At 36.7% G+C, this 144,179-nt stretch overlaps 9 protein-coding genes and 1 long non-coding RNA gene across 19 annotated transcripts in view; 6 read left to right on the top strand and 4 right to left on the bottom strand.

Moving 5' to 3' along the window:
* The window catches only part of LOC122403253 (microsomal triglyceride transfer protein), a 16,385-nt gene extending 10,038 nt beyond the window's left edge, over positions 1–6,347 (top strand). For all 4 annotated transcript variants that reach the window (XM_043406659.1, XM_043406658.1, XM_043406661.1 and 1 more), the window contains 3 exons: positions 659–852; positions 1,603–2,256; positions 4,058–6,347. In XM_043406659.1, the coding sequence (XP_043262594.1) occupies positions 659–852; positions 1,603–2,256; positions 4,058–5,806 (2,597 nt within the window). In that variant the 3' untranslated portion in view covers positions 5,807–6,347. The remainder of the gene's footprint in view (positions 1–658; positions 853–1,602; positions 2,257–4,057) is intronic.
* Positions 6,348–7,349: 1,002 nt separating this feature from the next.
* On the bottom strand, positions 7,350–8,468 carry LOC122403236 (protein dbl-1-like). Its single transcript, XM_043406623.1, has one exon. It carries the CDS (start codon positions 8,466–8,468, stop codon positions 7,452–7,454), a length of 1,017 nt encoding a protein of 338 aa, XP_043262558.1. The 3' UTR covers positions 7,350–7,451.
* A 264-nt stretch (positions 8,469–8,732) lies between these two features.
* On the top strand, positions 8,733–31,951 carry LOC122403208 (long-chain-fatty-acid--CoA ligase 1). Of its 3 annotated transcripts, none has more exons than XM_043406571.1 (9): positions 8,733–9,011; positions 12,163–12,311; positions 15,758–15,881; positions 20,236–20,572; positions 23,827–24,295; positions 26,509–26,799; positions 29,994–30,215; positions 30,461–30,778; positions 31,046–31,951. In XM_043406571.1, coding segments are annotated over exons 1-9 (2,049 nt in total). In that variant the 5' UTR covers positions 8,733–9,010; the 3' UTR covers positions 31,184–31,951. The 3 variants fall into 3 exon arrangements, with proteins under 3 accessions (XP_043262506.1, XP_043262508.1, XP_043262507.1); XM_043406573.1 differs by lacking the exons at positions 8,733–9,011; positions 12,163–12,311 and adding exons at positions 14,941–15,259; positions 15,333–15,623; XM_043406572.1 differs by lacking the exons at positions 8,733–9,011; positions 12,163–12,311 and adding an exon at positions 14,941–15,259.
* On the bottom strand, positions 11,346–14,847 carry LOC122403211. The gene is made up of 3 exons (XR_006259594.1): positions 14,727–14,847; positions 12,193–12,360; positions 11,346–11,838 (listed from the first exon to the last, which is right to left on the bottom strand). It is a non-coding gene; the product is annotated as an uncharacterized LOC122403211 (long non-coding RNA).
* Positions 31,495–33,595, bottom strand: LOC122403210 (vesicle transport through interaction with t-SNAREs homolog 1A). 2 transcript variants are annotated; one of them, XR_006259593.1, is made up of 5 exons: positions 33,224–33,595; positions 33,035–33,093; positions 32,440–32,787; positions 32,096–32,314; positions 31,495–31,532 (listed from the first exon to the last, which is right to left on the bottom strand). XR_006259593.1 is itself a non-coding variant. In XM_043406576.1 (4 exons), the coding sequence occupies exons 1-4, from the start codon at positions 33,315–33,317 to the stop codon at positions 32,156–32,158; spliced, it is 660 nt and encodes a 219-aa protein (XP_043262511.1). In that variant the 5' UTR covers positions 33,318–33,595; the 3' UTR covers positions 32,038–32,155. The 2 variants fall into 2 exon arrangements, 1 of the variants encoding a protein (XP_043262511.1); XM_043406576.1 differs by lacking the exon at positions 31,495–31,532 and having other exon boundaries at positions 32,038–32,314.
* LOC122403209 (protein ERGIC-53) lies at positions 33,304–38,460 on the top strand. Its single transcript, XM_043406574.1, is given in 11 exon segments — positions 33,304–33,427; positions 34,057–34,272; positions 34,727–34,783; positions 35,008–35,278; positions 35,360–35,459; positions 35,810–35,921; positions 35,985–36,156; positions 36,423–36,619; positions 36,870–37,063; positions 37,132–37,337; positions 37,434–38,460. Coding segments are annotated over 11 exon segments (1,686 nt in total). The 3' UTR covers positions 37,471–38,460.
* A 1,099-nt stretch (positions 38,461–39,559) lies between these two features.
* LOC122403216 (ATP-dependent zinc metalloprotease YME1L) lies at positions 39,560–44,181 on the top strand. Its single transcript, XM_043406583.1, has 12 exons — positions 39,560–39,736; positions 40,072–40,200; positions 40,274–40,696; positions 40,829–41,045; positions 41,212–41,306; positions 41,399–41,642; positions 41,858–41,990; positions 42,498–42,735; positions 43,001–43,243; positions 43,404–43,550; positions 43,699–43,863; positions 43,939–44,181. Exons 1-12 carry the CDS (start codon positions 39,710–39,712, stop codon positions 44,128–44,130), a joined length of 2,253 nt encoding a protein of 750 aa, XP_043262518.1. The 5' UTR covers positions 39,560–39,709; the 3' UTR covers positions 44,131–44,181.
* Positions 44,182–46,768: 2,587 nt separating this feature from the next.
* On the bottom strand, positions 46,769–49,472 carry LOC122403217 (coiled-coil domain-containing protein 28A). Of its 4 annotated transcripts, none has more exons than XM_043406584.1 (6): positions 49,240–49,472; positions 48,974–49,148; positions 48,526–48,682; positions 48,145–48,355; positions 47,587–47,703; positions 46,769–47,524 (listed from the first exon to the last, which is right to left on the bottom strand). In XM_043406584.1, exons 2-6 carry the CDS (start codon positions 48,976–48,978, stop codon positions 47,325–47,327), a joined length of 690 nt encoding a protein of 229 aa, XP_043262519.1. In that variant the 5' UTR covers positions 48,979–49,148; positions 49,240–49,472; the 3' UTR covers positions 46,769–47,324. The 4 variants fall into 4 exon arrangements, with proteins under 4 accessions (XP_043262519.1, XP_043262520.1, XP_043262522.1 ...); XM_043406585.1 differs by having other exon boundaries at positions 49,422–49,440; XM_043406587.1 differs by having other exon boundaries at positions 48,526–48,724; positions 48,974–49,472.
* Positions 49,473–49,643: 171 nt separating this feature from the next.
* LOC122403221 (ubiquitin-associated domain-containing protein 1) lies at positions 49,644–52,654 on the top strand. Its single transcript, XM_043406593.1, has 10 exons — positions 49,644–50,088; positions 50,262–50,401; positions 50,470–50,663; positions 50,961–51,121; positions 51,185–51,396; positions 51,664–51,854; positions 52,007–52,042; positions 52,130–52,197; positions 52,273–52,411; positions 52,512–52,654. Exons 2-10 carry the CDS (start codon positions 50,349–50,351, stop codon positions 52,652–52,654), a joined length of 1,197 nt encoding a protein of 398 aa, XP_043262528.1. The 5' UTR covers positions 49,644–50,088; positions 50,262–50,348.
* A 4,829-nt stretch (positions 52,655–57,483) lies between these two features.
* LOC122403201 (diacylglycerol kinase 1) lies at positions 57,484–143,382 on the top strand. Its single transcript, XM_043406564.1, has 18 exons — positions 57,484–57,722; positions 90,720–90,848; positions 94,051–94,139; positions 123,989–124,123; positions 126,198–126,414; positions 128,019–128,180; positions 135,582–135,704; positions 136,107–136,156; positions 136,451–136,525; positions 136,959–137,196; positions 137,606–137,811; positions 138,486–138,659; positions 138,979–139,270; positions 139,436–139,560; positions 139,902–140,189; positions 140,365–140,566; positions 142,705–142,886; positions 143,285–143,382. The coding sequence occupies exons 2-18, from the start codon at positions 90,785–90,787 to the stop codon at positions 143,372–143,374; spliced, it is 2,712 nt and encodes a 903-aa protein (XP_043262499.1). The 5' UTR covers positions 57,484–57,722; positions 90,720–90,784; the 3' UTR covers positions 143,375–143,382.
* The last annotated feature ends 797 nt before the right edge of the window (positions 143,383–144,179 follow it).

The raw sequence follows: 144,179 nt of genomic DNA, 5'->3' as shown, positions 1-144,179 counted from the left end.
ACTTACACATCAACCAAATAGTTCGTTCGAGATTACTGCGTGAGAGTAAGAAAGGATACTTGGCGCTTGTTTACAATTGTCCACTCATTTTTGACCCTCGACAATCAATCAATGTTTTCGTTATGTATACATTAATTCAACACAAATGTAAATATCAATTTCAATTACTCGCTAAATAATCTATCTACCATAAAGATATATAACATATAAAACTTAAGTGCATAATACTGCTTTGATTAAATTTAATTTATACTTATTTCCTTTACCTGTCCAGTTAATTTTGTCCGCAACCGTATGTATCAGATCGCCAAGGGAAAGAGCAATGTTTCATGACTCAATCACTGCGCGATCGAGCATTCTATGTTACACTCACACTCACTTAACATACGTATCGACAAACGGCGCGTTCGCGTCAACCCGCATGCGACGCACGCACACATTCGACCGGTATCCTGTGTGTCTCATCGGTTTAGACGAGCGGTTCCGGAGTAACAATGTTTGTCAGTCGACGCGTGACTCTCGCCGGGTCACATTCCAAAATACTTTTCGGCCGGTCGTCGGAGCGTTTCGTCGAACGAGACAACGCCGAGACAATTCTACCCAATTTCCGACGCCACGATAACCATGTATTGGAGGCTGTGCATGATTATTCTTGCAGTGGTGGCAAGGCCAACCAAAGGCTGGGATAAAGTGAGCGGCCTCAAGTACAAGATGACGACGACCTTGCTCTTCAGCGAGGCTGCTCCGACGAAATCCAGCGGGGACGTTGGCTTTCGATTGACTGGCGACCTGGACGTGACAGCCGTTTGGCAAGATCCCATCGACCAGGAAACCTTTCTGCTGAAGATCGAGGTACGAGAACGCTTTCTATCGAAAAAGAAATTACTTTTCTATCGCCGGATACCTTTGACACCGTGGAAAGATTATAGTTGATTAGCGTCGATTGAAAGGAAGTTCTCGAAAGGGACTTCTATGAATAGAATCGCTTCGGCTGGATCCGTTACTCGAGAACGATAAAGCTTTAATGCGCTGTCTTTCGGTTAAAGCAAATAACACTGAACAATCGCAAATATGCATTCTTCGTCCAAGCAATCGATTCTAGTCCCTGTTATTGAAACAGAAGCTAAAAGTGGAAATTTTGTAATTTACACAATTTGATCGCGTAAAATTGCCTTGCGTAAAATAAGATTAAAAACGTTTCTTTTACGAGTTACCTTAAAAATGAATATATATACTTTTCTCTTTATAAATGGTACATTTATCAAAAAACAGCGATAAGTATTGAGAGTGTCTGCGTTCCCAGCGTGGAACCGATAACCTTTCCCTCGAAAAAAGAGTAAACTGAAACGTATTCACAGATAGTAAATTCGTTTCGCATTAAATGTCTTAAGTTTGAAAATTCACTTTCTGAATGTTAGAAGAAATTCAACGATTTAACGTTATATAAAACAGATCAAAATACGAATCAATTATTACAATGTCTAATGAAACGAAAGATATAAGTCAATAGAAAGAGAATATTACTAGTAAGCACGTCGTAGAAGAACCTATATGATATGACATTATAAAATGTCGATCGTTAAAACGGATCATTTTTCGCAGCTCCTGTCGCCTCAGCTATGGATCAAGTCCCGAAGAACTCCAGAACCAGAGGGTTTCGTCGAGCATTCGTCCAAGGTGGACGAGATCGTAAAGAAACCTCTGTTCGTACTATGGAAAAACGGCGACATAAAGTCAGTGTACATGGACCCATCGGAGAGCATCTCCTCGGCGAATCTGAAACGCGGTCTGGCTAGTCTCTTCCAATACAAGGTGCTTGACGATGACGTTCAAGAACTGGACGCCTCTGGGCTCTGCAACGTGACTTACCACTCCCTGGGTCCTAACACCGTAGGAAAACGAAAGACGTTTTGCAAGCATGGCAGTTTGCCGCCAAGGAAACGTCATCCGAATCCGTTGTTCGCCGTAAAGCTCGCGAGCACTCGAAATTCCACTTACGAGCTCACGGAGTACTTTTTACCGAAAATAATTCACGACGAGGAAACGCATAAAACGACATTGACCGCGAGATCTGGAGTCGGTACCATCGTTACATCCAAAAGAACGCTCGAAAGAATACCGGACGTTTTGCCGACAAACATCGCGAAGGTGGATACTTTGGAACAAGCAATCGCGATGTTGCTACCCGGATGTCACGAGACGAATATCGAGCTTCAATTGGAACGGTCCACTTGTCCGAACGACGTCTGTCAAACGGTTAGTATAAAATTAGCGTCGAGTAGTTTTTTGAAACAATTTTAATTAGCTCTGTAAATCACTTCGAATACGAATTCTATTCTGACGCTGTATCGTTGTTTGAAAGATAAGGCGTGTATTTGCAGAGAAGGCACAGAAGATAAAGCAGTGGGATAAGCTAAACGATATGTCAACGACGACCATCGATTATCAATAATCCTCGGTAGTCTGTTAGAGTTAGCTTTCAAGATTAGCTTTCGAGAAAAGGAGCTTTAAATATCTTCCAGGCATGCATATACTCGACCATAGTTGAATTAAAATTAACTGGCCGCTCAGGGCCACTGCCCCGACTGTGAATCATGTCAGATATGACTTATGCTTTTATGGCATGCTTGTTTGCATCTCTCTTTATTGAGGAAAAATGAAGGAATGGTTAATCAAAGAAACATGTTTACTGATTACATTACTTGAGTGTAATATTTTGAGAATCAACAATAATTATCACCCTTTAATTAAATTTTCTATTTATGAAATTATCCAGAGGAAACGAATTTTGTTTACGTTCTTAGTGGCTTTATCGTATTAATCTGAACTAATCTGATGATAGGTTGGTGACCTTCCTCAATATTCCGTAAATATTTCATGTTAATATAGAGATCGTTTCCTAGCCAAAACCAATAACACTTGAAGTCTAGAGAGGCTGGGATGTCTAAAATTATCTATGTTGACATTAGTAAGTTTGTATCTTAAACGCTTTCCGTCTTCTATTTGTGCGTATCTAGAAAATGACTAATGAACAATATAAAGACAACGTATCGTGTACAGTAGAAGCTTCTTTATCCTTTCTGTTATCATACTCTGCCATCGGAACACTCTAATATTCGAAGGTTCTATTATTATTAGAGATGGTTTTGTTCTATAGAACATAATACGCCCTTGTAGAATATTCCCCACCTATTCAAACATTCTTCTCTAACCATTAAAACTAATTCTGATAGTCACAATTTAGTATGAGACTGGCAATGTACGCGTATGCATCTAATAATAGCATCAAAGCGAACCGTGTGAGGCAACAACAGAACAAGAAGCGAAATAATTCATAAATTGGAAAAAAATCATCAAAACTACTGTTACTTGGCATTAAAAACATTTTCATAAAGAATATTTAAATGCCATTGAAATCATTTATACATATAAATGTATAAAGAAACTCGAATAAGTAAAGGAACATTCGCCAAGTGTCACCTCACAAATTTTAATAAAACTCTGAATTGGTTTACTTTTCCCTTCTTTTTTTACCGATGTCTGCAAATTATTTTCTATTAAAATAAAAAGAATGTGTATGCATAATTTTCAAAATAACATTAAAAGGTGACGCTTTGGAAAATAGTTAAATCATTACAACTAAAAAATATATGTATCCTTTATTTTTGGCCGCTTCACAAAACCAAAGCTTTGTTAAAATCGAAGAGGGAGCAGTACTTGACGGATACTCTTTGTAATAAGAGGTAACAAATCATACGCTTTCATTAATTTTGTATTTCTATTATCGATACTCTACCCAGTAAGTAAGGAACGATCTAAAGAAAGTATTTTATTATCCCAAAATTCCCCGCACTCTGACTGTCTTGTTCCTCTATTGGTTCTGTACGTCGCGAGAAAATTATAAGACACTCAATACATGCTATTAGGAAGCAACCATCAGGATTCCACGTGTCGACTTTTTACAAAAAGCTTAACCTGACTCGTAGTTTTGTCACGAAAAATGTAGAACTTGTTTAATATCGATTAATAATTATTCGTCACGCTAATTTATTTTTAGATCGAGCAAACGATCGAAGAATACCGCAGCGCTCTCGAAAGTAGCGCGCTAGGTACGGGAAAATCCGCATCTGCATTTCTGAAGCTAGTACCGTTAGTCAAATCCACCTCGCCCGAAGAACTTCAAAGAATACTGAAAAGCCCGAGATATCGTCAACTGAAAACACAACTCATGGATGTTATTGGTTCAGCGTCGACGTTAGCGGGTCATCAGGCAGTGATGAAGGTCCTCAGGCAAGATGTGGTAGGTGACGACACCGAAAGATACCTGTGGGCTTTGTCTCTATCGCCGACTCCGAACGCGGATGTCGCGAAAGACGTGCTAAAGCGGTCCGAGGAAACGATTCAGAACGACAAAGTTTCCGAAACGTTGGCTCTGACCGCAGCAGCGATGTCTCGCCACCTAGAATCACAAGTTGCTGTTGAGAAAGCCAGAATCAGCTTGGAGATCGGTTTGGACAGTTGCACGGGAGAGGAGTGCAAGCTCAAGTTCCTCAGAGCTCTCAGAAACCTGAGAAGCGAAGCTGCGATCCTGACTCTATTGAAATTTGCAATCAGCGAGAACAAGGCGATCAGCGTGGCGGCTTGGCGAGCACTTTCCGCCCTCTCCAGGGACTCGATAACCCCCGAAGTGAAAATCGTCGCCAAGCGAGTCTTTTACCAAATCGGTGGCCCGAAGAGAGACAGCAGCGCCCGGACTCTAGCGTTAGATATCATTCTCGAGTCGAAACCGTCCAAAGAGGATATCAAGGGCCTGGTGGAATATTTGACCAGCGCAGATCCTGCGTACGAAGTTCGAAAATACTTGAGCCAGCGTTTGGAGCAACTCTCTGAGAAGAACTCCGAGTTGGCAGCGTACCTGGACGAGATTCTGAGGAACGGTGGAACGAACGTGGTCAATTATAACGTATTCTCGCAGCGTGGTCTGAGTACTGCTTTCACGAGGAGGTTTCTGAGATCAGCCGACAGCAACGGGTCCCTGGTGACCGTCCAAGAGATCAAGTCCGGATTGCTAAAACGCGGAGTGGTGAACGTGGTCCTAGAGGTGGACAACCACGAGGAGGCATTGTTCTCTCTCGGGCTGTTCGCCGGTGGTCTGAGCAGCTTCGTCTCGACTTCGAACCAGGAAGAGGACTCTCAAGACGGTGAACAGGCTACCGCGGGAATGGAAATCGACTTTCTGGGCGTCGGTATCAGGCCGTTTGTCTTCTTCTCCGGCCAGGGGGAACTTATGAGCCACGTATGGTCCGGCACTGCGTCCGACCGGACTCCAGCGTTTCAAGCTTTGGCCTCCATTCACAATTACAACGAATACATTCCTTTGGCCTCGGGTTTCGTGGCAGACACCGACGTTCAAGGCGCGGTGAGCTTCGATTTAGCGGGGCAAATACAGTTGAGCCTCTGGTCTAGGAACGCTCAGTCGTCGGTGGACCTGAAAGCCGGGGTCGTGATTCAAGGCGGCACCAAAGTCCGCTCTAATTTCGTGCAGAGCATCGCCGAGTTCTCGATGACGTTGGAGCCAAAACTGGAGTTAGCCACCGACGTGGACTTCTCCGGGCCAGTTTCTTCGTTGTGCATGAGGCTCAGCCAACCAGAGGACGATGTGAGATACCAAGTTTATAAGATCGAGAGAATAGCTGGTAGCAGGCACAGACTGCGAAAGACTAGAAGAACGAGGATGCACAATCCAGGCAGGTCCTATTTTCTAAACCGGAAGAACAACGAGATGTGTTCGAAAATATTCAGTTAACTTTTGAAGACTAAACGGTTGTTGCCGGATGTAATAAAGTTTATAAAGAAACAGTTTTATGGAAAATATTGTTATCCTCCAGTCGTGCATTTTACGCGGCGTGAGAAACTGGCATCGCGTGCGTCCTACCTTGCGTGTGTGTTTATACATAGGTGTAATGTATTTTTGTACTGTAAATCTTGTGCGTGCGCGTTCCTGTGTGCTGCGGTCCGTGGATAGGAAGCAGTGTTTCATTAATAAAAGTCAGTCAAAGTCATTCCGATTATCAATAGACTTATTAGTTTTTAAACTGATTTAATTCGTTTTATTTCTCCGTGTACATGCTTCTGTATAATGACTATCTCTACTCGATTCTTCCGTTGCTTTAAAAAACAATGAAACGTAATATTGAATTTGTAAAACGATTAATGGAAGAAAAGTAGAAATTCCAATACAAAGAGCAATTTTCATGATAATTTTCGTACAATTAGAATTTTACATGCATTTGAGAAATATAAGTGAATATTAATATACATAGATATTAAAATTAATGAAATTTAAAATAACCCAATTTTATATCATGAAATATTTTTACTCAAATATTGGTAATGCAGAGACACTCGATATTAAAGAAGAATTTTTATTTATTCTTGTAAAATATAAAATTTGTAACATTAATGTTTTCGTTTTCGTTTATTTCCACGTGAATTTCTTGGTCCCCAAGACAACGCCATTCCAATTAATAAATAACAGTCAACGTTTGAGACAAGGAAGGCCCTAAATTCATGAAACTTTATAAATTTCTAATTGGCAATTTACAATTTACACCATTTATCAGGAACTTATCAAAATGTCTTTCCAGCAATGACTCACTACTACTATTAATATGAAAATTGTACCTCTAAATAAATAGACACAGTCGAATTTGGTTACAAGGAACACAGTTGCTCCCTTTTATAATCAGAGAAGCATATTAGTTTGCTAAACAGTCGTCTTACCAACTATAATACGTTATACTCTTACTTGCAAACTGTGTGTGTACGGCCAGCTACAATTTAACATTAAATGTCTCGTAAACTATTAACCGTATACAGTCGTACCCTGTATGTACTTATGTATGTACCAATTGGTTCCAGAATAACTGGCATAAGTCACGATAACTATAATGCACATAATTATGATTGTATTAAATTAGGAATACGTTTACTGTCCTTTAACCCTTAAATGGATTCTCAATCTAAGTTTAGTTGTTGGGCCCATGTGAATTCATAAAGTCATCTTTCTCTTCCACCGTACCATGTAACAAATTCTTTAAAATGCCAATTGTTTTATAGTGTAATAAGTTTAGAAATACATAAAGATGGAAATCAACTTTTCTTTAAAGCATTTAGAAAATAACTAATGGCGGATCACATAAATTTGCAAATAATTACATTTACATACATTAAACAATTATTAGTTTAAACTTGCGGAGATCCCAATAATACACTTAAGGGTTAAGATTTTATTAAATTAGACAAAAGTTTACTGTCCATTAAAACGTAAGTCAGGGTATGACTATCCAACTAAAAGCACAATCACTGACTTCAGAATTTCCAGTTCTTTCATCGTGCAAAGCTTCATTAACAAACCACGCACCTAAAGACCTTTCGTCAGTATTCAACTCTCAACGACAACCACACTCTGTAACAACCATGTCCTCGTATCCGTATTGATAAGTCAGAGTTCCACTGGAATCCAGATACAACAAACTCGTAGGCGCGAGCATGGTTGGAACGCAACACGCCCTTCCGACGGGTTTATTGGCGCTCTCGGAGCCCTGGAGGGCCCCGTGTATCAGGGTCTGGACGATCGCGTGCTTCGTGGGACTCAAATGGTCCCCGAACGGATAGAAACACTTTCCAGCGCACTGATACGCTTCGTAACCTGGCGGTGCAACGATCCACTCGTCGTACGCGATCAGCGAGAAGTCCACATACAGAGAACGACGCCTGCAGGAGTTTCTGCGTCTTCTGCGCGAACCGTCGCTCTCCTCTTGTTCCTCTTCCGGAGCGGAACGCCGAAGACGGTTCTTCTTCGTCTTGCTGTAATTCAGCAATAATATCGGACTTTCGCCGCATGGACGATACCCGACTCTTCCGTACACTCGAAATCTAACGATATTCCCGTCTCTTGCAGCCACGCTGAAGGTGACGTTGAAGGCCCTCCAGCTGTCATCGCGCCTCGACTTGCAGCTCACCGACTTGTTCGTCTGGTCCAAACGCACCCTGAGGATGGCTCCCGCGACACCGAGGAGCTCCGCGACTTCCAGAGTCTCGTCAGGCTCGGTTGGGGGCACCGAGAACGCCAGGATCCTGGCTCCGTCGCTGGTCGGGACGGATGCGCGAATCGGTCGAAGAGCTCGAACTATGTCCACGTCCGATTTTCGATGGTACAGCTCCAGCATGTACCTCGACACCGCGCCACGGTGCTTTCCGTCGATCGTGTCGCCAGTTCTCCTGCTCGTTCCGTTGGACAGTCGACGAAGAACGGACGGAGACGACGCTGGAATAGAAAGGTCGAACCGTATCGAGGCTTTCGCGTGCACGGCGGACGTATGCCAGGAGAACGTTCCCGTTCTCCACAGTCCGCACACGCACATGGTACCGACGACCAGCAGCAAGATATACCGAAACGAATCCATAACGCCGTAGCGAGATTTTATTGTGTAGTGGCGACGAAAAATCGCATGATTTCGACCCGATGTCGATCGGATTTCGCATCTGACTGCAAACGAATCCTTGGGTCGGTCGGTCGCCGCTGAAGGACCGCTTTTAAATAGCTCGCCAATGGCGAGCGGCGATTCGAAATTGCCGCTGGAATGCTCTTATCACCAGCAGACCGCCACTCGACACCGGGGCGACCCGACAGGTCACGATGCTCGTAAAGCGCGATCGCGCGTGCGCCTGTTTTACCAAGGGGAGACGCGTCGGGGTAGCTTCTAAGGGTCGTTGCAGTAGCCAGCATCGATTCAACGGCTGACGTCATAACGCCGCAGACGCGCCAGCGAATAACTGCAACGCGTGTCGTTCGGCAAGATTAGTGTCATGCCGTGGCTCTGACCTGAGTTTTCCGCTGGCACCGGCCAGCCACGGTTTTTTTTCTCCGTCTCGAGTTCCCTCCTGGCGAATCCTATCAGTCAGTCTGCCACGAAGATCGCGCGACAGCCCGACAAATTAGTTTAACAGTAAGTACAATGCACCGCGTAAACGGGTTCCGGTTTTGTACAGTCTCCCACGGTGAGGAGGATCGTCCACCCCTCGATTACGCATTGGCGAATATGAAACACCTGCATAAATTAAATACCGTTTTAGCAAAAATTCTGTTATTATGGGGCACCGTAGGAAACAGATTGTATAAATGTTTCGAACGTTGCTATAAAGAATTTAGTAAAAATCTAGAAAAACCTCTTCGTTGATTTTTAAACGAAGAATGTTATTTTGAACATATTCAAAATCCCTTGGAGAAATTAAGATAATCGATTTTAGTTTCTGAGATATAAGCAAAGTTCCTTTTCTACTGTTACATTGATTTGTGGCTATACATATTGATGATCTTTAATAAGCCCATTCAATATTTTAACGCACTCGACCCTTCTTGTTGGATGGTCGTCTCTTTAGTCTTTAAATAACAGATTTTTCTACTTCTTAATTATTTAAAATACTTTGGACTTGGACGTGGTCGACTGAAATACACACTTTTTGTATAATACATATCGTACATATCAAGAATATATCTATTGTATACTTATATACTATATATGTACTTTTTGTTTAATATTGTTCATGCCCCGTTTCTATTTGTACAACTCTTGACGATAAAAATAACCGAAGATAATTAAACTATGTATTTTTACAACCGCGCGCATAATTTTACAAATATAACATTCGCGCCATTTTGTGTACACATGTTCTATGTAGTTGGTCTGATCAGCATGTTTTGTTATTAATAGTGTGCATGGTATGCATACACATGTATTTTTATGGTACACGTGGCATGTGTCAAATTTTTGTAGTGCACTGTTGTACGCAAAACGTATACAGTGGGTCAAACAGTCTTCGTCCACGTATTTCATTCTACGTATGCTCTATAAAATTCGTGTACGATGACTTTCTGACTGTGTGGAGTTGTTTGAACACATTATGCAACACCCAGGCTTTCGCTTGCCTTGCTGCGTGCTTTTGGAATCATTATTTTGTTGAATAATGAATGACTCTCCAAGATTCTATTCCTGTACACTGCAGTACTCGTCAACTATCACCATCGTGTCTCACAATTGGGTACAAATTCTTACACTACATCTATCGATTGGACTTTAAATAATGATACCGTGTTCCAGAAATTTTAACGCTCATCCACGTGTGGTTTTGCACAATCCATACATTTTTGCTTATTGATTTTACCGATAGAATACTACTTTTCTTTAATTATTATTATCGTCAAGACCGTAAACATAATTAACTGTTAAAAATAGCACACTTGCTACTTGGCTCCAATTTTTGTAAACGCGTAGTACACTTTCAATTTTTAAGAGAGTCTCTCTATATCATAGAAAAATAAATATGTATTTGGAAACATTTCATCGTTCAGTAGCATCTTATTGTAACGCGAGTAGGAAATGCTTGACCATCTGTATCATATCGAATGATATAACGCTACGGTTTAACATATGTATTTCATTGGTTGATATTTTATAAATGTAAGCATACGAATACTCTTGTGTATGAGTGGGTGGAATAGCAAAGGTGGTGGACGATTTTCAGTGTGAGCCACGGTAGCTGCGCACAAGGGTTTCGTGTACCCTTCAATTCAGTGAAACGGAGCATGAACGCAGTTGCAAGCAACCCAGCATATGAATCGCGCCGACGCTTCTTTACGCGTGTTTCGAGCACGCATTCTTCGCGGTGCTGTGAAAATTTGTTTTTATCATTTCTTTGTTGATATTTATCGTGTTTGTTCGTTTGTGCCGCGTCACGTTTGGTTGACGTAACAAAATCGTTGCCTGGAAACTGAGACAGTTCAACGACAGTTTAAATCGGTTACTCAAACAATTCACAAGAATATTCCAGTAACAATAAAATAGACAAATGCATTTCAGAATACAGTTTAAAAAATGTCTTACTTTCTAAATCAGAGAAAAAATTCAAGAAAATGTCAGGAAATTCGTAACAATTCCTTATTTGATATGCGTACATTTTGTTTTTATTAATACACTTTTTACATAACTTAAATGTGCATATGTACATAACCTATGAAGGTGAAACAAATTACTTAAATTTTTGTACAATAATTTAACGGATAACAGCATTCTTTTGTTAACATTAAACAAATTTCTTTGAAATATTTAAACATTACCAAAGTTATACGAGTCCAGTAAAAGTTGTTCAGAAGCTTTATTGAAACTAAATATTTGAAATAATTAAATGATACTCGCCAAGATATCTAGAATTTAAACATAATTTTTCTTGCGTAATATTCTATATACATACAAATAGAAATAATACATCTCGCATGGCTGGATAATTAGAGTGAAAACAGTTAAAAATCAATCAAATAATCGGAGAAAAAATATTTAAGTTTTGAAATACAACCTAATCTCGGACAAAGATGTTGAAAGGTAATACAGAATTAATATATTTGAAAATTAATTTGTACGTAATTAAACAAACGTTAATAGCCTTCTCTATTACTGAAAATAACAAGAATTATTTTAACGTATTTCTATCCGAAACTTTTAATTTACATGCATACGCAATCGAATGGAATGCTGAATTGAAATTTTGTGTTTCGCTTTTATACATTTCGCGTATCATCTGTCGAAACCACAGAGATCGAATTCTACGCTTACCTCTTCTATTTCGCAAAACAATATCTTCTTTAGCCCGATCAGTTGTTTTTACTGTAGACGAAATTTTTTGAAGGAAACTTGAAAGATGTAGAGCATAACTGTCTTTCATAACATTACCGATCTGTCCGCTTTACAGCCTGGTTGAAGAATAAACGCGCGAAAAAGTCTAAAATATGGAGAACATAAGTTATTTTAAGGTTCAGAGTAGAGGAAGCGATGAAAGAGAATATTACGATTTTCAATCTTATTTATCTTAATGTTTATTCAGTTTGTTTCCGATGTATAGTACCTTCTATTCTTATTATCCTATTGTCAAACAAAATATGTTTTTAAAACGACCTCAAGAAGATTATCGTAAAACTTCTTTTCGCAAAGTTAAAATAAAAAAAAAGTGTCCTAATACTTATGACCGGTAGTGAACATGTATTTTATTAGCAGATTATAACATGTTTCAATATTTCTAGAGTGATTTAAATGGTTCTAAACAAAGTGTTACAGTACCAGTTTGAAGACTACCTACCTTATTTAGGCGGTGCAGCTGGAGTCCTCGTAGTCACCGGCATTGCGGCCTACCGTGCATCCAGACCAAAACCGGAAAAACCGCTATGGCCGCTTGATGCTCAGTCCGTATTACTTCCGGTGAGTAGACACCCCTCGTGGCGTTAATTACGGCTTACCGCTTGAAGTGCTTGAACAGAAAATCGGCTGATGAATATGTTTTCGAGAAATTACAAATTCGCGAATTTCACGTCGTGGATACTTGTTGCAGGAGAACGACGCGGACATTCAAACATTTTTCTTGCAACTTTATTTGTAACGCTTTGTACTCGCACGCTTCTGCAACCGATCTTTTGAACAACATATGGCACTTGGTTCACTTGAACGGTATGAATTCGCGGCAAGTCTTGTCGGAACGTCGATTACGATAGCATCGACAGGGTGTCCCACGTAACCGAAAAAAGCTGTATCTCTAAAACGGGTAGAGATACGAAAAAAAAATGTCGTAAGGCAAAATTACACGACATCAATGGTACGAAAATTATAATTTGATTCGTTTTGTATCCTTCTTTTAAATGGAACTCTATAATTTTGATTAGACTACTCGACGCGGATCTCTACGTTCTCACTTGCTTTCTCGCGCAAAACGATACTCGAGGAGATTCAACTTACAATTAGGGGGTGTGAAAATAGAGGAATGAACCTTTTAAACGACTCACAGTATTCGAAAACGACGATTTAGACGCGAAAAAATATATTTCGCCTTAAAAGTGCCATAAATCCTTAAAAACAAGTTTACGAACGATTATTAACACTGTTAACATTAATTTTACTTAATAATTTTTATATTATTTTATGTTAAACGAAAATTAAATTATTCAATTAAAGAAAATAACGAAATGTATTTATTATGAAAGTTTCACTGCTACATAACATTTTGAAAGAAAATAATTGAAAATAGGAGTAATAAGAATAAGATTCGCTAACTTTAAAGTTGTATTATTGGAAAAGATGATTTTCAGAGAAACCAAAGAAATGAACATAAACTACAAGCCTGTGGTGGAATTTTGACCAATACGTACCAATCTAATAACTTCTATTCCAAAAACTTACGATAGCTGCATACTAAAATTGGTTCTTTTCAATTACCTGTATTTAAAATTGTAATAAATTTTGATGAATTGTTTTTATTCTAAAATAAAGCGTGTACCTTTCTGTGTAAGATTCATACAGCACAAAATGAAATTATTGTAATACACTGTAATTTTATATTGTAATTTTCAATTTTTATAAGTTGCTGTTAAAATAATGAAAAGCAAAGTGTATATGTATAGTGTGCATATTTGAAATTGTGTTAAGAAACGACATTCTGTCAAAGAAGGATAAATTGTATCCACTAGATAAAGGAGAAATTACAGAAAGTCTAGCTTCTTTATGCCAACTTAATAGTCGTGGAGCTTTAATAAAATTGTGTCTTCTTATGAACGAGGCACATTTAATTCAAGTTCCGACTTAATTTCAGTAAGTATTTTACTGAAATTGATCAGTGTGTTAGAAATTAAAAGTTGAGAACTGAGAGAAAGGTACTTCTTTAGTCCCCCTTTTTTATTTTGTCCATATTGATCGAGATCTTTTTAAAAATTCATCACAACATTGAAAGGGCGATTAAATCTATGTGCAATATCACGTATTTTCACATTACTTTCGTGAAAATTATAATTTCGCCTTTTTCTTGCTCACTTAAATAACTTCCACGTGACATTATTAACCAAATTAATTTTATCACACTTTCAACACACTAGACAAAACAAAACTGACGAAATATCGACAGAAAACAACATTTGAATGCTTGGTTCTACATATAGTTATGAAACAGTAATGAATCAATTTTCTGTAGTTCATTTTTTTAGAATAAATATAATTCAACTTAAAATTCTAAGGAAACATAGATTGTTAACGTGAATGTATATATAATAAAATTGAAAATTTAAGGGTAGTTTTATAATTATGACACGCAGTGTATCATTATTTCCTAGAAGGAGAAATACGAATTGCAAAAACAGATTTCTAAAAGGAATAGAAACGTCGAGTTTCTTAGTCAAAATTAATCTATTTAAACAATTTCTAGGGATAAATAATGTTTCAAACGAAGATCCTCAAGGATATACAAACTTAATGGCACCTAAAGTAAAATGATTGGAGATGGTAAAAAATTGGACATTTTCTTGTCTAAATCGCCGTTTTCGAACACTGTGCGACCCCAGAAAGAATAATCCAAATATTAACAACGTTTTGGCCAAGCGTCCCAATACCTATGACCCGTATAAACGGATCTTTAGTCAAAAGCTAAAACAAGTATTGACACGATCAGAAAATCGATCTCAAAAGCGCCTGAATCCCAGTAAATCTGCAAATATTTGTCAAACAATCGAGTAATCTCGACAAATCGATTCTCGTAACGTCCGTCACGATAACATCGGTAGGAAGCAGTAGGCGCGTATCGTCGATAAGTAACAGGATTATCTTCCCGTCCGCTTGTAAAACGACTGTCGTTACCCGAGAAACAGGCTTAACGAATGCTTTCCCGTAGATCCCTCCCCGTCAAAGCCCCTATGTTGATCGATTTTTTTCGCGGCTGGCGATCATCCAACAAGTTTGGTGTCCGTCGAGGACGACGCTCGTTCCACCAGCTCGGACCACTATATTTAAATATAGTCGAAGATCGTCGTAGAGGATGGACGACGGGCTAGTCTTATGTGCGAGCTACTGATAGCAGCCGCTCCTCTCGGTGGAGCAGCAGCAGCAACGGCATCAGTACTACTTCTGACAAGCAAGCTGTTCCAAAGGCGAAGTCTCGCGACGAAGTGAAGCTAATTCTTGCGGCCGCGCGGGCCCCTCTCTCGTTCGAAGTAGTAGTGCATCGCGGAACAAAATCCTCTGGTGAAGAGATCAATCAGGCCCGTAGACGCTCGTACGGGGCTTCCTCTGTGCAGCGTTCGCGGACAATCCAAGATATGTCGTGGAGTTGTTTCGCCCCCGAGCCCATTCGACCACCGATCGATCTCACCGATCAATCCGACACAGTCAAGGTGGAGTGTTTCAGGTTCTCCGTTAACGCGTTATCACTCGAAACACTACTAACGATCGTTCCCTCGATGCTAGGTGTTCTTCGTCGATCGTGCCACTCGATGACCCTCTCCGTCGCGGAACAGTTTCCCGTGATTTTCTCTATTACGCGTTAACACAGTCGAGCTGCATTCGAACCGGGCAAAACATTCTGATGAAATTTTCGGGTCGTACGCTCGGTTCGTTCGAAGGTGTGTGGGTGGCCAGACTTGTTGCACAAGCGACTTGGCATCGCTAGGAGATCGAAACGTCGGCTCGATGGGTGTACAGGGAAACCAGGAAGCGTTTCGTCCCGACATGCTTTCTCCTCCGGAGACGGTCACCCCGGTGGGACAAATAGTTCCGCTTTCTCCTATGCACCAATCCCGCTCCATGCACTGGCTAAACTTAGATTTGCACTTGGCATTCCGTTACGTAAGCCGAGAATACACCGGATTTTCACGTGTGCAAACGTTTTGCAGGGTACCGACCTAATCAGAGTGTCGAGGTTTTATAAGGACAGCAAGGAGGGAAAGTTCGTAAGCTACATACACGAGGACACGAGAACCCTGTATGACGGTTTCCGCAAAGGCGCCAAAGAGTCCAGTAAGTCCCGTACATAATCCCACACGCTAACGCTACAGAGAAACCCGTGTGTGTCGCATTCGCGTTTTAAATAAACGAGCAAAGATGGGCTGCACGCGGTCGCGTAATGGACCGTTTGGCAAGTGGCTGGCTGGTCACGTTCACATGACAAACACGCTTCGCGAACGCAGCCGACTAATAAGCTCGTCGATCGTTCGTTCCGCCACCCCCGATGGATTCTACGCGATTCTTGTCGATCCTGAGATCCGACAAACTTGTTATTTAATTCGACGCGGTTTTTATTTTTAACTCGCGAGGAACCCACGCCTCGCACGCTGTGACACGGGACACCTGTCGTTCTCAGGGACGCTCAGTTTACCGTTGGGCTCTACGAATCTTAGCTTTTAAATCTTCGAACCCTAGAGAACTCTTTAAAGTCTCGAAAGTCTCGATAGAATCGACTGCGTCGAAAGTTTTGATAGTAGTTGTTCAATAGAATCGGTTTAAGGGGGCAGTCTCATGTATGCGTTGCAAAATTTAACCATATTTATTAATTTTTTTTTCACTAAATGTTACATCTAACGTTATAATTTATTTTCGCAATTTACTTAACTATCCTTTGGGAAAACAAAATAAATTTTTCAATAATTCTCATTGACTTTTCATGGTTTTATTACGCCCACAGTAAACATGTATTTAAACACTGATATAAGTGATTGCAGCTCTCAAGGTTGACTAAATCAAAAAAATCGAAAAGATTTTTATTCGGTACGTTTCCTGTTATCGCCCGAACCAAAATAATTAATTTAAACATTGGCGAAATGACGAAAGTTTAAATTAAAGATTGCAAAATTTTGTCATTTTTCCCCAAAATTTTTAATAAAAGAATATGATAAAGTCATTGTAAAAATATAATTTTAGTTCAGACGAGAGCTGCTAGTATGTGAAACAACGTGTAAAAATTTCAGAGCAATCGAACTTATTAGTTTTTGAGATTTTATCTACGCCGATTGAGAAAATTACATTTCGAGAGAAACGAAATTTAAACTCTGCAAGATCATATTAATCAATCTCAGCTCCATATAGAGTTACTTCCAGAGTGTTGGCATCCAGATAGCACAAAATTTAGAATTTTGATTTTTAAAAACAGCAGATGTCTCTTGACCGAGGGCTATGCAAAAAATGTTCTGGAATCCATAATACTTGACATTTATCTCTCAAAATTTAACAGTACATTTTTAAAAATATACACTTTCAAAAAATGAAATAAAGGAAAATTGATTTTTTTGAGGTCTCACATGACACTGCCCCCTTAAACATAGGAAAGGGTAGCGAGCGAAAGAGAAAGAGATTCGAATGTTAAAGCAATCACGTTACAATATTATCTCATTTCGACGTCGAACTTGACCCTGCACCGAAGCCAATAATACGTAGTAGACTGAAGAAAACCGAAAATAAATAAAGTAGAAACGAAGTGTGTGAGAAAATAATATAACGTTGAAACTTTCAAAACTTATCAAGACTTTTAAGAGTTCTAAATTTCGAATGTAAATTCGAACCCATTCGAAGTGCTTCAGATTCCATCGCTGCGCGTAGTGTAAGTTCGAAGCGTTGCGAATGATGTTGCATCGATCTTATGAAAAATCTCGTTTTCCCTTTGTCGGATAATAACAATGAAACATTAACTAAAGAACGATGGAAAGCGATACTAGACCGTTACAATCTGTTTCCTTGGAAACTATGGTGTTATGACAACAATGAAATCGCTCTTCGATGCTTGGCCACTACATTTCTTTACGCAATAAATAGTGAAGAGGGAAATTGATCCAATAAAAGTGTTTTCTTAGAAAATGATTGTTAATAAATTGTCGGAATAATTTATTCAAGAATATTGACATCAAGAAAGTTTTAATTAAGAGAAAATTATAAATCAATTTCGACGATATTCATAGATCTCTGTAAGGCGATCGATGATACTGACAAGAAGTCAAAACAAAAACGGCAACAATGGCAACAATATTACCAGAAAACTATGTAGTTGTACGTTGGAGTAAATGTACAGTACAAACAGCTCTTAAAAAAATTAATTTTAAATCGATTGGAAAGAAGAAAAATCCAATATCATCGAAACAAAACATTAAATTGGCTTTTACAAAATAATATAGAAATTGACCAGTCGATAATTAGAAACGTGTTATATGGAACAAATGAAAATGAATAGAATTTTATCCGAAGGTTTTTAAATAGGAAAGGGAACACTTAATAGTATAGAAGAAAATTTGTAAACAATATTTTCTAATGAAAACAGCTTGTGGCACAACACGTACATATTTATTTCTTACGTGAATCTTTAACATCTTACGAATCGATATATTTAAATAGTTCGTTTCGCATCGAAGATTTATGTCCCGTTGAAAACAAGTGTTTCGTAATGATTTCGTGTTTCTTGGTTAACTGCATTATATTTCTATACCTAGATCTAAAAAAAGCGAACGAAGCAAAATAAGATGTCGGCCTTAACATACGCTTTAAATTAAAACGAACATTACAAAATAAGTATCTTATTTATTAAATCCTTAATATGATCTGCAAAACGGTTAACTCGGAGTGCAAAGACTGTAAACGGAGACACGTAAACTTAATAACAAAGAATACAGATTGCTGTTTAAAATTTAGCGACCACTGTAATCAGTCGAAAGCGGCATGAAATTTCACCTTTAATTGATAACCACGTACACACCAACCGAATGTAGTGTAAGATTCGATCTGCACCTGTTTCGAATGAAGCGGTGAGCTTCGCTACGCGTGCCCGGAAAAGCATAAATTACCGTTCCAAACGAGTAATCGTGTCGTGCTCCTCGTTCGAAAGGCAATTAATCATAGTTCCGGAAGAAGATGTTATTCTCTACTACACTCTAAATCCGAATCGTTTAATCAGTACACCCGTCGCGATCGTAAATATCATCCGACTAACTTATCAAGCCACGTTGCACAGTGTTTTAAAACGCGTGTCTGACCGCGATAAAGTCATCATTCTGATTATATTCTATTACATAACTTACGATGTTTTGATATCTCTAAATCTTCAAGGATTAGTAATTTTCACTATTGTTTACTTATTGAGTACAATAATACATACATCGAAGACTCTCTTCTATTGTAATAGGTGACGTTGACAATGAAATATCGTAACTTTCAGAGATTTTGTAGAGGAAGGAGCATGCAGATCGACGTACGAAAAAACAAACTAAAAGATAATATCTTTAAACTCAAGTATTAAAAACAGAAATAGAAGCTCTGTGATAGAATAACTTATAAATAAATTAGAAGAACGAACCACAACGTTCGTTGCAGATCGATAAGTTGTAGATTGTACGATAAAGAAATGATTGAAAAAGTAAAAAAAAATTTGTTTTAACAGGATTCGAACCTGCGGCAAAAGAAGATTGCACTTGCAGGCACACGCCTTATCAACCTTTTTTTTTTAAACAATTATAAATATAATAAACCTAAACGTACAAACGGCTATCATATAACTAGAAGTACAATTTAGACTAATGGTTCAACATAGAGCTCGCATAATCTTGACATTAAATAATGTCCATCGCACTTGATGCTACTTACAAGATAGTTTTAAGAATAGTTACTTATACTAGAGGCAAAATTTAATATTTTGTATAGAAAAATGGCACCGCAAAAGCTATACAAAGCATAATTAAATCGAGTTACATACAGAGAGGGAAGTTGTTTAGGATTAATTAAAAAAAGATGAGATACTTAAGATACTGAGATCATTTAAATTCGCTGCAACCATCAGTACTTGTTAGTGTTGAGTCGGTGTTTATCTTTTTCGTAAATACTTAAAAGTCTGTACGCCTTATCAACCACGCTACGCTGGCTACTGATGAATGTACGTAGTTCTATTTCTGTACATAAGTACCTACTAATAACTTTAATGTTAAATATCTAAAAAATTATAAGTCGTCTACGCCCAAAACTAGGTATACCATTTGATTCAATAGCGTCAGGCCTCGGAACCTCTCCTTGTTAGTTTACCTGCGTTTCGAGAAAAAGACGCGTTCAATGTTTTATTAAAAAAATAGTATTGCAACGTTTGTAGGTTGATTTATAATTCTTTTTGAAACACTGTGCGTCGTTCTCCCTGGATGTCTCCACGCTCGAGTATCCTCCTGCGTAAAAATTGCCGTGGTCACGCGTCTCGGCCGTTATCCCGTGACACCCGCTAGCGAATGTTGGCAGATCGCGCATACGCCGACAATTAACATTCCTTGACTCTCGCGAAACCTGGCCTTCGTCCGCTCGCTTCCTCCTTCGGATCGTCCCGAAATCATTGGCTCCTCTTCTTGACGCGCAGACAATGGCCCTTGTCTCGGCTGGCGAGATGGGCCCAACAAACCGTACCAGTGGATTCACTACAACGAGACTCTGCTCAGGGCGAAAAATTTCGGATCCGGCCTGGTGTCGTTGGGGCTGCAACCGGGCTCTCACACCCTCATAGGCCTCTACAGCCAAAATTGTCCCGAATGGATCCTCACCGAACAGGCATGCTACACGTATTCCCTCGTCGTCGTGCCCCTCTACGACACGCTGGGCCCAGATGCTTGTGCTTTCATCATCAACCAGGCCGATATCAGCCTAGTGGTCTGCGAAAACGATAAAAAATGCAATTTACTGCTTGACAAGGCACCAAGGTACGTAACACCGTTTGATTTGTGGTATTTTATTGGGTCTGAGTGTCCAGATTTCCACGATTTCCGTACGCAGTGTTGTGTAAACTCGAAGCTCTCGAAGCTTTGAAGCTTGAACGTTAAATGCTGAGTTTTTTTTTAAACTATCGTCGTACGAAGCTCGTGCTATCGAGGCTTGTAGGTTGAAGCTTTAACGCTTAGCTCTCAATGCCCTTTCTCTTACGATATTATTAACGATTTTAATGATATGAAGTCAACATGTCTTTGATAAGCTTCTTTTTGTTATCAAATAACCAGCCCTCGAGAAAGATTTAACTACTTGTAGCAGTAAAACATAATTATGTGACGCGGTTACTTTACAGATCGTAAATTGTATGTAACGGCGAAGTAAATAAGTTCGATGAAAAGAATCTTAAACTGAAAGTAATACGTTGCATCGGATATTAAGTGTGGACAAAAATCATAAATTTTTCGTCGCGATAAAACGAAAACGTAAAGAAAAATTTGATATTTTATCACATTTTCGAACGGACGATATCATAAATTACCTATTACACGCTATGTATAGTGGCAGCATGCCATGGACGAGGATATGTATACATTTCTACATATCTTCGTCTGTACAATGTACGAACCTCACGTGGTATACGAGTCAAATTTAAATTTCCCGTGCAATGTCCTGAAACATTTGGCAGTTTAAAATAGCTCGACTTTTCATTACAGTTGCAACTTAAACGATAGAAAACCTGTATATGTATATGCTGGCCACGCCATTTTCAATCCATCGTATCCAAACATTTATCTTTGTTTGCAAATACAATATTATTGTACTACATTTTTTTCTTTAGTAATAAAGTATTTGACAATCATTATCTTCTTACTTTTACGTTTATACATAGAATATAGCTCTTCACAAACCGATCTATTGTTTTAAATACTTTCTTTCAACACTGAACGTAGCTTCTTTTCAGTTTTCTTAAATAATTCGGTACTCCATTTTGAAGCGCTCGACACATTCGCAGCCGTTGATGTAATTTACGTAATTTTTAAATCTATAACTGTTCGCCACTGACGTAATTCTACGTCATTTTGTATTTATAGGGAGGCAGATTACTTTATGATTCATATTTGTGATTACAGCTGCTATCTAACGATGAATCGATTGAAATATTTGAAATAGATTCACGTATATCATATTTATATACGTATAACAAGATACACTCATGCACGAAATTATTCATTACATAATGAAATGTGTACGTTAAACAGAAACGTATATCTATTCACCAAAAATGATTGTAAGTGACCCTCGCAACCGAAAATAATATTTCCAGAATGATTCGAAACATTTCAATTTCGCCGAAAAATCTGTCCACCTACACGAATTTTTTCCTCGACAGTGGGTAGGATTTTGGGGGTAGGTCTATTCGCCAAAAATGATTGTGATTGATCACCGCAACTGAAACTAATTTTTTCAGAATGATTTGAAATTTTTCAATTTTACCGACTTTAGCTACCTCTTGTCGATTTCTCTTAAACATTCGTTTTCGATTTTTAATAAATTTGTTTAATGCTGTCCGGAAATGTTTAGTACTTTTTTGTAAATATCCATGAGCTCTACTTCACCACTAAATTTTAATTAAATCCATTGACTACTGTAGGAGTTATGGTCGTTTTAAAATTGGACCACTTTTATGGGGGTTTTCTAACTTTACGGTGTTAAGGAACAACTTTTCGAATATTCTTTGAATTTCTACATATTCTTAACTAAAATACGCGTTGTTTGCATTTCGAGACATTAAAATCCTCTAATCCGTTCAAGAGTTATGATATTTTAAACATTTTCGGGGAAACATTTCTGGTCGGACATTAGATTTTCGGTAAGGAATTTTTTTCTTGAAAGTGCGTAGGAATTCAAGGGTTTATGTAATGACCGAAAATGATTGTAATTAACCCCCGCAACTGAAAATAATTTTTTCAGAATGATTTGAAATTTTTTAATTTCTCTACAAAATTTCTGCCGCTTTGTCGATTTTTCTTAAAAATTCGTTCTTGATTTTTAATAAATTTGTTTGACGCTCTACGGATATGTTGTTCAATAATTTTTGGTAGATATTCATCAGCTCTGGTTCGTAAACAAATTTCAATGAAATACATTCACCATTGTAGGAGTTATGGTCGTTTGAAAATGGTGGTCTACTCGTATATCTCGTCTGTGGTAGAATACCATTCCCGTTGGCAGAAGTTCTGTTGATTAATTATAGAAGGGGCAACAAATTTATAAATGCAATTCTTTTAATATATAATTTTACTGAAGGTTGGAAACACACCTGGAACTTGAACAGTTCTTTGGAGGAAAAATCTCAACAAACTGTGACAAAGTCAATACTTCTTTTAACACCACGTCGAAACTAATTATTCGATTGAAAATTCCATACGTGCAACGGGAGAGAATAGTATTAGAAACCACCACACAAAATTTTAAGTAAATCGGATGAAAATTGACTGAGTTATTGCACCGCCCAGTTTGAAAAATTTAGTTTTGAGAAAAATACGTTTCAAGTTGTGCACCAAATTATCTATGAAATAATGTTAGAGTTTTTAAAGTTTCTAAGGGCATCCACTTCAAGACTCTAAAACGTATTTTCTGTAGAAAGATCATCGTCATCTCCTTCATTTATATCTCCTTTTTCTTTCAATCGAACGTCATGCGTCGCTGTTTTGTGTTTTCGCTGAACAGCGGAAAGGCGAAGCGTGTCCTGTTTGCGTCAATATGCGTTTACCTGTGGTCCAATTTTAATATCAAGGATCTTTATTATTTGTAATAATCCTGAGTAACCATCGTTAAATTGGATTACAGCTATATAAGTTGCCAGTTGGATCACTTTAGTCGTGTATCGGTAGATTTCATTCACACCACTTATCACTTTAGACTAAATACTCTTGATTCACATAGTTATTTCGACCAAAACACTTCCCATTCATATGAAACCTTTACCACAGCAGAAATAATAAGAGTTTCAAATGAATGTCCCGAAGTAAAGAACAGTTAGTTCTAAATCTTCTGTAACTTTGTCATTTTTGGGAATTTTACTTTAATATTTTAAGAGGTCATTCTTAAACCGTCATGCATTGAAAAGAGATAAAAAAAATTTCGATTTTTTCAATCAGTCAGTGATTTCCCCCCTTAACGAGACGTTACTGTACGAAATGCGTTGTTCCAATGTGGATAACTGACCTACCACGTTTCTCCCCAGATGCCTGAGGAAACTGGTAGTGGTGAAGGAAACGCGACAAGCGACGAATCAGAGGGCAAAGAACCGTGGCGTCGAAGTGTTGAGGTTCGATGACGTCGAGCGTCTCGGCGCACAAAAGAACCATCCGGAAGTGCCACCGAAGGTGACCGACCTGTGCACGATATGCTACACATCCGGAACTACTGGCAACCCGAAGGGCGTGATGCTGACGCATCAGAACGTGATGGCAGGTGTCTGCGCGGTTCTGTTGCAGCTGGGCGAGCACAAGCCCTCGTACAAGGACACGATGATCAGCTTCTTGCCTCTGGCACATATGTTGGAACGCTGTTGCGAGAACGGCATGTACATGGTGGGCGGGTCCGTGGGCTTTTACAGCGGTGACATCAAAACTTTGCCCGAGGATATGAAAGCCTTGAGGCCTACCGTCATGCCAGCGGTACCGCGACTCTTGAATCGAATGTACGACAAGGTGAGTGCAGCTTACGAAATCCGACAGTTTCCCAATCGCCCTCTGCCACCCGAGCAGATTCCAAAGTTTGCGACCACCTGGTGTGCAACTACTATTCACTGTTTACAGCTCAAGATCGATCGCTCCGATCGCGTTTAAACCTGATTGATTATCGTTCGTTGAGTATTTCTGAACAGAGACAAATAACGTGAAATATATTTTGTTTCGTTCCTGTATTCACGGACCGCGAATTTGGGAATTATTTCGTTAGTTGAAAATGAAACGTAAATAGCGTAGAAATATCACGAATGATGTAAAGACTCGTTGAGCATTGAAACGGAAATGTCAGTAGTTTGAAATAAGTAATTATCCGTGAATTTATAATATTTTTTATATTTATTATACATAATTATACTTAAAAAATGATTTTATTCTTAGTCTTCGAATATTTTCGTTCGTTCGGAGTGAGAACATTTCGGAATAAATTTCCCGGATATGTTTCGAAAATATTCTATTTACCATTTCGAATACAGTGGCCCGCGCTCAAGTGATATTCTTAGCAATCGAAGTTACAGGAGATTCTGAAGGCGTGGAAGATATTTTCGAATGCTCATCAATGTGCAAGGCCGTCCCTACCGAATGATCTATAGAAAATTAAGATTCCACGGCGGTCTTGGAATTCGGACGTGTATCGTAATTTCGCGTCGAAGGAATCGACGGTGTAGGCAGATATTTTTACGCCCAGACTATGCATCAAAGTGCAAGGACGCGTACACTCGTTTGTGCAAGGCAATTTATTGAGAACCGAAATTGCTCGAACGTCGTGCAACGCCTAACAAATTTCGCATCTGCCGTTTGTCAAAGCTAATTTGACGAGCTTTCGACCGTGTCGGACAGTTGAACTTGATGGACAGTTGCATTAGCGAAATTATCTAAACGTGTAAACACAGAGCTCGCTAGTCGAAACTTCCGCGACCTCACGAGACTGTTTTATAGTTTGAGATTACGTTACACCTGCAATCGCAATAATAACCGTCCTTGTAACGTCTGTTTCGAAATTCGACAAAGTCAATTAAAGAGACGCAAATTGTCTATGGCAAAAAAATGCTAAAAGTGAGTTAAAAGATAAGTCCGAAAAAAATGACTCTTCGAAACTTAACGAAGCTAACACAATTTTATTGGTAATGTTTTCTGAAAAATAAAATTTCGAGAATATTTAATCGAAGTCTCCAGTATTAAATTCATTGCACTATACAGGAAACACACTCGCAAATAGAAGTAGAGAATGCAACATGACGAAACAGGTGGAGGCGAAACCGTGTCTACCGTAACCGTGAAACCACGAATGAATGGAATTTATATACTATGTGTGTGTGTGTATACAGTAATTTTACGCGTCAAATTTATCGCATGACACGCATTAGCATGTTTCCGTTGATTTTCTCTGTCTTCGCTCATCCCTTGATTTAAGATCTAACGATCAGTGTCCAATGTGAAGAACAAATTGGCTGATATTTAACAATAAGAGATAAAAACCATTAAACTATATTCTCACGAAGTATACATAAAACTTATTCGATAAAAGCACATAAAAGGAAAATGTATAAATCCGAAGAAATATAATTAAAAAATAATTTTCAAGAATTCATGTATTTTACTGAAACATCGATTAAAAGATTTGACCGTCTAGAGTCGATCGAACTTTCTTACGCTAAATCCCACGGTATATAAAATAATTGGGCATTCCGTTTAACTGCGCGCGACGCGCATAATTCTCAACTCGCTGAAATTAGATAATAAATATTCCGCGGGAACATTCGTTTCGCGAGATGCGAGGCTTCGAACGGCGCGTAAATACATCGAATAGAAATAGATTTCAAACAAACTGCGAGAGATCGTGCGGAATCGAGATCTTCTCGTGACTAACGAGCGCGCCAGAAGGTATAGGCTCCAAAGCCTAAAGGGAATTTCTCAAATTTCAAAACTGTCGGTGCTGACATGGATCACTGAAAATTATTTTGGCGACCATCAGCTCCAGATGTGCTCGCGATCGGAGTGCTCTTATCTCGAGGCTGCAAATCGCTCAACCGATGAATCGATCGTTCAAACGGACCGACAGTTAGCCACCGGTTGCCAACGTTCTCTGCGAAAACGCAGCTTTTAAGCAGGGTCGGCTCGATTAGCCGCGTTAAATATAGAATCCATAGTGAACGTTACCAATCGGCGTTTCGCAGGTCCAATCCGAACTTCAGAGCTCGTGCCTGAAGAAGCTGGTGTTCAGCATGGGAATGCGGGCGAAGGAAGCGGAAATCAAGAAAGGTATTATCAGGAACAACAGCGTATGGGACAAGTTAGCCTTTGGAAAGATCAAGGAATCGACCGGTGGAAGATTGAGACTGATGGTGGTAGGCTCTGCTCCGCTTGCTGGAAACGTGCTTACATTTGCCAGATGTGCTCTTGGATGTCTGATCGTCGAAGGCTACGGTCAAACAGAATGTTGCGCGCCAGTTACTCTTACGATTCAGGTTCGTATTTAGCGAAACAACAAGGAGTATAACCGAACCGATAATCACGAGTTTAGGTCGTTATTTATTGTTAAAAATACGAAAGAATACAACAGAAATATACAGGGTGTTCGGCTACCTCAGGGAAAAATTTTAGTAGAAGATTCTAGAGGCAAAAATAAGACGAAAGTTAAGAATACCAATTTATTGATTGAGACTTCGTTAAAGAGTTATTAACGTTTAAAGTTCCTTCTGTAGAACGGCAAACTGCGAACAGCTGCTAGTGGTTCTCACTCAGGAAACTGTAAGGCTGTCGATACGTTAACAAGTAGAGTTTCTCATGCTGAGTGACAACCATTACTACAAGCGAAACTTTAAACATTAATAACTTTTTAACGAAGCCTCGACCGACTAATTGGTATTCTTGATTTCGTCTTTATTTTGGCCCCTAATATCTCCCATTAATATTTTATATGCCAGATAATTGGACTATATTTACATATGAAGTGATAAAAACGAGGAATACAATCACAGATCTCTAGCCATACATTATATTTGCGGTAAAGAATTTGTTTCTCAAAACTACGTAGGAATTCAGGGGTATGTGTATTCACTAAAAATGATTATAATTGTCCTCTACAACCAAAAATAATTTTTTCAGAACGATTTGAAACTTTTTTTTTCGTCGAAAAATTTAAGCACCACCTGTCGATTTTTCTTAAAAATTAGTTTTTCATTTTCAGTAATTTTGTTTGACGCCCTATAGAAAAGTTGTCTAATACTGTTTTGTAAGTATCTATGAGCTCTACTTTCCCCCCAAAATTTCATTGAAATATATTCATTATTGTGGGAGTTATGGCCGTTTGAAAATTTGACCATTTTTATGGGGTTTTTCTAACTTTCCGGCGTCAAGAAATAACTTTTTCAATATTGTTAGAATTTTTATATATTCTTGACCAAAATACGCCTTACTTGCCTATTGAAACATTAAAATCCTTCAATCCGTTCAAAAGTTATGACGTTTTAAAGATACGCACGAAATTTTGGAGTGACATTTCTGGCCTGATATTATATTTTCAGAAAGGAATTTTTTCTCGAAACTAAGTAGGATTTCGGGGGTACGTCTATTCACCAAAAATGATTGTAATTGACCCCGCAACCGAGAATAATTTTTCCAAAATGATTCGAAATATTTTATTTTAGCCGAAAAATTTGTTCACCTATTGGAATTTTTTTTTCGAAAGTGTGTAGGATTTCAATGGTATATCTATTCACCAAAAATGATTGTAATTGGCCGCTGCAACTAAAAATAATTTTTCTATAATGATTTGAAATTTTTTAATTTCGCCGAAAATTTTGTTCACCTTCTATTATGTAATAGTTTTTCGTATAACCGGTACTAGTTTTCTTGAATCCCCAATAAACCATTCCTTGGGTGTAAGGCAATACAGGGGTCGACATTCTTACGTTTTGTATTTTTGGGCACGGGGTATCTAAAAATATGGAGCAATACAAAACACTGGAGGGATAGAGACAAATTTGCATTGGAGAGACTACGTGCGCATGATTGTGGATCTCACTCAGCATGAGAAACTCTACTTGCTAACATATCGACAGCCTTACAGTTTTCTGAGTGAGAACTACTAGCAGCTGTTCGCAGATTGACGTTCTACAGGCGGAATTTTAAACGTTAATAACTTTTTAAGGAAGCCCCGATCAACAAGTTAATGTTCTTGATTTTCGTCTTATTTTGACCTCTAGAATCTCCCATTAAAATTTTTCAAAGAAGTGACCAAGCACTCTGTACAGGATTTTCCAATAAGAGCGATAGAATATTGAATCGATACATTTGGGTTCTCAGCGACAGTATTTTTCCTTATAATAGCAATATTCTCTTCACTTCTTACGTTACATTGATGCTTCCAAGTTTAATCAACAATCGAATCGACGAATTGTGAGCTCCGCAGGTCGACTCTATTGACTACAAATCGAACGATGCATTTTGTTTGATAATAAATTTTAATCTGTACCTCTCTATGACTCGAATAAGCGAATAACAAATGTGACAGCTATGACAATTGAAAGTTGCACATCTTCTATATGAAGGAGATTAGGAATCTATGTTTACATAAGTTTTTCTCCTTGTTTTGGGTTCCTCTCCTAGCTTCCAATATCTCTACATTAATACCGGAAACAACCGGTAGTACATCTATTGTTTAACTCCGTGTTCTGTGCGAGCAATGTTACATTGAACGGAATGCAAACACAGGAATACGCGCAACGTATGTTAACAGGCATTTCAGCTTGAGGCAAATAGATACATATACATATCTTACGTCTCGACGAAGCAGGCGGTCAATAAACGCTCCGCAAATAAATCGCTCGTGCACCCACTGAGCCGAAGTTACGAGATATATGTAGTCTTTGATGAGTTAGAAAAACAGTCAGGCAAAATTGAAAAATAAATCACTTCAAGGCATCAACAAGTTTAAGTAACTGTCTGTTCCTACAAGTATTCTTCCGGTTCTAGTAATCGTAAGCTATGCAAACAAACATTAACGACGATCGAAGAAAGCTTGCACAAAATGATATCTTACAATTTTCAACGTTGGAAAATTTATAACGCTGCAAATTTAAATTTGAAATTAAGATTCTTTTACTGATAGTAACACATACTTTCCTTTTGTTGTATTTAACAATCGGGAAACGAAATAATACACGATCGCAAATTTTTTCGATAAGAACATCCGATGTGATTTCAATAGAAGATTGGACACTCGTATTTTAATTGCATTTAAAGGCATCGATGTACCTAAACGACACAAGGTGATTATTTATAGGCAAGCGTAGATATTTATGCCGGCTAATCAAATAAAAGAATTTTGCAACCACGCGCCAAAGCATGTGGCGAGTCACGTCAATTGTACAATCAGATGTACAAATATATGCGAGCACGTATGCAACTAGTGTAAAATATTGCATCGCTCAAGTATAATTGCCAATTGTTAAATTTATTTATTTAACTTTAACATTGTAGATCTGGTATTTTTAGAAACAAGATATATATTATAGTTGGGTTAATTTTCGATTAGGAAATACGAAATATTGAAGTTAAGAAACACAGGAAACCATTAAATTTTGTTTCTTTACATTTTCGTATATCGAAGTTGAATGATCGAAATATTAAATGATCTACTTTTCCGATATTATTACAGGGTGATCATGTACCAGAACACGTGGGACCACCGGTGGCTTGTTGCTGCATTAAATTAGTAGACGTCCCGGAAATGGAATACTACGCCAAGAAGAGCAAAGGTGAAGTGTGCGTAAAGGGTACTAACGTGTTCGTTGGATATTTTAAGGATCCCGAAAAAACTGCTGAAGTTATTGATGAATTTGGGTGGCATCATACAGGGGACATCGGCATGTGGTTGCCTGTAAGACAAGAAATATTATTAAACAAAATTCCATGACGAATTTATCATTTTTAGTACAACCGGTTTTTAGGGCGTCATACTATTTTAATTTTAATTTTCTATTCCCTTTTTTCTAGATATCTTTATAATAAAAAAATGATTTACCTTTCTCCATATACTTTCTACTAGATTCAAATATTTAACTTGAAACAATTTTAAAAAGGTTACAGAAATATTAATCACTTACAGTAATTTACTTTTTGCAGAATGGAACACTCAAAATAATTGATCGAAAGAAACACATCTTCAAATTGTCACAAGGAGAATACATAGTTCCAGAGAAGATCGAAAATATATATTTACGTAGTCAATATGTACATCAAGTATTCGTTCATGGGGAGTCTCTAAAGTCTTGCATTGTAGGAATAGTAATACCAGATGTAGATGTTGTAAAATGTTGGGCAGTAGAGAATGGTATACCTGGTACATTAAGCGTGTTATGCAACAATCCACAAGTCAAACAGTTGATTCTGGATGATATGCTTGCATGGGGAAAAGAAGCTGGCCTCAAATCCTTTGAACAGGTAAACAAAACAAAATTATACTTGAAAAGTTCAATAATTAGCGAGTCTTTGATAACTCTATTTAGATAGTAAATGTTCCTTCGTAAATATAAAATGATTATTTTCTAATTAAACTTAATTATAGCACTTTTAGATTCTATTGAGTAAAATAACTATTCAAAAATAAATGTAGAAAATAGAAATTTGATAAAAAGTGTCAAAATTAATTGTCTTTATTGTAACTTAAAAAAAAATTACATACAATGATTTTATTTCTGTTAATATTAGGTAAAAGATATTTATTTACACCCGGATCCATTCTCTGTGCAAAATGGCCTTCTCACACCAACATTGAAAACAAAACGGCCTCAATTGAAAGAATACTTCAAACCACAAATTGAAGATCTTTACCGACATTTGGACTGACCAGACTGAACATTCACTATGAGTTGTTTTCATTAGCATTGGGAGCAGCAAAGACAGGAAGGATCGAAATGCCTTTGTGTCGCATTCACAGAAATCACTTCCGTCATCGAATATATTCGTTATTCCGCGATACTTTATTATATCATTTTCACAATTACATAGCGACGCAAAAAAGAAAAGCACCGTTTAGGCTACTAAGGTAATTGACAATATTATAAGTAATAAAATGAGTTATTATTAGGCGCGTCTGATTTTCTCTTAAGTATAATCATCCTTTGATACTTTTCACATGTAGTTACAGTTTTCTTTGTCCCCCAATCCTTGTATTTTGATACAGATTATTACCTAACTATAAATGTATATTTTTATTAATAACGATAAATAATTAAATTCTGAATTTAGTACGCAGTAGTATATTGGAACGTATACATTATCCATTTTTATGAAAGGCAATCGAACACGTACGCGATACGTAAAACAAACTCGATATTTGTTGATTTGCAAAAGTTTACATCATATATAAATCGCGACATGGACAACTCGATGGTAGTGAAGATGATTTTGTATGTATACTGTCAGATGTTCTAACATATGCTGCTTAGAAGCATATGACATAATAGGCAAGTTATATTTTTTATATTACTAATAATACATTGTAACTACTTTTTTCCTATTTTAACGACGATATTTCAAATTTAAACTTTTCTTGATACGTATACGAGATCAACATCAACTCAATACCAAAATTAATATGAAAAATTTAGGAACACAAACTGTTTAAATTATAATAATATAAAAATAATTCAAATAAATGAAAAGATCAGTAAAAAGATATGCTACGACGTCCTTTCAATTTATAATTTAATAATCACCTAACAGACACTTAATAAATTGATAACATCTGAAACTCACTGATAATAAATATGGCTTTCAAGCTGTATCCCAACCCAAAAAATCATTCTAGTAGCTTCTTTAGCTTTTAGATTTAAAGCTATAGTACACAACCACACAAGCAACAATTATAAGCGTTAATGCTACTCCTGCTAAAATAAATCTTTGCTGAAGGTTTCTTAATATCATTCCTGACAGCAACCGAGAACCAAGTCCCAGCTCTGCATCTGTCTCTCGTAACTAAAACAGTAAAGTATGTTTATTACTATATAAAAAAATAAAGAATAAATTTATATTCTTCTTTAAAAAGAAATATGTGATTTATTAAAATTAAACATGTCACTACGTTAAAAGTAATAGCTTACCCTTCCTCTTCCTCTTTGTATTGTCTCTCTTTGCTCGTGCAATTCTTTTAATACCTGAGAACCAATTTCTTCTGTTTCCAATACCATTCGATATCCGTTTTGTAAGGTTCTACCAGTATGATCTATTCGGTCAGAAGTATCCAATAATCTTTTCTTTTGATCCTCTGTGATGTTGCTTTCCCAAGAATCTTCTCTGCTTATTTCAATGCTCTCATCTTTTGGCTTCTTAGCTAACTGGAATTCTTGTGTTAATCGTTTCAGTTCTGCTCTGTGACTTTCTACACGACCACGTAATCGATCGCGGGCTGTGCCGGTCAACCCACGAACCTCCAGTTCCATTTGTTCAAGCTACAGATTCGATATATAAAATTAAATACCAAACAATACCATAAATATTATGTGTTATTAACCAAACTCAATGTAAAACAGCGCAAATGATTCTTGATTCTTATATTCATGGTTTCAAATAATTTCGAAAGTTCGCGAGGGATCATTTCTAACCCCAATACGAACTCCTCGCAGTTTCCATCAATTCGGAAGATGTATTTATAAAAATTGCATTCAACTAAAAGAGAAAACTAATATTTTATTTTACCAGTTCCTGAGCCTCTTCAATTTGCCTGTCCACATCTTGAACGAACGCTCTTTTCTCATCTGTAAATTACGTCATGTGTATTGATTATTGTTGTTTAATAATGCCAAAAGACAGAGAATCGACATTAAAAGTAACAATCAGTGTCTTGCGACAAAACCGTTTCTACAATTCCGTTTTTGTTGTACTTACTGCCACTTTGTGTTCTTATTCTACCGATTTTTGCAGTAACGTCAGCTGTCAAAACGGCATATTGTTGCTCATAGTTGTCAATGAGCGACGCCATCTTGAATGTATTTCCATTAACGACAAGCAAATGGAGAGTAAACTAACATTTGCATTGGATCCGTATAGTGATTTATAATAGCTGTGTTCTAAAATCAACTGAGAAAAATGGTTACCGACTTGCATCCTCCAACCACATGATTATATATAGTCACTATATATTCTTTCTATATATTCTATATATTCTTTCGCTGGAGAATTGTAAATATTAGACAGTAACAGTATCTCGTATAATATATCTATCGAATCTGTATAATCAGAGCATAGCTTTCCGTTATCTCAACCCTATCACCAGTCATAAGATTTTGGACAAAATAGATAGAAAAATGACATACTCTGAAGTGTTATCGTCAAAAGCGACATTTAATGATAATCAATAATACTAAACGTGTTATTTACATCCATAATATTCTATGACAGTTGTTATCTGATACTTTGTTCATACTAACGCCATGTTCTCATATGACACGTTTGCAAAAATGAATTAAATACATACTTATTTAAGGTACGAGGTTTGTTGATAAAAAATTAGAAAATTCTCATTGAATATTTCACGTTAAATTAAGTACTGTACATTAATAAAAACTTCTGTTACAAAACAATAAAAAAAGTTCGCGGTAGAAAGCAAAATCTTTGAAATGTGGCCACAAAATGACACGTCATTGATAATACACCAATCATAAGAGGAATTAAAAGGGCCCCACCAATCGTTTCAACCGGTAACAGGCCCTGTTAAACAGGGTCGACCGTCGACCATGCTCAATCTACTTTCAACTCGACAGTCGAAATGAAAATGGCCGCTGAGGTGAGGTGGCTTTTGATTTTTCATATATTTTCGATAATTAATGCAGTTCTCAGTGAAACACCTCATCGAAAATTTGAGTATAAATATTCCTTTAAACCACCGTATCTCGCACAAATAGATGGAAGCGTGCCTTTCTGGGAGTACGGAGGAAGTAAGTAAAAGTAAAACCTAACCAAATACACTCAATCGTAAAACACTTCCGTATGTTATTTTCTTGTATTCGGCTTTTTGATTATTTAAATGAAATACATCGTTATTTCATTTCCAAACATAGATCTCGTTTAGATCTTTTCCCTGCGAATATTTTAACGTATAGATGTGAAGATATTTTCATGACAGAACTCAAATAAACTGCCACGGCAAATGTACATGTTTTTATTTACATCGGAAACGGCTTTAATTAGTCTTGAAAATTAAAAGAAGGAATCATCAAATTCGATTATTTGTATAAGTAAATTAAATTACTTTTTTAAAAATTTAATATTATGGTACATGTAAAAATATTTTAAATTATTGTTTCTGTTATTAGTTTTCGTACTTATGTGTACATTATAATCAATTGATTGTATTCGAGTCATTAAAAAAAATATATTTGTTTATTACAGATGCGATTGCTAGTGCAGAGAATGTTAGAGTAGCCCCATCATTGAAAAGTCAAAAAGGTATATGAAAAGTTGATTTCTTTAATTTACCTTAATTTATACATTAATTATTTAATTTAATAGTAACAAAATTATAGAATATAAAAATATTATTTCTTGCTCTATTATATAAATGTATTATTTTAAGATACAGATATAAGATCTATATTATAGTTTTTATGGTATAATATAAGATAATATGTATTTTTACTAAGTATTATATGAAAGTGTAAAATTACATTTAGGTGCAATATGGGTAAAACAGCCAATTACCTTTGATTGGTGGGCTGTAGAGTTGATATTTAGAGTAACAGGAAGGGCAAGAATTGGAGCAGATGGTTTAGCATTTTGGTACACCAGTTCAAAGGGTGCCTATAATGGTACTGTTTTTGGTAGTTCTGATCAGTGGAATGGACTCGGAATATTCTTTGATTCCTTTGACAATGACAATAACCACAACAACCCCTATATTATGGCTGTTCTCAACGATGGCACAAAAACTTTTGATCATACTAAGTGAATTATATCTTTTATTATTCTTTTTTAGCATGTAATAAAAATTCCAATAAATGATCCTGTATTTTAACTTTGATACAGTGATGGTACAACACAATTATCTGCTGGTTGCTTGCGAGATTTTCGTAATAAACCATTTGCTACAAGAGCAAAAATTGAGTATTATCGAAATGTTTTAACAGTAAGCATATTCATATATGTTTTGTTTTCAAACATTAATATATACAGTAGTGCTCACATAAGTGACCGCGGTTATCCCCACTAATTCTTAGAAGCCAAGCGGCTTCGAACTTCGAACTTCGAGCGTGTCGATTGTAATTTGACGCCGGTCGTTATCGATACATTGTATATATGATTTCGGGTGTCAGCTATTGTATCTCACTCGCACTTATCCTCTTTCCTTATCTCCGTTGAAGTCTGAGAAGTAACCATGCCCACATAATTGACCACGGCCGGTCCCGAGTTTGGTCATTTATGTGGGCACTACTGTATTATGCATCTTAATCTCTTTCTTTCAATATTTAATTGCAGGTATTATTCCATAATGGGATGACAAACAATGAACAAGATTATGGGATTTGTTTCCAAGTTGAAAGTGTATATTTACCAAAGGGTGGATATTTTGGTGTTTCGGCTGCTACTGGTAACTATCTTTAAGAAAGAAATAAACTATTGAAATTAATTGATTTGTAACACTTTCTTCTAGGTGGTTTGGCTGATGATCATGATGTTTCTCATTTCTTAACACATTCTCTATATCCTCCTGGTCAGTTGAGACCTGACGAACAGAAAATTTCATTAGAAGAACAACAAAAACTTAGTCAAGAATTCTTAGATTATCAAAAAAAATTAGAACAACAAAAAGAGGAATACCGTAGGTAAGAAAGATTATTACAAAATTATCTTTTTTGAAGAAGGGCACCAAATAGTGACACCGGTCGAAAAAAACTGTTTTAAACGATAAGATTTTTAAATATTTCCAATGGATTTTTCTTTTCTTCAAAATTTCTAATTTTAATTAAATATCTGGATATGTTTCATATAAGTGTATTTTTAAATGTAACGACCGTGTCTCTTAATTTCAAAAAATTACAAATTTCATTTTAAACAGGAAATTTAATTCTAATATAATAAAATCTTTTAGAGATCATCCAGACGAACATCTTGAAAAAGAAGAATTTGATGAATATTTTGAAAATGAAAATCAGAGAGAATTAAGACAAATCTTTGCTGGCCAAAGCGAAATGTTTGTTATATTGCGTGAACTTAATAAAAGATTAGATGAGGTAGTTGGAAAACAGGAAAGATCTTTACATTTAATATCTCAACTTCAAGTAGGAGGTAGCCTTTTATATATGACACATTAACAGAGTTGGACATTATTTATATAACTTCTAATAAATCTTTATCTAGATAAATTTCTATTTGTGTCATATGAATAAAAGTTTCATTCAATATAAAAACATTCTGAAACGGATAAAATTTGGTAAAAAACGGATGTAATTTGTTATCTAGAGAAAAGTATGCCAACTCTGCATACCAGTATTAGAAACGAAAAATTGTTATATAAACATAAACAATGTTTCTATAGGTATGCAGGTAGGAGGTCAACCAGGGCAGCAAATTCAACTGACTGACACAATACGTCGACAAGAAGTCGACACCCTATTGGGCAACCAGAATGTTATATTAAATATAGCCAAAGAAATTAAATCCTTTGTGAACGAAGTTTATTCTAAGACTGACACTATTCTTAATAATCAGGCTCGTGCTCCAACAGCTCAGGTATTTATTTATATTTAATTTTTTATCGATCATTATGTGATATATTTGAATAAAACACTATTTTATAGGTACAACAAATGGGATACGATTATCACTCTGTTATTTCGGAAATGCAAGATGGAATTAATACTTTAAAAAGAGAGATCGGACAAGTAAATACTAAATTAAATAGTGGAAATACAGATTGTCCTACAACAAATTGTTTAACAACGACAATGTTCTTACTTTTCGTGGCAGTTCAAATGATCATCTTGTTCGCATACAGCATGTACCGGTAAATTTTTACTTTGTCAAATTTATATAAACAAACATGTTCAAAGTAGATTTATGTATGATCTTGTATTTTGTTTTTCTTTTTTTTTGTTTACAGAGACAATAAGGAAGCACAGGCGAAGAAGTTATATTAATGTTTATTTTTAATCCTACAGTACAGAAGTAAAGATACAGAATTAAATTTGTACCTTTATGCACTGATTCAATATTTGTATCCATGGAGTATGCATTTTGTTGAACATTTGTATAATAAATGCATTCTTCATCCGAATTAGATTTAACAAAGTGGCACGGCAATCTGTGGCCCTGGAACATGGTAAAAAGGTAATCATTGATCGTGCTCAGTTTTGTATAATTCAATCATTTCAAATATTTTTTTCTACTCGTCATTACAAATTATAGACATAGCCATAAAAATACTACAAAATATGCGACATTAATCTGAAAATGAGATTATGAGTTAAATAATAGGACTCTTGGAATGTGAGACAGTTTATCGTGATTTACTTAAAGGATTATGTGTAATATATATTTTTTTATCGTCATTCGTTAAGAACGTTTTGCGCTACGCGCGCACCATCTTTTTGCTAGTTTTGTTTTACAGATTCCTTTCCTTTTTTTACATAAAAATTTTTTAGTAGTGTTACATGAAATATACTGTATAAATATTTATACGATTTTTGTATGGGAATTGGCATATCAGCAAATGAAGGCTGAAACATTTCTCTAAAATATCACTTTTGTAAGATGGTATTTATCGATCTGGTACTACATTCCCTTAGACGAACAAATGTATAGGTAAGCTCAACGTCTTTAACGTGACAAATACTACAAATTAAAAGTATGAAATCATAAATATACATAAATATAGAGTATATATTTATACTCTACCGTACTCTTGCACTATTGGTGAAAGTGATGTCGAATAATCATAACATTCTTGATACTGTAAAAAAACATTTTGTTAAACAAACATGTATTTAGTATGGTGTATCGAGTAGATAATATAGAAAGGAGGAACTCGAATTATTCGCAAGCTCGGTATTCCTATTAACATTATTGCATTTGGAAAAGTTTATCGAAGATTGTAAATGTATAATGAAATATATCTGATAATAAAAATAATAATAAAAACAAAATCTCCAAATATTATTCGAATCCTCGGGTCAATGGCATACAATTTCGAATCTCGACTACCCAGGCATCATCTTTACGTTCCGACTGCGGGGCCCTCAAAACCTCGTAGTCTGTACCGACTTGTTCGGTACAATCATGGCTATATTTTATAACATCAAATTATTTGATTACATTATACATATCCTACTCATCGGGAGTAGTAAACTTGCAAAAGAAGCTATCCATACATTGTTTTGTTAGAATTTAATGTTGAATACTTGCCGACTGACTTTTGTTTATACTAATTTGTTTATTAAATTCAACTACTGTGTTTAGGCTATATATATAAAAACTAATTTTTGTTTAATATGATTTTACTAAATATTACGTAGTTGTATACATATCAATATACTATGTATAATATACAGGGTGTTCCGCCACTCCTGGGAAAAATTTTAATGGATGATTCTAGGAGCCAAAATAAGACGAAAATCAAGAATATCAATTTGTTGGTTGAGGCTTTGTTAAAAAGTTATTAACGTTTACAGTTTCGCCTGTAGACCGGCAATCTGTGAACAGCTGCGTACGCATGATAATGGTTCTCATTCAGCATGAGAAACTCTACTTACTGACGTATCGACAGTGTTACAGTTTTGTTAATGAAAACCACTATCACGCATACGCAGTTGTTCGCAGATTGCCGTTCTACAGGCGGAACTTTAAACGTTAATAACTTTTTAACAAAGCATCAATCAACAAATTGGTATTCTTGATTTCCGTCTTATTTTGGCCCCAAGAATCTCCCATAACAATTTTTCCCAGGGGTAGCTGAATACCCTGTATAATATATTATTCTAAAATAAATGACGTACGCATTGAAATTACGAACAAAGTTGTTTTGAAATATGGTTATCATCCTTTACATTCAACTATAAAGTAAAATCTGTTTTTATACGTATAATAAAATCTCGAGTTTAAAAGAAGAATGTATTTTACGAAGAAATCTGAAAATAATATCGTACCCAATTTTCGGTCTTGCCTCAACTGATTTTAAATATTCGGAAGTTTACTCTCAGAGCACTCATTTCCGTTGCCTTACAGCATCGAAACTATGTTTCTTGCCAGAGATATTTATGTCATGTAATCTAATCAATTTTGATACATCATAAGAAATTTATAAGAAATTGAATTTATTGTTGTTTAAAAAGTGATAATTTTATTTAATTTGTTACATCTGTTATAAAGGATTGGTTTTCAATGTTCTCTTTCCAATCTCATAATCAGGTTCGTATGTCAGTATACAGATATATTTATGACTGTATAAGAGTTTTATCTAAGTTTAGCAGGCAATTTATCATATAATATTTTGCTTTCTATTGAGAAAGTATACATTGAATGCCTTTTATTTCAATTTGATTAGAATTTTCTGTTTCATAACCTTATTTCGTTGTATTCACAGAAATTTGTCAAATTTATATCATAGTTTTGTATTTAATTATGACAATATGGTGGAGATTAATTTTTAAGAATACAATATATGTGTTTTTAATTTACTTTTAAGAAGGGTATAGAAAAAATAAGTTTTATAAAAGTCAACTGTAATCATTTCATATTTTTAGGTGCTTTATCATCTGACGCAATTAACTTCAGCAGTTAATCCTAAATCTACACCGTTTCCAGTCAAAGTTAAAAGACAAAATGAGTTTAAAAGAAATACAGATGATATTTCCCACAATAATTTGGCAGAAGTATGATATATTAAATTTATATATTTTATTTTAAAATATAATAGTAATTTAATAAGTCTATACTTTGTTTTAGACAACAAAATGTTATATGGAAATGCAGATAAGCAAATTAAATACGTACAATGTAATTACAACACTCAATGTAAAAAAGAATAATGTTTGGGTCCTATTGAACCAATTTTCTACAAAAATTTTTAAGAAAAATATAGAAGAAAGAGATAAGTGGAAAGTATCATATGTATCAGGATCAACTTTTATAGAAAACAAACAAAGATTTCCTTGTGCACAACTTACAGAACCAATTATTTTGCCTGTTATATATTTGTCATCCCAACAACATTATAGAACGTTATGTACTCTTTGTACTAAAAACCCATTTAATTATCATGTACAAATCCGTAGTTTTAAAACAAAACATAATATAGCTGTGGATATGAACAAACGACCATCGCTTCTAAAGAAAGTTATAAACAGGCTTTCTCAGATTTTAGAAATGGTAAGACAATATATTATATAACATATATTAATTGGTGGCATTGTACATGCCTGCAACAGTTGGTTTTAGGATAATTTATGGTTTAATTACAAATTAAATTGTATAAATACAAATAAATTTTTTATTTTACAGAATTCATATAATTCGAAAATATTACAGCTAGAAACATTTAAAAGATTGTGTAATAATAATTTATCACCAGAGGACTATAAAAAAATTTCGATGGCTTTTATAGAAGGATTTAAAGCAGGACTTGAACGCCAAGTACCTCCTGCACGTCCTATATGGTATAAAATGTTAAGTATTTTATTACTTATGTTTTTGATCACGTCACTACTCAGATATGGAGGTATGTAAATTTAATGCTGTAGAAAGACTTTTGTAGAAAAAAAATATCTTATTGCTACTATATATAATTCTATGTAATAATATCATAGTATTAAAACAATATTTAAAAAGTATTGATGAGCTTCAGATTATTCGCGCTAATAACGCATACATTTTTTATGCCACAGCTTTGAATCCAGGAAGTATATTTCGGTTTTCAATGGGTCCAAGACCTGAGATTAATCCAGAAACAATTCATGTAACTTTTAACGATGTTAAAGGAGTAAGTAATGTTATCATAAATAAACGCAAAATACTAATATTGGTTTACCTTTCAAAGAATAATTTATATTTTTCCTTTTAACATATGTTTAGGTTGAAGAAGCCAAGCAAGAGTTAAGGGATGTAGTTGAATTTTTGAAAAGCCCCGAAAAGTTTTCTGCACTTGGTGGAAAATTACCAAAAGGTGTATTGTTAGTAGGACCACCAGGTACAGGAAAAACATTATTAGCACGTGCAGTAGCTGGTGAAGCTGGTGTACCATTTTTTCATGCAGCTGGACCAGAATTTGATGAAGTTCTAGTAGGGCAGGGTGCACGCAGAGTGAGAGATTTATTTAGTAAGTTACGCTTTCGTTTAAGATTACATTTTTCCTTTATGTTTATGTATGCCTGTGCATTTATGTTTTTAGTGATTTTTAAATTAATAAATGTTTTATAATTTTAAATACTTCTCTAAATACTAAATTAGAATGCATATGTTTATATTATGTTGGTAGTAAAACTATACAAAAAAGGATTTCATCAGTTTATTCCTAGATGAATAATTTTTCAGGAGTAGCAAAAGAGAGAGCTCCTGCCGTAATATTTATAGATGAAATTGATTCTGTTGGTGCGAAACGAACAAATTCGGTTCTTCATCCATATGCAAATCAAACTATAAATCAATTGCTTGCAGAAATGGATGGGTAAAGTAAACATTTTATTTTTGTTTTACAATGTACAGAACAATTTTAGAAAGTTGATTCTATCTATGAGCAAAGATAGAGAAAATAAATAGAAAGAGTAATAATTTGAAAGAACAATCATATTGAAGTGAAATAACCATCGTTGAATCATTTTATTTTTTCTCTACCTATATTCTTTATTTGTGCTTAGAAAATGTGTCTCATCCAAATAAGATATTTGAGGCTTTCGCGGTCAGATTTTGACAGTTGATACTGGTTGGGAAAAGTATAGCAAATAGATTTAAACTATACGACACATGTGTATTGTTTGACTCCTAAAGAAGTTAGCTGTAATGCTGACGAAAGAACGGAACACTTTTGCCAAAGAATACACCCGGAAACCTCAACCAGAATCAACTATCATGTCCCATCCAAGATTATAGCTTTCGGCTAAGTATAATTATTATATGTTATAACTTTGTGCATTAAATATCTATTGAATATTTAATTTCTTTCTACCAATTATAGATTTCTTCAAAATGAAGGTGTTATAGTATTAGGTGCAACAAATAGACGCGATGACTTGGATAAGGCATTACTGCGACCTGGTCGGTTTGATGTTGAAATTTATGTGAATGTACCTGATTATGCTGGTCGGAAAGAAATTTTAGATTTGTACTTATCAAGAGTATTAACGCAAGATGTTGATGTAGATTATTTAGCTCGATGCACCGTTGGTTTCACTGGCGCTGATTTGGAGAATATGGTACGCCCTTTATACATATATATATACGCTTTTATATTATTTTGTATACATATGCCTGTTTTAAATGGAAAAATGAAATTATTTTGTAAACAGTTGAAGATACACAAAACTTGTTTAGTGGGAGTCTTTTTTTCTACTGCTGATTCACAGTCTACAAACAAATAATTAAATATCATGTGCAAGGTTTTTGTTCTTTAACTGTCTGCAATTGCGAAAGGGTTTATGAATGGATCACTCTTATTTTCTATTTATTCAATTTTCAAAGATAAATCAAGCAGCTTTACGTGCAGCTTTAAATGGTGCACCATATGTAACCATGAAACATTTGGAATATGCTAGAGATAAAGTAGTACTGGGTCCAGAGGGAAAATTAAAAACGGTTGACGATGAAGTCAATCGTATTACAGCGTTTCATGAAGCAGGACATGCGTTAGTTGCTTATTATACTAAAGATGCTGTGCCAATACATAAAGTTACTATTATGCCTCGTGGAGCTTCTTTAGGACATGTAAGTATTAGAAGTCGGCAATATATTTGATCAGTTATTGTTAAAAAAACCATAATAAGAAACAAATTAATTCTATATTTACAATAATATTTTAAAACAAGTTATTTCTTCGTACATTTAATGCGATTTCTATTTTAAGAATAATTTATATACATTTTAGACATCATTTTTGGGAGACAAAGATGAATTTCATGTAACAAAGGCAAAGTTATTAGCTAGTATGGATTCGATGATGGGTGGTCGTGCTGCAGAAGAATTGATTTTTGGACCTGATAAAGTAACAACGGGTGCATCAAATGATTTCAAGGTGTTTTATATATTTAATCTATATTAACAATTTCTTATTGTAATTGATTAATGTGAAAATATCTATAATGTATTTTATAGTTACCATTTTTTAAGTAAAACATAAATGTAAATGTAGATCAATTGTATTAATAATCATATATTTTCAGCAAGCAACATATATTGCCGAACACATGGTAAAAAGTTATGGCATGTCAGAAAAAGTTGGGTTCAGAGCATATACTGATAGTAAAGGACAAGAATACAATTTTGGTAGCGAATATGGACCTGGTACAAATGAACTTATTGATAATGAAGTGAAACGACTTCTACAAGTAAATTTTTTCATTATATAATGCTAATTTTACGTACCATTTCAAAATATTCGGTATTAAAGATATTTTTTTCAGGAATCATACGAACGTGCAAAAACAATATTAAAAATACATGCAAAAGAACATAAACAATTAGCAGATGCGTTACTTAAATATGAAACATTAGATGCTGAAGATATAAAAAATATAGTAAATGGGAAAAAAACTCGAATTGAAACATTAAATAATCAACCACCAATTGTAGATCCATCTCAGCATGTATTGTAAATAGCATACTGAAATTAAATTTAAAATAGGAATTAAAATAAATCATTTGGAACATTATCACATTTTACAATGATACTTTATATATTATCTAATTATATTTGACAATTTTACATATATGTAAAATTATTAAATTTTATTAAAATATATTGGAACATTTAAATTTTAGTCTTCAACATGTTGAACTTTTAATCAAGTACTTATTTCATTATAATATCGTGCTCTCTGTAATTATTAGTGTAAATTTTCTTAAACACAAATCAGTTTCTCTGTTACTGGTTGAGATTAAATAAAAACAGAACAGGATACAGAAGAAAAAGTATGAATGTGGAGTATTTTTAAGAATCAGATTTAAATCTTTTTACATTAAAAATAATTATACGGTAATTGTTATTTAATACTAGAATCCAAAATATTTTCATTGCTTTCGACACAAGTATAAAACGCAACGCAGTGATCATTTTTTTGACAAGTTTCTTAATCCAAGTCAAAAAAAGAACAATAAAACGAGAACAACTGTACTATATAATATGTGATTTCATTACAAAGTTTACAAATAGAATATATCTTAGCGGGTAGATGAGGTAGAGAGGCTGACCGCAAACTTGGGGAAAGCCGACATATACTATCTATCGCACGAGCAGCATTACGTGAGCTCGGCACTGCGCTCAACTTCGGGAAATCGAGAAAAAAGGCGAATATGAGCCTTTCTTTCTTGTTGAACAACTGAAATCCGTCCTCGCGTTAATGGCATACAATTTCGAATCTCAACTGCCCAGGCATTTTTATTATTCCTATGAATGAGCATTAATTCCTCATGTGCATCTCAGGGTCGTTGGTAATGGGTTGCAAATATTTGTTACGTTGGTGAAAATTTTGGTGGATTATTTCTTGAAAACTCCAAGGATGACAAGATTCTTGGAAGGGACAACTTGTCGTCAATAACGTGTGAGTGTACTTCGTCAAGGCTTCGAAAAATACCACCAGCACGCTAAGGAGCATCTATTCTCTTACTCGCCAGGATTTTGTCTCACAGGTACGATAATCGTTGCGGAGCTCAATTACAATTATTTTTTATGAATACACATACCCCCGAGATCCTACGCATTTTCGAGAAAAAAATTCTTTACGAAATCGATAGGTGCCTAAATCTTTCCGGTGTAATTGAAAAATTTTAAATCGTTTTAAAAAAATTATTTTTAGGTGCAGGGGTCAATTACAATCATTTTTTGTGAATAGACATACCCCCGAAATCGAATTAAAAAATTTCAAATCGTTCTAAAAAAATTATTTTCTTTGAAGTATGTAGGTACTTACTTTGACCGTAGACACATAATGATAAACAATAAAACAATAAAACTAATGTAATGAATTTTTGTTTGTAAAATATCTGTTAATTACATTTTTAATGATGTTTATATTCGATCTTTTAGACTAGTAGTAGTAGTAGTAGTAGTAGTAGTAGTAGTAGTAGTAGTAGTAGTAGTAGTAGTAGTAGTAGTAGTAGTAGTATAACTTTATTGCCTTCCCCTTAGGGTTACAAGCACTCCTCCTTACCTTACAACCTTCCTTACAACCTTCCTCAACCTAACTTATCTCTTACTCTTATTCTACCGCTCCGCACGCTTTTCTCCCCTTTCTCTCATTCCGCTCGCTCGCCTCCGCCAGTCTCCCTCTCTCTTAACCTACTCTTAAGCTAATCTTAACCTACACGCTCTCTCTCCTTAATTCTCCCCTACGCCTCTACTTCCTCTCGCCCCCTCCGCCTTCGACTTCCATTTCCACTCTTTCGCTCCATTCCTTCTTTCGCTCCTTCCTTCCTTTTTACCTCCCTCCTTCACGCCCCCTTTCCTCCTCTCTCTCTCTCTCTCCTCCTTCCCTCCAGCCTCTTCATCCAATCCTCCCCTCCCCCTCCTTCGTCCAAAATTTCCCTTATCTTTTCCCCGATCCCCTTCCCCTGTACATCGCTTCAAGACGTGCTCCCACGTCTCTTCCTCCCCTCCACATACCCTACATCTCCTCTCTTCCTCCTCCTCCCAATATCTCCCCCCCCCCCTCATTTCGTTCCCCATCCTATACCTTGCTAGTCTCCCATACCTCACTTCTCCCCACCCTGTCTTCAGGTACCTCGGTATCTCCCCTACCACCATCTCTCTATACCATTGATTGTACCTTGACTGCGCAATGTTTCCCCTTCTCTCCTCTTCCTGCCTCCTCCCATCCGTCCCAGCCCTCTCGACCCCTTGCCCCTTCCCCTCCTTCCCTCAACCCTCTACACCCCATCCTGTCTCTCTCCCATGCCGACAATTCCTCTCCCCTTTCCCTTATCTCTTCCAGGCACCACCTAGCCAACTCCCCTCCCTCTCCTCTACCCAGTTTCTCCTCGTATCTCCCTGCCCTTCCTCCCGCCCACGTCCTCAACTTTTTCCTCTTCGTCTCCTCCCTTCCATATACCCTGGCGTCCTCCAGTCCACCCCCTCTTTTAGACTAGTATAAAAAGTACATATTTCGAGAAACATACTATTTTATTTCACATTTATATTACATTGCAACCAGTTATATCTCTATAAACGAATTCAATACATGATTATAAAAGATTATAAAAGTATTTGAATAAGACATTAAATAAAGTGTACATGTATGTAAATATCTTTATTGAAATACAAAAATACGTGTGTAATATTTTTAAACCCAATAATAACAAAAATTAATTTATTACTATCTATTTTTCTTACAAGAAGGAAATTGCAGGAGTCCTACCAATTTTTTGATGAGATTTGTTTGAAATATTCATGAGGTGATTTTTAATAAAGATATAAAGCAGTTTGATGCACCCTGTGCCTATTTTTATTAAAACATTTTTTTACTTAAAAACTGTGATAATCAGTGCTGCTTTGTATCTTTATTAAAGATCACTTTACGAACCTGCGACTTTCTCTTCGTTAACGTACATAAAACTATATTCACAAAGCAGTTAAAAGAATAGATTATACAAACATGTAAATAAAAATTGAATGAAAGTATTGTTATAATTCCACTATTTGGAAAGTGACCGAATCTAAATGTTGAATCGTATAAAAACAGTTTAAAATCAACATTATTATAATATAAAATCGCCTTATAAAATACTTACATTTTCATACAAATTTGTTTTTTATATTAATTAGTACCCATTTTCCTAGTTAAATAATTTGTAATCATTTACTATGTAATTTTTCAATACAAACACTGAGCTGTTGAAGGCGCTGCAATAAGTGGCGCATATTAGCGCTCGAATGTCGAAGACCAGATTGCTCTCCACCTATTTCTTGTTTTTGTCCTAATTCAAAATGAAGTCGAGCTAGTCGTTCCTGCTGTTCTCGTATTTCTGTCATTTGTTCCATACTACAGTCTTTTCCTGAATTGAAATCATACTATTTAATTAAATGTTTCAATGGTATAAATCTACATTTGACATACCAAATGCTCGTAAATTGCCGCTGTGAAAATCTTCCAAAAGCTGTAACAAAGCTTGCTCCATACGCCGAACATCGGGAACCTCTGATAAAAAGCAATGATGTTTGCATGGCGCCATACCTTTATTTTATAATACCAAAATACAACCAAAAATCGGATGTAATGAGACTATATACGAACTTAAAATGGAAGTGTGCACAAAAAATTATAAATTTAATGCTAAAATAGTCTAACAAAAATAATAAGAACATATGCATGAAACCAGAAACGTAATTTGTGCAATACAAATTAAAATAAAATTAATATAAATGTATTTACCTTTATATATGAGGTGTAATTAAAATTAGCAATATATCTTTAAGCATGTATTCTACATATCTTAAGGATAAAAAAATGTCATGTATAAATAAGTTTCTAATATTTGGCCACTTATTTCAGTTACACTATGTATGATAATGTGTATAAACATTATGTAAATTTATTTAGGAAAATTAGTTTATAGCTTCATAGTAATAGTTTTAAATTTATTTTTGAAAGTATTTTTGTAACTCATAAACTTACCTTTATGTTGACGATTAATTCTTGATGGTTCTGGCCGATTTGGTTTCTGTTTTTCCTTTTCATTCATATAGCTTAGACGTGACTGGTTACCATAATTTGAAAGATTCACAGCTCTACCAGAAACCATAGATCCCTGACTTGTTGCCTGGCCAGAACTTCCTTTACTAACAATTGGTGATATTTGTGTACTACTTTCCCATAATATTTGTTGCTGAAACAAGGAGCTTTGTAGTTGTTTTATCATTTTATTTAAGAATTACCTTTTTATATATGGGCAATTAGTAAAAATAAAAATTTGATTTAATCTGTATAGCACTAAATAAAAATACAAATTAGTTATATTTTGGTAAAAAATTGATAAAATAAATATTAACTTCATACCGATACATGAGAACTATGTGTATCATTTTTACTTGGATGCTTAGACCTTGCTGGTGTCGAAGGTGGAGTAGCTTCTCCACCGTGACTTAATGGTTCTTCGCATTCTTCTTCTTGAACTAACTGTTGCAGTTCACAGCATCCAGATTCTTCAGCCATTCTGATAATTTATAATTTTAACAAAATATTGAACTTCCCACTGCTGTCAAAGATGAATAACTTATTATATAATCTTTTATTTTTGAAAAGTATTTTATAAAAAACAAAAAAACATTTAAAAACTCTTTTTAATACTTTTAAGCATTTATATACGTAACATATATACATTTGACACTTGGAAAAAACTCTTGAGATAATGGGTTAATCTTAATAAGGTTGGCTACACATCTTAATAACTGCCACAGTTTCATGTAATACACACTACATATTCGCCTATCTTTTTTAAACTTACAGCATTTGAAGATGATGTTGGAAAATTAACTTCTGCCAAGTATTAGTCTTATAGTTGAAATAGTTTTAAAGGCATTAAGTGTTAAACTGGGAAATCATTTTGTCCGATTTCTCGAAACCTTAATATGTAATATTTTGACAATATCGAGACTAGAGATTGAAATTACCTCTGGATGCTGTGAAATTAAAAAAAAATATAGATATGATTCAAACTAGCAAACATGTAAAACACTATCGTCATAAAGAGTGTATTCCATAAAAACCAACAAAGATGTTTGATCAGGTTCTCAATGTAAGCGTTCGAATACTTTCGTGTATGAGTGTATATGCAAACGAATTATCTGATTACTGTGTCAGAACTAGGATGGGAATAAAGAAAGAACATATGTAAATTAATAGTGCGAAAGGAAATTTTGTCTTTTATTGCACACGAGCTCCGTCACACATACAGTCGTCCGCTGACAGCTGACATGAAGTCTTGCGGGACGGCACAGGGGCAAAGAGAGTCGGACCACCCATTTATCTATCTCGCTTCCTTGCTCTCAGCCAGTGCACATGTCTCTGTAACTGTCGCGACGAATAGCGAGCTAGAGATCAATGTGTGCGTGGAAATACGTGCATCCCTTCTGCTTCTCCCGCATTCATTCCGCGAGACTTCAAGTCAGCGGAGGATTGTACAAATAATGTGGCCGCCATAGGGGGTTCTCCGTTAACCGCACTCTATGCATGTCGATAAAGAGGAGCAAAGAATTCTTTAGTCAAAAACATTACAATCTATAATTTATATTATGTGATATTTGTTTATTATACGTATCATATAACGTTGGTGACGGATGTAAATTGATCGTGTGTTTCTGAGGAAAAATTGACAAATATATTGTAATGGTCATTTTTATATACAATATAATTCTAAATAATAGCTGTTTCGTATATTACATTTGGGACTTGTTGGGCAAAATGTAATTTTATTTACATTGACCCAATACTGTATTTGTTTCAACGGCCGGTTTAAAAATGCTCCCGTAATTCGTATCCAACATTTATTTTAACATGCATATAGAATTCAGACTGCATTAAGAGTAATATAATCTCTCAACAAGTTTAACATACTCAAAAGTAAATATATATCACTTATATTATAAAATTAAATATATCGATTTAAGGTTTAGAAAAATCTGAATTTTGGTTACTTCAAATATTTTAGTTAACAGTCATTTGAATTATTAATATTTGAAATAGAAATCCTTTTCTTTTATATTATAAATATATTTGATGTGATCTATGGATAGGTACATGGCAAAATCCTGGTATAATAGAAAAAAATTAACAAGGATACTTTTTTCCATTCAAACAGGCCACTCTAAAACTAATACATAATGTTTAAGTCAACTACTATATTATCAGAAAATTTTCCAATTAATGTTATAAGGTATAACATGTTCCGTAATTCTAAATTTTGATTAAAACCTGTTAGTGAATAATTTTTATATTATTTAGCCTTGAAGGTAATATTACAGATGTTTTCGTAAAACCAAGCTTTACAATAGGGGAAATCAAAACAATTGCAATTAATCATTTTTATGGTCATGATACAGCAAAAATGCTATTGCAATTTCGTTTAATTCATTCATCTAAGTTCACGCAGCTTGTAGATGACCATAACATAAATGATGAAAAAATTAATAAATATGGTAAACTATCAATACAATGATGTTTTACATTTAATTTATATATATGCTAAATAAGGTACTTAAAGTTATTACCCTAATTTATATTAATATTGTTACTTCTACAAAAAAGTGACTTCTAATTTTTTAAACAGAAACTTTAATTACTATAGGTTTTTGAGATCAAACATTTATATTTGTTTACATAAAGAAGTAGAAAGAATGAATTAGTCTCACATATAATGATATTGGTATAAACCAAAGTGGTAATTTCGAGTACCTTATTCTATATAAAAATAAAAGAATGATTTAATTTTTTAGACACGTTAATATTAGTAGAAATTCGTACAATACCTGTAAAAGAAAACTTGTTTGAAGATGCTTTAAAAGGTCCAAATGAAGAAGCGATATTGCAAGTAACCAATAATTTACCAGTACGTAATCCACCTCGACCTATTTCATCCATTGAATGTCCTGCAGATGTAAGTATATATGATGATATTTTCATCCAGTGGAAATTAAATATTTTATGTTTCGCATTATAGTTTCAGAATGAAGTACAGAAAATCTTAATAACGCTTGTGAAAGCATCAGCAAAGATTCTAATGCATAGCTCGGAAACACAAAAGTTTTATAATATTTTAAAAGAGAAACTGAAAGCAAGATGTAAACCAACTATTGATCCAAATGCTGTAGACACTCTTATGAAAATGGGTTATTCGCATACAAAAATTCTGAAAGCTCTTCGTTTACGAAAGTATAAATATTTTATTGGATTAATGCATAAGCTTTTTTGTTGTCTGAATAATTACACTATGAATTACACTGCATACATGTAAATAAAATTAGGAATTATACGTCATTGTTGTATATACGTATTATACGTAATTATATTATTATAAAATCGCTTTAGCAGATAAAAAGATAGAAAACTAATGCATTTACCTAGTACCATTTAACTCTGTGTTTATAAGTGGTAATAAGTCAAAAGTAATGTTATACAGAAAGTTTCAATTTATTATAGATCAAATTTAATAGAAGCATTGGGGTGGTTAATGGAACATCAAAATGATCCAGATGATGATGATTATGATGATGATTTAGACCTGGTAAGTAATGAAAAAGATAATTATAAGTATGTTGCAGATCCCAGTTCACCTACTAGTGCAAAAAAGAAATCTTTTAAAGATGCGTGTATTGAATTATTTAAAGGAGGTAATTACCCCAAAACTTTATACTGCATTTTATTTTATGTAAACCTTTTAGTAACATAAATAACGAAATTAATGAACATTTATGCTAAAAATTAGAAGTGAGTGCTCAACTTTGTTTTGTACTTGTATCTAAGTAAAATGGCAATTATATAGAAAGTCAAAATTTGAAGAATGATGGGAACTTAATCGGTATAGTAGACCTCATACTTGAAAGTTTTCATCGCTATAAGAAAATGGACTTCAAACCTAATTCTAGTGCAGTAAAATCGCTTCTAGAAATGGGATTCGAAGAAAATAGTATTATTGATGCGCTAAAAATTACTGGAAACAATCAAACTAATGCAGTGAGTAATACAACATTAACTTAATCGAATTTGTATTATTTATAAATTTTATTTTAATGTTTTCACTTCTTTCAGTGTGAATGGTTGCTTGGAGAACGAAGACGTAGTTTACAGGATTTAGGTGAAGGGCTTGATCTTCAAGGTCCAATTTATAAAGCAATCATTAATAATCCGCATATTCAGCTTAGTCTTACAAATCCTAAAATGTTACTAGGTAAAATTCATTATTTTTATTGATACATATCATTTTACATAATTTAATGTAATTAAATATTACAATATTTAATTATTAAATAGAACATCATTTTTTTTAGTGTATTTATCTATATTGGAGACACCAACATCTATGAATGTCTGGATTAATGATCCTGAAGTATCACTAATCATTAATCGAATACATAGAATATACCATGCTGAAAAATATGCCATTCAAATGAATCGATATGCAGCTAATTAATATTATTTCAAGCATCATGAACTATTAAATAAATATTTCGTTACAAATTTACAGTGAAAATTTGTATAAATTATTATAATAATAATAATAAGTACAATCTGTGGACTAGACTATTTGTTCCATATAAGTAGTAAATGTTATTAATATTTTAAAAGCAGAATTTACTTTAATGATACATTTATTGAATATTCATTTAAAATATTATAAATTAGTATTTTTAAAAGTTGATCATTGTGATCCCACCTTTTATCCAGTGAGTGCAGCTTTCATTCCGTTAAAAAACAAAAGAATTTCTGTAATTCCATTTCCTAATTCCTATCGTAGTAAACGCTATAATCTTTTTCTATAACCTTTTCTTGTGACGAACCACAGATACGGATTGTGTACGACCGAAAAATATTTCCAATCATTAATATTACTATAAAAATATATTACTCATGAATTTAATTTATTTATAAAAGCTTTGTCTGCAACAGAAAAATTCTCAATTTGTCAAGAAATAAGTCCTACTTTGTGCACGAAGATAATTTCACATCGGAACTTGAGATTATATATATAAAAAGATAGATAGGTTTATTTAATAAATTTATTCTAAAGCTTATTTGTAAAATAAAAGAAACTGCACTGCTATTCGAAAGATTGCACCGCCATTTACGTCAGAAGACAACGAACTATTTCTCGACAAATTTGGACATTTTGCTGTAGATGGTGCTTCAAGTAATATTCCGTAATGCAATGAATTCTATTTTACTATAAAAAAAATATCGCCGCAGGGGAATAATTTAAGGAAGATATAATCACAGACAAGGTATACGAGTAGACCTTTCACCCAATGTATTTTTTCGGCCCGTTTCTCCGGGGTCCCGGGACCCCATTACCATTTTCGTGTCACTCGCAACGTTATCAACAGATTTAGAAATTAACACAAGAGGAAGTGAGATAGAAAATGAAATTATAGAAATTTTATTATTTTTTAACGGAATGAAAGCTGTACGGTCCAGAATTGGGCATCAATCGATTAATTTCATTGGAGTAACCAAACGATTAAGATTATTTAAAGATTTCAAGATTATTAAAATACGTAAGGATGTACCTCATTGACAACTAAATCCTTATTTATTTAAAAAATAATTCGGTATAGCAGTCAGATTGGGTCATCAAAGTCCATAAGGTGAAAGGTCTATTCGTATACCTCGTGTGTGTTTCGCATAGCATCAAAAGAAAAACGGTAGCTTGGAATGTTTATTGTATTTCTTTTACAATCACGATTACTACCTAGGGTAACCTCGACGAGAATTTTTTTCTCGAAAATGCGTAGGATTTCAAGGATATGTCTATTACCAAAAATGATTCTAATTGACCCCCGCAACCGAAAATAATTTTTCCAGAATGATTTGAAATTTTTTAATATAATATTTATAATCGTTTTAATATTTTTAAAAGTTTCCAATTGGCCGACACGAGAATTGTTCTCGCATGTTTCGATATTAAACCCCTCGATGCTTGAATATTTTCCAAATTTACGATCCAAAATACACAACTTCTCTTCGTATGCATTAATACGTGTTTTGTTGGGTGTTGCAATATATTGTTTTGCGATTTTAGTGACGCAGTTTACGTATCTTTGTTAGAATCCTGTATAATTTACTGATAAGAAAAGAAAGGTGAAAACTTATAGAAAAGAAAGTATCGTATAAAGGACAGAAAATCGAAGAAATGAATACGTGATGTATAACCTTGGTTCTCGACAGAAATTCAAAGAAATTTTCAGTCTCTTCGAATTTGTCCATATTGTCATACCTATTGTTTGCAATAATTATTAATTAATATCAAGCAATAGTTAAAATAATGCTTGATAGAATGGGTTGTACAAATAATTGTTTTTGATACCCTTTCGCGTGGAATATTCATTTTTTGGTCGAAGAAACGAATATGTGATTTACATGTCTGACCTTGGTTCTCGTTAGAAATTCAAAGAATCCTTCAGTCTCCTGAAATTTAACCATATTTTCATTCCTATTGTTTCCAACAATTATTAATTAACATCAGGCAATAGTTAAAATAATGCTCGATAGCTTGGGTTGTATAAATAATTGTTTTTAGTACCATTTTGCGTAGAATATTCAATTTTCGGTCAGAGACACGGTTAACTGTTATTGGATTGGTGAACTCGTCAAGGACGGTCTTCCCCACCCCTATAACTCTGCTGCCTGAGGCTGAGTTACACTACCGGTGACGAGCTCACTCTTTCTCCTCTGGGCTGGCGGACATAGCGGAACGTCACGTCGTGGGACTGTTTACATATTTCACTTCTGGTTCCTTGCTTGTAAATGTGTTTGTTCCTATATTTTATTCTTGTCTTTGTTACGAGCGGGAGCGCGAGATCCTGGATTCGGTCGAGGGGCAGTACTCGACCGGTGGTTTTGGGTATGGTTAGGAAAAGAAAGGAGGTCCGGACGAACCAGGGGCTCTATACCCTGGGAGCCGTAGGTGGAGGTTACGTGGACGAACCAGGGGCTCTATACCCTGGGAGTCACGGGGTTAGATTTATAGGGAAAATGAATGGTTTCACGGACGAACCAGGGGCTCTATACCCTGGGAGCCGCTAGTAGGAGTGGACGAACCAGGGGCTTTATACCCTGGGAGCCACGTAGGGTTTTAGGATGTTTTAGGATCTTGCTCTCTGTCGTGATGGTACACCTCGAGCGGTAAAGGTGTACCGGGTTCGTGAGATACCCCTAGCCTTACGGTTAATATGGTTCAGGGTTGCCTTGAGTGAATAACACACGTAAGGAACAATAACTTGAATATATATTTTTGACGATGCTCAAGTACAGCTATGGGTTTACAAGAAGTTGTACAATTGCTAAATTGCCTCGAAGGCGAAAGATTCGTTATCGGCTTTTAACGCGGCGCGTTCGCGGGAGCTCTACTCGATTAATGGACACTCACTGATAAACCGCTAAGGTAGATAGTCGTAGATAGTTGCTTGAAGGGGATTATAGCCCGATCTTGCCCTGAGTGTCACAGTAACGTCGTGCCAAGAGTTTAGGTAAAACTGAGCTCCCCGAGTAAGAAACCGCGGCCCTTATATAGTTGAAAATGCCCAGTACTAAGGCGGGGCATTACCATAAAAGGCAATGAAAATTGGGCCGGGTGTGCGCATACGGCATGAGTCAACCCCGTTCAAAGGGTTGCTCGCTAGATGCTCGAGCCAACGCCCAAGTCACCAAACGTTTCAGCCCCATGCATGAATGATATGTAACATCTTAAATGTTGCTTACTGTATATGTTGTGCTCTTGTCTATGTCTATTTTACATCATTGGTTTCTCTGGGTCCATTTATTTTATTTCACAGCTTCGTGTTTCCCAATTTATTATATTTAACTCTTTAACTAATCGCAAATGTAGCCTCTTTTAGTTTGTTTCAGATTACTTATAGGCCTCTATTATCGTGGGACATCGTTGGACATCGCGGGACATTGTGGGACGACAACGCAAGGACATCGAGGGACTTTTATTTCCAGGTTAAATTTATTTTTAAGGCCGCGACACAGATCTTTATTAATGGAGGGTGGTTGGGAATCGGTTAAGGCGGGTCTCCACTCGCAGCAACCTCCACGTGGACCTGGGTAATATTATTTAGCGTTTAATTAATAATCGTATCACTCTTAGCTGGGTAATGCAATTATTCATTAAAAACTAAACAATATTAGCAAATTGGCTGCGATCCGCCTTGCATAGGTCATCATAAATATAGAGCTTCTTCACTAGGTTAGTTTTGATTCTCATTGATTTATCAAAGATTCAAGAGTATTGTCACAGACGAGGTGTGCGAGTAGATCTTTCACCCAATGTACTTTTTTGGCTCATTTTTTATGGGGTCTCGAAACCCCATCACCATTTTCGTGTCATTCGCAACAGTACCAACAGATCTAGAAATGAATTTTAATCTCTTCCATAGTGAACTCACATGTATTTACGCAACACTACAGCTGCTTGCCTATCAATACTAATTCAGTGAATAGTTTCTCAACTGACCGCCATCCATGTGAAGAGGACGCTAAAATCAGCTCCGAATTTTCAGGTCGGTATGGCAGTCAGATTTGGCCTCGAAAGTCCATAAGGTGAAAACACAGACGAGGTCTATACCTCGTCTGCGGTGCAAGGTCTACTCGTATACCTCGTCTGTGGTTATGTGTTCACAATAATTGGCGATTGTTAAATTAAATTGTAATTCCTGCCGTTCCGTTAGCGCTGTCGTCTTATTCTTTTCAGAATTCGGTAATGTCGCACGTGACACGAAAATGTATCGGATAATAAGTGTTTTCTGTACTTGCAAGGAGAGGGCAAGTCCTTCGGTTCACCGATTTTATCGAAACCTGGCACATTTGTTGATCTTGTTATTCTTTTCACGAATGGGGGCAGATAGTCAATGGTTGTCGAGATATTTGCGATTGAAGCTTTATTGTTTGTTGAAATATAATTGTAACTTCACTATTTAGGAAGTATGTCTCGTTGGTGACAACGCACTGTAATGTATACACTATATTATTCATCGACAGTGTCTCTATACGTCCGATTTGCTTCGTCGTTTGGGCGTTTGCGTACATATTCTGTCAACGATAGAAATATTTTTTTCATAGATTTCATAACTTTTGGAGGGATGGAATCGTCTTCATATTTTGGGAATCTCCCCTTGAAGTGCGCACGCACTTGAGTGATTAAAGTATACATGTACTATCGGTGGGACGGCCGCGTAGAACAGGTGGCGCTAGTGAAGGAACCACGGCCGAAATCGCGAGAATCAGTCAGTCGGTCTCGCGCCTTACGCGTGTGCGTGTCTGATTGTATGGGTTGTTCGCAGTACCGGGAAATCGTGTTTGGCGCTCGCGTATCGTTTTCCAAGTTGTTCGACAACGACGACAGTGACGACAGATTTCCTTAGGCTCTATCGCGCGAACATCCATCGGCGATTTGCATTTTGAACGGAACCAGGCTGGTCTAGGACAATGTCGGAAACGTGAAGGACGCCTCAAAGCGTCTGCGACAGGACGATGCAGAAATGGTAATTCAGAACGACATCACTACCAATTTTTTCCTTATTCCGATAACCGTTTCTTTGACAATCGTATAAAGCAGTGGTTCTTAATCGTTTTCTTTTCCACCCTGGACCTCTTATGGCAGTCTAATCTGAGCTTAGGACCTTTTCTATGCAATGTTCCTCAGAATAACGTTCTTAAATATTAGTTAAATCAATGTTTGAAAATTTGTACAGATCGCTTTACGAGATGAGCATGAGCTTAGGAGCAATGGTAGGAAAGATTCCGAAAATAACTGTTTCAAACTTGCTTACAAACAACATTAGAATCGTTCGGTTTTAATTGCAGCAACTTTTTGACTTTAAAATAAGCGAGTTTATCTTTAAGTGTGTATCTTTGATAGAATTTGTATTAGATGAGAGAGGGTCGTGGATCCGCGTTCAATTTTAATGCCGTCGAGACCAAATAATTGGTAAAAGAGTTCTGTAGTGTTTTCAAGTGTTTGAAAAATCCCTTTTTTTAAAAAAAAAAGGATTGTTAGGGAAGTTTCGATTTCAGCATTCAAAAGTTTCCAAAGACGTCGACCTCCACGCTTTTCTCCTATATCTAGCAGCTTGGATAAGAAAGCTTGTAATTTCTTTGTGCAAGATGTAATTTTAAGTTCAGGACATTGTCTCGAAAGATTTAATTTGGTCTAATAGTTACCGTTATGTTCGTTAGTATCGCGAAGATGAAGTTGATATTTTTAGGAATAATGCGTGCAACGATATGTAAAATTAAGAACCACTGGTATAAAGTGTCGCGTCGTTCAGCGAATCGTTTCATTTTCTGTGCGTTCTTTATGCTCTGTCGTTTGGAGGGAGGCTGTGAAGTTTCTTTTTGACGTACAGTGATCCCTTGCTAATGTTCGCGACGCGAATGTTATAGAGGGAGGTAGGGTTAATTACTTTAATTATTGACACCAAATTAAGAAAGTTTAAAAATGTAGGAGCATGTTTCAAATATGAAGCTGGAACAACCAATTTTAATGAAAATTATTCACGAATAGTAATATTTTTATATTAATTTTGTCAAAAGTTGCTTGTATTAAAGATTTTATTCTTATTAGGGAAAATTAGGGAAATCAATGTGAATGGGCAATTAATATTAAAATCAATTAATTTGAAATTTTTAAATATATTTTTATCATTAATAAATTTCAGAGTTTTACTAGATGGTATGATAATGTAAAATAAAAGAAATCGAAACTTCGATTCTGATTACTTTTTTAATGCGATTTTTATTTACGATTTTTAAAGTGTCAATAATTGGGTAATTCCTCCTATTATTTCAGGAATTGCTGACTGCGAGGAATTAGAATAATTAGAAATTATTTAAAAAGTGATTTAAGTGAAAAGGGCATAGAGCGAAAAAAAAATTATTTCACTTCAAATGTGTCTGACTTTAAATGAAACACACGAAATGGAAAAGTTCAACGTTATTTCATAGATGAAATTTGATTTTTATATTGCAGACAGAAAAACTGGTGTAAACGTTATTTAATATTATAGTTATGAGACAAGTACATACATAACATAGTAAATGATTTATTCGAAGTATTAAGAATTACTTTGGTACACATACATAATATTACTATTTTAAAAAACAAAGCACAGAATATAATAATTATTGATTGCTTCTAATATATTAAATTTTTTCTTATATGCAAGTTATTGTGAACATACTTTTTATCAATATTAACTAACATTTTTAATCTAAAATATAAAAAAATGACTTTCCTGCGTAAAATTTTGTTAAATTTTCAGTTTTAATTCAAAGTCAGGAACAATTGAAGTAAACAATTCCCCACTTTTTACTCTATGCACTTTCTCCGGTTCAATCACATTTTTAATAACTTTCCCATCAGGTTTGCGGTATACTATACAGGGTGTTCCACGCAACTGGAATAGGCTATACCTCCTAAACGGTTGGGAATAGAAAAATATGTTATAAGTCAAAGTTAAATGGTATCAGACGATGCGTAATATGCAACTAATTTTATGCACTTTTGTGCATTGATGCATCAGAAAAATGCAACTGCACCTTCTTTCTAAACGGAAACCTACATTTTTCACTACACCAGTCGATGTAGTTTCTTATGCTCTACATAAAAGTACTAACATAGTTATGCCCTAAACTTATTCGTTAGGATGTTATCGAAGATAAAAGTTCTCTGAATTATTTCGGTCTCTCAGCAAGCGTTCCGGTGTACTTAGGTTACAACAAGTGTTCGAACGGTCCTCCAATGCAGTCCAAGCATCTTTCCAACCGTTTCTTCATGTTGCGTAATGCGTTCCTGATGTTTCTTTCCGTAATTTTGGATATTACTTGTTGAAAGTACCTCATATTTTGCCGTACACTTAGAGGAATCCCTGTATCGTGGACGAGAACTGGTAGGTCGGATTCCAGAAAGTTTAGGTACCTTTGACCAGTCAATGTTCCGTTAAATAAATGTGGACCGATAATCCATTTGTCAGAAATTCCACACCAAACATTTACACTGTAGCGTATTTGATTTTTAGTGTTCCTTTTGAGGCGTGAATTTGCAACGGACCATGTATGTTCATTATGTCGATTGAACATCCCATTGTTTGTAAATGTCGCCTCGTCTGTCCACAGAATTTGAAATATAAAATGTTCATTTTCCTGAATACGCCGTAAGAAATATCGACAACAGGTCATTCTTCGGATTTCGTCACCAGGCCGCAATGTTTGCCCAACGGAAAACCGATAGGGATAAAAGTTCTGTGTTCTTAGAATGCGTTGAATCAAGAATTTTGAAATTCTACATTCTCTAGCCAGATCTTTCACAAATGCATGTGGTTTTAATTCGACGTTCGCCAGCACTACTGTCACACTACCTTCATTTTTAACAGCTGGTTTGGGCACGTCGCGTTTTGGTTTATGGAAAGACCCGTATTGACGTAAAGACTCCAGTTTGTAAAAATATGAACGCGAGGGCTGTTGCCTATTGGGTTACGTTTCTCGATACAGCCTTGCTGCCTCGGTACCATTTTGAGTGTATTTGCTAAACAAAATGATCATATCAACTGCTTCACTATTCGTAAATGCCATAATTTAAAAACACTGGAACAGCAAACGATCGCACACGAGTAGTAAATAGTTACCGAAGGAAATCTTAAGCTTACAGTGACATTATAAAGCAGCACAAACATTGTAAAGCAATACAAACATTGTAATGGATTCGGAGAACTTTTATCTTCGATAACTTCTTAACGAATAAGTTTAGGGCATATTCCGTGGGACCCTGGGGTTCCATGAAATAATTTTGGGGTTCCGCGAGACAAGATGTGATATAACATTAAAATAAGATTAGCTGCAATATTTTCATAGAAACGCATTCAAATATTAACAAACTATTAAATTAAACTATTAAACAAATTCAGTCAAATTTTGTTGCCAAAGGCATTATTGTTTATCTGTTGTTTCAAAGTCGTTTATTCTAAGATCAGCTCACTAGATCCGAACTGTTCTAAGAAAGTGACAGGCTGCCAGAAATGCATAGGTGCCTGAACGGTTTTTAAGGGTTCTACAAGAAAAAAAGTTTGGGAAACCCTGATGTAGAGCATGAGAAACTACATCGACTGGTGCAGTGAAAAATGTAGGTTTCCGTTTAAAAAAAAGTTGCATTTTTCTGATGCATCAATGCACAAAAGTGCATAAAATTAGTTGCATATTACGCATCGTCTGATACCATTTAACTTTGACTTATAACATATTTTTCTATTCCTAACCGTTTAGGAGGTATAGCCCGTTCCAATTGCGTGTGACACTCTGTTTAATGTGATATTTGGTCTTTTTTTACCAGCTTCTTTTTATTGTACATTTTTAATTGCTTTTGCCACGAGCAGTTCCATAGGTGGCCGTAGATGTTGTACGTAACATAAGACTCTGTATATATAATATAAAAAGAAATAATATATTTGGATTTGAAAATTATAATAGGATATAATTTTTGTCTAAATACAGAAGTGGAAAAAATTGGATTTTGGCCACGAAATGCCGGTTTCCAGAGCTCTGTGCCGGCGCCACGACGCTCTTGGCCGCGCTCTTTCAGATTTCGCGTATCGTTGCCAAGAGTTTCGTAACAGTGGCTGCCATGCATAGTCGACGGGAGTGCCATTGACATCGAGAATGCCAACCGACCACCTGTGGAAACGAACGTTCTAGCCAACCGACTGTCAACGCCGGTTGTCATTCTAACGTTGGAATTGTTTCCTGCACGCGAAGCATCAATGAGCGACCTTTCTCCACAGCCTAACCTTTTGTCAATCTTTTTACGCTCAGCAGTCGATACATACCTTACGTAATTTTTATTTTCCAACAATCTAAATCGTACCGAATCGATCTTTTGACTGAAAATTTTCTACATTCATCGTTTCTTCGTATCCCGGAGTTTATCCATTCGCCCAAAGCGTGCCATTATCAAATGGTGTGCAAGAACGTTCGAACCTCCGATTATTCTGGGGGCAAATTGTATAGAACACGTGTTACACGGAGCACGTGTTTCGCACGAGATCGTTCGGTTGCCAAAAATTTCGACCGTGTATGTGATCTCTCCCAGTAGCCAAGTAAAATCGAATCTTCCTTAAGGGGGGACACCACTGTGACTGATTGAAAAAATTGAAATTTTTTTATCTCCTTTCAATGGTGGTTTAAGAATGGCCCCCTAAAATATTAAAGTAAAATTCAAAAAAATGACAAAGTTACAGAAGATTTAGTAGATGTAGAACATGTAATACGCGTTACGTTTGAAACTAACTGCTCTTTACTTCGGGACATTCATTTGAAACTCTTATTATTTCTGCTGTGGTAAAGGTTTCATATGAATGGGAAGTGTTTTGGTCGAAATAACTATGTGAATCAAGAGTATTTAGTCTAAAGTGATAAGTGGTGTGAATGAAATCTACTAATACACGACTAACGCGATCCAACTGACAACTTATTTAGCTGTAATCCAATTTAACGATGGCTATTCAGGATTATTACAAATAATTAAGGTCCTCGATATTAAAATTGGACCACAGGCAGACGCATATCGACGCAAATAGGACACGTTTCGTTTTTCCGCTGCTCAGCGAAAACACAAAACAGCGACGCGTGACGTTCGGTTGAAGGAGGAATGAGATATAAATGAAGGAGACGACGATGATCTTTCTACAGAAGATACGTTTTAGGGTCTTGAAGTGGATGCCCTTTAGAAACTTTAAAAACTCTAACGTTATTTCATAGATAATTTGGTGCAAAACTTTAAACGTATTTTTCTCAAAATTACATTTTTCAAACTGGACGGCTCAATAATTCAGTCAATTTTCATTCGATTTACTTAAAATTTTGTGTGGTGGTTTCTAATACTACTCTCTTCACTTGTACTTACGAAATTTTCGATCGAATAATTAGTTTCGACGTGGTGTTAAAAGAAATATTGATTTTGTTACAGTGTTCAGAGATTCTGCCTTCAAATTTCCACCATTTTATGATAAATAATTATTTTAAAAAATCCGGTACATGCAATCGAAGCTACTGTCTTATAGTTAAAAAAAATTCTATGATTTCTTGTTTCACAACGTGCAGTGAAAATTGACACGTCCGCCCGTTTCTAACAAGTTTTCGGAGGCCTCTCACCCTGGTTCCTATTATAGCTATAATAATTAATATTTTTATACGAAATTTTTACAAGAAGCAATTCAAGAAATGTGCTTTCGAAAACATTAAACATTTACCAGAAAAAGTTTCATAGTTACGGCCAAAAAATTCTTGAAAATTGTCTTTCACAGTGATTTTCTTCCTTAATTTCGTCAAATAAATTTAACAAAACTTCACAAAATTTTCTTTCGTTTCGACGACCATCGCATCTGGGAACAACGAAAGTTAAATTTGTTTCTCTCAAGATGCTTTCGAACAATTTTCATATTAATTTTTGGTACACCGAGTGTATCGGATCAAAGGCGTTTCTCGGTTTTTAATATTCTCGATTATTACGGAAACTCGCGACGCTCGATAATAGTTGGATAACTTTGAACATGATTCATCCGATTTATTGACGTTTTCAAACTTGTTGGAAAATGTTATCGCAACTGGCTACCGCGGAATGGTTTCGCGACTTGGAAGCTGCTAGCACTCGTGCCAAAATCGCTTCCGTTAGACGAATATTGCGGAAGCTTATCTCGTAACATCTTTAAAGCGGTCGCTGTTCGATTCCACTCGCGACTATCGCGCAGATTTCTTGGTTCTAGTAACCAGAATTACCCTAGACACAGAATGATAATGACAGAATAGAGATATCGTGTCGAAAAATCAATTCAGTTATATTTTTATTCAAATACAATCCATGTGTCTATCCAAATTTAAGGTAGTAGAGGAATTTTAATAAAAAAAAAAAAATACCTAAATACTTGCGAATGTAATTAGTATCTGAAATATACTCCGGTGTGAACATTCGTTAAACTTTATTTATCAAATGTTTCGACCCCACATTAAAATCCTCTTTCTCTCAGAAATAATCATTTTTCCCTTGTTGGTTTCTTGATCTTAATTTTAAAAATTTTGTTGTAAATTGGGCTGCTTCTTGTTGTATAAAAAATTCCAGCCCCCAATGAAAATTTCGACAAGGAACATCGAAAGCAATCGTCCACGATGGTTTGATTACAGTACACCCGCTTAGAAACTTTATTAATTTGGAACAAAAAAACGTTGGAACAGCTGTGCTATGTTTTTGCGTAGGCTCTCGAGGATCGTTCCAATAATAAAAACTTGGTTCGAATTAACGGGGGGAGTTACGATAAACGAACTTGTACCGAATCAACACGCCGCGATACACAGTGTTTATCAAAGGGAGACGTTCCTTTGATCCGGTTCGTCTCTTGACCGAGATTTTTTTCCGCGTTTATAACGGTTACGACGGGTAATAAAATTCCGAACGGAACAGCCACCGAAACCGGAAGTTACGCTCGTTCCGTAGTACGTACCCGAAGGCGAGGAGCCTCGCAATCGACGTTGAAACGTCGCCGACGCAAAGCGAAGGTCTGAGTGGCCACTTAAAATCTTACGGTGACGGAATCTCTGCGCCTCCGTAGATCGAATAAAATTATCTCTTCGAGTGCTCGCGGCTGCGAAAATTTTTACGGAGGGGAAACGCCATCGTCGACGTTTTAACTCGTTAGAAAAAACGATCGCCCATCGCGTCACGTTTTCGTTCACTGAAGGCGAATTGTCAAGTCTACAAATTAATTTCGGTCCCTGTTTCGTGTTTAAATTTTGTTATACTCTGTATAAAACAGTAAATTATACATAAAGGGCGTTTAGAAAAAAACTATTATCTCTGAAATGATCGGAAATACTACAAAAATGTTGTAAGGAAAAATTAAAGGGCATCGAGAACCTGCATCCTGGAGGCGAATTGTGAAATCTACGAATTAATTTCAGTGCCTCTTTCGTCCTTAAATTTTCCTATTCTCTGTATAACAGTAAATTGTAAATTGGGGGCGTTTAGAAAACACCATTATCTCTGAAATGATTACTGAAATGAATATTACAAAAATGTTATAAATTTAAAGGGCATCAAAAAACTGCATTATTTTAAACGATGTATAATTATTACTGCATTGTTTTAATTTTGAAATTTCCGTTACCAAGTCTTCCAATCTTACGATCAGAAATTTTGTCTAATAAGGGTCGAAGAAGATGTATATTTTAGTAAATCAGTTATGCTCTATGTAAAATGATAAACTATAAAATTTTAATGGGAGATTCTAAAGGCCAAAATAAGACGAAAATCAAGAATATAAAAAAAGTTATTAAAAAAATAAATTAAAAAATTTCAAATCACCCTGAAAAAATTATTTTCTGTTGCGGGGGTCAATTATAATCATTTTTGGTCAATAGACATACTCCCGAAATCCTACGCACTTTCTAGAAAAAAATTCAGTACAGGCAGAGCTTTAAACGTTAATAACTTTTTAACGAAGCCTTCATCAACAAATTGGTATTCTTGATTTTCGTCTTATTTTGGCCTCTAGTATCTCTCATTAATTATCGATCGCATGATAATATTGCTTATTTTGAATATTAGAGCATATTATGAGTATTGGACGTGGTGCATAACCGAGTATTCTTTTTTTCATTGCCAAACGAGAAGACATTAACCACTAAAAAAATGTCTTATATTACTTCTAACTGTGATACAAATAACTATGATTAAAAATAATGTTTATTATTTAATATTCTCTTACATTCTTGGCAATAAATAATGATTTATAGAAAATTTGTGGTTATTTGTTCAGTTATGCTCCTTACTGTATGTTAGAAAAATAATAGCAGCGTTAAAAATACGCGGTATAAATTTGAAAATATTCAAAAGTAATGTTTCATCGTGCGATGATTTAGTGCCACAAAGTCTAATTTTGTGGAGTCTGTTTCATTTAAATTTGAATTTTGTTTTACTTTGATTTCAACCTCGTTAAATCGTTGAATTGCGCTGCTCTGTCTCGCGCTGTATTGTTTTGTAGTCCGTGAAAATGTCGCGTTTTATATTCAAATTTGTGGGATCAAAGTTCGAGCGACTCGAGGAATTTTCCGGAAAAGTCTAGGGAAAGTAGGTAACGGAAAGTTAAGGTCAACGATGTTACGGAGTTAATAGTTATCGTAAACTCGAATGACCTTACGTAATATTGTCGATGGCTGCGCTAATCGTAAACTGTTTAAGTGCACCCCTGGAAAATGTTAATCCCCGTGCACGATCCGCATCGGTTATGCTAATCACGTAATAGCAGAACGCGTCTGCAGGACTATCTCATCTCCGTAGCTTTTTAACTCCCGCCATTCGATTAAGTTATAAGTTCAGTTTAACACGAATACGTTTAACGTGGAACGGTGCACCCTTATAAATAGTATCGTAACGTCTTATTTACGGTTGCAACCATAAGTTTCGAACTAGAATTCATATCTAAAATCGTCTGACAAATCATGCAAAGACTAAGGAGGTGATAATTCTGTGAAAATTAGTCCAGAAATTAGACCATCTTCTTATTTTTTCAGTGCTTTTCGTATCATAAATTACTCTCAAAATTACTTCAGTAGTTCACTGATAGATAAACCACCATTCATAGTAGTAATTTCTATTTCGAACCAGCCTTATCATATCAGTTTACGATAGACACACAGCGTATCCGTGCCACTATCGAAAGCAACGCTGAACAAAGCGTAAGGTAAGCTAAGAAAGCTTTGGATATATGATACAGGATTTCAGTGGACGAGATAATTCTCGAACGCTGCTAAAAATAATTGGTGGATTACTCTTGTGAACAGTCTTAATCCAGCAGATTAAACTCCTTTCAACAAACGCGAACACTAAGAGCGGAATGCTTAGAGATGTTTACAAAAGTTAAGACGACAAACTGTTGAATATAGATCCTCGGATAGCTGTTTCGGTCAATAATTCGTTAAACGTAAAATAAAAATCTCGTTCCCCCCGTCGTAAAAAAAAATTATACGATGCGATTGAAAGGTAAATCTCGGGAAACTGAAAATTTCAACTGTACCCATTCTGGCGCGAGACATTGCAAAATAATTCCATTCTGATAGTTTGTAGTCCTGTTGCTTTAAAACCGCGGTTGATCTATATTGAGAATAGGACTTTAAATCAAACTACAAAAATGTAAATAATGGGTGTATAATTTATATTATTTATACTATTGTAGATTATATGAACCCTTTCGAATGTTTTTAGGAATAACGTTTTCAAATATTAGTTACAAATGTTGGAAACCCTGACTTGCTCAGATATGACACTCCAAACTAGTTCAAACGGAATGAAAATCTGTAAAAGACCTAGATAAACACACGAGTAACCCTAGAATCATCCGAGACTTTTCCAAGATCGATGAATTTACCCTTAGATTTCCATCTTCGACAAAATTTGTTCAGTTGATTGTTGCTTTCGAGAAACAAATTTCGCTTTATTCGAAAATTGTCTTAAATTTTGCCGTAAGCAGACGCTTATAGTTTTCGAACGGATCGTTCCAATTATACCCGGAGTTTCTAATTACTCGGTCCGCGAAATTGTTCGCAATATCAACTGCGAACGTTCCTGGGATTAAACCGATATCAGCCCGAACTTCTCGGTCAGAATCCTGGATTTTCCAGCGACGCGACACTAAACGACCGGATACGATTATGTTGCCTGTAATTAATTGTCGCGTTACGTCGTTTTCCGTCCAAGCTTATCGATAACTGCCCCCCCCCCCTGCCCCGTTTGCAATAAAGATAACTCTGGCAGTTTTAGCGACGTTTATGGAAAACTTCCGACGCCCAACGGACTTGTGGCGTGTCGAACTTCCGGGTAAAGTTTAATGAAATCTACAAGGGAGAATTTATCGCAGTATCGGGACACCGACATCTCGAGATTTTCATTACCGAGCCTTCCAAGATTACGGTCGGAGGACAAAATTATAGGACATCTCATGATTCGAAATTTTGTCTAATAAGAGTCGAGGAAAATGTACATTTTAATAAATCAGCATTGTATAAAATGATAAACAGTAAATACAGGATGTTTAAACGTTAAATACTTACAGAGATGCAAAAATGGACGTTTGTTCTATATCCATTACATTTAAATGCACTATAATTTCAAAAAATAGAAACTATATAGAATCGAACACACGATGATATTGCTTATTTTGAATGTTGTAGCATTCATGTAATTTTGCATCGCAATAAATATGAATGCTATAGAAAAGCTATTATCTCCGAAACGATTAAAGATATCAAAAAGCATCGCAAGGAGAAACTAAAGGGCATCGAAAGCCTGCATCCTGGAGGCGAATTGTGAAGTCTACGAATTAACTTCACAACATCAGAAGAAGACAGCACGAAACCAGTCAAATTAAGCGATTTAAATATCAAGACTTCAGATTTAAAACCAACGAAATAACTCCTTAAACTCTCTGAACAAACCATCAAGAAATCAAAACGGCCCCCATCCAGGCTTTCCCCTTAACCCTGCACCCTTAACAAAATCGATGATATGCTCGAACCAGCCAAAAAGTATACAGGGTGTTTAGCCACCCCTGGTAAAAATTTTAATGAGAGATTCTAGAGGCCAAAATAAGACGAAAATCAAGAATATCAATTTCTTGACTGAGGCTTCGTTAAAAAGTTATTAAAAAATTAAATTAAAAAGTTTTAAATCATTCTGAAAAAAGTATTTTCGGTTGCAGGGATCAATTACAATTATTTTTGGTGAATACACGTACCCCTGAAATCCTGCGCTGTTTCGAGAAAAAAATTCTTTACAAAAAATACAATGTCTGACTCCGACATTCCGATTCCCCTGAAATTTTAAAATGTTTCAAATTATTCTGGAAAAATTATTTTCGGTTGTGGGGGTCAATTATAATCATTATTTATGAATACACATACCCCCGAAATCCTACGCATTTTGGAGAGAAAAAATTCCTTACCGAAAATCTAATGTGAGAGCAGAAATGCTTTCCCGAAATTTCGTCCGCATCTTTAAAATGTCATAACTTCTGAACGAATTAGACAATTTTAATGTTTAAATATGCAAACAACGGGTATTTTGGTGAAGAATATGTGGAAATTCCACAAATATCCGAAAACTTATTCTTTAACCCCGTAAAGTGAGAAAACCTACATAAAACTGGTCCAATTTTTAAAACAGCCATAAATCCTAGATTAGTGAACGTATCTCATTGAAATTTAATAGGCAAGTAGAGCTCATGGATACCTACAAAAAGTATTAAACAATTTTTCTGTACAGCGCCAACTAAATTTATCAAAAATGATAACCTAATATTTAAGAAAAATCGACAGAGGGTAGGTGCCTAAATTTTTCGACGAAAATGAAAAGTTTCAAGTCGTTCTGAAAAAATTATTTTCGGTTGCAGGGGTCTATTACAATCATTCTTGGTGTATAGACATATCCCCGAAATCCTGTGTATTTTCCAGAAAAAGAATTCAATACGGGCGGAACTTTATATGTTAATAACCTTTTAACGAAGCCTCCATCAACAAATTGGTATTCTTGATTTTCGTCCTATTTTGTCCTCTAGAGTCTCTCATTATAATTTTTCCTAGGGGTGGCCGAACACCCTGTATAAAATCAAAAATAAATACAACCATACATATATTAAACTACCTCCAAATTAAAAGTTTTCTAGAGAATGCAATCGGAGCACTAAACCCAATAGAGATATCAAAAGAATATACGACCAATACTCTAGCCTTGGCATAAATGCTGCAAAAAATTCGCCCTCTACTCAAAGAGCGAAGCGTAAAAAACAGGATAAGCCGACTGCAAAATAAGTAAACTCATACCCACAAAGAAAACAAAACACAAACTGGTCATCGGAAATAGAAAATGACTCCTCTTAAATATAAATGAAACATGCCTAATGGAAAAAACCGAACCACCAACCTGTAACCGATGCAACAAAATTATAACGAACAACCATCTACTACATATACGAATGTAGAAGATACTTCGTCCAAAGACAAAAATACAAGATACCATCACCTATAGCCTCAATGTCACAGAAACATATAGAGAATACCCTGAAATATCTAAAAGAAACCAACGCCTACCATAAAATATGTATAACCACACCAAAGAAAGAGAACCCAGCACCAAGTCATCGCTAATGACTCAAAGGTTGATGTAAAACATGAATTAAAAAAAAGATAACTGTTTTTCATGGATAAAAGAGAGGATTCACCACTCTTTCAATAACATTTACAAATTTTTACATCGAGAAACAGTAAAAATCAGTAGTAGTATAGAATCGAAAAAGTGTTATGGCTTCTACGATTCCAGCCGTTCTGTTCATTTAAAACAAAAACAAAAAGATTCTTAATCAGGGTACGCTGTTCTGCAGCAGGTAGCAGGACAGAAAAAAATTGATAATTAAAAAGAAGTCAACATCTTGGAGTTGAAATATCGATTTATTTTCTTGTTTTTAATTTTAGTGTTAAACGTTGCGAAGAGACGATCGCCAATGGGGGAGATTGGACCCATTGTTAAACGAAAGCTAGACTTTATTAGATTTTTAAATACACTTTGGATTTGTACACAATGATTTTCTGATTTATCGCGTTCGCGGTGTTAAGAAACGGACTGTAACGGGTCCAGGATCGACAACAAGTCCCAAAGCGATCGAAGTCGGTGTCAAACGACACCAAACGTGACACCGAGGCCGCGTTATTAGCAGGAGGATGGCCCAGGTTACATCCTCAACCTAAATCCCCATGGAAGTTTCGTTACTGAACGCCGGTAGCTCGTTAGAGCGACAGGATCTATCGGCGTACGAGACTGCGCAGCGATTGCATTAGTCGGTCTCTGTACGCCAGACAACGCCTCCTCGACGTTCTCGCCCGATCGAATTATATCGTTACACACCGATTGGCCCGAATCTCTGATGCGAAATAATGCGGCCCGCAGATTATGCTCGAGTTCGCGAACCTTCGTCGTCGCTCGACAAAGTCCTTACCCGTTACTTCCGCTCTCCGGGCGATATTTTCACCGATTGTTCCGAATGCTCGGTCGGGCTTATCCGACAGACACGCGTCGCTGAAAATTTTCAAACTAATGGGCGGAGGAACGAGAAACCGGCGCCCGATGTAGCTGCAAACATTGCAAGATAGTTTTAACCCTCGAGCACACGCGCTCAAATATTGGGTTGCTCGGAAAGTAGTTTCGTTTTCTTACCAACAGAGACGTTAATTGTATTTTTAACCAGCCAACTTTATTCTAAACCGTATTTTCATTAAGCAGGGTGTTCGGCCATCCCTGGAAAAAATTTTAATGGGAGATTCTAGAGGCCAAAATAAGACAAAAATCAAGAATATCAATTTCTTGACTGAGGTCTCGTTAAAAAGTTCTTAAAAAATTAAATTAAAAAATTTCAAATCATTCATGGAAAAATTATTTTTGGGTGCGAGGGTCAATTACATTCATTTTTGGTGAATAGACATACTGTCGAAATCCTATCCATTTTCTAGAAAAAAATTCGAGAAGGAGTGAAATTTTTCGACAAAATTAAAAAATATCAAATCGTTCTAAAAAAATAATTTTTGGTAGCAAGGGTCAATTACAATCATTTTTGGTGAATAGACATACTCCCGGAGTCCTACACACTTTCAAGAAAAAAATTCAGTATGGGCGGGACTTTAAACGTTAATAACATTTTAATGAGGTCTCCATCAATAAATTGGTATTCTTGATTTTCGTCCTATTTTGGGCTCTAGAATCTCCCATTATAATTTTTCCTAGGGCTGACCGAACACCCTGTATTACCAAATTATGTCCCATTACTTTGTATCTTCCATTTATTTTTCAATACCGCGAAAGAAAAAAGCAAGCTCTACTTGCAAGCACAGCTTTAACTGTTGAGGGGTTGAGGAAATAAATTAAATTTGTTGAAAGAAATTAACATTTAAAGTTCCACCAGTACTGAATTTTTTTCTTGAAAATGCGTAGGATTTCGGGGATACGTGTAATGGTCAAAAATGATTGTAATCGAGCCCTGCAACTGAAAATAATTTCTTTAGAATGGTTTGAAAAATTTTTTTTTCGCCAAAAAATTTCAGCACCTGTATTTTTTCCTTGAAAGTGGGTAGGATTTCGGAGTATGTGTATTCACCAAAAATGATTGTAATTGACCCCCGCAACCGAAAATAATTTTTTCAGAATGATTTGAAATTTTTTAATTTTATTTTTTAATAACTTTTTAATGAAGCCTAAGTCAAGAAATTGATATTCTTGATTTTCGTGTTATTTTGGTCTCCAGAATCTCTTATTACAATTTTTCCCAAGGATGGCCGAACACCCTGTATTTAGATGCCATTGGGAGGAAAAAGAATCGAACGATGGGAACGTAGAATCTTTCGCTTGACAGTCGACTGATTCTCTACCCAATTGAGTTATCTGTGCCGTCGACGAACGTTTTTTTTTCTCCTCGTGTCCCGTATATATTGTTTTCTTGCTCATTGTTTTTATCGTTAGACAAAGCTGTTTCGTCGTAATGATTGATCAAATGTTATTGTATATATCCGGTACGTGCTAGTTCGCTTACAATTAATGGATATTCTTGTCCGGGTAATGGGCAAGACTTAGAGCTCGTTAATAAGTTCTTGCTATCATATTTGAGATTGCCTTACGTAGAGTTTGATTGCTTCGAGGAAGTTCTTGTCGGTTCTCGGGCTATACATATAATTTGTATGCGTGCGCGCGCGCGCGCGTGTGTGTGTGTGTGTCGCGAAGATCGAACGTGGACGGATAATGAAAGATGTCGAAAATCGATGTTTCTAATGATTAGCTAGAGTGTTCCTTTTAAGGGGGGAGACTCATGTAAAATGGTAAAACGAGAAGTGATTTGACAATTTTTTTACAGCATAAGCGTTCGATGAAACTTTTCGCCACTTTCCACATATATTCTTTAATATTTCAAGATACAAATATTTTTTTTTCGTTACGTTTTATCGACTTTGGATGAAATAATAAATGTTATTCCTTATGTTGACGGCGTTGATCGGCGTGGAGTCTAGCATTTTTTTTCTTTGATCTAGAATAAAAAAATCGAACGACATTTTGTTCGTTATAGTACCATGCGTTTAATTGTATATTGCCACGAAAAAATTTGAGGATTGGTTTTTTTTTTATAATTTTGGATAATTTTTGGATAATTAATTTTTTTTTCGACGTATTATGCTGTTATATTTTGGAAAAGGTACTATACTTTATGTAAAATGTACGAAGAGAGTGTCACCAAGAAACAAATCAAAAGTAGTTTCCTAAACATTTTTATTTCATTTAAAATACGCTCTCTATAAAATTTTTTCAATGGACAAAACTTTGATTCCTAAGAAATCATTAAATAGCAATTGTTTAGTTTTTTTATGAGAATTATGAAGATATCTGAAAGATGGGAACAGGTTATAAGTTAGAACATAAAATTTATTATCGAATGAAGATATTTCCAACCATAAAAGAATCGCCTATTTGCTAGTTTAGAACCGTACGAACTTTTTGGCCATCCTAATATTTATATCAGACAAAAAGCCGTACTGTATTATTTTAAATTAAATTCATAAATCGGACCGTGTAAATTCTCGTTAGACATAGTATATCAACGAACCCAAACAAATATTAAGCAGCACAGTAATTTGGTTGGCTAGTAGAGCCAGATTTATGTTTGTCGTGATCTACGAGGACAAGCCATCAAGATTGGATATTATTTTCTGTTTCGAGCATAATAAACCTCTCGTCTCTTCTATTTCTTTGTTACATTTTTAGTTGCAGTTGCTTGTGTGCTTGCAACAAGATATACTATATAGTTACGCGAGTGTCGAGAACACGAGTACCGACGAAGATTCTGTGTTTGCATGCGAAACAACGCGTTCCAAGTTTTCTAGAAAGACACGGTTTTTCGAAAATCCCGACTTCCGGCTTTTGGCGGAGCCTCTCGAGTCTAATTGGATGCGTCTTAAGCAAATCCTCGCTTCGGTGTAACGAGTTTTTCATTGGAGTTGTTGTGAAACTGGCACGGCAGCAACGAGTATGTCTTAGACTTGTTCCCACTCCCCGCATCAGTTTTCGAGGACTCACGATTACGTTTCTAAACTGTGCGTTGCGATAACGTTTTAATAATATGAAATGTCCGTATGAAATTGTGTTCGGAAATCGAGAAAATCGACGATGTTTTCACGCTCTAATCTGTAAAGAAAATGTTGTGGAAATTTTTAGAAAAAAATATGTTTCATGGTCAAAACACGTTCCAGACCTTCAAATATTAATCCTTTATAATCCAGCGCGACTCTAAACTCGCATTAGCTTTATTTTTTAAACTAATGCATTTAAAAGTTTCCTTTTTTATATTTTTCGTAAAGAGTTACAAAAGTTCTATTGTACTAGGCTGCTAGGGATATGAAGGAGGACCTTAAAACTGCACGAAAATGTTTTTTTACTCCATTTTTTATTATATTTTTATAAGTCTTTTAATCCTATACGACGATGTTAATCATAGTTGGTGTAGAGCATAGCATCCATCACAGATATCAGAATGCAATGAACGAAAAATTTTCTTAAAGCTGAATGATTTCCACTGGTACTGTAACAATGTCAAACAAGAAATATGGAAAATTACAAAAACTATAGCATATTGAAGAAAATCTTTTTCTTAAAATAGAAATTCTTTCTTCAAAGTGCTATAGTTCTTTAAATTTTCTACATTTTTTGTTTAAAATAGGTTCACTATCAGTGGAGACCATCCAGCTTTAAGAAAATTTTGCGTTCGTTGCGTTCTGATCTCTATGATAGATGCTACGACTATAGTTACATCGTCGGATAGGATTAATTACTATTTAGTAAAAGGTGATAAAAAATGGACTAAACAAATATTTTCGTGCAGTTTAAGGATCTCCTTTCATGCCCCTAAAGGGCTAACATTTTTTTAGCTTCTTAAAAAAAAAAATAAAAAAGGAAACTCTAAATTTTAAAGCTGTTTATTATTTTATTTTACCAATTGAAAATTTGCGTATGTTTTCAGAAGCCAAATATAATATACATGTGTATGTGGGCTACAGAGGGTTAACAAAATTTTTGTTCTACATCTTGGACTCGAGTTATGATTTCGACGTCGATTTCTACCGTTCTTGATGGAGAACAAAATATTCGTCGCGAAAGGTGTCGTTCGATTCTGGATTTTTTGGCCTGTCGCGAACCGAGAAACGTTTCTCGTTTATTTCTTGCCCGAGTACTTTTCCTTCGCGCTCACTTTTCTCGGGTTATTTGTCACGTAGACCGTCGGGGCGCTTTATTTTCATTGGCCCCGTGCCTCAAGTTCGTATCGCGAAGAATTGTTGGCTGGAACCTATTGAGAATCGAAAGGCGTTCGAATTTCCTGAAGCGCGAACTATGTTGCGCATTTAGGATTCCGCAGGCGCTTATTAAACCTATTACACTTCCTAATTTATCGCCTGAAAATGTTCTGATGCGCCTCTCGGTGCCCAAAACATTTTTCAACCCTCTAAGGGGACGTTCTACTTAAAAGAAATCGAATTTTCTTTTACCTTTTCTTAAGATATTTCTCACCCAGACCTCCAGTTTACGTTTTCACATTACACATTCTTTATTTACTATTAATATATTTTTTCTTTTTTACTGTATTGTGGACTGTAATTGCACATATTTCTCTCAGCACAATAATCAAACTAATGAAAGACAAACGTAAACGAAACAATAACGAAAATTCAAAAAGTAACAATAAATTTTTCCCTCCAGAATAATTTTCTATATAAAATACTTCGTGAAGTATTGGCGTTGCTTCGATGTAGATTATTAAACAAAAGACTCCTCAAATAAATGGGAAAATTTCCAGAACAATATTCCACGCGAAATATTTCGTAAAATAATTGCGTTATAACGACTTCAAAGATAAATTAAAAAATTTCTTAAAACACCCAGAACTTACGCATTGTTATTTTTAACGCACAAGGTGCATTGTTCCCCAGAAATTCGTGCGTCTTAAATTTTTGCAGCGCAAGTTTTTTTTTTTAAGTTTGACTTTTGTCCGCGATTTCGAGGCAGACGCGACACAGCGCGCGGAAATTAATTAAAAAGGTCACAGAGAGATTGCAGGGAAAAGGTATAATTAGTAAGAAAGACGAAGGAGGGAGGAGAGAATCCGGTGCTTCTTTCAGTAGAACGTTTTCGAGTCGTATGAGACAATTTCGCTAATCTCAAAGACGTTTCTGCTCGACTTTTCCAGGGAGCGGTTTTCTTCCCTTCGGTCTCGTTTCATTTCACGGGGCTTTTGTCGCGCGAAAACAATGAACCGTTCACAATGCCGCGGACCGAAATGGGACGGTAACTTTGATGAAACAATAATATATTCCGCCTGCGACTAGGACTTGCTATCAATTCGAACGTGTCGCGAAAGTTGACGCCCGAAGAGATAGTCGACGAGCCTGTTCGTCCCTTTGCAGAAATATCGATGCCCAGGAGTTTCTGCAACAATGGACGCTCGAATTCTCGCGAATTCCGTAACTCTCCAACGAGTATTAAAATTGTTTCGAAAGCATGTCCGCCGTTAACACTTCGATGGCCAAGACTCCCGTGTATCGCCATCGATTTTCGCGAAAGTTTCCACTTCAAAACGGCCCTTTACGAATCCTCGAATATTACATAATTTTGAAACAAGCAAATATCAATTTTATTAATTCGTAAATGTTGAATTCAATTGAATATCAATTTTATTATAATATTTCGTGAATTCATGTTATTAACTTGCGTGAATTTATACGATTGGTTTGATCAAAGTAGCGCTACGAATATTGTTACAAGGAATTGTAAGTGTAAAGTCACGTACACGTGACAGCAGCCGTAGAAGTTACATCCGTTATGGGTCCTTTTTTCTCGGAAACGTATTCGATCAATGTTTTTCGAGCTTTCGGTGGCTCGAATTGCACGAATCTTCGAACCAACCCATAAAGTATTGCATCGGATTCGGCTGGAAGTTACTAAAAATACCTCCCACGGTGCTGTATATTGTTACGCGACTGTAGTTGATGTGAATTCATACTGGACGTTGGCCAAACACTAAACAACCGAGCGTTCGACTTGGACGTTTGCGTTCTCGCGGGACCAGCCCGATACTTTCTTCGAATCGCAGAAACGTTTTTTTATCGTCGTTCGTAAAAAGATCTGTTTCGAGCAACGGTGAACAACAAGTGACGCAGAAGTCGTCCACCGGCAAGTTGCAGCCGCAATTGTTTTGTGTAACGATCCTTAAAGCATTGAAATTATTATCAAACCGTATTAAACCGATTCGATTATTTGTCGTTCAAATTTCCCTACAAGGTACGACTAGCCAGTATTTTTTTTCGTGAACTATAATTATATTGAAAAAATAGTTTCCTTTAAATATTAAAAGTAAGTTACTTGCAATATTTCATTTGATTATTAACACGTTGACTGCCACTCTAAAATCCGAAAATTGTTTACGAGACCAAAACTTCGATTTTAGACAATTGTAAACTGTGTAACCTAAAACTTGTCGTAGTACTTACTTTCGTAACTAAAATTTACGGAGCCCATTCAAATTTATTTTCTTTAACATTTCAATTTGAGAATTAATTGTTTTAGTTCCGCGGTAAAAAGTTCTGTCAATCAAATATATAGTAGTCAGTAGTAGCAGTCAAAGTGTTAAAAGAGCAACAATCGTTGAAGCAATGAAATTATTATCAAACTGTATCAAATCGATTCGATTCTTTGTGGTCGTTTAAATTTCTCTATAAGGTGTGATTAGCCAGTATTTTTTTTTGTAAACTATAATTATATTAAAAAATAGTTTTCTTTCAAAATTAAAAGCAAGTTGCTTTTAATATTTTATTTGTTCATTAAAAGAGCAACGATTTCTAACGTTTACGTTACTCGTTACTCTTTGGTTATAATCGAACAGAAATTAAGTTCGAAAGTATCATCGAGAATCGATACCTATGCGAATAAAATTTAAACAGAATCTACTCGATGCAAGCAACACGCGTCTAATCCCGTGGATTTTCTTTCGCGTCCTTCCCGCGTATTTTCGCCACGTGAAAATAGCTCGACTTTCCGTATGATGGCCTTTACCGAGCTCAACTTCTGGGATACTATTTTAGATGCGTAACCCGTACGCTTTTATTTGTTTCGTGACGTGGCAAATAAATCATTCGATTGGTAAATACATTAATACATTTTCCATATTTTCATATACTTTAAATAACGGTGTTATTTCAAAATGGATCAATTTCGAATAATTAATTATAAAATAATGTATTTAAAAAATCTGTCAAAATCTCCTTGGCTTTATAATAATAATAATTCTTTATTTTTAATCGTAACCCTTTGTATACATTTAAAAAGAAAACTTCGAAGACGGTTTAATACAGAGTTAATTTGTTCTAAAATTCCATTGTTCATACTTTGCGAAATACAATAATAATTTTCGCAGATTGGATCGAGTCTTGTTAGGCAATATCGTATATCGAGTAGCTAATGTTCGATCGGAATACAATAACGATTCGCCATATCACGCACGTGCACGGAACAATGGCGTCTAAACAACGGCAATATTCACGCAAGACTATGCGCCGATTGCACACGTAAGTGACTTCTCAGTTTACTTACACATGCTAGCAACGATCGACCCAAAACAGTAAATTTTGGGTAAATAGACTGGCGAAATATTTTCGGATCCATCGGAACCGGAAAATTCCGATCGCCTACGATGACGCAAAACTGCTTTGAAAGATTTCCTTCTCGCGAAATTGCAACGCACCTTCTGGAAAGTTCATTTCTAAAATTCATTTAAAAACTTACCCATTTGTTTTTGCCGTTCACGTTCTCGCTCGAATTTTCTTCGAACTTTTGATCGATGGAAATTCAACTTGAAACACAAAATCCTGGAATTAACAGGTCTTCCGTGACCGAAGATAAACTGAGATAAAATAAGATGGAGCGCTACGAAGCGAAATAAAAATGGCGCGCAGTGGGAAAATAGAGCAAATTGATACGAGGAAAAATTGAAATCGATACGTTTATTAGTTTCTGAGGGGAAAAGACTGTTTATTTAACTATATAAGACATAATTATTAAGTTTAGGTATTTTCCATTTCAAGTGTTCTTTTCTTTTTCGTGTTTATGGTTTCTAACGTAGTCTGCGTAAAAATTTTAACAGTCGTTTCTCGTTCCTCCTCCATTTCAACGAAACGGTGGTTTGTTTTACTGTTTTGACGGCGTTTTGCAATGTTTTGCTCTTCGGGAATACGCATATAATCGCAGATGGCCCTAAGCGCGTTAAACAGTCTGTATTTCGTGCGCTTGTGTGCGTCGCGTAGAAACGCGCGGAGGAAAATGGATGGAACGCGAAATGAATGGCACAAAGGCGGAAAAAATGGCATAATCGGGATACGAATATGAACGCGACGGCGATAGAACTGTAATTGAAGGCGAGAATTCGGTCCATGCATTTTTTTATTAAACTAGAAAATTTCTTCCATTCTTCGTACGTCCCTTTTGGGACATTACGACGGAGGGAAATTTATTTCGAAACGTTCGATTACGATAAAATGGTCTCCGTATCGTTTGTTTTCGCGTATACTATCGACCTTCCGTGTTTCATGTGGATCGAAATGTTTTCGTGGTCGGGCGAAGCTGAACAAACAGGCGGTATTGAAAACGCAAGAAATCTGTTTTTCGGGATTCGAACGTTTTAAATTACGAATCGAGTGTGAAAAGTCGGTTCTAACTTTGACAATTTCTTCCTGTATTTTAATTTTCACCTTGCAATTTGTTTATCAATCGCGTTTCGAGTCTATTTGATAAATTAGATTTCTCTGCGCATCGATAGTCGTTTCGAAAAATGTAAAATTCAATTTAACGAGCTTCTCTGGAATCTGTTTTGTTTTTAGTTGCGAGAAATTACATTAGAAAGATCAGAATGCAACAGATGAAAAATTTTTTTAAAGTTGGATGGTTTCCATTGGTACCGAACCTATGTTAAACAAAAAATATGGAAAATTTAAGAAACCTTTTGGAGAAACATTTTGGAGAAAATTTTTTTTAGAATAGAAATTCTTTCTTCAAAATGCTGTACTTCTGTTTTACGGGATTCGAACGTTTTGAAACTACAAATCGAGTGTGAGTAGTCGGTTTAAACTTTGACAATTTTTTTCAGTATCTTAATTTTCACCTTGCAATTTGTTTATCAATCGCGTTTCGAGTCTATTTGATAAATTATATTTCTCTGTGCATCGATAGTCGTTTCGAAAAGTGTAAGATACAGTTTAACGAGCCTTTCTGAAATCTGTTTTGCTTTGATACGTAAGAAATTGCTTCGATCATTGTTTTCGGGATAAAATCGGAGTTTGAAGCATCGTTGGTTGCACGGATACGTAATTTGGGGGTTAATTACACCCGCAGAAGTTATCCAGTGATGTTGTGGAAGCGGCAAAGGGAATGTTCGTATGTAAAACCGAGTCCTTGATTCCGTCGTGCCGCGATGCCAGTCGAAATGCGTTCCAGACGGTTAGTACGTATTGATTCCTTCCTGACATCCTTACCCTCCCACTGGGGAAAAGCATCCTTTGCCCCGCACAGATCTTCCTTAAACGTCCTTACCTTTAAGGTGGAGTTCCCTTTGATCGTATCGTCTAGATACATAACGAGTCTTCCGGCAGCTGTCGTCGCGCTAAAAAAGATTTTACAGTCCACAGGCAGTGTGAGATATCGCGACAAGGTTTTCTTGTTTCCTGCAACGGAACCAGTGTCTCGAGATAACGAGGAAACGTTATGTAAGAAATGTTTTTCCGACAACAATTCATAAAAAATAAATCTTGAAATAATGTAAAATTACAATATTTGCGTTACAAAGACGAGAACGTTTCTCTCGAAAGATCATTCGAACAATAACCGACCCTATACGAGGTTTGTAACTGATCCCTTACAGCTTGCCGCGTGCGTCATAGAAAGTAGAAATAATAAAGAAGTTAAGAGAGTGCAAACGAGAAGAGAATTCTGGTCCATTATGATGCAACTTGTTATTGCCGTGCTGTAACGATATTAGGCGAAGGAAACGGCATTCAGTAGTTCTGAAAGAAGTGCAGGTAAAAGTTCTGAAAGAAGTACAGTAATTAAGGCAGCGGGAGCAATTAAGGCCCTGGATACGCGTTCCCGCGTTGAAAACTAAATTTCTCGTAGCGTGAAAGTTGGTCGCCGTGGTAATGATTTTGTATACGTACAATTATCGCGTGTGTGTCTCGCCTTAAAGCCACGGTACAACGATAATCGTTGCTTTCCAAGAAACTGATCTCTGTGGAATTGCTCGACGATCTCGAAATTGGCATTCGAAGATAGCGACGTTGACGCGCCAAAAGATCGTGCTACGGTCCATTGCTTTTCGCTAGTACATATATACGAAATTAATTTTTATTTCAATATTCACGAAAGTGGTATCTCGACGATTTTTTGGCCAAACGTCGTTATAAATTCTTCGATTCGAGCCACCAGATGGAAACGCGGTGAAAATAATAATACGATGACGAGGCGGAAGGGGAAGAAAGAAGGACTTAATAAATTATGAATATGAAACGCGTCCGCTGCATGACAGTCGTATATTTGTACGTCGAGGACGGAAATCAAGGGAGATGATAAAGTACGAACCTCGGGATAAACAAAGAAGTTGCAGAGTAACATAACGCGAGGAGTAACAAACGGCGAAGGACACGGAACGGGGGTAAAAAAACATGGATAGTATTAACGAAAGGGAAACAGCGGCAGTCGGATGGACAGAAGGAATAAATGAGAGTGAAAAAAGGAGGGAGAATAGGGAAAGAACCGACCAGTGACGGGGGAGGGGGCTAGGAAGCATTTAATTAAAAACGAAAAGCGTGTGTGTCTCTCGCGGACTTTGCCGACCGGCGGAATTTATTTGTCACCGCAAGAGCTCTGATGGACGTTCTCGATGGTAGGACAAATTTCACTGGAACGGAAGGGCTTATTCTTGAAACATGCAACGAGAGGCCGACTATTACGCCACGGAACGAAAAAAAGTACACCGATTAGGATGAAAGAGGATTTAATAGAAGTTATTGGATCGTATCACAAGTCCACAGACGCTTGTTTCTTGAACTAAATTGTCAAATTGGTTCATCGTACGTACGTTAAAAAATAACTAAAGATTATCTAACCTCGAAATTTTTATTTATATTCGGTAACCTGAGCATTCTTAACCTAAAGCAAGAATTTTGATAATAAGTTTAAATAATTTCAATGCCTCGAACAATCGTGTATCTCTTCGCTACCGAGTAGAAACATGACTCCAATATGGCGCTCATGAGACTAACCAATATGGCAGCTTAAAGGTTCCATTGGTTTTTTTTTTGGAAATAATAAATGAAAAAATGCTTCCAACGAATGGGGAGAAGATTTATTCATTTTTCGTGTCTCAATGCCTCGAGGAATCGTGTATCTCTTTACTACTGAGTACAAACGTGTCTCCAATATGACAGCTATGAGAATTAAAAGTTCCATTGGTCTCATTGGAAAATAATGCATAGAAACGATAAATGAAAAAATATGTTCCCACGGACACGAACGGGAAGAAGTTTTGATCATTTTCGTGGAAACGATGCTTTTGTCACGGCAAAGGAAGCTGCACTGCCTTGAACAGAATCGTCACGTCGCGGCGACGAGAGGTATTTAGACGAATTTAGTATTCCCAGGTCAGTGTCGGGAACAAAACGCACGCGGTTATCAGTTGTACGCTTTCCCCTTGTTCCGTTTTCGAAGGATGCGGAGAACCCTTGCTCGCGTTTAACCGCGAGGACCCCGCCAGCTCGACGAAATTTCCCGCCAATTTACGACGTCGTTCTTCTTCAGCAATTTCAGCCGCAATTCGACTGATTAATCGAACTCGATTGTTCGTTCGGGCTCGTGACACGGCGAAATATTGACGTTGAAAATCGAGGCGACGATTTTGCAATCGCTCGACCGTTTGACGCTGCATTGTTGCAGTAATGCGCTTGTCACCGATTCGTCGACGATTTCATTTAAAAGGGAAATTGAACAACCTTCGCTAGAATCACGGTTGTCGGAGCCTACGGGCGGTTTTAAACCCTTCAGGGATTAATTATTTTCCTCGAACCGGACAAATATTCAAATTGACATCGATCCACGCCGTATTGACATTCTTGCAGCCGCGTCACGTATATCGTTCGACAAATTCTTTATATATTTGAATACGACTGCTTCCAGTGTTTATATCCCGATATACGAACGACAGGAAATTTACAATCTTCTTCTCCAAGAAGATTACAAAAATCTTGAAAAATTCAATGGAATTAGAAATTTATTTAGAGACGTACATATATTGGCAATATGGGTTGGATAATGTATTACATATTCGCAGACTCATCCCTTCATCGATTATTTAGCATACGCGAAACTAGTTTCCAGGATAATCTGTATTAATACCCGTAAATATTTTAACCCTGTTTAATTTGCAGATGGAATTTTGAAAATGATGTTCATCGTTCGATCGTCTAAAACTTACAGAAATCCGGGGCCAACGAATGTTTTGAAAAATTCCGCACGGTTACGACGAGTAAACGATCCAACAATGGCCATTCAATTTTTTCTGTGTAGCAGCTTCGACTAGCTAACTGGAAAATCTCGCAAAACCGAACGGAAAATTTTTTAATCGATATATCGACAGACAGCGTGATATTGCTTCCCCTTCGTTCGCCGCGTGGAAACTTTGAACTTTTTAATTTTGCTTCCTGGGAATTGAACTAATTTCAGAAAGTTTTTTTCACACCGAACTGTAATGCTGACTGACACCATTTTCCACGAACACCTCGAACTTCGAGCTACTACCATATTATCGTATGATAATTTAGTCTTTCCGTCGCGAAGGGATATACTTTATTCGACAGTGATATCGTTTGATGTAATTAAACCTAGAACTTACTGTCCCGTGCATAATGTAACCGTAATAGAGGTAATAATTAGTTGCAATTATGTTCGTGTCCTGTAAATTAAAGCGTGGATTCCTGTTGCATAATTCATGACGCAGTTTCGTAATTTATATTAATTTCGCGGGCTGATGTTTTCCATTTAACGGTAAAAATCGGTGTAAAACTAACCCTCATGACCCCTTAGAAAATCATTTGCGACCCGATGGTCCAACGTATATACATATAACTTTTCATTTCGCGGAATTTCGATTAATTGGTAAATTAAATGGACCCAAAACGGAAAGATAAATGACCGACTCCTGGAAACAATTACTTTTCGTAAATAAACGCACCGCGGGGAGCTCAATTTAATTAGTGTTTCTTTTAATGGAACTCCATTCTTCCGCGGATAGTGTACTAATTATTCGGGGCTGCTACGTATACCGCCATTGCCTCAATTACTTAAATTAGAAGAGGCGAGTGCTGAATGAACGCCCATTATGTCGTTCTGTCTATTATTATACGTTCACGCAACGAAACACTATCAAACATTGCATATAAAAGGATATTTTATACTAACGATAGACCATATCGAACCGTTGATCGTAGATTTCGATGAAGACACAATATTTTGCTTTTATTTGTCCACGTTGAACAAGGAACTGGGTCATGTAAACAATGCATATAAAAACAATTTTTTACGTATTTCTTTAAATATTCACGACGTTCATAACCAAACACAGAATTTAGATTTTTTCAGTGACACACAAGTATATTTGAAATTTGTTTGTATTTTGAATAGAACGAAATATTAGAATAAAAAATTGTATTTCCATGAGAGTTTAGAGAAATTATCTTGCAATCGGAGAATTTAGAATTCTTTGATATTCGATTGGGTATCGCAATTAATCCATAATTATTGATCCATAGTGTGACAAAAACCACCGAGTTCACTCTTGGAAAACCACAGCGATTTTGTGGCTGATTTACAGGGGCAAGAGCTAAAATAGCGCAGCTTTTCCGGTAACTTCGGAGCTTGTTCCGTGGTACATTGCAAGCTCCTCGATCTCCGCTGGCTCGCAAACTGGAACTAATTATATGTCACGCCGGAAATTACGGACGAGGCTTGACGCGTCCCATTAAAAACAAATGCTCCTTTCCGAACACACCTCCGCAGTATCGTCGATCTTCGTCGTTTGGCTGAAAAGCCCGCGCTACGTGCGGTTGGTAATGGCCGTTAATAAATTGCTATTAGTTAAATTAACGAAGATACGATGGCACATAACGTGCTCCCTGCTCGATAACAATGATGTATTATCTATGGCCTGTTATGCAGTCAGAGCAACCGATTTCCGTGCACGATTCTGGGGATTTGGGATACACAGCTTAACACATCACTTTAAAACAAGTACAATTTTAACGGGATCGAAAAAATAAAAAGAATTGCATTCTTAAAATCTATAACCATATTCTCGATGTAAATAAGGTTTATTTCATTTTCATTTATCGTTGTTTTTGCGTCTTTTCTATACTGTTATTATTTTATTCCGTAAGTATAGAGGTAATAGAATTTTTTCAAGAGTCAGTTTGTTAAACATATTTAATTGCAATAATATAAACGTATTCTCCAGGCAATAACTGATAGTAAAATGCGAAAAGGGACAGAAATCGAAATTTTTTAAAGCTTCCATGGCAAGAACGGTCCTTCGAATTAGCGAGTAATTCGAGTAGCCTAAGAGCAATCCGAGGAACCGAAAACGCGAGTTAACGACAAGACGGTGCTTACCGCGATTCAGGGAAATAATAAAATGTTTCCTTCGACCAGCCAACGACGTGAAGCGTCCTCGTTAAATCATGATTGGTCTGGAAATTGCACGGGACCAAAGTGTGCCTCTGTTCGAACAGGAATAGGGTCGAACGGAGACCGAAACGAGGGCTCATTGTGGATTTTTGATTATCGGGGCAATTATCGACGCCGTCCACGCAGTACTCGCTAAAAATGCACGTCTCTCTTTGTTTGCTTTTAATCCAGTCTCTTTGTTTCCCTTTTTTTTTCACCCGAGGCTGGTCGCGTTAAATAACGGCGACATCAATCGCCAGGGAATAATCGAGGGGCCCCATTTCTCTTTTCTTCGTCGAAGATGGGAAGTTGTTTACACGGCGGGAAATAAATTAGGTTCAATCAGGGTCGATGGCTTTCGCGCGAACGGGAAGAAATAAATAAACAGAATTCTAATCCGGGGTGGTTGATCGGCGATGGAAATCGGAAGGGAGCATTTCAAGCCCAGAAAAAAATTTGTTTCCTATAGAATTTACCAATTTCAAAATTTTATTATAAAATCTTGCGAACGTGTAATCTTTCTGTAAACTTTTTTCCAATATCTCTAGCCGTTCTCGAGTTATTTAAAGGGTCGATTCCACCCACTAAAATTAAATTTAACCACGTTTACGAAGTTTCATAATTTTTTGAAGAAGAGCACAATTTAAAAAAAAATTCTTTTCTTTTTGTTTACGTACAGAAAATAGTTGCGTTAAGTAATCCGAAGATTTTGATTCGTTATCGGAGAATAAAATTTGCCCGCCGCGCACGAGCTTGCAACGAGAAAGGTGAGATTACGAATTGGATCAAAAATTGAGGATTTTTCCGTTCGTTCGTGTTTGTTCGAATCGATGGAATTCCTGATCGCGCATTCGAGTTTCTTTTCCGTTTCGCGATTTGTAACTCCTGCGTCCCGTTTCCTACCCCGTGCCCTGATCGTTTCGACGAAATTGCTATCCGTTCGCTGTCCGTTGTATTTTATTTAACGTCGTATTATTCGACCGGTCGACGAGAAGTTTGTGCTAAGAATAACGAACGCCCGTCCCTTCGAGTTCCCTGCATCGGTGTTCTTCAAATTCGCCGATATACTTGCCCGTTTCCGGCGAAAAGAGGGGAAACTTTTGGTTTCCGGAACGGTGGTCGGAACAGACGAATTTTCTTCCGGAGTTCGAGGCAGTTCCCTTCACCGTTAAAAATTAAACGACGTATTGGCGAAAAACTTGTTCCTTTCCCAGATATTCAACTAGTTTCTACGAAATTTCTATATACGGCGCTTCTGAAACGAAGCATGTATTGTACTTTATTTAAATTCAATGTTAAGCTGACGATAAATCCATAGAAAAACGAGCGTATTATTCGTAAGATAAACATATAAATAAATAAATCTCTATTGTAGTCAGTTGCAATTGAAACAGCTGTATAATTGAATTACATTAGGAGATAAATCATAGAGTTCTTTATTTAAATTCAATGTTAAACTGACGATAAATCCATATAAAAACGAGCGTACTATTTGTAAGATAAACATATAAATAAATCAATCTTTAACGTAGTCGGTTGCAATTGAAACAGCTGTATAATTGAATTAAATTAGAAGATAAATCATAGAGTTTGATTGACAAAATCGAACAAACCACAAAGAAAGAAACACTATTATTACTTTTGTGGTGTTTGCACTATTGTGCAAAGGAATTTAGGAAATTGAATTGCACATTTGGCAAGGCCATTAACCACAAGTGTTGCTCTGTAGGCCCATAGTTTATCAATAATTATTGAAAACGAGGCTCATGGTCGACAGAAACGCAGAAATTTCGTGACAATAAAGCAATTTCTAGGCCTTCAATCCGTAGCGCAATTAAGCGACTGGAACGTCAATATTTCCTACTCGACGACAGTATCGTAAATCCGGGTTTAAAAAGTTTTAACGCGTTACTGTCTAGTATCGCAGTCGTCTGACACACTCGTTTCCGACGTTTCAAAGGGGAGAAACTCGTCGAATTCGTGGCCAAAGCCTCAAACTATATTTTTTATCGTAATATTCGGCATTTACGTTCTGGGTATTTCGTTCGTTCGCCTTGAAGAATGCAAATTAAGGTACAGATACAATTTTCTGAAACGATCTTATCGAAAATATACAGCGAAATTGTTATCATATTCCAAGAATTTGATTTTTAATATTATATACACATGTCATCGTGTAAGATACACTCCCAGCCATAAAGATAGCACATGTATGCTATCTTTAATTTCTCACTGACACACGTACAATTTTGGGTTTGTAACGTATAATATAGCAAGCTTACGAGCTCAGAACATGCGGATCGTTGTAAAGAGGTCGCGGCATCACGGCGTTTTGTTTACAAAACAGAAACAATGTTGTATTTTAGGAACGAAATGATAGCACACTCCGTCTACATGTTTATAAACTGCTTAGTATTTCGCGATCTCTTAGGTATTCAAGACGCGAAAGTATTGCCTAGTAATTTACAAGAATGGGACGGGGGAAAAAATTAACGACATCAGAAATAAAGCATATTCTTGAATTGAAAAGGCAAAATTTATCAGTATCTAAAATTTCGAAAATAACTAGCAGAAGTCGAAAGGTAATTTATAATTTACTTAAAAGCGTGGAAAATTATGGTAAAAAGAAGAGTAGTGGAAGACCATCATCGTTGTCACAACGGGATAAACGAACTGTTTTGCGTATAGCTTCTAATACCCAGTGTACAACAAAACAAATCATGCAAAAGGCTGGCATCAATGCAAGTGTTTCAAGTGTTCGTCGTGTATTACAATCATGCAAGCACATTAGAAGACTAAAAATAAAAAAGAAACCTGCATTAACTCCACGGCACAAACAAGAACGTTTACAATTTGCCAAAGATCGAATACACTGGAAGAAGAAGTGGCGAAAAGTGATATTATCCGACGAAAAAAAATTTAATTTAAATGAACCTGATGGTTTAAACTATTATTTCCACGATCTAAGAAAAGAAAAATTGTCAAAAATTCGGCAAGCAATGGGCGGTGGTGGAGTAATGGTGTGGGCGGCCATCGGTTACTTCGGTAAGACGGAAATAAAATTTATTCATGGAAAAATGAACAGTAAATATTATTTGGATTTGATAAAGCAACAAATAACAAAGCATGCCCTACGTATATCTGGGTCTGGATTCATATATCAGTAGGATAATGCAGCGGTACATACTGCAAAACTTGTAAAAACATATTTTGAAAAAGAAAAGATACGTGTTTTATCATGGCCTGCGCGCTCACCGGATATTAATATTATCGAAAATTATTGGAGTCAACTCAGTCAAGCAGTTTACAAACATGGGAAACAATACGAGAATGTCCACGAACTAAAAGAAGCTATTGTCGCGGAATGGAGCAATTTAAATCAAGAAAATATTCAAAAATTATATAAGTCGTTACCAAATAGAATGATTGAAATCATAGAAAATAAAGGAGGATGTACTCATTATTAAACAATTAATGAATAATTATATAGATTGATAGTAAATTAAATAAATGTTTATTGCTTTATAAGTGTGCTATCATTTCGTCCTTCGTATACAACACTGTTTCTGTTTTGTAAACAAAACGCCGTGATGCCGCGACATCTTTGCAGCGATCCGCATGTTCTGAGCTCGTAAGCTTACTATATTGTGTGTTACAAACCCAAAATTGTACGTGTGTCAGTGAGAAATTAAAGATAGCACGCATGTGCTATCTTTTTGGCTGAGAGTGTATGTCGAGCATGTCTGACCATGATTCGATATTTCTACTTAACATCGATTGCTGTTCTCAAATATTGATTATTTTTTATTGATTTTATCGTTTTCTAGTTGGAATAAATTATATCGTGGCAACGTTGATGCTTGAAAATACCAAAACAATAATAAACAAGCGAGTAGATTAATAAAACCTCCGAACGCAAGTAGAAATAACAAATATTGGCCCGACTCGATGAATTTTCAACGTCAATTATCTAGATAACAAACACTTGCGTGAAAATATTTTACTCTATATTTTCGATTCAATTTTCATTTAGAATGATCACGTTTTATATTTATAAAAAAATTTGCAAAAATTTATTGAACATTGAATTTTAAGTAATTCTGAGAAAATCTAATTTCCCATGAGGTAATATATCCACTTAATATTCTTTTATTCTATATCGTCATGTTAATCGTCATGTTAATAACAATGTTTAATCACCGGGACAAGACGTTTCAATTAATGGAACAGGTTTAAAATTCTTTTTAAGCAGTCGATCATAATGGACTTAATTTCCCATTAATTTAATTTTTATTTCCTCGTAATCTCCATAAAAATCTCCTCGTAATAAACAAATAATCAGTTTTTGTCTAATAGGACATATTGGAGGATAATTTTAAACAAGTTTCTTAACACCAGATTTACGAGACCCGTCAATTTGATGGACATTCCACGTTTGAAGATACTTATTTACTATTTATTTAAAACTCGATTTAGCGTTAAACGTTTAACTACTGGGACGTTCACCGTAATTATTTACTTTATTCCCTGTAAATTTACAATAGACGCGCGTTACGTACGTAGAAAATTGTGGAAAGCTTTTCCTAATCTTGTAATATTTTTCTATCCTCAGGTGACGGTCTTCGATATTCAGCGGCCAGGCGTTCGTCCTGTGGGAGATAGAGACCAGAAGTAAGGATGGCCTTTCACTGGGATAAGCTCTCACCAGCAGAATTTCAACAGCTCCAGAACTTGGTCGCTTGTAAGTAAAAAGTGAAACACAACTCGGTCGTTCCGAGTTTCTAGCTAGTCGAACTCGGTTGCATACGAAACGTCCAGGGAAAAAGTAGATTCTCGAAGCAGGTGATTCATACTAATACGCTATGCATTTCCAGATACAAATAGTAGAAGCACTTAGTATTCGTTAAAGGAACGTATCACTTTTGAAAATCTATCGCTTCGTCCAGATTTTACAAGTTTTGTTAATAAATATACAGGCCTATAATAAACTGCCTTTGCAATTAACACGTTCACGAACGTTTTCATTGAGATGCAACGAATGCTATAATATTAAAATTTATAAACCACATTATACATTCCATTCTATATATAGCTTTTATTTTCTAAAGTTATTATGTATTTTAATGTAATGGCAAACTGGTTCGTTGTGTATTTTCATTTTATTTTGCCTTTGTATACGTAAAAATTTATTTTAGCTAGCACATTGTGTAAATTAAGTAGAATTGCAACACTTGGCGTAAATCACTTGATCACTTTTTGCAGCTCGTTAAAATTTGCATTGTCCGCGAACGTGTTAATATTATATTACCCAAAGGCAATGCTTAATAAATATACAAACCCGTAATAAATTACGACATTTGCAAATACATATTAAATATGCAAGATTGATATAAACTGTCCTGTTGGTCGTAAGAAACTGTACAATTTTGTCTTTATTTTTTTTCTAATTAGAATAACTTTCGAAAAAATTGCTGACTAGTAATAGCGTGAACATCCCGTATTTTATTTAACCCTTAAATGGATTATTGGTCAAGTTTAAACTAATAATCCTCCATTAGTTCATTATTTTTTAAATGCTTTTAAGGGAAGGTGATTTCCATTTACCAATCTGGTAAGAATCAACATTAAGTAAAATAATTCTGTTGAGATCGAGAGTCCACTTAAGGGTTAACGTTGTTCTATTGTACGATGAATTTGGACAAGTTTCAATCTATTCTTGAGAATTTAACGATTGCGATCTTTTCTTTCAGAAGTGTATGTACAGTGAGTGTAAAAAGTATTCGTACACTAGTCAATTTGAGCAAAAACTTTGCAGAACTTTGTTTATTACAAAAGTATGTTAACAAAAACATACATACATATTCTTAGAAATCTCTGGAACAAATGTCATTAACAACAAATTATTTATTTATATTTATTATGAAAATATTAACAAATTTCCAGAAATTGGCGTGAAATATACGTGTAATAAGTATTCGTACACTTCTAATTTTACAACAAAAACTATAAATTTTAGTACATAAACGTAACAAAAATCAGTCTATTTGCTATTTTAGTATCTAGTGGGATTTCCTTTAGATTGTATAATCGCTTTAAGCCTTTGCGGCATTGAATTTACTAAATGTTTGGTTATAGTACTAGAAATTTTGTTCCACTCCTCTAAAAGTGCATTTTTTAAATCTTGTTTCGAAGAAATGTGATAGTCTCGAATTTTTTCTTCAAGATGACTCCATAAGTGCTCTATCACATTTACGTCTGGAGACTGTGGAGGGATTTTTAATTGCTGCGGCACATTATATAGGATCCACAGACATGTATTATAAGCATTATGCTTTGGATCATTATCTTGCAAAAATACATAATTGCCCTGTAACTGCATTTTATTTGCACTAACCTGAAGATGCTCTTTTAGAATATCGATGTACATTTTGTGATTCATGATACCATCGATAAAATGGAGGGATCCAACCCCGCTCGCACTCATTGAGCCCCAAACTGTGACTGATCCTCCTCCATGCTTTACGGTCGGCTTCAAATTTCTTTTTTCGTACTCGGTATTTCTTTTCCGCCATACTGTACATCGTCCATCTGACCCAAATATGTTAAATTTACTCTCATCAGTAAATATAATACGGTTCCAGTGCTCCATAGGAACATTAACATACTCTTTCGCGAATTGCAATCGTTTCTTTCTATTAATTTCATTTACGAAATATTTCTTACGAGCTACTCTGCCGTGATATCCTCTATCCCGTAAAAAATTACGCACTGTGTTACTGCATACATTAATGTCCAGATCATTTTTAAGTTCAGCTGTGATTTTCACCGCACTTATCTTTGGATTTTGCTTTATTTTTCGAATTATCCATCGGCTGGTATACTCATTTAGTATTCGTTTACGTTCGTTTCTTGGATTATTTTTTACAGTTTTTCGATCGCCATATCTGCCAATGATTCCTTGAATCGTGGACCTCGGTCTATTTAAAACTTTAGAAATTTCACTCAGTGTTTTACACTTATTATGTAAATTTATAACAAGTTTCCTTTCTTCTTCAGAGGTTTCCTTGCGTTTTCGTCCCATTTTACTGATAATTTCGTTGATACTGTTTGAATTCAGGATACTACCTATACCGACAGCGTCTCCAGACATACTGATGCTAAGTATGTTTACATATCATGGATTACCTTGTAATCGTTCTATGTGGAATGTTACGAATCAAAGACTGTACGAATACTTATTACGCGTATATTTTAGGTCAATTTCTGGAAATTTGTTAATATTTTCATTATAAATATAAATAAATAATTTGTTGTTAATGACATTTGTTCCAGAGATTTCTAAGGATATGTATGCATGTTTTTGTTGACATACTTTTGTAATAAACAAAGTTCTGCAAAGTTTTCGTTCAAATTGACTAGTGTACGAATACTTTTTACACTCACTGTATATTGTAACAGTTTCCAAAGCGTAAAGTTTATCATGGCATCGCCGGGGGTAGATTAGGCCAACGGTCTCCTGTATTATTAGTCGATCCCTCAGTGTTGTGTCCTTCGCAAATAGTCGAATCCCGGTTGCCGGATCGATCGATCGGTTTGCTCGTTTTCTTCCTTATAGACGGCCACGGCAATAAACGCGACGCGTACCTATTTTCCGCGGTCCTTTTTTCCCCCTCGATACGTTTGAGAACAGCTCGTCTCGAGCGAGGCAATATCGCGTTGATATCGCTTTAATTACCATCAGCTGCCAGCGATATCGAGTACTGTTGACGTTTGATTTTTTTTTTCTCTCGTTGTTTGTTCGTCGACGCGGCGTTTTCAAGGACGCAGCTAATCCTCGAATTTTAGAAAACGTTTCTACCTTGGAACGTTCGTTTCATGATTCGGAAACGGGGAATTTGACATTGTTGCGTTCGGAGCGTCATATTAGGACTCCATTGTTCCAGATTCTACGCGAAAGCTGCAGGATGTCCTCGCCGAATTTTGCGGATCAAACACAACGTCCAGCGGTACTCCGAAATACCACCCGGACGGGGTAAGCAGAACCATCTACCAAACTTTGGAAAATTATTTATTACTATATTTCTAACTCGACTAAGTCAACCATAATTTTTCATCAACCCCTCGACGTACGATTCAATTTTAAATAATTCTTCAAATGTGTATTTATTTGATTTAAGTTAGTGCATGAAATAAAAATGTGTTAATTTTAATATACATACAAGACTCGCGAAACTCGACATCGAGAACGATTGTTCCCTGAACAAATTTAACACCTGTTTTTTCCAGGATACAAATTGTAACTGTCAAATAGAGTGTGTTTTTTTAACAAAACAGAAATTCAGAATTCGTGTTTTCTCGCGAAGTTGCGCGAATTGGCTTAACTTTTTCACGCGTAATGAGAGGCTCTCCTTCTCTGGAAGAATTTTGTTGCCAGAGGGAAGCTGATTTAGCATGTTGAGATAGGCGTGAAAGGCGCAAGCCCGTAAGCCGCTTTGCCAGCCCCGTCGAGTTTCGACAGAGCCACTCATATTTCTGCGGCGAGTCGTTTCCGATGGTATTGTATTAGTCGATACTCGATGGAGGCCTCCCCCACGTATCTGGCCCGCTAATGCCAGGAATATGCGAGCAAACGAGCCGGCACAAACGGACTGCGCGATCCTAATTTAATTCCCCGTCCTGTGAATCTAATTGCGAGTCCTCGGCGAAGGATCCTACTCGCGTACGCCGCTGTTCCCTCGTACGATTCTCCCATTCTTCCTGCGGCTCAGATTCGTGAAACGTTTATTGCCCACATTCCATCGAATTGAACCTCTTCTTCGCGATCAACCGGCAGAAACACGAAACTCCGTAACGTCTCGTCTAGGCTTTTAACAGAATCATTCGTGTTCGGTACGATATTACTCGATTATTATAAAATTTCCGCGCCCTGCTAACAAACTATCAAACTAAGTTGAATCTTGTAGATAGTCGGTCGAAAACATAAGCTTGTCTTCTAAATTTTTTGCAAGAAAAAAACTGTTGGGTAAAGAGAATGAATCCGATTTAAACACAGTGTAGAAAAATACAATTTGTCGGTTCGCCCTGATAACTGTTTATTTCGATTCTGTGATCGGTGGAAACGTGTATGTACGTGTGTGTTTATCATCTGCTAATTATCTGTATAGGATGGCGTTGTTGTTGTTCTAAACAACTAAAATGAAAACAAAAAATTTAGAATTGATCAGAGAAAAAATATAGGAGATTACATAGAATGGTCGAGGGAGAATTGTAAATAATAGAATGAAACCTGTCTCGATCTCTCGAAGTCTTAAAGCTTGGACCTTAAAGTCTTTAATGCCCAGCGTCGTACAAAGCTCGAGCTCTCTGCGAGCGTAATTAATATTGCACGTATTAAGGGAAGGCGTGACAGAGCAAATTGAATTCTCTCAGTAGTGGTCAGAGATGGAGATTTGAGGTCGATCGCAACCGACGTGGAATAGCTCTGGCATGTTCAATTATGACTCACGACCGGTGATTCTGCACGACGGAAAGGACAAAAGCGTCCAGTCGCGTAACAAACGGTGCAATTCTACGTCCCGACGCTGAACTTGCGAAACAACCGGGAAACTGGTGTCTTTTCGACTGGGAAATTGCTGAATTGCTGCCATTTCGCTTATAAAATATAGCTTCAACGTTCTTCGACTAGTAAATACAGACGGTATTTATGTTGACACCTTCAATTTTTACACACTCTCACATATCTCTGTAGAGCGTATCTCTCTTTTCTTTGAAACATGGCGTCTGCCTTTTGTTATTTATCGTTTCCCCCACATCGGCGATACATCAGTATCGAAAGAGAAAAACTATTAATATTATTCTAGATTTTTCAATTAAAAGTGTAATTCTTGAATTGTTCTGATATCAAACTTCATACTAAAAAAATTAAAATACAATGTCAACGTACTTTCCATCTTCGGTTATATTAAACATTTTGCGTTTTTACATAATTTTGTATCTGTATAGGAATTAGTTTGCACTTTATGTATTTTCTTCTTTTTGTTAAACACATCTACATAATAAATGAGCTCTTACACTTACATTATCAACTTTATTTTTTATCATTTATAATAGAACTTTACGTGTCAAAATAAATACCTTCTTGAGCTACGAGCTAAACAGAAGATACTTAGTTGCTCGTGTTAATTAATATATCCTTCGAAAAAGAAGTATTTCAATGGATAGAGGTAGACCTTAAACACCACGTTTCACGTTTATTTGAAGAACCAAAAATGATCTTCCTTTGAGCATTAATTTTTGTAAATCTGTTACGCCAAGTGCTTGCATGAATTATTTACAACGCTATATCGGTCTAGTCGTGCTCCTTAGTGTAACCGAGAATCACTTTCGTCTAAAATCCGTTGTTCAGCTTTCGACTGGGCACGTGGGAAGATTTATTGCTCTACACAGGTTTCCACAACTTTTCACCGTCCTAGGCATCCCTCCCTTGCGAATTCAGCCGTTTCTCTCCAATCATCACGATAAAGGAGGCTCAAATTACATCGACGATCGCTTATAACCAGTGGATGTTGTTTCTTATAAGACCAATCTGGTTCTGATGGCCGAGTAGAAAAGAAAAGAGCAGTTTCGCCCGATCAAAGATTCTTGTCTTTCGTTTATGTATCGAGGGTTCGTCCGAGAAAAGAAAAACAGAATAAATTTTATATACGAACGTATAAAACAAATTTTCCATTAGACGCGTGTCCTTGTAAATCGTACGCAGAAACGATCTTCAAGGAACGAACGCCATGCAAAACGAAACGAGAGAAATCAGTTCCTCGTTAATTAACGATAGAAAATAAGGAGGGAAGATCCCCAGGAGTCAATTGCGCAACATTCGTTCGGAACTGCTGCGACGTAACCGTGGAAGGAAAGTAAATACGGAGGTGGGAAATGGCTCGATATAAAGGATCGTTATCCTGTTGCTGGATAACGATGTATACTCGTCTTTCACGGTTTCTGTGTGGCCGATGCGCCACCCGACAATCCATCACACAAGGAACATTATCAGCCATCGTGTCAACCGCGATAACAACCCTGTCGTTATAGTTTCATACTCCAGCCCGAATTGGCATCATAAATTCCCATAATAACCGATCATTATCGACACCGCGTTCCGATAAAAAATTCTTTCTCCTCGTGTTTAGGGGAAACAATTAATTCCCAGACTGTAACTTACTTGGAAATTTGTTAAATAATAATGATTTTTAATTTTAATGTTTTCTATTCGAGCTACTTTTACTCATCCTGAACCAAAACTTACTATTTTTATCGGGTAAGAACGTTATACTAAGGTTAATTATTAGTAAAACGCATATTTGTAATCATTTTTTGACAAAGAACTATACAATTTCTTTTATTGTAAATTTTAGGGAACACTCATAGTAATACACATTCAGAGTACTGTCACAAATTTTTCTAAAACTTTTCGTAGAAAATTGAATTAATCATAAATCAACATCCTTTCACCCTTCCTTTTTAAGGTCTCCACTGGATTCGTTGTAACTCCCATAATTTTTAATATTTCCATCTAAAAAGAATGGTGGATACTTTTGGAACGAAAACTCAATTAAAAACAAATTCGGTTTGGACCGAGAATACACCGTTAATAAAACTATACGAATATTATTCTTTCGAAGCCAGCAGGCAGGAATGAAACCCGATCGAGTTAAATGTAAATGATCAACGGGGTTAGTATCTCCCGTTCTCTTCCCGCAGTGATTAGATCGACGGATAAAAGTTGCCACACACGGTCGCCGTTTCTTTTTTTTTTTGCAGTCGGGCAAAGCTCTATCGAAATCCAATTTCCTCGAACAAAGGGACTGGCGAATCTGGCATGTACAAGGCGCGAAGCTCGTCGCCGGAACGATCGGCTCTGATAGCGCGTGAAACTCTGTAATTTCTCGAGTCAATCTCGATTCCTGACGAACGATTCAAAAGGCACAGGAGTCGGTCACCCATGAGACACGAAAGCTCTCGAATTAAGCGATTCAAGCCGAATTACTGCTTGTAATTAGAAAGTAGCTATTGAAATTCGATAAGAAACGCGTCTGGTTGATTCGCGACACGGACGAGCCTCTATTAAAGTTAGAATTTCAGTGTCACTTTTTCGTAGAAGCCGAGGTAAGGTAATGAATGATCGAATTGTTGGCGTTGCTTTGAAGTTAATATTCGATGAAATCTATGTTAAACGACAGGAGAATTGTTCAAATAGCATCGCAAATATGTCCTTCGGCCAACCGGATATTTGAGATATCGTGCTACCACAAACGAGGTATACGAGTTTCGTGGCCCCATCTGACTGCCATACCTGCCTGCAAATTTGGAGCTGATTAAACGTTCTTTTCTCATGGATGACTGTCAGTTAAGAAACTATTCACTGAATTAGTATTGATGCCCAGACAGCTGTAGTGTGTGTGTAAATACATGTGAGTCGACTATGGGAGGGATTGAAAAAGGTAATCCAGTATCATCAGGCGGCAGGCCGGTGCCTGAAGGAAACTGCCCCTCCACTTACACACACACTATTGCATAGCCACCTTGTATATGAGTTCTGGCGGTTCGTATAGCTTCGGGGATTCGAGGAAGAAGTAGTTGATTCTAATGGTCTCCTACAACAGTGAATGTATTTCATTGAAATTTATTTGTGAAGTAGAGCTCATGGAAACCCAGACAAAAGTATTAAACAATATTTCCATACGGCGTAAAACAAATTTATTAAAAATCAAAAACAAATTTTTAAGATAAATCGATAGGGGGTAGGTGCCTAAATTTTTCAACGAAAAAAAAATTTCAAATCCTTTTATAAATATTTTTTTCGATTGCAGGGGTCAATTACAATCACTTTTGGTAAATCCACAAACCCCATAACTTCTACGCACTTTCGAGAAAAAATTCCTCACTGAAAACGTAATATCTGACCAGAAATGTTTCCTCAAAATTTCATATGTATATGTATAAGTAATCATAACTCCGGAACGGATTGGACGATTTTAATGTTTCAAAATGCAAATAACGCGTAATTTAGTGGAGAATATTTAGAAATTCTGAGAATGTTCGAAAGGTTGGTTTTTAACCCCGTAGTTTTAATGTTTGGAAGGGTGAATATTTCCAATGAAATTAATCGTGTGATGCCCAATTCTAGACCGTACAGCTTTCATTTCGTTAAAAAACAATAAAATTTTTATAATTTCATTTTCTGTCTCACTTCTTCTTATGTTAATTTCTGTAACCTGTTGGTAATATTGCGAATGATACTAAAATAGTAATGGGGCTCTAGAGTCCCAGAGAAATGGGCCGAAAAAATGTATTAGATGTAAGATCTATTCGTATACTTCGTCTGTGGTGGTACCTATTTTGTGAACATGCGATTTAAAGAAAACCCCGTTGTAAATTTTATCGTAAGAATTTTTCAAATTCACCATCATTTATCGATAGTTTGAATCTAATTGGTGTTTCCTCGTGTCCGATGATCATGTACGCCTGGATAGTTATGCGATCGAAGCACGCGCGGCTAGTTAGAAATCCTCGTCGTTTATAATAATTACGCGGTAGCGTAAAAAACAGCTTACGCCCTTCGATTCTCCAAGGGTAGCTCGCAAAGTGGCCAGTCACAGAAGACGAGAGACGCGCGCATCATTTATTATAAGACAGTTATTTCTACGAAGAAAAAAAATACCTGCTCCTGACCCTTACTGTAACCTTCATCTGCTCCATTTCTCTCTCCCTGTTGCGTCGATTAAACGCTACTTTGCCCTCCGGGAGCTTCGTATAATTATCGATTTTATCAAACATACACTTTATCCGTGCCGCCTCGAGTAAACCCAGAAGTGACTGAACGACTTGACACGTCGCGCAATACGGGTATAGAAAAGACAAGTTCAAATATCACTGTTTGACCGGTACTGGAATAAAACTGCTAGCACTACGTCAAACATTATTCCTTCTCAGTCCAATACTAAACACTCTTAATTGATTAATATAAGAAAATAATTTAATAAAAGAAACATAATTTTCAAAACTTTATGAAAAAGTCACCTATCCTCGAATCATGGCCTCCGTTTCTAAAACGTTTCAAGCCACGCTACTGCATCCTTAAAGAATTCGATCTTCGTTATCCTCTTACTTTTCGTTAAACGATACCTGCACGGGAACTTCGAAATTGATTCTCCCGAGATGGAATTTCGGTGTATGTCGCCATTTTCCATTCGGTGCCTCGGTTGCACTCGCGCACGGGAAACGGAATGTTTCTATTTCCTCGGAGTAGGTTGCGTCACCGTTACCCCCCCGTCGACGGGGGTAGAAATTAATCGCGTAGTAAAGTTATGTGGCCCTGGATCCCCGACGTTCTCTCATTTGAGTGCGTCAGAGATGACGTCACGTAGTAGCTAGGCAACCGCGGTCTGCCGGTCCATGAGCAACCGCCTTTTCCACCTTTCGTTTCGTCTTGTCATTTCCCCTCGCGCGACGTAGGACGATCGAGGCCGAACCGTGGCCGGATATTGTTACAAAGAAGGAGGCTGGGGAGGGAAACGAAGTAGGGCTGTCAGAATACTCGAACATTCGAACCGAGCCGTTTCCACCTTTCGCTTCGTCCTGTCCTCCATCCACGCGCAACGAAGGACGATCGAGGCCGAATATTGTTACGAAGCTAGAGGGTGGGGAGAGATGCAGTATAGTATTGTCGGAGTACTCGAATACTTGTAACATTTTGTACAAATTAATACAAGCAATCTGTAATTTATTATTACTGTTATTATTACATTTTAACGGGCAATGCCCTTTTTTACAAACTTATACAGCTAAAACGGAACAGGAAATACTAAAATAATACAAAAATATAGTATGTATTTCATCCACATGTCGCTCTATTTTTACGGACGCCAACAATAATGGACAATTTATGCTATTATTTTTTAATTTTAACAAGAGAGTAACATCGAGGATTATCCTTCGGTTTTTAAGGCTGCGTGCGAGTTTAACGCGCGAGATCTCTTCACCAAGCCAAGTTTCAGTTAATAATATATGACATGACGTAAATGATCAGAACAGGCGATGCTATGATGTAAATTTTGAAGCTTGGTACGAAGTCCCCGAGCATTTTTGTAGTACAAGTTTAATACTTCTAATTTAGAAATATTTGCAAATGCTTCACTTGTTTTTGTAACTCGTCCGGATGTACTTACAGTGGATGTAAAAAGTATTCGTACAGTGACTAATTATGACCAAAATGCTACATAATAATGTTTATTAAACAATATTTTTTAAAGAAACATGTTACATGTATCTCTAAAGTCTGGATAAGGTTAGAACAACAATATCAAATAAACAAAAAAAAATATTTATATTGTTTATATAAATATTCGTATAGTTCTCTTGTTATTATCAGGGGTATAAGTAATTTAAACATTTGTAATAAAAATAACAAATAATTGTAAAATTAATATTTATAATTAATATTTAGTAGGGTTTCTGTTTTATTATTGCGGCTAGCCTTCTAGATATTGAATTAACTAAATTAAATGTGATTTTATTAATAATGTTATTCCATTCGTTGATCGAAGCATTTTTTAAGTCTGTTTTAGATGAAGTTGCATATTTTCGAATCCAACAATTACTCAATAGGGTTAATATCTGGCGATTGCGGGAGCGTTTTTAATCACTTTTTTGTATTGTAAGTGGCATGCTTAAGATCATTATCTTACATGTATACAAAGTTATTTTCAATACCCATTTTTCAGCACTTAAATGAAGACGAGTTTTTCAGACGAATACTTTTTACACCCACTGTATACAAATTACAAAAATATGAGTAGAGGTTTATATTCGTTGCACAAGGTATTTTATAAATACTCGTTTCGACTGATCTGGCGGAAATAGGTATACGTTGCTTCAATGGAATATCGAGCGATACTACTTATTAATACAGTGAAACTCTACTTGCACCGACGGAGAACAAATAGTTCATATAATTGGGTATGTTCGTACAATAGATCGTTCAGTAAATCGGGCATCGACGAAAATTTCGTTCTAACGAATAGAATTTTCGATAACTTTTGTCCCAAAATAGTCAGTTCGGATAGGCGTTCCCGACGCCTGTAATCGGTCTTGTTCAAACAGAAACTTTTTCGTCGTAACCCTGAACGTTCACGATAGTTTAAAGAACCTGGAAATCGTGCTCGCCAGATACGCGTGTTTTTATCGCCGCTTTTAAGTTCGTAGCAGCAAAAACGTGACAAATATACCGCTCCACTAACGCCGTGAGTAGTATATACTGGTCGTGCTCAGACGCGCAGTATACGTTACCATAAATCCATTCGGTTACGGCGTGTCCCCGTCTTGGCACGGACAAAGGGAAATTCGAATAAAAGATTTTTCGCCGGCGTTGCAAAGAAACTCCCCATCCCCCTCTACTCCAGTTTCTCCAAAGCCTACTGACCGACGGGGGAATTTATTTTATTCATGAAAAATTTACAAAAAGTACGAAACGAGGCGGAAGAAGTGCGTCCCGGCGGCGAGGAAAACTTTTTATCTATCTTCGAACGAGAACATCCGAGACTAAATGAAAAAGTTTCCAACAGAAATTGAATCCTTTTACGGCAGCGGAAGGGCTCGGCGGGACACGTAAGTCGCGATAAAGGAAACAATAGAATTGCAACCTCGGAATCATATATCGCCGTTTGGTGGTTGGGGAGGGAGGGGGGGGGGGAGGATGCAAAAGACTCTGTAAGGGAAAGTTCTCGCCGACACACGAAAGAGCGCCCACGGATATTATATTTTCTCCGGGTCGTCTCATCTCGCCTTGCAACGATTATGGCCACTGATGTCAAGTTATTCACGCTCGATGAAGCACGTCAACCGTACCCTGTGTTGCTTCTGAAAACGATGATGAAAAAGACTAGCCACGGTTAGACGTTCCTCGGGGTCTTCTTTAGAATCCGTTGCGCTTCAACACGCGCGTCCGGTTACTTAAATCAGGGATTCTTAAACTTTTCGTTCGCTTAAGCAGGTTCCAAGGTACACAAATTATGTTAACGCTGGATTTACTGGCGTTTCTTGTACACCTATTTTTATTTCAAATCTTTTATATCGTCAGGTACATTCAAATGCACTCCTTTTTAATGCAAATGTGTATTATTACGGTAATGTAAACGTAGATCGCTGGAGAAATAATATTTACAATTTCTGTAACTTTATATAATTAATGGTTCATTTGTAGAGGGTGTGTTCGAAAGGGTAGTACGCCCTGATGGAGGATAGTTCTACGTTTAAAAATAGATCAAGAAGGGGAAATAATATTTTTTTTCGATCGAAGCTTCGTTTCTGCGATAATTTGAAGTGAAATTCAATACAATTTAGCCGGCACGTCTGACCATTAATTGTTATTTCTACTTCCGCTGAAGATCAAATCATACTCCATGAATTTTCTTGAAATTTCAAGCAGATCGAAAATGTTTGAATATTAAAATAGTCGACTAGTGTACAAAACCGATGGAAAGAATTTCATAAATTTTTGGACAACAATTTATCTAGTTTTTAATATTTAATAACATGGCAGAGGTTCGACGTCCCTCGGCACATTCGTTGATTTCCCACACGTACCATTCGAGAACTATTATCTCAAAGCTGGCAACATTGGAACGAGTCCGGAAGAAAAACCTTTCATTTCGTACAATTTTCCTTGACGGTAATAATTGCCTCGTACACAGCGGGACGCCTTAAAACATCGAGCGTCGGCAGAAACGGGGTCACGCTGGACAAATACATCTCATCTTCAAGTTGAAGATCCACGTAAACGGACGATGTTGCTCGTACGACGAGCTTCCGGTCGGGAACACGAGAAGAGCTTGACAGGCTGGAGAAACCAACGCCTCGTTTTCGCGCTCCCCTTTCCTGGAATCTTTCCTCGACGTCGTGCAGAGCTAATTTCGACGTTAAGAAAGCAAAATTTATCTATTTAAAAAAATTATGAAAATAATGGAGATACGAAGAAGAGCAATGTGTGGCGTCGCCTCCCATGCTCGCCACCAGAGGGGTCGCGCTCTCACAAGCGCTCGACCGACCGACTTCCTAATATCCCAGTGGTTTAAGGCAGGGCCTACTAGAGAGCTTTACTGACGAGTCCGCTAGCAGGCCCGGACAAAATGCGCCTCCTCCTTTCCTTTTCTGTCCTCCTACGAATTTCCCGAATTCCTGCACACCGCAAAGCAGCGCCACAAATGGGATTTGTGCTCGTAAGAAACAATATTTTCTCGTTCTAAAATACGAATATTTTTCGTAAATATTTTATCAGTGCCCATTCCTGTTAAAGTGAAGAGGAATGCGTTCGTGGCGATATATTTGAAAATGATTGAAATCAGGGAGGGGATTTCGTCTGTAAAATGTCAAAAAATGGGCTGTCGAAAGCGAGAAATACCGTGGCGCGGAATCTAGATGCGAAAATGGTAAATATCAACGCGGGGAAACGGCGAAGAAATTTAACGAGAAAATCTACAGCAATTTCGCGTGAAAATTCGTCCAACCCGGGCGACGAAAAATTATTGTCCATTATTATGAACGCGGTCGAGTCCTGTACGCGGAATCCGCGTTAACGAACTGAGTAAACGCGCCGGACATCCGGTGGAAACGATAAAAAGTTGAACTAGCGCGACAAAACCAACTCCTATGGTAATCAGTGGCGTGTGTTCGGTTCGCAAATACGAAGTACGGGAATAACGAGACGACGTGGGGTGCGAATATTACGGAAAAATGCGAATAAAAAACGCGGAAGACCGCGTAAATTCACGGTCCCGTGAGTTTGGCGAATTTGTCCTGGCGGAGGGATTAGGGGATAACGATTAAAAATGGCGGACAGTGGAACGAAACGTCCCTAATCTTACTCTCGATTTTTAGCACCAATTAGCGGTTTACTAAAAATTTGTTCGTTTACAAAAGTGACCTGTGAGTTAATAGGTAATAGCGATGAATGCTGTTCCAATAATGTTGCTCTCGATGCGTGAAATCTGTTGACGAAAGCGATTTAAATACACGGTACGCTAAACCGTGTCTCGCTAATGAAACGTTAAGCTCACGATTTTCGAAACGAGGAAACTGCAATGGCTGCAGAACGACGTAGGCCAAATGAAAACATCCAAGCGCAGTCTGCTTTATTACCGACAACTCATAAACTGGGATTTTTGAGCAGCTATTGCAAGCTGAGCCCTAGGATCTTAGGACAATATTCTCAGGGGAAATTATCGACCTTATCCGACAGTAGTACCCGTTAAAACATAAATTCCGTCCATAAGCTATAAATAAATCTTTCTTCTCTTTCTTAACAAAATGAATTCGAAATTTATTTTGATAGCCAATTCACATAATTTTTTAAACTAAATTCAGGGGTACTTACTGCTGTCCCTAATACATGTCGTCCACCAAAGAGTCATATTATAATACCATAATCTCGAGATTAAACTTCGTAAAATGTTTCTTTCAGAACACATCAACAATTTTTAAATTGTATATCGCTAAATTGATCGAAACATAGCGCTTTGCGGTAGAAAATACGTGCATGGAAATATGGACGAATAGGGAGAGCATTAGAACAAAAACGTACATCGAATAGGCAGGTCTCTGGACTAATTTTTTTGTTGCCTCAAATAAGAAATGTAGAAAGTGGGTTTGGAAGTTGGATAGAGAGAACAGAGGCGTTTTGAAGAAGCCCTGCAGCTGAATTTACTATGCAATACGACGTTGCGACGGCAGAGCAACGCTTTTCTCCTCTTAGCCACCCCGCCTCGCCCTTTGCTTCGCCTTCTGCTTAGCTTTCACAGTGTTTCGCCTTCCTGTTTGCTGTATGTATTCGTTCCTCCGAGTTTCCTTCGGCAGAGGGAAAATATTTACCGGCCTCCGTCGCAAAATGGGCCAAACGGCTTTTCTAACTAAGCAAAATACATAAAAAAATAATTAATAACCCTGGAATCGTTAAATTTTAGTCCCACGAAGCTCTCGATTAACAGAAGTTACAATTTTGTTCGTAAAAGTGTTTTTCCTCTGGAACTTACTGTCCTACGAAATTTATTTCGAACGCTATGACCACTACGTTTATTATTTTCAGATTGTAATGAAAAATTTACTCGATTCAGCATTATTGTTATTCTTTTAATTGATTTAAAATTGAATTGTGAAACTGGAATCGTTTTTCGCGTTCAATTAGACTCGAAAACCGATTTTTAAAATTGCGTACAGTTCCGTGAGACGAAAGTCCCGAGTTTCGCTTCATAATTTAAGTCAAAGTTATTAAACGATCTGCGAACCAAATCTTCCTTGAAATATAGACGATAGAATGTTAGAGAGACTTTTAGAACGTTCGCGGAATAATTAACGAGTTTGTTTTCCTTTGAATAACGTTTTACGCTCGACTGCACTTTTTCGATCAGCCGAAGAGCACCCAGGTTGAGAGATTCGAGGAAACGTTTTCTCCTTCCGCTTCGAATACTCTTGTCTCGTCATTGTGCCAAATGTTATAGGGTCCCCGGAACATCCACGGATCGGCAAGAATAACCAAAAGCCCGACAATACGCTCTTAGATCGAATAAAATCTGAGAAAGTCGGGAAACAATACGCTAAAAAGTCGGTCAGCTTTTCCATAATTTTTTCAATCATTTTAAGCAGATATTCTGACGTAGGGCTCGGAGAAAATCTATTTTCTTTACCCCCTTTCCGTCGAAATTAATGGAACGACTTCTTCTAATGGGAAGAATCGTGTCGGCCATGACACTTGTTTTTAATGGGACTTCCTTCAATGATCCTCGCATAATTCTCGTTATTTTAGCTTGCAAAAAATACCATGAACGCTCAAAATATAAGCGAACATATGCAAGCAATTCCAACGTAAAATAGTCCACGGTTTAAATAAAAAAAAATTCACAAAGAAAACGTTACAACTAGAATATGATTCGAGGAATAAAAGTGTCGAGGGTGGATTCTTTGTAGCTTAATATCTTCCGGGTAATTATACAGGCGGAATTGGCCGCGATCAGAAAAGATTTCCTCTCTAATTGGAAATACTCGACGGGGGCGTGGAACCGGGCACCGTTCCAAACTCGCTGCTAATCAGAGTTGACCGAATCCGTTCCTTTCGTTACGATCCCCCGTTACTTTTTATCGTCCCGACAGGCGAAAGAATTGGGAAGCTATTCGCGCGATTCGGACACGGAGAACGACGTGAAATTAAAATAAGATCTTCCGCGTATTTTAGCCGATTGCACCTCGCAGAAACGGCGGAAATTCACGGACAAAATATCACCACTTACATTTAGGATTTAGAGAGCTCTTATTGCAGATAATTTTATAATTAAATACTTTTTCTATTTCATAATACAAGTAACACAGAATATTTCTACTAGTTTGTTGTTTCAACGCTGAATACGTTGATTAAAAAATTTGTTTTTATGTCCTTTTAATTGGAACTAAATAATTTAATAGCGATGCTGGTTCCCTTCATTTATAACTTTTATTAAATATCTATGCGTGAAAGCAGATTTTTCAAATGGTTGAACTAAATATGAATATAAAAAGAGACCAAAAAAATACGGTAATCGATTTCAATAATACGCTGTTTTTAATTTTAGGGTCCGTGGAGCTGTATAATAATTGAAACTAAATAATGTAGTAACAATGCTGGTTCCCTTCATTTACAATTTTTATTAAAAATATACGGGTGAAAGTAGATTTTTCAAATGGTAGAATTTGTACATACAGGGTGTCCTACGCAACTGGAACAGGCTATACCTCCTAAATGGTTGGGATTAGAAAAATATGTTATAAGTCAAAGTTAAATGGTATCAGACGATGCGTAATATGCAACTAATTTTATGCACTTTTGTGCATTGGTACATCAAAAAAATGCAACTGTACCTTTCTTTAAAATGGAAACCTACATTTTTGACTGCACCAGTCAATGTAGTTTCTTATGCTCTACATAAAAGTACTAACATACTTATGCTCTAAACTTGTTCGTTAGTAAGTTATCGAAGATAAAAGTTTCTCAATTATTTCGGTCTCTCAGCAAGCGTTCCGGAATACTTGCGTTACAACAACTGTTCGAACGGCCCTCCAATGCAGTCCAAGCGTCTTTCCAACCGTTTCTTCATGTTGCGTAATGCGTTTCTGATGTCTCTTTCCGTAATTTTGGATATTACTTGTTGAAAGTACCTCATATTTTGCCGTACACTTAGAGGAATCCCTGTATCGTGGACGAGAACTGGTAGGTCGGATTCTAGAAAGTTTAGGTACCTTTGACCAGTCAATGTTCCGTTAAATAAATGTGGACCGATAATCCATTTGTCAAAAATTCCACACCAAACATTTACACTGTAGCGTATTTGATTTTTAGTGTTCCTTTTGAGGCGTGGATTTGCAACGGACCATGTATGTTCATTATGTCGATTGAACATCCCATTGTTTGTAAATGTCTCCTCGTCTGTCCACAGAATTTGAAATATAAAATGTTCATTTTCTTGAATACGCCGTAAGAAATATCGACAACAGGTCATTCTTCGGATTTCGTCACCAGGCCGCAACGTTTGCCCAACGGAAAACCGATAGGGATAAAAGTTCTGTGTTCTTAGAATGCGTTGAATCAAGAATTTTGAAATTCTACATTCTCTAGCCAGATCTCTCACAAATGCATGTGGCTTTAATTCGACGTTCGCCAGCACTACTGTCACACTACCTTCATTTTTAACAGCTGGTTTGGGCACGTCGCGTTTTGGTTTATGGAAAGACCCGTATTGACGTAAATTTGACTCCAGTTTGTAAAAATATGAACGCGAGGGCTGTTGCCTATTGAGTTACGTTTCTCGATACAGCCTTGCGGCCTCGGTACCATTTTGAGTGTATTTGCTAAACAAAATGATCATATTAACTGCTTCACTATTCGTAAATGCCATAATTTAAAAACACTGGAACAGCAAACGATCGCACACGAGTAGTAAATAGTTACCGAAGGAAATCTTAATCTTACAGTGACTAGTATTAGCAGCCGCGAAACATTGGAAGGCAGCACAAATATTGTAAAGCAACAGAAACATTGTAATGGATTCGGAGAACTTTTATCTTCGATAACTTCTTAACGAATAAGTTTAGGGCATATTCCGTGGGACCCTGGGGTTCCATGAAATAATTTTGGGGTTCCGCGAGACAAGATGTGATATAACATTAAAATAAGATTAGCTGCAATATTTTCATAGAAACGCATTCAAATATTAACAAACTATTAAATTAAACTATTAAACAAATTCAGTCAAATTTTGTTGCCAAAGGCATTATTGTTTATCTGTTGTTTCAAAGTCGTTTATTCTAAGATCAGCTCACTAGATCCGAACTGTTCTAAGAAAGTGACAGGCTGCCAGAAATGCATAGGCGCCTGAACGGTTCTTAAGGGTTCCACAAGAAAAAAAGTTTGGGAAACCCTGATGTAGAGCATGAGAAACTACATCGACTGGTGCAGTGAAAAATGTAGGTTTCCGTTTAAAAAAAAGTTGCATTTTTCTGATGCATCAATGCCCAAAAGTGCATAAAATTAGTTGTATATTACGCATCGTCTGATACCATTTAACTTTGACTTATAGCATATTTGTCTATTTCCAACCGTTTAGGAGGTATAGCCTGTTCCAGTTGCGCGAAACACCCTGTATACATATGTATATCCAACGCTGATAATTCTAGTGTAACTAAAAGACTACGCTAATCGATATTGAATAATACGCTGTTTTTAATTTGAAGGTTCATGGAGTTGTACAACAAAATTAAGCACGAAATATTCGTACGTAATTGAGAAGAAATTCACTGTTGTGTAAACAGAAGGTTCCCAGTGGTGTTTTGAAAACCTCGGTAGAGAAGATTAGTTATTACTAGACTGCGGATGTTTATGTACTTATGGGAAATTTTAATTCCCGAAAAACTACGGAATGAACTGAATATGCAAAAATATGCGAAATACGTACTCAAAGTAAGATACGAATTATGTCTCATTTTAGTTTAATTTCATTATGCCGTCTCAAAGTTTCTAGTTCATTAATTCTATTAATAAAAATATGAATTTGCATGAAGATACGCAGTTTAGTTGTTAGAAACGGAAACATGATATTTTTGAGTATTGAACGCCTAGGAGAAAAAATATGCGGCAGCAAGGAATGATGCAGTGACGTCATTGCACAGTTGCACAGCAGATGCAGCGACGAGTGCACCGACCTTTGTGCCGTCACCCCGAACTGCAGCTAGTGACGTCACCGTTTTCCCCTGTCCGTTTCCATGGGAACAATGACGTCGTACTTTTCGGACCGTGAACATCCGCGGCTCGTCGTCGGCCGTTGAACCGATTTGCGTTTTATCCCGGACAGATAGCTCCTTTTACCAAAAAAATTTCATTGTCCAAAAACACAACTCATCGTAGATATTTTGTAAACTATTTTTAACGAGCATTAATCGATCCTAAATAAGGACTCGAGAGGATTTCACCGTGATCCACTTAACTCGGCCGCTATAACTGTCTCCGTTTCTTTCGGTTATACAATATCTCTGACCCAAGGATACACGCAAAATCATAATAAAATTAATATTTTCCAACATACGTCGCTTAATACTATTTCGATTAAATGAAATAGTAATTTAAACCGTATTTTTACCAAATACATAAATTAAAATAATTTGGGGTGTAGGAATTTTTAAAAAAATTAATGGACCTTGGATGGAAAACTAAAATTGGACACTTCGAACGGAGACTTTTATTTCTGATCATATTTTCCGAGGAAGATAAATAGTTTATTTAACTGTTTTATAACATGTAATTCTATGTAAGATTTATTTTTGTATTCTTAGACTTCATAAAAAGTACCAATTTATTAATCTAATACAATGTTTCATTTTAATTCTTTATAGATGGAATAATGCGTTGTATGAACGTTTTGACTATCGTGGACCATTCTGTAGGATATTTTGCTTTTCTATTTAATTTCGACATAAATTCTTAAATGTGTATGTAGTGCACAACAGAATTGTGAGATTGCTTCTGTACGGAGGTGTTTGTACGACCACTGATTAATTCAGTAATAGAAGGTTAATTATCCGATGTTAAAACAATTCAATTTACATCATGTCCACATCCAGTTTCTTATTATTAGGAAAAACAACTTCATTGTTAAGCCGCGTCCCCACTGGGTCGGCTTTTGCCGTTCGGCACGGCCGATCGGCAAAAGCCGAGAATTGCGTCTACACTGCGTCCGCATCTGTCATCTAGCACGGCCGATCGGCACCCTAAGTACTTCTCGGCAAAGCCAAACACTGCATCGTCTTGGATAGCATGGCTTGAAAAGCCGACCGGCATGCCGACGAGTCGATCGGCACGATGTCGGTAACCATCAAAAGAGATCGTGCCAAGACACGAGAGCACGAAAGTTTCATGTCAATTTCGTTCCAAAACCATCATCGAGATACAAAGATACAGGAACTTTAAACGTTAATAACTTTTTAACAAAGCCTCCATCAACAAATTGGTATTCTTTCGCGATCGAACGGAAAATTTCACAGCGCGACGATTGCTACCTCCAGTTCTGAAAGGCCCAGGCAGGGCCATAAAGCCCCGTCTTGTAACCAAATATGGTCATAGGCGAAAGATTTTTTCCTCGTGCCCATATTTTTGCATAGTCGATGTTTCCGGAGCCCGTTTCTTCCTCCGATACGCGATTTTGGGGGTGTCAACCGAATTTGGTATTAACTTTTAGCTCGACCGATTGGTCATCGACTAAGGGAAGGAGGACCCATTTTCACACCCCGTTTGGGAGGAAAACTCTTTCCTCATACCTGAACGTGGTGGAGGAAGACTTCCAGGTCACCCCCAGAACGAGGGTGCCCGAGGTTTTCTCCCCAAGTCGAAGGCTACGTTAATTTATCGAAGAAAAAACGGGACTCCGGATTAGGACGCGACGAGTGGCCGCGCGTGTTTGACAGCTGTTTTATGGCTATACACAACGATTTGCAATTTTTTTTCTCCGTTGAAAAATTTAGACACCTAATTGGATTTTCAGTAAGGAATTTTTTTCTCGAAAGTGCGTACGATTTTGGAGGTATGTGTAATGATAAAAAATGATTGTAATTGATCCCCGCAACCGAAAATAATTTTTTTAGAACGATTTGAAAAATTTTTTTTCGCCGAAAAATTTCAGCACCTACTCGATTTTTTTTCTCGAAAGTAGATAGGATTTCGGAGGTATGTGTACTCACCAAAAATGATTGTAGTTGACCCCCGCAACCGAAAATAATTTTTCCAGAACGATTTGAAATTTTTGAATTTAATTGTTAATAACTTTTTAACAAAGCTTCCATCAACAAATTAGTATTCTTGATTTTCGTCTTATTTTGGCCTCTACTATCGCTCATTAAAATTTTTGCTAGAGGTGGCCGAACACCCTGTATATTCTTCTGCTACGTAAACTCGGACGCATCCAAAATCTTCGTTTTTTAGGCATTTTTTTTGCATTTGCTATTACTATAACTGCAGCAGCACCAGTTATTACTTCGTCGTCACTGTACATTTTTTGTGTACTGAAATGGCTTTGCCGCGGTGCATAGCAGTGGCACGGCCGTGCCGCCTTTTGCCGAACGCTGTGCCGATCGGCAAATGCCGAGCCGTGCCGACCCAGTGGGGACGCAGCTATCGGCAAATGCCGAGCCGTGCCGATCCAGTGGGGACGCAGCTTTAGATTTGGCGCCGGAATACTTCATCACAATGAACTAGTAAGTTTCGTAATAATAAGCATTGCATAGTTTGTTTACGTTTCTCTGTGAATACGGTACGTTGGAGTTATAAATCGGCAACCGACTTCTGGATTGCACCTTGGACATAAGTTAAATTGTTTGAGGATCAGATTACTAAAACGATTCATAATAATGAATAATTACATATTAATAAATTATTTGCTGCAGACAGTTACAAGACTCGAAATACTCTAAGGATTATACTATTCCATGAAAATTGGTTCAGTCGCTTTAAAGTTACACTACAATTAATTGCGAATCAAACGAACACATAAAATTAAAAAAAAATAAATAAAACTTAATTACAATTTACCTCAATGTCAGAAACACTTTGCCCAAATTTTTTCAAAAAATGTAATACTTCGTAACCGGAAAATAATATCGTACTTTGTGCTCGAATAGCTTAAAGAGAATTGTTAGAGAATTGATGGGAAATTGTTCGTGGGGTTAAGAAGGCATTTGTTCCGAAGGATTTATTTAGAATCTCTCAAAGAGCATCCAAAGTCTCGAGGAATCTCGCGTTCCGCTTCATTGAACGGCTAACGCTAAAAAAGAAGGGCAAAGACGACGATGAAAATGAAAAAACTGAATTCCGACTTCGCTGATAGTCAATATATTATCAGCGAAAAATGTTCTACCGTGTCGTAATCGTATACTCTGCACGTAACGACCGACCTCTTTCGATCTGCAGCGCATTATATGGCACTTACGTCCCGATCTTTCAGAGAGGCTGCAAAAATAGGAAGGCTAGGGTCAGCATATGAAATTATCGCATACATTTTCTGACGCCGTTCCAAAAGTACTAAGCCCAGCGTAATGAGAGAGACTCCGTAAAGTCTTACGGAAAACGAAAAGAAGAATGTAGAACGAAAAAATATTAATTCAAGAATTTTACGGAAAGGATTTTTCACAGAGGGTGTGACCCATCTAACTTTATCGCCTGGCGAACCTCGCGTTGCTATTTTATACTGTTCCAAAAGGTGGCGAGAACGGCGAGATTTCGTCTGAAAATCTTATCCTAAAACCCGGATACGAGATCGACGCGTGTTCCGGATAGTCCTAGGAGCGTACAACCGTCACGAGAGAAACAAACATCAAAGCTAAGCTATTTCTAGATCATCGGCCGGTCCACTGTATATTTAGACGAAACGTACTCGTTTGTCATACTAGCAGTGAATGCTGTACGTACGCAATTATTCCCTTTCGAATGACGCACTCGAGCAAACATGCCACTGACCTCCTCAATAAACAATACAGAACAAACTGAGAAAGACGATCGTCGATCCTGCATTTCGAATTTAGCCACGCTGTACTCGATAATTTCGCCTTTCGAAGGTAGTTTCATATTCCTTTGGGTAACAATGCGAGCGTCGAAGCTGTTGTTATTAACTTTTGACGAGAATCGCCGCGTGATGGTTGGAAGTAACGTTGCTCGATCGTCGCGTAGACGGATTTAATGGCTCGCTTTAAGTTTCGTGTAACAGAGGGGCCTTTTTAAATTCCGATATACAAACTATTCTTGGTCGCCCCTAGCGATTTTAGTTTATTTGTACTCGCGTTTCTCAACGGAAGGTTTAGAATACTAGCGTTCGTATTTGTTTTAATCGATCTAAAATACGATTTCGACCGTTCGTCATTTGTCGACACAGTGGTCCTCTCGCCGAAGTTCTTCTGGGAGATCAAATCGGTATTGTAAATACCTGTATTTTACTAGTAGGATACCGTTAATAATAAAAATACCGTATATTATACTTTTTAAATACCGAGAATACCGTATACCGTACCCCTTAAATACCGTAAATATCGTATACCGTTTTGCCACCACTCAATTTGGAAAAGTTTCTGATCAGTTCTATGGACAAGTTATTTAATTTCTTCAAAAGAACGTGGCACAGCTATTATTTGTGTGAATCAGGGGCTAAAATTCTTCTGGGTGCTCGAATCGATATTGTAAATACCGATATTTTACCGGCAGAATACCGTTAATAATAGAAATACCGTATATCGTACCCCTTGAATACCACAAATACAGTATACCGTACCCCTTAAAAATACCGTATACCGTTTTGTCACCGCTCAATTTGGCGAAATTTGTGACCGGTTCTATGGACAAGCCGTTTAATTTCTTTGAAAGAGCGTGATTCAGTTATTATTTATGTGAGTTAAGAGCCGAAATTTTTTAGGAGATCGACTCAGTATTGTAAATACCGGTATTCTATCGGTAGAATACCGTTAATAATATACAGTGAGTGTAAAAAGTATTCGTACACTAGTCAATTTGAACAAAAACTTTGCAAAACTTTGTTTATTACAAAAGTATGTTAACAAAAACATACATACATATTCTTAGAAATCTCTGGAACAAATGTCATTAACAACAAATTATTTATTTATATTTATTATGAAAATATTAACAAATTTCCAGAAATTGGCGTGAAATATACGTGTAATAAGTATTCGTACACTTCTAATTTTACAACAAAATCTGTAAATTTTAGTACATAAACGTAACAAAAATCAGTCTATTTGCTATTTTAGTATCTAGTGGGATTTCCTTTAGATTGTATAATCGCTTTAAGCCTTTGCGGCATTGAATTTACTAAATGTTTGGTTATAGTACTAGAAATTTTGTTCTATTCCTCTAAAAGTGCATTTTTTAAATGTTGTTTCGAAGAAATGTGATGGTCTCGAATTTTTCCTTCAAGATGACTCCATAAATGCTCTATCACATTTATGTCTGGAGACTGTGGAGGGATTTTTAATTGCTGCGACACATTATATAGGATCCACTGACGTGTATTATAAGCATTATGCTTTGGATCATTATCTTGCAAAAATACATAATTGCCCTGTAACTGCATTTTATTTGCACTAACCTGAAGATGCTCTTTTAGAATATCGATGTACATTTTGTGATCCATGATACCATCGATAAAATGGAGGGATCCAACCCCGCTCGCACTCATAGAGCCCCAAACTGTGACTGATCCTCCTCCATGCTTTACGGTCGGCTACAAATTTCTTTTTTCGTACTCGGTATTTTTTTTCCGCCATACTGTAAATCGTCCATCTGACCCAAATATGTTAAATTTACTCTCATCAGTAAATATAATACGGTTCCAGTGCTCCATAGGAACATTAACGTACTCTTTCGCGAATTGCAATCGTTTCTTTCTATTAATTTCATTTACGAAATATTTCTTACGAGCTACTCTGCCATGATATCCTCTATCCCGTAAAAAATTACGCACTGTGCTACTGCATACATTAATGATCAGATCATTTTTAAGTTCAGCTGTGATTTTCACCGCACTTATCTTTGGATTTTGCTTTATTTTTCGAATTATCCATCGGCCGGTATACTCATTTATTATTCGTTTACGTCCGTTTCTTGGATTATTTTTTACAGTTTTTCGATCGCCATATCTGTCAATGATTCCTTGAATCGTGGACCTCGGTCTATTTAAAACTTTAGAAATTTCACTCAGTGATTTACACTTATTATGTAAATTTATAACAATTTTCCTTCCTTCTTCAGAGGTTTCCTTGCGTTTTCGTCCCATTTTACTGATAATTTCGTTGATACTGTTTGAATTCAGGATACTACCTATACCGACAGCGTCTCCAGACATACTGATGCTAAGTATGTTTACATATCATGGATTATCTTGTAATCGTTCTATGTGGAATGTTACGAATCAAAGACTGTACGAATACTTATTACGCGTATATTTTAGGTCAATTTCTGGAAATTTGTTAATATTTTCATAATAAATATAAATAAATAATTTGTTGTTAATGACATTTGTTCCAGAGATTTCTAAGAATATGTATGTATGTTTTTGTTAACATACTTTTGTAATAAACAAAGTTCTGCAAAGTTTTTGTTCAAATTGACTAGTGTACGAATACTTTTTACACTCACTGTAAATACTGTATACCGTACTCCTTGAATATCATAAATATCGTATCCCGTACCCCTTACATACCGTAAATACCGTATACCATTTTGTCACAGCTGAATTTGGCAAAGTTTGTGACCGATTCTATCAACAAGCTGTATAATTTTTTCAGAAGAGCGCAACTCGGTTACCATTTCTATGAATCAGGGGCGTAATTTGGAAGAAAATCGAGCTGGAAATTTAATATCTGTTCAACGGCTCGCGTGTCGATGGTGCTTTCTATGGCTTCGAGTCGCTTTCCTGCGCCTCGTGACGATATTGAATTTAGAGGCAGGAGATTTCAGTTTCCTCGCCACTTCCTTCCTGAACAGCTCTCCTTACAAGAGTTACTTTGATATAATCCAGCAGCTATCGGCTCAAAAAGTATCCGGCGATACTTATTCGCCTTTTACGAGCACTCGAGAAACTTGAAGCGTAGGTAATAGAACTCCATAAATAGATCGAATGAAACTTGGTACCTTTGGTATCGGGGCGAAATCACGTTTAATAGTACGGGGGTAGATCGAAAAGTAAAGGGTATGTTTATAAAAGCACTTTTATTTATAGATCGAAACTCTTCTTCTCCGTTTGTCAACGTTACCGCCATCGACGACATTGGTCCACCGTAGATTTATCTTTGTAGCTTCTTCCAACGTTTTTTATTAAACGAACAAATAACCTTTGTTAATGTAGGTAAAAATGCAAGAAATCAAGAATACGAAACAAACTAAGACGTATAATTATATTTTCATGCTAAAATGGGACTCGTCCAGTTTCGAAGCAACCAAAATCGACAGAATTTTAATTAAAATCTGTGTAAATTCAAGGTTAAAGAGATAAGACGTTATCCATTCAGCCGCGCATACGAAACGTGCTTAAGGTCAACTCTGTACGCGTTTACACATATTACGCGGACCACACACGCTCGATCGTTCGATAGGGGGTGGAGCCACGCAGTGTCAACAGTTCAGTTACCAAGAATAGCTCGATTGTTCATGTATCCGACTATAAGGAGACCTTAAAGGTTGCCTACTCCGAAGGTGGGTTGGTTTCAATTAAAGCTCTTATGTGGAGAATCCACACCTTGCTCAAACATAATAAGTTTTTTACCCCCTCTCGTTAACCCGTGGCACATTCTATTGCGTTACACAAACCGTCTTCTTTCAAGGAATATCGTTCGAACTCATCCAAGAAATCGACAATTGCTTGCAACTGGGAGCCCCCGGTTCTGTCGATCAGATTTTCAGCTCGAATCCTCCACCCTAACACAGTACTATTAAATGAAATTCGAAAAATGGCATTACAAACGGTTGGGAGGTCTCATGAATATTTTCTGGATCGTCTTCGAACGACTAATAGAAACTCGCAAAAACGGATTCCGTGGTTGGAATCGACCATTCTCGCGAGAACAAGGCGTCGAAGATCTTCGTTTCAGGTTTAGGAGATGAGGTTTTATTTTCTCGGTAAATTATAAACTACCGCTGTGCTAACTTTAATTTCTCGCGTTATAATAACAAAAGTATAACGATTTCGTGTATTTAAAGAGAAACATTTGGTACAATATCGATCAACAGTTTAAATTTCTAGCCTGCGTATTAACGTGTTTTTTGTCACTTACAGTAGTAATGTAGATTATCGATCTAATTAAATAGATATCGTTCCTAAAAGCGTGTCTGTCGCTGGCTGGCTCCGACTCGGGCGTTAAATGGTTAAAATCGATGACCCAAAGGACTTGCACTCTCCTTGTTAGATTTCGGTTCGTTGATTGAATTCACAACGAAATTCGCGGCTGGGAATTGTACTCGCGAAATGATCCCAATATCGTAAAAGTTTTATCGTGTATCGATCGACGTTTATCACTTAGGTTTCCCGTATATTAGGACGCACGAGGTTCGGATACGGATAGCTAAAATCGTTATTGACCATTTTCTGCGCGTCCTCGTGCGCGTTAACGGAGCAATGAGTCAATTTTACGATAGTCGACGTGACATTTGAAAATACTAGCTCCCCCTCCGCGATCCGACCGCTCTGGTATCCTTCTCCTATTTGACCTATATACCCGGTGGCCTTATCGGGGTTATGACGACCTCACGATGATGTCATCGGCCCGCTGACGTCACCAGCACTCCTTTACGTGACCATTGAGAACGACCCGGTTTCTCTCTCCCTTCAAACTTTCCCCTTCCCCGCCGTTCACGAGTCCCTTGGTCTGTGTCTCTTCCCAAAGCTTAATGGCCGTGTCCTGTCTCATTCATGCGGATATTCCTTCCACCAGCGTGACCCAGTTACCGAGAATGTTCCTACCGTTGGATCGACGATAATCCGCGATACGGATTCTTTATTCGCGACTGCCGGAAAGAATTTCGCTGTACAGTCGGTAGGGTGGGCTAGGGCGGTTCGTTCCTTCGTGGAAATTCCTATCGTTCGTTGACGATACGGTTCGTGGCATCTTTGCTATTTTCGTTTCGCCGCGGAGGCCGTCATCCGAGCAACATCTCCTATCATCTAGGAGGGCAACGTCCAGAAACCATCGTCGTCCAAATAACAATTGAACTATCTTCTTCCAGACTCGTCAGAAACAAGGATGATCGGTCTACATTCTGTATACAAGGTGAATTTTCGAAACTGCTGGTTGTATTGAAAATGGCTTCGGATAAAATTTGAATTCGATGTAATTATTGTACGCTAATTCAGCTCGTCGTTCTCTGTAGGAAAGTATGAAGCTAGTTGTACCGAAAAACCTTTATATTAGGAGATATTTTAATTTAAATGTAGTATTTATCTCTAAAAAGTGATAGAGACTAATGAGTAGAATTTATCTGTAGTATTTTATGTATTGTTACGTTTACTACGGGTAACCCTTGTACAGCAATTCAAATAAAATGTAATACATAACAATGCCTGCATTGTCGACGAAATTCTGATTAAAACTAGAACTCCATCGATAAGTGGTAAAAAAAAAACATGGCTGCAGTTGTATCAATACTCAAGTGTTAGCTATATTTAAACTAAAATATCTTCAAATATAAAGGTTTTTTGGTACAACTAACTTTATACTTTCTTACAGAGAACGACAAGCTGAATCATTTGTGAAAAAACAAACCTGACTTTCAAATGTCATCTATACCTCCACATACAAAAATAATAATTACATCAAACAACGACCGCCGCCTCGAAACCATTCAAGTTTTGTCTTTTTCAATACAATTAGCAATTTCAAAAATTTCAATTTCAGTTTCCAGTCTTTACATACAGAGTTGAGTCTCGAGTGTATCAGTTAAATATTCAGTTTCCGTGCAAGTAATTTTTGTAACTAGAATAGACAATTTGTGAAAAGGGCCAAAAGGAGTTCCCGTTTCCCTTAAATCGTTCGATTTTCTAAAACCGGCGACATTTTCTCGAACATTCACAAGTGTGAAACGCGAGGTCTGGTTAATTCTAGAAGGGCGTAGCGTTCCGACTGACGCTCGGAGACGGATTTTACAGCTTTCGAACGGCTCGGGGAAATATTTACGAAGACTCACAGGTTTCCAGGGTTTGTTGCTCGCGACTTGGACTTCGTCTCGACGTAATAAAGTCCGGATCGGTTCTTTCAAACTACTCCCACGCTTCGATACGACGAGAACGTTGGGCTATCGGCTGGTCGCCGGGGGTAGCGAGTGCTCCCTTTCCCTTTGTAACCGTTCCTCGGCTACGAAGCTTTATCATTCGTGGGCTTAGCCCGGAACTGGGAGAGAAAAAAAAAACAGAAGGAAAAGGTAGAAAGGCAACGCCCTCCGTCCTTGGTACCAAGAAACATCGATAAATGTCGTTTCAGAACGGATATCCCTCTTCAAATAAAACGCGAAACTGGGTTGGTCGTTAGCGACTCGCGACTGGCTTGTTTCCTCATTAACTTTGCGCCCAATTAGGGACCGATTAGCTACTTTCCCCTTTTAAACGGTATCTTTATTCGGTTCTTATGCATTTCAGACACACTGTTTTTTTTTATCATGGGATATTATCTAAAAGTCTTTGAATAATTTACTTTCTTCCGTGGCGTACAAAACGGATGTCCCTCATCGTGAGTAATTCTTTTTTAATCAGAACTAAAATAAGACACGACGATAAGACAATTTTGTATTACTAAAATTGTAACATTCAGTGTTTACATCGTAATATCGTGTGCTAGAAATTGCGAGAATAATTACCTTTAACTAGGCAGCTGAATTTCCTGTAGTAAACACTTCGATAACAGAGTTATTAATTAAGAATTTATTAACGTGATAAAATTGCGAACGCATCGTCGAACTGACGCCGAAACAAACATCTCCGCCACTTTTAATGGATGCGAGCACCGGCTGACGAGTGCTGATTAATTTCGCGCGAATTTGCTTAAAGGCACCGATCATTATCGATTATGTTAATAACAAGGTACACGCGTGTCGCGCGCAAAGCGAAATATTATGCGTGGAGAACCAATTAATTAACAGCAACGAGTTACTCGACGAAGGAGTGTTCGCGCGTTTACAAGCACGCAATAAATTCAAGATGAAACGGGCGCCGTTCGTCGTTCGGGGAAAAACGGCACGATAACTCGTTTCTGAATAATATTTCGCAATTCCGAATATTCCAACTTCTCGTACAATATTGGAGTCCTACGTTCGATCAACAGGTACGCCCCCGCAACGAAGTATCGAACCAATTGAAGCAATTAGTTCTTTAAACAGACGATCGAGCAACTCTCGTCCGAATCCTCCGCGAAACTTAATTCGAACTAAGTGTCATCGATGCCTCAAGTTTTTCGTCGAATCTTTTTTCGAGTATATTTTCACGTCAAGCGCCACGAACGGCTAAAATTTTCATTCATTTATTTACAGTAGCTCACGAAAGTATTCAAACGCTTCCAATCTACATCGTCAACAAATAGAATGCACACGTTAGGTTTAAGTTTTCAAAATAAGATTGTAAGTTAAGTCACATAGGAGCCTCGAGAATGCATACGTAAAATTACAAACACATACAGAATTTAGAGGGCTTTTAATGTAAATAAACCGTTTTCGAACCTCACAAGTCGTTACTACAGGCGGAACTTTAAATGTTAATAACTTTTTAACGAAGCCTCAATCAACAGATTGGTGTTCTTGATTTTCGTCTTATTTTGGTCTTTAAAATCTCCCATTAAAATGTTATATGCTGGATAATTGGACTTTATCTACATACGAAGTGATGAAAACGAGGAATATAATCACAGATCTCTGGCCACACATTATATTTGCGGTAATGAATTTTTATCTCGAAAGTGCGTGGGAATTCGAGGGTATGTCTATTCACCAAAAATGATTGTAATTAACCCCTGCAACTATATATAATTTTTCCATAATGATTTGAAATTTTTTAATTTCGCTGAAAAATTTATCCACCTTCTATTATACCTATTCCCAAAATATGATATTCCATTGAAAAAAAAATAACAAAAAAGGAGGACTAACCAGATATTAATATTAAATAATTTAAAACTTAATTTAATACTTTTGTGGCATTCGAAAACGGTACATTTACACTAAATACCGTGTAAGTTCAGTATTTGTTGTCAGATGTGTTTGTAATTTTACGTATACAGTTTCGCAACTCCCACGTAACTTTACTTACAATCTTATTTTGAAAACTTAATCCTAACGTGTGCATTCTATTTGTTAACGATATAGATTGGAAGCGTTCGAATACTTTCGCGAACTACTGTATATGATAAAGTACGTAAAATTGAAATATTTAAAGTTTGAAATCCTCGATAAAGCGCTGTCTCTCGTTGCCAAACGTCTCGCGCGATGACTCGGAATAGGAGACGAAATCTCATTTTCTCCGCGAACACCGTGTATAGATTCTGTGTATGCAGAAAGCTTCTACGTTAACAAGATTTGGATCACGGTATAATCCGCGTACAATAGGCTCTGATCTAGTTTGGGTAGTCCGAGCAAACTGTTTGGCATTGCTGATTACAAGATGGCTACTGCTATTATCGGGTTAATACATTTATATTGCGTCGGATAAACCGCTGGATTGCTTGATTAAAGCGAATTGAATAACGAATAACCTATTCTGTTGTCAGTTTAAATAACTGGCGCGTCGTCGGATTAGCTGTACCTAATATGGTTCTCGAAACCTTGGAAAATGGATTAAAAAGTTTTCCAGATTAAACTCGGTTCGAGAAAATCGACCATTTTCTGTAATCGTTCCAACAATTTTTAAGAATATTTTCCTCGTTGTTCGGCATTTAACACTAGAACTACAGAAATGGTTAAAATGACCCATTCATAATTTCTTAGAAAAATTGTAAAAAAATACGTTTCTTCGAGTATCTATCGTTTTAATTTCTTTAGTGCAAATAAATACACCGTCATTACCGGTAGTTTTAACGTTAAGTTCGAAATAATTGATGTGCTCGCGACTCTAACGGGACGCTCAGTATCCGATGCTAGAATTTTGGGGACATCTGTGCCTTTGAAGTCCCATGAATCGAAGATCGCCTCTGGGATTGGAGTCGCGTTACATCCCCCGAGTCTGGAATCTTCGACACAGAATATCGCGGACCATCTGGCCATCCGTATCGATCCCACGGGTCTTAGAATGTTTCTATCGAATCTTAGACAGTTTGCTGATAGCGACAGCAACTTAGGATTCAATTCGAACGAACTTAGCGAACGGATAAGTAAATTTAACCAATAATTTCCGACTCGCCGTTACCGTTTATCTCGCGTTCCCGCCATCAGGGTGTCTTGAAATGTAAATTTCGTCGTCGTGATAAGTTTCCAGGATAGATATTCACGGGGACGAGTAAGTAAATTAAGTATTCATCGATCCGGCGACGCGGTGCACGGCAATCTCCAAATAGGTTCCCGTAAATAATCAACTTACCCTGTATTTATCGACGGATATATATTTCCCTGTTGATCATTTGGTTCCGGAAATCGATTTTTGAACGAAGTTACTGGCTTGGAAATTGGAGGCATCGTCGCGCGCCGCTGCTACGAAATAAAGGGAAATCGTGCCAACATATTTATCGGTGCTCCATAAATTTTCCAAAAATGAGAATTATTTCACGATCGTCTGCTAATTTCTTTCGTTCCAGGACATCGATTACGAGGGATTTCGGAAATTCCTGGACACCTATCTCGAAGACGCCACACCCGACGAACTGTCGCGACACCTTTTTCTATCGTTCGTCAAAAAGGTGCCGCGCGGAGTCGACGGGAAAGCTTTCAAAGTACGTTCGTAATTAAAAATTCTTTGTTATTTGAAACTGTTTCTTGTAAGAGGAGTGTTCCGACTGTTCGATTTCATTGAGTTTTCTGTAGAATGGTGGTAGATTACGTGTCCCCGGTGCACAGTGGTCTGGAAAGCGATAATTTGTAATAAAAAATAAAAAGAATGAATATTTAAAGTAGTATTTCAGTAATAATTTATTTATAAAAGGGGCACTATTAGTTTATGCGATGCTACGAGAGTAACATTTTATCACATAAAATTTAATAAAATGAAAACTATATAATTATGAATTGAAACTATACATATACAGGGTGTCCATGCTAAAGTGTGACAATCGCGATATTTCAATAACTATTGACGACACGAAAAAATTGTTTATATGTAAATTGCAAGATAAAATAGGATCTCTATTTTGGCGTAAACGAAAATTTTGTTTATATTATTAATTTTAAAGTTATAATGGTGAAGTTTCGTTTTTTAAATGGAACTATATATTTTTTTTTTGGATCATATGATACTGCTTTAAGAATACAATATCTTTAACTTATGCACATTACAAAATATTGCACGAAAATATTTATGCGCAGCTAGATGGTTCGTCTGATTGGTACAGTAGCAGAGTAAACGATGAGGCTGCTTGTGAAACTAAGAAAAGTCAAATGTTTAGAAAAATTAATATGTACTAGCTGCAGAAAAAGTTTACAGAACGAAAACAGTACTTAAAAGGTTCTCGAGGAGATGGTAGCTCCAATTGATACACTATTTTTAATAATATTTAAACTTTCTTATGAAATAAACCTGATGTTTATCGCTTTTAAACATTTTTTTAAAAACCTTTTCAAAGTTCGAATGCTCATAAACTGAATGTTGCTTATATACGACTTCAGAGGTGCATATGAAATGATTAAATAACTGAAATATAGGTACTCATATACCTCCAAATGTAATACGAATTTATCTTTTAATATTTTATAACGAAAAATTAATATAATTAGTTTTAATTTCAATTTTACGATTTTGTATTTACAACACTACCACATGATCATAAAGTTCTTTGACAGACCTAATATTTCGAAGTTTCAAAAAAAAAAATTTGTTATAGATATGAAAGTTGGAAAATTGAAGGTCATAAATTATCGCTTTCCAGATTACTGTGAAGTGATCGGAACTCGACTCGCGCAATAATATTGAAAATCAAAAATTTAACGCCCCTTTTTAACCCTTTGAGTGCTACATACTACTGATTGAAGTAGGTACTCGTTGAAGACGGAAAATTGTACGCTGATGCGAACTCTTGTTGATTGATTATACAAGGCGCAATAAATATAATTCTCTTAATGAATTATTTGATTGGATACGTTAAAATTTAAAACATACCTTAACTTAAATGTTAGATCGTCCCATATTGCTCGTGACGGGTTTTGTACTGCAACTTAAAGCAATATTTTAAACACGTTGTTAAGAAAAAAGAAGCAGGAGTCGTTTAACACACATTTATGTATTCTGTTACTGTTACAAAGCAACTAAAACTAACTTGTCTCTAAATCAACTTTCAACCGTGTCATGCAACTACTGCTTGTATAAGGACGCAGAGACCAACTCAAAGAATTATTGTTTAAAAAATATTGTTTAACACAGTAAAAACAGTACAAAAGCAGTAAACCTCTTTTCAAAGCCATTGTTTCGTCGCTACAAAACTTCTTTGATTTTTTATTAAAATGTAGTTCGACGCTTTTCACTAAAACTTTGACGTTCTAAAAAATATTCATGCAATCCATTTCTTTCAAATTTCTATGAATTGTTGGCGTTGGTATATTTAAAATTTCAGAAATACCCTGAACTGGCAATTTTTATTTGTTTTCTGTTAAATTACAAATCTTCGTCAATTTTAGAATACCGAATGGCACAAACTTAAGGACGACCTAATAACATAATTTATTTTTAAAATACTGATAATTGTGTTGAGGTAAGTGAGCATTAATGCGTCCATAAGCACTCAAGGAGTTAAGAAACATTTCTAAGAAATCGTTAAAAAATCTAGATGGGAATAAAAGTAAGAATTTGCGTATCAGGAGATGGCCGTGCTATCATCGACGACCGGCTGTGCCGCAATCACGTCCCACACAACGTCCAGCAGCAACGTGAACAGCACTGGTATGCCTGGAGGAACATCGATAGAGAGTCACGGTGGTTCTTCGTTGGCCGATAAAATTCACAGCCTCACAGAAAAGTTGCAGGCCCTGGGACACCATCGAACGGAAAGCGAAGCATCCAGCAGGACCCGAACAGGTAGCTAAATCATTTGCACTCTTTCGAACGGGACAAACCAACCGATCAGACGATTATAGTAATGCAAAACGACGCAAAAATTGAATTAGAAACCTTGTACTGGAGCATGGAATATACGGAGTGTATACGAAATTGCAATTATGGATGTAGACGTTTCGTAAGTACGAACTCGGAGCGACATTATGTAATATTAACTTCCTCTGGGCGAAAGCGACCTATTTGCCATTAATATCTTTTGATCATAACGCGCACGAACCTAATCAAAGGACGATATCCGGTTTTGGTGGGGAGGGGGGGGGGGAGTACACTGCGTCGGTATTCATGTTGACACGTAAGGTTCTATTATAAACGATCAAAACTTAAGTTAATGACGTAAGTGTAAGAGCTTATTTATTTTGTATATGCGTTTATCGAAGTTTAACAAAAAGAACAAAATACATGTTACGCAACGTAATTCCTATACAGATACAAAATTATGTAGAAAAGGAAAATGTTTAATATAACCGAAGAGGGAAAGCATGTTGACATTGTATTTTAATGCACTTCTCACGTTATTGTAATTTTGTTAGTATGAAGTTTGATATCAGGACAATTCAAGAATTACACTTTTAATTGAAAAATCTAGATATCTAATATTCTTAGCTTTTCTCTTTTGATACTGATGCATTGTCGATGTGGGGGGAACAATAAACGACAAAAGGCAGACGCCAAATTTCAAAGAAAAGAGAAACTGCCCAAAAATTGAAGGTATCGACATAAATACCGACACGAGTGTAAATATTAATTTCAATTATTCGCTAAATAATCTATGTATCATAAAGATATACAGGCTGTTAGGCCACCCTTGGGAAAACTTTTAATTTGAGATTCTAGAGACCAAAATGAGACGAAAATCAAGAATACTAATTTGTTGATTGAGGCTTCATTAAAAAGTTATTAACGTTTAAAGTTCCGCCTGTAGAACAGCAATCTGCGAACAACTGCGTGCACGCGATAGTGTTTTTCACTTTAAACGTTAATAACTTTTTAACGAAGCGTCAATCGACAAATTACTATTCTTGATTTTCGTCTTATTTTGAGCTCTAGAATCTCCCATTAAAATTTTTTCCAGGGTTGGCCGAACACCCTCTATAATACACAAAACTTAAGTGCATGTATTATTTAATTCGTACTTATTTTCCCTGCCTGTCCACTTAATTTTCTCCGCAACTGTATATAAAAAATTACTTATTGCATCAAGTCCTTCGATTATGATCGATTTTCGTGTTTCCGGCGAGGCCTGGTGGTTCCTGGCAAACCTTTTCATCCCCGTTGACGAATGTCCACGATTTCGCGAAATCCAAGACGCAGGCAGATCACGGGTATCGGTTTACCTTTGCCCGCGGCCCTGATTGATCGGGATTGCGAGAAGGGCGGGAGTGTCGGGTGGGGTAAGAGGGACAAAAGCGACTAGAAACTTGATGAACCCCCGAGCGTCCATTAGACCCGTCGCTTTCTGCCCAGTAAATCGAGAATCGGGCCGCAATAAATCAGGAAGCTCCGTCGTCCATTTGGTCATCCGATCACTCGCTTGGTAATATCCTCTTGTTTCGGTGGGGTTCAAGGAAGCGTACATCCCATATTGATGATACAGCACACTTCGTACAGCTGCCACGACGTTATCGAGAAAAAGAGCACCGATAGCAGCCCCAGCCATAGCCAAATGTCACGGAATTCGTCCAGGAAGTCGAACAATTCGCTGCTCGTCAACAACGGGAAATTGGAAGGTAGGTCGAGCACGATGTTAAACGGCGCGCGGAACACTATTTACTTTTAACGGAACGGCGGAAAATTGAGGAAAAATTACTCGACGACCCTTTCGCGACAAACGTTCGTTGATTTTACATTATCGAACAGTGTCGTTGTCGACAATTTCAAAGAAACCCGACGATCGCCCCTGTTCCTGCTGAGAAAGAATGATCTTCGCCTTTCGACACGTGTTTTTGTTAACTTATTTTGAAATCGCCTATCAAAGTTTATCAAATGCCATTGTTTGGGTTTGGAGATGGTTGTAAAATTTGGTAGAAATTTAATTCAAGTTATAACTAGCTATACGGAAAATGTTTTGGTCGTCTTAATCATTTAAGTGCATATTTAAACGTCCGTAGAAGTTTGAGTAGATGTATCAGTTTAATAATAAACGAACGAGTACTCTGGAAAGTCCAGAAAAAAATTTACTGATTTCAACACGTTTAATAATTTTAGATAAAAGGACTGAAAACAGTTTCTTGTCTTTCAAACGAAATTAGATTTATGTTCTTTAGGAAAATTTTCGCAGTATGGCTTGATGAAATGGCGGAGAACGATTCTGCGACCATGGCCCATAATCCGCGAGATAAACAAGGGAATCGCTGGAAGATCGTAACCTAACTCTTTATGGTCGTCGTAGAATTCTTTATGATGAGACGTGACATATATGTTGGCAAACAAATCGATGCCATAAAGTGAATGGCCAGTCACCGTAAAACCTCCGCAAACGTGTACGACATAATACGCGCATCTATAGTAGCTGGATGACGTCCTAATCGACTCTCTTTTTTTGTTATTGCGTCACGGATGCATGTAAAGTACGTAACAATAGTTACTTTTGTGCACTAAGTTTTATAAAACAGTCTGGATCGAGAAATTTCATGATATTTTTTTAATAACATTTGAACCATAAAAGATATTGGCATAAAGCTGGGACTAAATAATGTTGGAACGTTTGAAAATAAAAATGTTAAGAATTTTCATTTATTATTATATGGGAATAAATAATTTGAGATAGAGAACAGAGCTTATGAATGAAAGGAATTATAATAGAATTATACATAGTATAATATTTATTTATTAGATCTTCAGTTTTACGATCTAACTAATATTTTATAAATAAATTCTATCCTTTTGTAGAGATTAGTAATTAAATTTTTTAATAATACAACACAACGTTATATTTAAATTGTTGTTTGCTTCAAATAAAATTCATCCTCGAAGAGTTTAAACGAAAAAAGATCGAGACAGAATTTTATAATAAATCATATGTTTTCCTTGCACCTAACGTTTGTTTGTCACATTTTTTTATTTTTTATTAGATGGAAAACGTTTGAGCTAAAGTTTGCAAAAGTAAATTCAAGGCTGATCCAGTTTCTTTGTCGGTAGAAATACTGTAACCACGCAAAGAAGAAGCAATATTTATTAATAAACGATCGATGAAAAGTGACGTTTAACGTTGGAGGCGTACCAAAATATTCAACTCGTTTTAAAGAAAATGTTTATCAGACTTTGACGCGAGACATCGATCAGACTAAACCTTTGACCAATGGATCCAGAAACGTGTGAATTGCCATTCATGAAATAACGCCTTGATCTTCGGAAAATGTCATGACATCCGGAAGAAATTCGAATTCAAGATCAGTTATTTGTAGAGATGTTTAGACTGGACCTTTGACTTTATCGTCACTGCAAAGTCTGTCATCGCGGGTGATGAAACCGTAGATCAACGTCGATTTCTTACATAATAGTCTATTTTAGAAGGAAAGAAGCAAACACGTAAAATGGAGTTTTCATCGTAAATAGAAATTTTCGTTCAAACTAATTGAAATTAATTCAAAGTGTTATAGATAGTCGAATTATACATAAAAGGCATAAAATAAAAGGCAGCCTTCCTTCAACGATTGTTTTTATGAATAATGAAGCACAATATTGACTGGAAATAAAATAAATTTTAGTCTTTGTCAATGTACTCCACGATAAGAGTGAAGAATCTGAAGCATCTATAAACGACTAAAATTTATTTTATTTGCAATCAATATTGTGGTCTATTATTCTGCACAATATAAAGACAATCGTGCATGGAAGTTGGCTGCCTTTTATTTTTTTTAATATAGTTTGCTATACAGGGTGTTCGGCCACCTCTAGCAAAAATTTTAATGAGTGATAGTAGAGGCCAAAATAAGACGAAAATCAAGAATACTAATTTGTTGATGGAGGCTTCGTTGCAAAGTTATTAACATTTAAAGTTCCGCCTGTAGAATGACAATCCGCTAAACAGCTGGTTCGCGCGGACGGTTGCGGCAGGCGAGTGCTAGTGGTTCTCACGCAGCATGAAAAATTCTGCTTACCGACATTATCGACAGCCTTAGATTTTTGTCCACTTATGGGAATGCGAACACCTTACGTTGAATAAGATTCAACCTGTCTTATGAAAATCCAGAAGGGCATATCAAAACTCGTCCGACGAGATTTTCACAGAGAAAGGGTGAATGCCAGTTCCAATACACAATGTTGTGAACAAAAATCACCCACATGCGATTATACACGCCCCACGATTGTCCACAGTGTCCACAAGTATCCACAAATAATCCTTTCAGGCACTAACCACTATGCAATTAAATAAACACGTACCGCGATTATGTTATTCGTGAATGTCTACGTGTACGTGTATCACGATTCTTCCGAGTTACTTACGAATAAAACTGTTATTAATTTTTCAAATACACTTCAATTTAAAAATGTAAACAGGAATTTAATAAGTATTCGCTGATTGTTTATATCACTGTATTTCTTACATGCTACTTAATACATAACTGAAATGTGTCTGGCATTCACCCTTTCTCTGTGAAAATCTCGTCGGACGAGTTTTGATATGGCCTTCTGGATTTTCATAAGACAGGTTGAATCTTATTCAACGTAAGGTGTTCGCATTCCCATAAGTGGACAAAAATCTAAGGCTGTCGATAATGTCGGTAAGCAGAATTTTTCATGCTGCGTGAGAACCACTAGCACTCGCCTGCCGCAACCGTCCGCGCGAACCAGCTGTTTAGCGGATTGTCATTCTACAGGCGGAACTTTAAATGTTAATAACTTTGCAACGAAGCCTCCATCAACAAATTAGTATTCTTGATTTTCGTCTTATTTTGGCCTCTACTATCTCTCATTAAAATTTTTGCTAGAGGTGGCCGAACACCCTGTATATAGAAACGCTCCTACTAATTATTGCGAATACACGATACCAGTTAAGGGGGCCAAGCAGTCGGAAAATCGATTTTTTTTTACTTCTTTTCGCAAGTAATACTATTCGGAAATTAAATGCCAAAGGTTCAGATTGACGTGAAATTTTGTTACATGCGTAAAAAGTGTTCCTTTATGCACCGAACCTCAATATGAACCTATAAAAGTTTTTTATTTTAAAATCTCCATTTTCCGTATTTAATGCGCTATTTTCATAATTTTGATTTTTGTTAATATTTAAATAGGTTCAGTGCGGGGGTTATTCCCAGTATTTTGCCGTTTGGCACATTCAATTCGCTTCACCTGGAGAAGAGAAATCACTGCAAAATAAAAATAATTTCTATTTGTTTAAGTGCTCGTTACATTTGTAACAAAATTTGTATTCATATAGATTTTAAGCTAGCAAAACATCGTGCAAAAGGAAAATTATTTGTACCTAACCGGTTTTTTTTTAATAAGCCCTTATAAAATGGCTCAATCTGACTACCTGGTCCCCTTAAGGGGAGATTTTCGTCTGAGAGGTTGAAAAAATCGATTTTTTTTTTATTACATCATGAAAACAAATTTTTCTTCAAATAAATGATACTTCTTCTTATAAGTTCCACCATTTTTATCAATTTAGTATTTTTATATTTTCGTAATACAGTCGGCGCATAATGATATAAACTAACTAAATGATTTTGAATTTTTCGTTTTGGACGATTTCCACCATTTGACGCCTCTGACACCAGAGTCAGCTGTATAGTGTAATATCTATCTATACATATAGATGATTAAACGTAAATAAATTCTTTTTCTATCATAAAGTAATATGTACATAAACGCATGAAAAAGAATTTATTATATTTTATTCAAACCTCTCCTCAAAAAAAATCCTAGAAATTAGCTTTATTTTAAGCACTGAGACGAGAATCGTCCCTTAAGGGTTCGTTTTTACCACGAGTTCCACTCCCCAAACGCCACAGTGTGGCAATGTTCGAGTGTCCCGCTTTCGCGTGGAGTCTGCGTATTGGTTCGATGCTCAAAATAACGCGAGGAATCGTAATCATACGGTATAAATAACGTCACGTTTAGAGAACACGCTCGAAGTTCTCGCGGTGCAGTATCTCCCGTCTCACGTGGGATGCAACAAGTGAGAAATTCGCGGTCCCGATCGATCCAATGATCGATACCGGCCTCCGGTATTGTCGTTACTTCCGGGCTCTTGAGTTACTCGATGAAACTCGCGACGATCTTCTCTCGATTGTTGGCCAAATGGTGTTGGAAACCAATCGACTGCGCTTACCGAACGTTTCGGGCGTTTCCCTGAAGGAAGGCAAGTAAGGAACTTGAAATCTCCAAGGGAAATCGTATTCTCTACGGAAACGCGAGCTCGGGAAAATAGTAAGATTGGAAAAGCATAGTAGTTTAGAATCGTTTTATTTACTCTGCCCACAGACGAGTACATCTCTCCTGGAATTTTTTTTTAAACGGATAGAAAGATGCTTCGATTTAATTATTACATTAGAAATTAGTTTCGCGATTTGTTATTGGAGAAACAGATTTTTCTTTCGAACGCATAGAACCAATAGACACGGGGTGAATTTTATTAATAGGAATTTCGTTAATCGGAATCACGTTTCGATAGCTATAGCGCGAAACGAAACGTCAGCGATTTTCATTTTGACGCCCAAAGTCTTGCGTCAAATGCGTTCGACGCGGTCGCTTGAACTTTACGTTAAATTATTAGATACTTATTTTCGCATTTAAAATTGTTACGTTTCGTGCATTCACTTCGAAGTTATAGTCATTTGAAGTCAGAAAGTTATGATTCGTCTTTCGTAGCATCGTCAACTTCATCCACATTTTTCACGACTTTCCCATCACATATAAACAATTGTGCACAATTCCAAGTGCAGAATCTATAGAATGATGCCTTATAAATATTTTAGGCGCCTGGCGTGGTACAAATTTGGCACTTTTTTAACATCCTCCTTCGAACAAATCGTCGAATGCATCGTTAGACGTGGATATCTAACAAGCAAAGCGGGTTATCTTGTACTTGTTAAAGCCCCCAGTTTTATAACTGAATTAATTCGATTCTCCTTGTTATTTGCTTCGAGCTGCAAAACGGATTTACCTTTCCTTTTTCTAATGTCCAAAAGTCTGGTAAACGTCGGAGGATTAATCGCCGCGGGGAACAAAGCGCCCGGAAGCTCCGGGATGATTCTATTCATACGCGAAATGAAATCTCATCGGGAATCACTCCGGTGTTCGTTATTCATTAAGCGTGCGCGACCGTCGTAATGAAACAATCAATCATTGCCATCCAACGAGCATCGACGGTTTCAATTAAGTTAATTGCTCGCCGTTGTTGCTTTACGTCGCCGCGAAATAAATCACACCCGTCCCGTGTTTCGAAGGAACTGTACAGGTTGTCGCAAAATTGATCCTGCAGTCCTGGATCCATCGAAAATTTCGCCCTCAGAATCGTCCTTGACCGAACTCTTTCGAGGTCCAATTTATCGGATCGTATTCCACTAATCAAAAGTTTCAAAGAAATACAAAATTTACTTTTGCCCACAAATTACCGCCATGTCAAATGGAAAGCGGTAATCCACGGAATTGTGAATTCGTTTTAACGTTGTTGCACGTGCCGAAGATAAACCGTTTTTCGTCAATTGATCAGCCAGCTTTATTTCCCCCGTGACCGGTCGCTTTATTTGCCGCCCTTCTTTCCTCCTCGAACGTATCTGGTAACTTGTAGAACCACGAGATATTTTCGAAGATATTTTCTGGAGAGAAGTATCGACAATGGTGTCAACGAAACTTCGTTTCTTAAAAAACCGGTACACGGTACGCCTGATTAACCCTTTGACGCCGAAAAGTGTGAAAGGAGGGATTCATGAGTGTATGTGCGTCGCAGCGTCGACAGTTTTTAGCGACGATTAAACGACGCTTGGAATCAATTAGGATTCCTCGAAGTATGGAGAACAGTGGACTGTAATTAATGAAAACTTGACGCGTGTGTAATTGTATTTTAGCAAACAGACTTTATTCTAACGTAGATGTATAGCGACTGCCTAGCGACTGACTAGCGAGGAATTCCTCTTCTCCAAACAGTCCGAGTAGGCGTACAATTTTTGAATCTTGAGGGTGAGGGAAAACAGTTTCTCATTGGTCTATTGGCTGGCTAAAATTCGGGTGGAAATAGCAAACGGCAGTGACGTGGACAGAAGGTCCGGATTTTCCAAGTTGGCCGTAATAAAGTAATAAAGCCAAGCAATTCCTCGACGTGAGAAATGCAACACAAAGACTCTACTGCTAAGGCTAACGGTTCTGGTAACCAGATGCGACTAAGTAATAAACGAAGTTATTCGACGGTACGTACCGATTCCTTGGGTCTTTATTACTGCTACAGGTAAAGGACCTAACAATGAGAAAGGAAGGTTTCAAGAAACACAGGTTTAGTTAGTTTCGACCCACGAGTACATAATATTGGAGATCGATATCGATTTGAACGAAAAGTAGAATACCTCTGTGAGAAGTTTGCAAGTAGAAGAGTGATTAATTTGAGAAACGGTACCTCCCTTTGTCTTCTAAAGGCGTGAAAAGAGGGATTCATGAGAAAGGAAGGTTTCAAGAAACACAGGTTTAGCTAGTTTCGATCGACGAGCACATAATATTGGAGGTCGATGTCGATTTGGACGAAAAGTAGAATACCTCTGTGAGAAGTTTGCAGGTAGAAGAGACGTTTGCGACGATCGAGCGACGTCTGATTATCGCTTACGGCATCGCTCGAAATTAAGTATACATCTCAATGTCTGCTTACAAATATCGTTCTAAAAATACTCGTCATAGACCGTATATCAACTCGACGCGCGCGTGCAATGCTTGATCGTTATAATTAGAGTCGGTCTCGTACGCACGCATCTATGCTTGGCTTCTAAATCCTTAACCGAAGCAACAGGTTCTCGAATGCCAACCTGACAGAAACCACTTCGGCTAAAAATAATGCATCGGTGTACTTTCCACGGTGGAGAAGTTAAATCGTTAGCAAAATACTCTACGAATCTGTGGTGTCTTTATCGATCGACAATGAAATCGTTCCTATTTAGAACCCAGCGCGATCGTTTACGCGTTTATTCGTTGAATTACAGAGATGAGACATCTTGTCAGGAAGCAGAGCACGATAGACGTTCATTCGGTTAAAGTCAGCCTCAAGGATATCGTCTGTTATCTTTCTCTCCTGGAAGCTGGTAGACCGGAGGATAAATTAGAATGTAAGTAATCCTTTCCCTTCAAGATAGATATCCCTCCAATTATACTCGAAATCTATTTCTAGTTTCAGGCTAAAATTTTAGTTAAGTTTCAGTCGAATTTCATTAAAAATCGCTTATAAGACTCGTCAGATACGAAAGGTCTCGCACGTTTAACAAATAGATCAAAAATATAAAAGAAAAATAAAACTAAATTGAGCTAAATATAAAAAATAATTAATTGGCAACCCGTTGACTCTACGAGCTGCAAATCGATACTCGCGATTCTTAAACCTTCGTTCGAGCACACCTTTTAGTCTCACACACACGCGCCCAATACGTCGCCCTCGAGTTTGCATATCTACTGCAACTTGTTGCACGCCAATTTCAATGTGCATTAATTCATTTACCCTATTTTTCTTGCAGTCATGTTCCGACTGTACGATACGGATGGAAATGGCGTTCTTGACACCAACGTGAGTGAAACGAGCCAATTCTTCTTTTTTTTCGTTGCACATATTTTTATCGAAACCCTTCGTGTCGACAGTTACATTAAAATATTTTTTTTCTTCTAATTAAAAAGATTCTTATCGTTGCATAAATAAAATTTAACGTAGATTGCTAACAAATACTGCTTACAAGTCCTCTAATATTCAGTATGGAATCTGATAATTTGTAGATAAATCTGCCAATAGACACAGTGTGTTCGAAACAGATCGATGCGAGAGCGTCGTTATCTTACATTTAATATCATTATCGCGTATTCCTAGGAGATGGACTGCATTGTTAATCAGATGATGAATGTCGCCGAGTATCTCAAATGGGACGTCTCGGAATTGAAACCGGTGAGTCGGAATATCAACTGTTCGTTCTTGTCGCCTACGGTACGATAACCACGCGTATTTCGACCAGTAACTGTAACAGAAGGCAGTTACACAGGTTCGCAAAAGTATTCGAACGATGACATATTCCTAATTAAAATTGACACAAACCGTGAAGTATGTGTATAGTAAATATTTTGAAATTGTCGTATCAATTTCAATTCGGAATATGTTATCATTCGAATACATTCATGAGCCTGTGCACATCAACACGATCAAAATTTTCCACCGATCTTGTCCCGACTCTAGATCCCGTTACGAAATATGTAAATCGTTTCGCGTTAGAAAAATCGTAGCCAAAGACGATGGTACCCGAAAGTGTCCTTTTTTGTTTCACGTAGCGAAGAGACGGGAAATTGACGAGCGATATCTGGATATAAATCCTCGGTATTTATAGATACTGCAAGACATGATGGTAGAAATAGACTACGATGCTGATGGCACGGTGTCTCTGGAGGAATGGAAAAGGGGTGGTCTGACGACGATTCCGTTGTTGGTACTCCTGGGTCTGGACTCGCACGAGAAAGAGGACGGAAATCATCTCTGGAGGCTCAAGCACTTTAGCAAGCCTGCCTATTGCAATCTCTGTTTGAATATGTTGGTTGGCCTCGGCAAGAAAGGACTTTGTTGCGTTTGTGAGTACCCGAAGACTCTTCTAGTCATCGATTTTTAAACAGTATCGAATAGAAATCGAGTACATTCGTAGTCACCGTCCCCATTGGGCTCTAACAAGAGGAGCTTCCAGTGGAAATCGTTTGTGAAACGATAGTAGGTACAAGTTATACTACATGTCTAGTATCAAAAAACTCTGCAGGGTTTCTTGAAAATGGACCTTCGTTTTTGAGGTATTTTGATTTAAAGTTTTGTACGCACCTAGTAAATGAATTATTTACTGTTATTGACTAGGAATCTGGCGATAATACGTTCGAATCCCCACTGTTGTTAAAAAATATTTTCAAAAAATTTTTAAAATAGTTTCAAAAGCGATTTCCACTGCTGGAAGCTCGTAAGAGAAGAGTATAATTTTGTGTCGCTTTCATGCAGTTTGCAAGTACACGGTCCACGAAAGGTGCGTTCAGAGAGCGCCGGCATCTTGCATAGCCACTTACGTAAAGAGCAAGAAAACGTCGCAAACGATGACTCATCACTGGGTCGAGGGTAACTGTCATGGGAAATGTTCCAAATGTAGAAAGACCATAAAGAGTTACAACGGCATCACGGGTCTGCACTGCAGATGGTGTCAATTGACCGTAAGTAATACTTAATTTCGTAAATCTTCCGAATCTTTTAGCGACAGCGTGAAAATTGGAAATTATTTTAATACTAAAAATACAATAACGTTTACAAACGACTATAACAGAGCCGAAAATTAATTTCTATCCCTGAAAAATAACGTAAATACTGGCATCTGTTGCACTCTTGTATACCGCGTGTTCGGTCATCCCTGGGAACAAGTTTAATGGGAGATTCTAGAGGCCAAAATAAGACGAAAATCAAAAATACCAATTTGTTGATTGAAGCTTCGTTAAAAAGTTATTAATGTTTAAAGTTAAGCCTGTAGAACGACGAACCACTATCACGCGCACGCAGCTGTTCGGAGATTGCTGTTCTACAGGCGTAACTTTAAACGTCAATAACTTTTTAATGAAGAATCAATCAACAAATTAGTATTTTTGATTTTCGTCTTATTTTGGTCCCTAGAATCTCCCATTAATATTTTTTCCAGAAGTGACCGACCACCCTGTATAAAACCTCTCTACCTCTTATTGGTTTTGGGAAATAGGAAAATTTGTCGTTGTATATCAATAACCGACACTTATGTAACGTAACTCGGAAGTATCGAGCGATAGGTACAATGTGATGAATAAAAAATTTGTTACGACTTTATAAAGTTACGATGTTCATATAATCGGTAAAATTGCAGTTGCATAACAGATGCGGCTCGCAAGTGAGGACGGAATGCACTCTTGGCGAGTTTGCGGTTCATATACTGCCGCCTACAGCAATATGTCCGATCGTCCTGGACAGACAAAGATCCTTGTCGCGGGATAGCAAACGGGGAAGCAAACATGGCCAGGATTCGTCGTCCATGAGCTCCGTAAGTTCGATCGAATAAATTTTATTTAATGATTTTCGACAATACTGTACCTAACAAGGGAAGAACCACGATTGTACGACGTGATTATACATATATTCCTAATGATATGTGTTAAATATTGGGTGTAGATACTCAATAATTTTAAATATACGAAGAATTAAAGTTATGAATCATACCTATATGTCATGAGTATTGAATTGGTAAAGTTAAAAGTACATATGTACAGTTGGTCGTTGAATTCATTTTTGAATCAGGCATTTAAAAGAAATCGGACCTCAATTTTTTATCATAATCTGACCGGGACCGTTCTCTTTTCCAGACTGGGTTTTTAACATCCGGCAACGCGTCGAACCAGCAGCCAGCGATGTCCTTCCAAATCACCCCACCGCCCGGTATAGTGCCCCTGCTAGTCTTCATAAATCCAAAATCCGGTGGCAGACAAGGCGAACGCATGCTGAGGAAGTTCCAATACATCTTGAACCCGCGACAAGTTCATAATCTGGCCATGGGTGGACCCATGCAGGCCCTGCAAATGTTCAAGGACGTGGAGAACTTCAAGGTGATCTGCTGCGGGGGCGACGGTACCGTTGGCTGGGTTTTAGAAACCATGGGTATGATTTATAACATTTTTTGGAGGGGCTTCCATGAGCAACAACCCTTAACTGGTATCGTGTATATTTTACATAGTATGTTTTGGAGCGGAGAAATGACCCACGATACTAGTTATTGCAAGTATACTGGGTGTGCAGAGTATACAGGGTATCTTTACACTTTAGATCGTGTTCAATTCGAACACCAGCCCGCTGTAGGCGTTATTCCGTTGGGTACAGGCAACGATCTTGCGAGGTGTTTGCGGTGGGGTGGCGGTTACGAGGGCGAAGCTATCCACAAAGTCCTCAAAGTACGTAGATTGTCGTTGCAACAAGTAAATCATCGATAAAATGATATAACTATAGGGCAATAGATTTAATAGGGTTAAAATTAAAAAACATTTATTTTTGTCGATAAAACGGATGGTCATTCTCTATTTGTTACCGTATGAAAAGGATGGTTTGAAATTATTTGATTTATTAAAATGTAACATAGAATTGAAAAGAAATAATAGTGCTAATATGTATATCGTCGAATAATATTTATGATCGATTCGATTAATACTAAGTATTTAATGGAGTTAAGTTATAGATATTAAGCTTGTATGTATTACGCAGAAAATACGATTCTGAGCAACATAATAACTTGCAGAAAATAGAAAAGGCGACGTCCGTGATGATGGATCGTTGGCAAATAGAGGTGCTGGATCAGAACGATGAGAAGAAACCGAACCAAGACAGTATTCCATACAATATCATCAATAATTATTTTTCGGTTGGCGTCGACGCGGCGATATGCGTGAAATTCCACATGGAGAGGGAGAAGAACCCCGAGAAGTTCAACAGTAGGATGAAAAATAAGCTATGGTACTTCGAGTACGCGACCACGGAACAATTCGCTGCCAGCTGCAAGAATCTTCACGAAGACCTTGAAATCATTGTACGTATTTTACCCGCTCGTGCTCGAATATTTTATATCTAACCCTTTCGTTAAAGTCTCGCGTACACGGTGAATTGTGAAATTGCAAAATAACAAAGGAATGCTTGACCCGCCGGCGATCACGGTGTTAATTTAATGGGTTTATTAAACGATTATGGGGTTTCCACGTTCGCAGTGCGACGGAGTGCCGTTGGATTTGGCTCACGGACCCTCCCTTCAAGGAGTCGCGTTACTGAACATTCCTTTTACTCACGGAGGCTCGAATCTCTGGGGCGAACAACATCAGAAACACCGACTGGGCAAACGAAAAAAACGACCGGACAAGGAACTCAGCACCAGTAGCTTTAATTCGGTCGATCTCACAGCCGCGATACAAGGTATTTGTCAAAAACCAATTTACATTATCTCACGAAAGTATTTGAACGCTTGCAATCTACATCGTTAACAAACAGAATGCACACGGTAGGTTTAAGTTTTCAAGATAAGATTGTAAGTAAAGTTACACAAGTGTCTCGAGAATGTATATGTAAAATTATAAGCACATCCGACAACACCTACAGAATATACAGGGCAATTAATTATAAACATACCGTTTTCGAACGTCTCGAAAGTATTCGGACGTACGAATAAGTCTTAATATTATAATTCTTTTTCTCTTTTACAAGGCAACGTACTTCTAATTTTTGCATTATATGTATAGAAAATTGTGTTTTGATGTTTATTCATAAGATATCCTTTTTTTTTATGTCGCATATTTTTTCTTCAAGCATACGTTTTAAGAACCTCTAGAAAAATATTCAATTTTATTCTAAACGCGCATTAGTACTTTAACGTCGTACAGAAACTTTACAAACTACGTCGAAATTTTTTAATTTTCATCGGATAGAAGATAAAACGTCCTTAAAAACGAATTTTGTTTCAAGTCAATACATTCTGTATACAGATTTTAATTCATTTTCAATTAAATAAACCATTTACGATCTAATTTTATCATACATTAGTCGTACGATCAGTAGGAATTGCTGAAACTTCTTTGGATGCATAGAGTCAAAGTAAATGTCAAAATAAATATAGAAGATGGTATAAATTATAATAGGTGATATATCCATTGGATAGAGGATGAAATGCCCTTTAACCCCTTAACCTACAACTACGTGTGAGACACGTAGTATTCTATTCGGACCAAAACTGATTACCACGAGCCTGGCTCGTAGTACATCGGTCGGGCCAAATGTAAATACTACGGGCATGGCTCGTGGTACATCGTGCGCGTTTAGTACAACGCGAACCGCGAAATGACTCGAAGGCTGCGCGATCTTGTTGACGCTTTGGGCCCAGGCTGTTGAAACATAAATCGTAGGTTAAGGGGTTAAAACGAGCGTTCGAAGAAGTCGATAGCTTTATTAGTTCCGGAGGTATAGCGATTTTAGTTTCAAGTCGATGCGGTGGCTAGTTCCGGAGATATAAGGGTCCGAAGTGTTTGTTTACGTTTCACTGACGCGAGGTGAATGACCTTGCGCATAAATAGTAAACAGTGCGTCTCGACTCACGCGCGAGAGAGAGGCCGTACGCGACGCGTCAGACGGAGACAGGATAGTCAAATTAAGAAAAATACCCTTTTACATAAATTACGATATCTCCAAAACGGTAAGTCGGATCAACAAAAACTAAAAACCATTTTAAAGAGGAAGATTTACCGCTTCCAACGATGGTTCAGTTATGCAGAAAATGAGTAGTTTCGAAACTGCACGCGTCTAAAGTTTAACTACTTTTAATTATTAGACTGTTCTAAGACAGTGAAAATTGAAAATTTTCTCCTTTCCTACGACATAATTCGGGATGTACATTTTTCCCAAAACTATTTGCAACAATTGCCACAAGTTTCGGTACAGATGCGCTTGGATTTATCTTAATTTCACGTATAATCATTTTCTCCTCTCTGGGCGTTAGCTTCTTTGGACCTCCCGTACATTTCTTGTTAGTAATATTTCCTTCAGTTTATGACTTTTTTATTATATAATGTACCGTAGATTTACTTCAATTTAATAATTTCGCAATTTCAAAATTTATTTTCATTATCCAACTTCAGTATTAATTCACATTCACATTTACTGGTTTTTGACTTTTTCGTGCTCATGATTAGAATAATTATAAAAGATTATACTCTACGAAATCTGAATGAACCACGCAATGTTTCGGAATCGACTAAAGTTTAATGTTTACATTCCATTCATTAGAAATACGCTTCTTGTTCACGCGTTCGAATATTTTTGTGACGACCGAAAACGGTATTACACTAAATGTCGTGTAAATTCTGTATGCGTTGTAATGTTACATATACATTCTCGAGACTTCTATATAACTTTACTTACAACCTTCTTTTGAAAACTCAAGCCCAACGTGTATATTCTATTTGTTAACGATGTAGATTGGAAGCGTTCGAATACGTTCGTGAGCTACTGTAGATTGATCGCCCTATAATCAAACGTCGCCAATACCATTCGAACGTTTACAGATATCGGAGACAATCTCATAGAGGTGATCGGTTTAGAAAACTGTTTGCACATGGGTCAGGTGAAAACAGGACTTCGTCATTCCGGGAGGAGATTGGCCCAGTGCAGCAGTGTCACCATCACCACGAGCAAGAGATTCCCCATGCAGATCGATGGGGAACCGTGGATGCAGGGCCCATGCACTGTGAGTCAACATTTTATAAACATTGAACGTTCGGTGTTAGTTGTTCTGTTTCCCTAAAAACGAATCTTTGTTCCGCGATAAAATTCTAGAAAAAGACTATTAGAGTGAAGTCTATTAAAAATTAAATTGTAACTGGATAACTTTAACCCTTAAACTAATAATTATTTAATATATGTAAATGTAATTATTTGAAAACTTATGTAATCTTCTATTAATTCATTATTTTTTAATGGAAAGTTGATTTCCATTTACCAATTTGGAAAAGATCAATATTAAGTGAAATAATTCAATCGAGATTGAGAGTCCATTTAAGGATTAATGGCGCCTACATTATTTTCTTTTCTGTTACGAAGATTTCGCTGTGTTTAATAGAGTCTTAAAACTGTCGACTATTTCAGATTCACATAACGCATAAAAACCAAGTCCCGATGTTGATGGCGCCTCCGCCAGAGAAGGGTCGGGGGTTCTTCCGTTTCTTAAGAAGGTGAACTCCGCCACCGGAAAAGATGAAACCGAGAAATCGAAACAAGTAACTCGGTTCACTTTATCGTAGTCCCCTATTTTATCTTCTCTTGATTAAGTCGAGAACAAGAAGCGTATCAGTTCGATCGTACTTACGTACTTCCCAGTCAGGGTTTGAAAACTGTTATAACATAGATTTAGGTTCTTCGAACGGTCACGAAGAACTTTTATTTCGAATAACTGTTACAGAGAACCTACATTTCGGACTCGGTTCAAGTTAACCTTCTTATGCCATTATTTTTTTCAAACTTAAATTTTCAAGAAGACAACAAACGTTAATTATAAGAAGATATTGTTCCAAATATTAGCCATAACGTTATGTTAAAACTCTAATACTGCTAATATTGACGAGAACGTAGTACGTTTATTAAACGATATTTTCAAGCTTCTTTTATACAGAGTATCAATGGAGAAAAGGGTGATTCTACAAGAAAAAACAAATTGAAAATGAAGAATAAAACTTTTCCGTTCGAGGCTTTATATTCTAGAAATACAAATCGACTACGAAAATTCATAGGCACGGTAAAAGTAGAAACAGTAAATGAATGGTCAGACGCGTCAACCAAATCGTAAGGAATTTCACTTGTACCAGACATATGTATTTTAAAATTCAACTATCTTGGAGAAGAAGCATCGTACGAACAAACCTTACACTTTCGACTTATCTTTACGTATAATCTTCTTGTTCCATACAATATTTCATTTTTTTAATGTATCTATTTAGTTGTAATGTGCGCATTTATACGAAGCTATTAAATCTGTTATTCTGAA

Source organism: Colletes gigas, unplaced genomic scaffold (genome assembly GCF_013123115.1).
Source record: "Colletes gigas isolate AHSC1104 unplaced genomic scaffold, ASM1312311v1 Colletes_gigas_Sc00047, whole genome shotgun sequence".
Taxonomy (NCBI): domain Eukaryota; kingdom Metazoa; phylum Arthropoda; class Insecta; order Hymenoptera; family Colletidae; genus Colletes; species Colletes gigas.
Note: the sequence above shows the minus strand (reverse complement) of the source record. Positions and strands in the feature narration are given on the sequence as shown.

Coding starts and splice junctions, on each gene's coding strand:
- LOC122403236 (XM_043406623.1), bottom strand. CDS start 8,468: ATGGATTCGTTTCGGTATATCTTGCTGCTGGTCGTCGGTACCATGTGC.
- LOC122403208 (XM_043406571.1), top strand. Junction 20,573..23,826: donor CTGCTTGACAAGGCACCAAG/GTACGTAACACC, acceptor GTTTCTCCCCAG/ATGCCTGAGGAAACTGGTAG. Junction 30,779..31,045: donor GCCTCAAATCCTTTGAACAG/GTAAACAAAACA, acceptor TGTTAATATTAG/GTAAAAGATATTTATTTACA.
- LOC122403210 (XM_043406576.1), bottom strand. CDS start 33,317: ATGGCGTCGCTCATTGACAACTATGAGCAACAATATGCCGTTTTGACA. Junction 33,094..33,223: donor AATAAGAACACAAAGTGGCA/GTAAGTACAACA, acceptor CGTAATTTACAG/ATGAGAAAAGAGCGTTCGTT. Junction 32,315..32,439: donor TACAAAGAGGAAGAGGAAGG/GTAAGCTATTAC, acceptor TTACTGTTTTAG/TTACGAGAGACAGATGCAGA.
- LOC122403216 (XM_043406583.1), top strand. CDS start 39,710: ATGTTCTCTTTCCAATCTCATAATCAG. Junction 39,737..40,071: donor CTTTCCAATCTCATAATCAG/GTTCGTATGTCA, acceptor TCATATTTTTAG/GTGCTTTATCATCTGACGCA. Junction 40,697..40,828: donor TTTCTCAGATTTTAGAAATG/GTAAGACAATAT, acceptor TTTATTTTACAG/AATTCATATAATTCGAAAAT.
- LOC122403217 (XM_043406584.1), bottom strand. Junction 48,356..48,525: donor CACATAGTTCTCATGTATCG/GTATGAAGTTAA, acceptor TCCTTGTTTCAG/CAACAAATATTATGGGAAAG. Junction 47,525..47,586: donor CGGCAATTTACGAGCATTTG/GTATGTCAAATG, acceptor ATTTCAATTCAG/GAAAAGACTGTAGTATGGAA.
- LOC122403221 (XM_043406593.1), top strand. CDS start 50,349: ATGTTTAAGTCAACTACTATATTATCAGAAAATTTTCCAATTAATGTT. Junction 50,402..50,469: donor TTTCCAATTAATGTTATAAG/GTATAACATGTT, acceptor TATATTATTTAG/CCTTGAAGGTAATATTACAG. Junction 51,122..51,184: donor CCATTGAATGTCCTGCAGAT/GTAAGTATATAT, acceptor TTCGCATTATAG/TTTCAGAATGAAGTACAGAA.
- LOC122403201 (XM_043406564.1), top strand. CDS start 90,785: ATGGCCTTTCACTGGGATAAGCTCTCACCAGCAGAATTTCAACAGCTC. Junction 136,526..136,958: donor ACGTCTCGGAATTGAAACCG/GTGAGTCGGAAT, acceptor CGGTATTTATAG/ATACTGCAAGACATGATGGT. Junction 138,660..138,978: donor ATTCGTCGTCCATGAGCTCC/GTAAGTTCGATC, acceptor TCTCTTTTCCAG/ACTGGGTTTTTAACATCCGG.